Below are 142,715 nucleotides of genomic sequence, written 5' to 3' on the forward strand. Positions count from 1 at the left end.
CGGTGCCACCACCGCCGGCGCCACAGCCCCCCCGTTTCTTGGGGGTTGTTTGCCGCTGCGGGGGTGCAGGGCATCCCGGGGCTTTTAGAGGGAGACCCGCTGTTCCCCCCACCCCGGGACAAGCCCGCCCCAGCCCCGCCGGCCTCTCCCCCCCCCTCCCCGGGCGCGCCGAGAGCCGCGCAGCCGCCGGCGCTCGCACTCCGCAGGCGCGGCCGGGCCGGGCCGCCCCGCCGGGGCGCGGGGGGGGCGGGACGGTGGCGGCGGCCCGTGGGGCGACACAGCGCCGGGGCGGGCGGCGGCGGCGGCAGCGCTAGGACCGCGGCGGCCGCCGGGCTCGCCGGCAGACGGACAGACGGACAGGCGCGCACGCAGCGCCGCGCGGGGAGGCGGCGGCGCGGCGGGGCATGGGGAAGCGCGGCCGGCCGCGGAGGGAGCCGCGGGGCGCGGGGGCGGCCGGCGGGGCCCGGTGCCCCCTCGGGGACATCTGCAACACGAGCCCCGCGGCGGGCATGGACACCTTCCTCTACAACGTGCAGGTGCTGCTGGAGGCCGCCAGCTACCTGGAGCGGATCGAGAAGGAGAATAAAAGTAAGTGTGGGCTTGTGGCCGTGGCCGCGCGTGTGCGTGACCGGCGGGGGGGGGGGTGAAGGGGGGCGGAAATAATAACCCAAACTTTCGGCTGGCTGCAGGGGCCGGGGGCACAGTGACAAAGAGCGCCGGGGCCGGCCTCCCCCCCCCGCGGTGGAGGCACGCGTGGGACCCCCCCTCCGCGACCACAGAGGCCGAGCCCGGGGGGAAAGTTTGGGATGGAGAGCGGAGCGGGACGGCGCGGGGGGGGGGGGGCGCATCTCCGCCTGTCGGGGAGGTCGGGCTCGGCGGGGCGGGGGGCGCGGAGAGGGGCCGGGGGGGCGGCGGGCCCCGCGCGGAGCCGGAGCCGGTGGCGGAGCCGGAGCGGCGGGGGAGGAGGCGGTGACACGTCCCCGCTCCCCCCCGCCGGGGCATGGGCAGAGTCACGTAGGCAAGCGGCAGCGCTCGCCAGGTAGCCGGCGGGGAGGGCAGGGCAGGGCGAGCGCCCGGTGCGGAGCGGCGGCCAGCCGCGCCGCCGACCTCCTGCTCCGCGGGCGCGGAGGGTGCGCGTAGCCTGCGCCTTTCCCCTGCGGAGCGGTCTCCCGAGCGGGGCGCGGGCTGCGAGGGACGGCGGCACCGTAGGGAACAAACGCGTTTGGAACAAAGGGGTTGCCGTGCCCCCCGCGGTGGTGCGCGTCCGCGGAGCGCCCCACGCGCGGAGCGGACACCCGCGGCCCCGCGGCGCTGCGCCCGCCGGCGCCCCGCCCTCGCAGCCACATGGTTCGCACATGGAGGCAGCCCCCCCGCGTTCATTGGCGGCGGCCTCCCGAGGGGCGGGGCCGCGCGTCCGGCTCCGCCAATGCGCGGCGCCGGGGTCCCCCGTGTGACGTCACGCGTTGCCGAGCGGGGCGCGGAGCGGGCGCGGAGCGGGCGCGGAGCGGGCGCGGAGCGGAGCGGCGGGGGGGCGAGCCCGGGGGCTCCGGGTGCCGCTCTTCCCCCGGGGGGTGTCACATGGAAACGTCGCCGGGAGCCCCGGGCTCCGCTCCCCCACCGGCGCTTTGCCCTTGTTTTCCTCGGGTTTCTCTGTTTTTTAGTCTTTCTTTTGATTTATTTTCTGTTTCTTTTTTTATTTCATTTTTTCCTCTTTCATTTTCCTCTTTCCTCCCCGGTTTTATTTTTCCCCTTTTTTCCTCCTCTTCATGGAGCGTGTGCTGCGTTTTCTTTTTCGTGTAACTTTACAAAGGGATCAGCGAGTCCCTCACCGCACGTCTCCATCTCCACCGTCACCCTCTCCTTGCCGCTCACCCCCCTATGGCAGCTATAGGTCCCACGCAGGTGACGGTATAGGGTGCCCTTGTTCTGCGGGAACAGCTGCGTGCACGCAGGCTTCTAGGGAAGGGGATCCCGCTGCGGGGAAGCTGCTGTGCCACTAAATCCGTGGTGGTGATGGGCCGAAAGCCCTTGTTCTCCGCTCGCCCAGAACAAATCCAGGCTGCTTTTCTGTTTTTGAAAGTTCAATTAATGTTGGGGTGGGTTTTTTCCCCTCACGTGCTAATTGTTGTTTCGTAATGAATCTGCAAAGCCGCGCGTCTGAGGAGCTAAGCAGCACCGCGGCCGGCGGCTGCGAGCAGGAAAATGACAGGAGTTGCCAGCAAAAATTGGTTTTGCATGCGAAAGCAGCAGCACCGCTGCTTTGGAAATCAAGTGTGAGACCGCTGGTTTGGTTTTGTTTTTTTTCCTTTAAGGGTGCTCTTGTCTTGAAGGGGAACTGTTAAAATCGGGGGGGGGGGGTGGGGGGTGGAGGGAGGGGGATAGAATTTTTCTTGCCGTTGAGGTGGATAGTATCTGATCTTTTGTATGCTCCATTTAAAAATACATCATTTTATGCGGTTCCGTGTTTGGAACTGGAAAATGAGCAGGACAGGAGGATACAGGATTTTTTATTGCTAAATTTTGAAAAGAGGTGTTTGCATCCAAACGACTCCATTCCTGAGCACTTGTTTTCACCGAAGCTTTCACTGACAATCATCATGGTCATAGTACTGAAAATCCTCACTCTTAGTAGCCAATTCTGCAAAACCTTTCAATATTTTAATTTGCAATCAGGACATTTTAGGTTGAGAAGTCCCATTTAACCAAAGGCTCAACTACTGAACGTGCTGTTCAGAATGTGACCGTTGTAAACCAGGCAGCTTTTACGTGTTGCTCCCAAACAAAGAAAAATGCTGCTGGGATTGGAAAACAATGTCTGAGCGTTATGGGCCCTATCTAAACTAAGGAATAGCTGCAGAAGCGGGAGGGCTCTGTCCTAAGGTATATACATAATCTTACTGGGAAGAGATTTGCATGCAGAGCTCAGGTTATTGCACCAAGAGGATACTATGCCCTTTCGTCTGCCAGCACAGGAGTGATTGCTCAGTTCACCCCGTGCTGCCAGCCTGGCAGAGACGTTGGTAATGGCTGGTCGCTCCTCGTTACAGTCTCTGACCTGGCAATTAGCAATAACAGAGGAGACCAGCTCAAAAAAGTTTGGTGATGGAGACTGTGGCCAAACTCGGTGCTCGCCTGCTTCCTGCAGGATGCCCAGGTCATTTGACCGTGGTGTTACACAGGGCTGTAATGAGCTATTTTGGTGTGACTCCCATCAGGAAGGTGGCTGACTCACGGCCCTGTTGTGCTAGGTGCTGCACACGTAGGGGAATGACAGCGCCCTGCCCCAAGGAAACGCAGACGTAAAAAAACAGAGGTAACTGGTAGATGTTTGTCTCTCCCTGGCCAGGATGGGTGATGGAGACGGGGCTGGGTGAAGCGCCAGGGTGCTGGCTGGGATCAGTGTCACAGCTGTGTGGGAGCTGAAGGGTTCCAGGAGCCAAAGGCAGGAATTGAAGGAAGGGCTATTACGGCTGCCTGAGCTCAAGTGGTTTTCCTAGTAGTTCTACACAGTTTCTGATAAACCACGCTCAGTGTCAGCATTCGTTCTTCCAAGCCCTTGGTGGCTCTACCAGGTTATTCACCTTTTTAAAACACTGTCCCAAGCAGGAGTGGATGCTATTTGATGGAGGAGCCCCCTGAGAGGTGGAGGCAACCCTGTCTCATGTGGGTCCAAACTCTTGGGTATCCCAGAGTGTACATGTCACATATTCTGGTGATAGAGGAGCAGCTACAAGGCCCTTTTCAGCCCCCAAAATACACCGGTTTCCCACCTTTGCCTGCAGGTCGGTGGTGCGAGGTGGATGGTGGAGCCTTCCATGTCTAGGGCAGGACTTTCAGTTAAGGCAGGAGCTTCCTAGCTGCTTGATGCCCAGGGAGAAATAAGGAGATGATTTTTTAACATTTGTAGGTCCCACATCCCATCGGCATGGTCGTGAATAATAGCAGAGGGGCCATGGGTTGGCTGGATGGTGTGGAAACAGAACCACCAGGCTGAGACCCACAGAGCAGAGTACGATGTACCATCAGGACTATGGCAGAGGGAAACTACACTTCAGCAGTGCCCTTTCAGCACCTCTGCCCAGCAGTGAAACCACCCTTTTAGTACTCACTCACCTTTAAAAAAAAGTTGGAATAAAAATTATCTGTATTACAGTACGGTGACTGGGGAGGCTAGAGTCCTGTTATCAGACTGCTTGGGTAAACTGGAGTATTTTAGCTACTGAAATATAACTGAATTATTTTTCCAGTTGAGCGTCTGGAAATGAGTAACAGTGCTGCCTGCCTGCTTGCTGCAGTTCTCATGGCGAGACCGCAAAACCCAATCCCAACACACCTTGCTAACTGACATGTACAGGTTTCCAAATGACCTGTTTCTAGAAATTTAATCTTAGTATCTAAGGAATATAAATGTCATATGAAAAAAATTACAGTGGCTGTTTTCAGAAATGGAAGTTGTGCTGAGGGCAGCTCTGTTGGTATATCTGTAACCTCTGCAAATGCCACTTCGTGAATAAGCATGGCTGGAGATCTGTAGCAGTTGCAATGCTGGAGTTTGGAAGATGTTGTTAGAGGGACCTGGAGTAAACTCAGTTGAAGTTTAGTATGTGCCAAGCATCCTCTTTGTGTTTGTGGACTCACGCTTTGTTAGTAGGAGTTGCGTAAACACGTGATGAATTCTTTGCATATGATGACTTATCTGTAATAGACAGGGTGTGTAATATATACTGATCTCACTACAGATACAGACGTATGTTGCCATATCCTCTTCTAAAAGCATGAAGGCAAGCAAGCCACTGTAACAGCAGTGGCCTTATTCACAAGTCTAGTAGAGGTGTGCATGCATGGGACAGTGGACTTTGGCCCCTCACAGAAGATAGCTAGATCTTCTTCAAGTGCTGGCTATGTTTATTGACCTTCTGACCAGGAATAACAAATGGGTGACCTTAGATTTGTCCTTTGCTCCTGAATAATCCTCTCTGAAGGAGACGAAAACTGAGCCTTGAGGGTGAGTCAACAGTATCTTCATCATGTGGCTCCTTCCATTGCTTATGCACTGTTTGGGGTCTTTTTTTGACAGGCCAAAATAAAGATGTATCAGAAACCTATAATTAGCGGAGGGCAGAAGGAGACAAGACTGCCTTCAGTCTGTGTGCAGAGCTCCCATTGAATCAATGAGAGCTGAACACATGGCTCAAGGTCAGTATAGATGGTCTTGGATCTTACAGTGATGTGATAGATATATGAAGCAGTACAGGGCTCCTTTATTTATGTATTTTTCATCCAGCTCACAATAAACCCCTTTCATTCCTCCTGGCTCGTGACCTGGCCACAGTGATTCATGTGTTAGCCACTTCCAGGTTGGGTTATTTTGACGCACGCTGTTTGGACCTCAGCATAAAATGCAGAAGGAAGCCACAGCAGGAGAAATGATAGGGCAGAGGTAAAACCATGGGACTGTGCCAGAAGCGCTGCTGAGAACCGATCACATCCTTTGTCAGCAGAGCATCCTGAGAGCTGGCAGAGGAGCACCTTCTGCTGTTGGCTGGAGAATCCTACCTTCTTCTTATTTAGCTGAGGGACCCCATCCTGTATGTGATGTATTTTTTTCTCAGGGGAGGTCCTCTTAATTTTGTAGCTGGGTCAGTCAAGTGACTTGACCAAAGTCACAGAGTAAGTCACTGACTCAGAATAAACTGGGGCACAGCGCAGCTCTGAAAACAGAGCAACACATCTCCCAGAGGAAAGGAGCAAGTAGCCCGAAGAGCTGGTGCACCTGTGGCTTTTGCCTTATTGGCAGAGCTTGGTCTTTGAATCAGTGCGGTATACAGCATGCACTTTATTCCTGTTCAAACTCTTGGATATCCAGGTGGTTTGGCTCTGAGAAACGTCTGTCCTCACCAGTGGATGGGTTCCAGGCACCAGTGGGAGTGCTGAAAGGGATTATCTGATGCCTTGGGAAAGAATGAGGCTCCCGGATGAGAAATGAGGCCACGTCCTATAGGCGGTGTAGGTCCCTTACTGAAGGTATTGCAAGCATTGGAAGGCTGTTGAGTAGGTGGGACTTGGGATGTTCTCCAGCCTGCTGCTGCAAGTCCTCTGATGCTGAGCTGTTACAGTCACGAGTACAACAATGGAGACCTGGTTGTTACAGTGTGTGTTGGTGGGTAGGATATTCAGGTATGCCAGGCAAGTTGTTCTCCTAGCTAGAAAAACAGGAGTTTTATGGATCTGCTCTCCCCAGAAATCTGGGGAATCAGTGAATCTTTTCACTGCTTTGAGAGCAGCAGAGAATGGTTCCTACCGGGGATCTCTGTTCATGCCTGGGTTGCAGGAGTGTTAGGTTTCAAGGCTTTGAAAGCAGTATTAAGAATTTGCAGGGTGTGCATGAAGGTGGGCAAAGAAAGCTCTTGCAACTGTTGCCATCTTTATGTTTCTTCCAGAGGTTGCAAAGAGTTGGGAATAGGAAGATCTTAGAAAAAGCCAAAGAAGGGTTGGAAAACTAGGCAGTTTAGCCAAAGGGATTGCCCTTATTGAAAATAACTTCCACGTTGCAAAGCATTGTGTTATTTCTAAGCCTTGTGTTCAAAGCAGAGGGTTGGGCATCTTGATTCGTGAGCTGTGTTCCTGTTCCACTTCTAGCGTAGGGTGTGTCTTCATGTGAGCGATTATGCTGCTTACACCTCGGTTTCCCTTCCTGCAGAGTGGAAAGAAAAGAGCTAAAGTCATTGCAGGTTTGAGAAGCTTAAAACATTACTTTCTGGAAAGCTCTTAGAAAATTTCCCTGACGGAAGATGCTAGTTTAATGCAAGTGATGGTGGTGTTGGTAAAAAACAGACCACATCTGTTCTACTTGATTAAAATAGTACAGCAGCATTTCAGATGTAAATATTAATTGATTTCTGCACTGCAGATTTCTTCTTGGATATTTAAATTGTTGCTAAGGAGGAGGGAAAGGCTATCAGGGAGATTAACAAATCCATTATTAAGGCTGGAAATGGAGGGCTGCCGAAGTGCCATTTAATAAAATGTAAAAAGCCCTTTTCTAAAGGGCGAAGCAGCAGAACACACAATGAAAGTGAATCACAGCTGCCAGAAGGGATGCCAAGCAGCAAGCACTTATAATCAGAAAACTGTACTTACAGATCATTCGGAGCCACTAAATTAAATGATCTCATTCTCCCCTAAAATACTCTTCCCTTAGCCCCTCTCCAGCATTGCCTGTGGATTGCTCAGCCACATTTTAAATGTGACTTTGGGGGGTTTTTGGTCGCAGCTGAATAGCATCGGGCCTCTTCGTGCCATTCACCTTCCACCCACTTTTGTTTCTGTCACATACAACTCTGGCATTTTGCAGGCTGACCTGCCCACACGAGCACTTGGGATGGCAACTGAAAGATTTTTCTGTGGCTCTGCGGTTGGCTTGCCTGCCTCTTCAGGGCTCCTTCTTTGGGAAGACGTTCCACAGCTTACTCTCAAATTTGCCTTTGTTTCACACAGAATTTTTTTTCTAATTGTACATTGTTTACTTCAGAAACAAAGACTTGGAAGCTGAGCTGATATGTAAATGGAAGAGCTGATCCTACATTATTTCATGCAGAGCTGATCCTGCTGTTACTTCATTCCAGTGCTGATTTAATTCACCATGTGTATCAGTGTCCCCCTCCTTCATACTCTCTTATTTTGTATCTTGAACTTTAGCTTCAGGAGGCTGACACTTTGATATGCTCCTAAACTACCGCTTCATTTTCCAGCCATGGCTTTCCCTATTTAATCCCTAGAGTGGCACCACATATCTCTGAATGTGCCATCAGAAAAGCTAGTGGCAGTGGATGCTGACAAGAACCTGTCTTGCAGTGACTTTGGGGCTTCATCATGGGTTTGGGGGGGGTGTGTGTTTTTTTTTAATGTTTAGTATTTAGAGCCCAGAAATGCTCCTGCATTAACCCCGCTGTTGCGGAGAGGTGTGTGCATCTGTGTCCTTTTCCCTTTGTGAGTAATCCAAGATCGTACAAGTAGTCCCTAAGACTGCTCAAATTTGAAACTGTCCACGTGCTTTTAACAATCTGTTCTATCAGCGGTTTCCAGCGTAGAAAAAAGAGGTGGGGAGAGAGAGAATACTTCCTTCCCTGAGTTCTCCCCCAGACAAAAGCCAGTCTTTACAAGTGCTGTGGTCTGGCTCAGCGTAGGTACGTGAATGGAGGCTGTCCTGCCTGAGCGAGGGCTGGGGCTTGCTTTTCCACAGTCCCTGAAGGTGTCCCAGCTTCCTTTGTTCTTCAGCTATCCCATCTTAAGAGAAACAAAACAAATCAACCCTTTGAGATTCGGAGATGAAGAGCGCTGTGTAAGAACTGAATTATTTTTACCTCCATCGGTTGCAAGCCTGCAGTTTTCTGAGGAAACCTCAGGAATGGTGAATCAGCGAAATGTGTTTAAAGAAAAGTTAGCTACCCTGAATCCACTTTTTTTCAGGCCTTCTTAAGTTGGATGCTGCCAACCCTTGCAACTTCATCACGAGTCTCCTGATACTTTGTGCTCTGCTTAAAGCTCTTGCTACCAGACACAAGCCATTAATTGAGAATCTCAGCTTTTCTGGTTTTTTTCAAGGTACTTTTGCAGCTCCCATTCTGATAGAGGAATTGCTTGCAAATGTAACCAGTCACAGCCTAAAAGTTCAGACCCATGAAAATAACCCCTATTAGAACTACAAAACAATCCTTGGAGGGTTTCTAAGTCAGTATTAGTTTGAGATTCAGGTTTTTACTCTGAATGTTCTGATTCTGATTTTGAATATTCTCTGATTGTGCCCTTTTTGGGAGTAGATCAAATATTTTAGAGACTGGTATCATACAATTAAATGTTAACAGGTTTTTAAGGTCCATTCCAGCAAACCTTGAAGCTGGTAAAATTCAGAGTCGCAGAAGTGATCTCGAGGGTTTGTGCCTGTATGAAAATCAGGATGTAAATACATTATTAAGATGCTGAGAAGAGTGATCAGACTGCAAGGTATAGGTGTGGCAGTATTCGTTAAAATGTTTAGATGGTTACTCTTGTTACTTGTTTATGTGCTGCTTCAAATATAGTGAGATTGCTGTCTGTGACATCTTTTGTCTATGATGTCAAAGGGCTGTGTTCACATTAAAAAATGGGTCTTGCACCTCTGTCTCCCGTCAGAAACACTCTATCAGTCACTCCAGGTGTGACTTCCCAGAGCCTGGCACCTTGTCTTTAGTTACACCTCCACAGGTGAGATGCGGAAAGCTCCCACCCTGTGGCTGCAGCTTTTTCTTTTGTAGCAGCTCTGCTTTATTCTTGCCACAGTCCTGGCAGTTCCCATGTGTGGAAAGCCCTGGTGTTTGCAAGGAGAGGGATGAAGTAGCTGCAGGTCCCTCCTGCCTCCTAGGCGATGTCCGTCTCGCCCCTAGCATGTTGGTGGAGCATGGAGCTCTGGCCTGCAAGCTGCTGTGGTGTAGCAGTGGCCGCTGCCCGCAGGTGGCTTCCCCAGCCTGCGGTGGCGGTGGCCTGGAGGGAAGCCGTGCCCACTCATCACCCCACCATTTACAGCTGGGCGTATGGACTGTGAGCGCCGCTGGGTTCGTGACGCTGATGCACCAGGGGCTGCAAGCCAGCAGCAAGGGAGGACGGACAGGGCAAACCACCGTCACCTCAGGGCCTGGGTGGGTGCACAGCCATCTCCTCAGGGCCTGGCCACCGTCACCTCAGGACCTGGGTGGGCACAGAGCCATGACCTCAGGCGTGAAGGCAGACAGCCATTGCCCCAGAAGGCTTTGAACCCCCACGCGTGGGGCCCGGAGGGCGCTCCCAGCCCCGGCGGGGGAGGGAGGGCCGTGTGGGGTCCGGTGATGACCCCGAACCGCCACCGTCCCACAGTGCTAGGCGGCAGCCGGGGAACTACATTTCCCAGGCAGCCCCGCGGCGCCGCGCGGCGCCCCTCCCCCTCCCGTGAGCGCTGAGCAGAGGTAAACAAAGTGGTGCGCGGCGGCGGGGGCGGCGGGCGCGCGGGGCGGGGCGGGGCGGGGCGGCCTGAGGGGCCGGTCCCGCCGCGGGGCTGAGGGGCCGATCCGGGCGGGGGGTGAGCCCGGGCGGGGGCCGAGGGGGTTGGATCCTGGCGGGGCCCGAAGTGGGGGTAAATCCGGGCCGGGGCCGGGCGGGCTGGCTGCGGGCCGGGCCAGGGCGGGGGTTGCGGGTGGGGGCAGCGCTCGGCCGGGTGGTAGGGACGGGTCTGGGTCAGGAACAGCTCTCTCCTCGCCGCCTCCCCCGGCGGGAGGATCCCGGTCCCGGTCCTTCCTCCGGCATTTCCTCGCGTGTTCCCTTGCCACCTCCGTGCGTCCACCCCTCGCCCCCCCAGGAGAGCCGCCCCCCCGGGACGAGAGGGCTATCGGTGTGAGGAGGCCCGGGGACTGGGGAGAAACGGCGATCCCTCGCTCCTCCCCCCCGCAGCCGCCCCCGTTTCCAGCGGGGGAGCTGGGAGCGTGGGGGCGGAGGGGGGGCCGGGGCTGCGGAGTCCCCCGGCTGCCGGCCTGGGGGCCATGGAGCAGGTCCAGATGATCAACATCCAGCGGCTGCTGGAGGCGGCCGAGTATCTGGAGCGAAGGGAGAGAGGTAATGGGGGGAGGAGGGGTGCTGGGATAACGGCCCTCCGTGGGGGGAGCGGGGTTGGGGTCAGAGATCCCCACGAAGGGCTGAGAGTGGCCCCGGCAAAGGGGATCGGAGTGAGTGTTTGCTGGTGGTAAATCACTGGAACAGTGAGGGGTTTGATGAGGGACAGGGCTGACGGGTCTTCCTGGAGGTGGTGGCTGAGGTGGAAGGTTTTTGCAGAGAGGGGGAGATGGGGGTGAATGTGTTTTCTGGAAGGAAAAGTGGGGATTGGTGTGAAAGTTTCCCACTGGGCAGGAAGGATGGTGGTGGGTGGCTCTGGCTTTGCAGAGACCTCGGTGGCACAGTGAAATACACCTGGTTTGCCCGGTTCAGGTAGCTTGGACAGGAGGAGAGAGACAAGGTGCTCTCTGGGCTGTCACGTTTTCTTTTGATGTTTTCAGGTGTTTGAGTGGTGTTGTCCTGTCCTTCCTCCAAGGTTGGCAGAGTCTTTACACTCCCCTTCCTCTCTTTTCTCCACCTCCCAGTCCACTTCCCTCTGAATACATCATCAGTCATTTCCCTGAGCTGTTGTGGTTAAGGGCCTTCCCAGCTAGGCTGACGAGTTAGTGGTGAGGCCTGCCTGCTGACTTCTTTTTTTCTTTTTTTTTTCTTTTTTTTTTTTTTTTAAATGACCCTTTTCTTATGCCCTACCTGTTGATTCTCATGCAGAATGCGAACATGGCTATGCCTCGACCTTCCCCTCAGTTCCAAGTCCTGGACTACAAGACCCAAAGCCCACGCGGAGGCTGAGCCGGGCAAGGAAACACAGTGGCAGTGGCAGCAATGCAAGTATTGCCAACAGGTACGATGCGGGCAGGAAAGCGTGGGGTGCAGGGCTGGCCAGGAGGATGAATCTGGAGAGGAAGGATGGAGGCAGAGGAGAGAAACTTACCCTGTGGGAAAAATGGGAAGAGTCTGAGCGCAGGGGGATTCGGAGCTGGGACGCACACATACAGCATCCCTTCTGGGTCCATAGCGCTGACAGCAGAGGGGACACAGGGGAGCTATATCTGAAGTGGCACTGCCAGCTGACTCTGTGCCAAAGCTCAGATGCTGCAGAGGGAAGGGGAATAGGGAGATCTGTTCACAGGGTTCAGGGAGGAGGTAGGCAATAGCTATTCCCATTATACACAGCTGATGTCTTTCCAACCCAGAAGTCACTGCTTTTAAGGGATAGCGTGCGTGCAGCCTGAGTGCTTTGGGATTGTAATGACAGGCATGATTTGAAGCAAGGAAATGATGTTTTGAAATGGATCCCCTACAACAAATGGGAGAGAGGGAGATGACTGGCTGCTACGTACAACGTGTTAAAAATTCAGTTCAGGAAAACAAAGCTGTCTTTCACTCTGCCTTTCAGGGCAGTGGGATTTCCCAGCTTTCTGATTGCTTGGTAATTGTAGAACTCCATGTTTTTGCCACTTCTCTTATTATACAATGCCATATTTCTTGGTTTCTTAAATGTAGAAGAGACAACAGGATTAAGCCTATCACTTGGTGCTGTAGTAGGATCTGCCTCTCCCCTCTCATTCCTGTTCTTTTTGTTTTGTTTTGCTCCCTTCTGTAGAATTGTTCAGACCTTGTTGAGACCTTCTGGGATAGAGAAACTTTAGAAGCATAAAGTATAATTTTGAAAAGGCAATTGCAAGCTTGCTTTTACTGCAGCATGGCCTGTGCAATCCATAAAATGGTGGCAGGTGGCTCAGGTGATTAAAGCTTTCTTAAGGCCATTGGGAAAGACCTGTAAAGGCCTAGGGGAAAGGTGCCTTTGCTTGCAGTGATTCTGCTTCGGCAGCATTTGATAATAAAGGTTGTTTGAAGTGATGTTAGGACACCTTGCTGGGGGGAAGTTTTCTTCATCAGGATCAGCATATCCTGAGCTCTTTGTATGCTGTATGTTTATATTTGCTTGCTTCCTTCATCTAGCCTCTGCTGATTTCAGGGCAGTTGTAGCCCTTTACTGTTTCCCATGAACCGAAGTCCTAAATCCCAGTGACTTTGTGTTGGGAAATGATGGCAAATGCTGAATTGAGATCTGTATTTTTCCCTCTAGGTTTCTCACATACTATTTTCCATCCCACACCTCTTTCTCTCAAAGGCCTTTGTCATGGCAACCTGCCCTTCTCCAGAGGAGGGCTGGAAGCACATCCCCCTCAGGAGCTCCTTAGCACCGAATCCAGCAGCCTGTAGGCTAGAGAGGGATGCAGAGCACTCCCCGTCCCTGGGGCGTGGGTGCTCAGCATGCCTTGCTGGCACAGAGCCCCCAGGCACAGCTCTCATGGGGCACCTTTCTGTGCTGAGACCAGCCTGCTGGTCCATTTAGCATGACAGGCTGAATATATTGATGTGGGGGGAAAGGCAACTGAGAAGCAGAAAAGGTACTTTCTAGTCTTATTTAAAACCTTCATTATACAAGGAATACTGAGGCCAAATTGAAGCTTTAGAGTGTTACCCAGTGTGTTGCCTTCCATGCTTGTTTTGGCCTCGGGGAGTGACCAGCGTCAGGTCTGCTCCAGGCAGAGACCAGAGCGGTTCTTTTGGAGAGCTCAGACCTTACACACACAGTTGGAAATGGAAGGTTTTTTTTAGTGCAAGTCGTAGCACCTTGCACTTGCTGTAGGAGATGGCAGGCCTTCCAGATGGCTGCAGTGCCTGGAAGTGACAACTGTGAAGTTCAGGGTGCCTCCAAATTCACTGCAGTGTGTTTTGTGTGACGCTGAGTATAGCATCAGCCTTGTTTAAGGAAGGCTCTGTATCATCCCTTCCTATTAAAATTAAAGGGACAATTCAGTAAGTTCTGTCTAGTGGAGTTTGAATGGACTTTGAATTAAATATCAAGCCCTTGATGAGGGGCAAAACTTACATTTCGTGTGTGGACAAGAGATTTTCTTAGATTACTTTTGTCTCAAAATGTTTAATTAGCATAGAGAAAGTGTGCATTTAGATCTCATGCAGATCTTGTCAATTAAAAGCCTACTGTAAAAATGTCTCTCAAGCAGCTTTGGCAAAGCACAGTTGGGTTTTTTTTTTCCTTTATTTATACATTTTTAGAAATTGACACGTGTGCATTGTGGCTGGTCTTTATTGAACCAAATAATTCATGATTATGGGGTGCAGGGTCTTTACAGAGCCTAGATGCTCTTTAATTCATAGTTTAAATCCCAAGTATTTCCTTTCAGCATTTGCAGCCCAGACATGACAGCTATTTCTTCCCATCAGGCTCTGTGCTGTCACAGCACAAACACCCAGAAAGTTCTGAGGAACAGGCAGCCCAGCTCTGGATGGCAATGGTGGAGCAAATTTTATTCTTATAGAACTACGATGGTCTCCCAGTCCCAGCAAAATATTTTTTTTTCTACCCCAAACAGGGGTGTGCAGATAAGAGGGAAAACATTACTTCATTATTTCTAATTAACGTGATGCATTTTTAAAGAAGGATGTTTTGGCTCAGGTTCTCTCTTCCTTTGTTTGTCTCAGCTGTGCAACCGACAGCATGCAGATTGCTGCAGAGGGGTTCCCCTCTGCAATCCTCAGGACATTATCTATATGTATGTGTAGTGTTTTGCATGGGTATTTTAAAGACCTAGTGTTGCATGCTGTGAGTTAAAACCTGAATATATTTAAAAATATGCCGTCTTGCTTTAGTCAGGGATATTTAGGTACTGAAAATTACCCACCTGCAAAAATATGTGGAGAATCACAGTCATTGTGACCTGGAGTTCATAATAAACAAGGGAAACTTTAAAAAAAAGAAATCCCATTTAACACGTAGCTAAAAGCAAAAAATGAAGCAAATCAATTGGCCAACCCATATTAAATTAGAATTTAATTTTGCCTCTTTTTTTAATTTGCTCTTGACAAAAGTATCTTTTGGTTCTTGGACTGGGATGAAAAATTAGGAGAGATTTACTGTAACATACAGTATCACTTATTTAATGTTCGTTCCTTCTGAAGACGTTTCTGGGACAGAAGCCGAGTTCCAAAAACTTGCTAGAGAAATGAAGTAGTCCATGCTGGGAGTACAGTTCTGTGCATTCGATGTCACTGGAAACTGCTCTTACGGACCCTACATATGCAGTTCCAAATAGACCCAGTTATTTGAAAGGTTCATTATAGTTAGTTAGGATTAGACTGACTTGATATTTATACATTTTGTAAAATAATTGAGAAGACTTTTTAATCAATTTAAATCGTTGTGTCAGCAGGAAATAAAATAAACAGTAGGGATGCTACATGATTTTTTTTTCTCCCATAATACAATCAGTTTAATGAAGTTAAGATTTATAATGGAATCTGAAATTACGTTACAATGTTAGATTGTCATTTGTGTTTTGTTTTTATTTAGACTCTCTGGCATGTAGAAAAGCCTGTTATTTTTTTGGTCTGATCCTGGGGAAACGCCAAGCACCTTCCCAGCGGCTCTAGGAGCCCTCAGCTCTCCTGGGAGGCCCGTGTTGTTAAGGGCACTCAAAGAATCTGTTGCTCAGTTCCATGGGGGAGGGTTTGATCTCTGTCCAGTTTCCTTTTCCTTTCATTTTCCTCTCTTCCCGTTATCCTCCCTTGTGTCTGAGGCTGCTTCCCAAGGGCTTTTCAGACATCTACAGTCGGGCAGCAGGTTGCCTGCAGAGCTTGGAATCAGCAGCTGTAATGGGTATGGTAAGGCATTTTGGACACGGTGTTTTGAAAATCTGGGTGTCTGGGTTTCTTTGCCCTTCTGGCTATTCTAGTGATGCAGCTCCTCATTTTCTCTGTTGTTGTGCTCTCCTCTGCCCCATTTGAAACTTTTTTCCCACACTTCTAAATCCCATCACTTGGTTTTGTGCTGAATCTTCTCTGTAGCCCTCCACTCTCAGAACCTTTAAAGCTGTTTTTTGAGGGTAGGGATGGGGGCTGTATTATTGAAACCCTCAGGTACTCTTGGCTTTAAGCTTAATTTGCTCACAATGTCCCCTGAGCAAGAATTAGGGGGGCAGGTAGGTGTACATTAGGTACCTCATGTGCCTCAGGTGATGGCTTTGTGTGCCACAGGTTCACGAACACAGGCGCAGAAGCTAAAAGGATGTGGCATGTGTAGCTGCAAGTCAACCTTGGCTGTCTGGTGCGCAAGAAAGCCTGATTTACCAGAACAGCAGTGCTGTGCAGCTGTACCTCGCTGTGCAGGGAAGGAGTAGGAGGGTTGGTGAACACTTGCTTAAGCATAGTTTTAAATGTTTTCTATCTTTTCTGTCAGAGGAAGTTCACTGCCCCCCCCATTGTGCTGATGACTGAGCACCTGGCAATTTTAGTTCTTCCTACGGCCTCTGGAGTTAGGACAGTGCTGTAATTCTGGTTTTACTGGGGGGAGAGGAGGTGCAGCGGGCTGAGTGGCTTGCCTGTCTTGTGTAAGAAATTTGTGAAAGAGTAGATTGCTGTGTCAGCCTGTGGTGTTCTACTTTTCTGCACGAAACCCCTACCCCTTTCCTCACATCCCAGGGAGCTGGTCTCTGAGGCTTTTTGTTGACAGCTTTGCTGCTTCCTAGCCTCTATCAGTTGTTATTTGTTTCTGCATAATACTTTGTTTATTTGTTTGGGGGCTTTTTTTTTTTGCCACTTGCGCTCTCACTGGGTCACACCTTACTCCACAGCTAGTGGGAGTTGAGTTTTGACTCTCTGTGTGTAGGTGGGTTAAAATCTGGCCCTTGTGTAACATGCTGGGGATAGAGACTGTGCTTTCTGTCTCAAGCCTTGTAGTGCCAGGGAACTCTATTCATGGCTCAGGACTTGGCTTTGGTTCGTATAGTACAAATCTACATGTGTAAAACAGAGAATGGATGAGATTTGCTGTGCCATGTTTTGATTTATGCCACATTTTGATAATGTACAAACAGTGTGATTACTGTCTGGAATCTTCGTGCTGCTGTTGAAATTTTGTCTGGAAGTGGTTGGAGATGGGATCTTGCCTTCCAGTAGAGAGTATACATGAATATGCTAGTTAATTTTTCAAGAAAGGAAAACTGTACAAGGCTAAGCTGTTAATGATTGCTTCTCTGTTAGAGATGTTGAGAGGGACTGGCCAGCAGTGTTGACTATAGTTAAGTGTGAGCATGACTTCTTTTTGAGAAAGCATAATGACAGTTTGAGTGTTAGACTGGGAAAATGGATTGCTGGTCCGTGCACGAGAGGCGGAATCACCCTTTGTTAAAATCCCACTATCTTCTGTAGGTTTGTACTGGAGTACAGTTGATCAGAGCAGGTTGGCAAGTAGGGCTGTACTCAAATAGCTCTGTTTAGCCTCAGCCCATCCCATCTGCCCATTTGATGTAACTTGCCCCAATGCAGTCTGCAGGTGTAGACAAGCAAGTCATAGTGATGCTGGAGTTTCTGAACCTGCTGGCACTAAGTTGTGCCTTTCCTTGTCTCTGCTGATCTACATCAGAAGCTGAGATCCTGCCAACAATTTGGGGAAAAAAAAAAATACCCCATGTCGGTGAGGTTTTGTATGCAGTGTCTTCTCAGTGATGCTTGGCTTTGCAGTACAACTGGCAGGTTACCAGGCAAAATACAGAAAGTGAGGGTGAACCCAGCAAATGGCACGAGAAGCATAAACCCCACTCCTTAGTGAGGAATGAGGCCTCCAAAAGCGCTAGGGCTGATACAGCAGTTTCCATGGGGGAACCCGCTGTGTTCCCCTTTGTCACCCTGTTTATTTTATAGCCCTCCAAGTGGGATGATCCTGCAGCGCTGAAGTTTGTGCTTTCCTTTGTGTTTTAGTAATATAGCCATGCATAGGGAGATCTGTGTGGCAGGGAGTCTATGCAGAAACCCATGATTCTGGGCTGAATTTATACTTCGATACCTTCAGTAGGTGTAAAATGTAATTTGTGGTCTCTTTAGACTGTCCGAGTTGTGCAAAGAGGCCTTTGTGTAAACTAGAAGCAGGCCCAGTTGATGTTATCTGCGACTTAGCTATAATTGACTGCTGCAGCATCTGTCTGCCATGAATTGTCACTCTCTGTGGCTGAAGGCTCATGATCGCTTTGTCCTCCCAGATTTGGGGGAAGCCTCTACGGGAGCATGCTGTTTTGCAACAGTGGGACTATTAGTCAGGGCTCGTGCTGTTCATGTTGCAGCACTCTACCCAGGTAGAGCTGTGCTGCAGCTGCCATGGGCTGATTCGCATCACTGATAGCAGTGCTGGTGCAGTGACAAGAAACTTCAGATTTTGGTGCTTAGGGTCTTTTGAAACGTGAAGGTTGTTAGCCCCAGCTCCTAGAGAGATCTGGTGCCCTGGGATGGTAGGGAGGATATCTGGGCCAAACCTGTTCCTGGAATTCCTTCATTTTCTCTTCCTGTTGTATTCAGTGTACAGTCAATTCCCTGGTTTAAGTAGTATTCCTTGTTTGTCATGTCTTTTGGGTTTTTTCCCCTCTTGCCACATTTGTACCCTTTTTGTATCTTCTCTGTGTAATGCCTCCTCCACAACACATACAGGGATTTATCTTTCATGCTTTTGTTTAACCTGACCTGATCCTTTGCTTGACAGTGAATTGGTTGTCACCTGTAGCGTTGTTTCCATCTGCTCCCCTGTTTGTAGGTAAGACTGACTTTTTTCTTTCTCGCTCCTGGTTGAGCTTTCAAATCCATTTCCCTTTCTGACCCAAACAGACCAGTCCATGTCATGCTGCTGAGTTAATTGTCTTGCTTGTTGGAGTTCCTGCTGTTGATCATCTCCTGATCCCTCCTGACAAACTTCTGCCCAAATTCAAAGACTGGCTTCTGTTTGCTCTCCTCTTGAGAGTGTTGGCTCCTATTCCCTACCCCCTTTGAACCAACAAAGATAGGATTTGTTTTTGTTGACTATTTTGGGCTCTCTTGATCAGAGGCTGTGGGTCTCTGGGGCTGTGCACTTGGCTGGCCTGTGCCTGGATCTCTTCTCTATGAGACACTGCCTTGTTGATCAGCTCAGAGGGAACAGGCCTGCTTTTTCCATCCTGCTGGATATATTCCCATCTCTCATTTCTGTGTTCCCTACTGTACTTCCATTCTCTGATATGAAAGTGATGTCACTTCAGTTTTGTTGCTTTACAAATCCAGTTTGAAGTAGCCTAGATGTTTTCCAAAGTTATCTTAATCACTTGTTTATACTTTGCTGCTTGCTCTGTGGCAAGCAGGCATGTGGACTGAGAGCTATTCTTTTGCCTCAGTTTTGATTAAAGTTCCTCTGCATAAATAAGTCAATTATTTTCTGAACACTTCTCATTTATCTCCTTCCATCTGTTACACCATCAAGAAGGGAAAAGTTATGGGAAGGGACAGATGACATTGGGATTGCTGTTGAGACTATTACTTTAGTTGTCATTGCCCAGTTGCTTGGGCAGCCGTAAAGCAATGTATAGATATGGTAAGGTAACATGGCACCAGTTCTGGTTTGCCTTTAACAACTAGGCTACAAACTGCAGCAGTTCATGAACTGCTTCAGAAGTAGCTTGGCCATCTGGGAGCAGTGGGAGGTAGCCATCTCACTGCCTTCATGTTAGTTGCTGCTGCTTGTGAGCCAGAACTGTAAGAACAGAAGAAATCAGACCTCTTCCATTTTTCTCAGCCTGCCTTTTTTTATGGATCTCCCAAATGATAGATGAGTATGTCCGTGTTGACAGAATACAACCCCAGACATCACGACATCTGCGTTCTCTTCCTGATTTTCTTACAGCCTGTGTAAATCTTTGTGCCTCAGTTTCCCTAATACAATGTGTAGCTAACAGTAGTGTTAATGTATTTTCCTGTTTTCAAGTATATTTCCCCTCCCTTCATCTCCAGGCACAGTATTGCAGCAATATAGTTGTAACATGAGAGATAACTAACAAGTCTAAATAGAAGTGAAGAAAGTCTGGCCTGGCCCGCAGCCATACAAATGCCATCAGTTTCTTTTCAAACAAAGTGTGCTTCAGTCAGGTGGCGTTTACTCAAAAAGGCTCATTTTCCCCAATGCATCTGAAGGCAGTTTCTTTAGGTTGGAAGATGCGTGTTGCAGAGAAGTACATGTTCCCCAAACAGACTGTTGCTCTGCAGATGACATTGCTGAGGCTATTTCTAGATATGACCATCTTCCTTGAAAGGGTAATGTTATGTGTGGGAAGAAGCATGGTATAGGGCTAAGGGCTGGCATGCTGGGCCCTTGGATCATTTCCTGAGTCTGCTGCTGAAAGGCTGCAAGATCTGGGCACGTCAGATGACCTACATGGGTCCTACCATCTGCACATTATATGGTTCACACCATCTGTACGTTGGGATAATGCGCACACTTTTCTAATCCTGTTTTCAGGAAGCGGAATTGGAGTTTTGGAGCTTGTGGCTGTTTGAAAGAAGATGAGACTTAGGATCCTAAGTTTTCTAGGTAGATTTGAAAATTGCCTCCTGTGTCTTTTTTCTCTTTCTGTGAATCACTGCGATCTCTCTGCCGTGATAGTACCAGCAACTATGATACCAGTTCTGCTGTGGCCTTGGAAGAGACTGAGTCCCTGATCATGCAGTTAGACTCATGGAGCCTGCTGGAAGTCAGCAGGGCAGGGATTGCATAGAGCTTTCTGCAGTGTGAGGCCTTACTCTGCTCTGTAATACACTTGAATATTCAACAGAGAAAATTCTGTTAACAGAGATATTAAGGTGTTAGCAGGGGATGGATGAAGTCTGTGCCTCATTCTACTTAAATAATTCATTTTGCTTCGAATGATCTGTTTATGATGATCATGTAGGGAGGTTGTCCTTCCCAGGTAGCACTTGGGAGAGACCTGGGGGACAGCACGCACCTGACATTAGTGTGAGGAAGTGTCTGTATTTTGCTGTCCTCATTCTGTGCCATGCTCTTCTCTGTTCATGGGGGAGCTTGGAGGTGCCATGGTGAAGCTGCCTGTCATTTCTCCTCACCGGGTCCTAAAAAGCATAGGTTTGTCAATGTATTAAAAAAAAAAACAAACAAACCAAAAACTCATTAATTTGTCTATGAGAAGCTCAAACTCCCTTGCATCATGGATCATAGACAGGAATCTTGCCTTGGTGAAGGCAAGGAACATACTTTTTCCTGACCTGTGAGAATCTGTCTGAATTTGGCCAAGTTTTAAATCATTATAGAAGATGTTGACTGCTGCATGTCCAAGGGAGGTGGGCTAGGGTTTCTCTCCTGAAATGGCTAAGATACCTCCCAAAATGAATATGGGTCAGCCTTTGTGTCTGATCTGTGTGCACCAGCCCCTTCTGATGTGGTTAACTGTGGGCTGGGAAGGGAAGGAGGTGGTTTCTGTAGGACCTTTGCTCACTTGTCACAGAAGCTAGAAGGCAGACGGATGGAGCAGTGAATGGCACATTGGAGAACTCACTTCACTCCTGGCCCTGGCCCCTGTCAGCAGTCCTGTGTACGTTCAGCAAGTCCCCTTCAGCCCAGCTTGTCATAGGAGACCCCCAAATAGTCTGTTCCTCATGTTGTGGTTTTCCAAGGTATGAGCCTGGGATCTGAGCTGCAGAAGTGCTGATGATGCACAGCCACAAGGGGCATCAGCAGGAGTTGTGCTTTGAACATGTAAAGTGGCCCAGAAAACCAGGCCCTTGGGGGTCTTCACAGAGGCACCCGGAGGGACGAGAAACTGCAACTCTGATTTCTCTGTTCCTTAGCTTCCAATTTGGAAAGCGAGGATGCTTGACAATAAACGTGCTTGTGAACTGCCTAGCCGCTGCTCTTGGTGAGCCTGTCAAAAAGCCTGTAAGGAAACCACCGGTTCTGTATTCAGAGCAGGGCTTGGCTTGAGGCCACACGTTGAACAATGAGGAGAAAACAAAATATTGAATAGCTGCTTGTTCAGCAAACTCAGTTCCTCTTCGCCATGCAGGGCCCTGTGTGAGGGAGTGTAAGAGATGGGACAGTTTTCTCGTAGCACTTGGGGCTAGGACCAGCCTCTGCACGTAGGGTCTCAGGTGGTACTGGAGAAGGCCCACACCAGCACACTTGCTCCCAGCCTGTACAGTGGGGAGGGAAGCCAGCTGGGAACTTATTTGCTGGCCCCGGTTTGCAGCAGTGAATGCAAAACATTCTTGCTGTTGTGTGGCCTGGCTTGGAAAACCCTTCCCCTGCAAAGTGCCACCTTGTGCTGCTTATCAGGGTGTTGCTCTGGTTTTGGGGAGCTCAGCTCTGGGACTAGAAGAGACTCGTGGTGCTCAGCAGGGAAGAGCTGTCTTCCTGCTCTTTCCTCCCTTGTGCTGAAAAAGCAGAACACGCAGCAACAGAACAGTGTGCTTTGTTTGGGACCGCGGCTGCAGTTCCCTCCCCACCTGGGAGTTATGCTTGATGTGTCTATCGGATGAGTTTTATTGGTAAACTAATATTACTTTGCTCTTGGCTCCCATTTTAGATTCTTCTCTGGCACCTCGTACAGTGGTGTCTGAGAGTAGGGTTGGCTCACTGGGCAGCTGGTGGGTGAGATGTGAGGGCTGGTCTAGGTTTGGGTTGTTGTTGGTTGGTTGGGGGTTTTTTCCCACTTGCAGCTTACAATGATTATGTCATTTTTTTGTCTTTGACCCAAGAATCAGATGGCACAAATGTCCTTGTTAGATGTCTCTCTGGGATGCCTGACAACAGCAACCAAATGATGCAAGCCTTATCTGGAGTTCAGGGAACCCAAGTTAAGTACCCTGCTCTGCCACAGTCTTCTTGTGTGACCTTGGGAAAATCATTTAGCTTTTCTGTGTGTTGGTGTTGTCTCCCCTGCACAAGAAGTCTTAGGGGAAAGTTAATTTCTGAAGTGTTGCAAACAAATAATGATTTTGAGGAGCAGGTACCAAACTGAGAGGGGCTGTGTAAATACTGTAGGTGGCTTGGAAGACATTTAGTTCTTCAAGGGATGTGTGCAGTGTACCTTTTTAAAGTTGTTTTTGACAGAGTGTTGCAGGAGGTGTTCAGGATACTGTGTAGGAACCCAGGGGTAGGTGACTTTCTGCAGTTGTGAACCGCACGAAGGAGCCCTTTTCCCCTTGTTGAGCTGAAAACAGACTCTGGGGCCATTTCTCCTTTTCCAAAGATGAATAAACACGAACAGATGCCAGTACGGCTGCGTCCCCTTCTCTGTTGGAGACGGAGAATGTGAACTTTGGAAAGGGTCTGGCTTGATCCTGGGAAAACAGCTTTGATCAGAGCCTTGGGAGGAATCTGATACCATGTCCATCTAAGAGCGACAGAAAAACTAGCCAGAGTTTGGGGCCAGGTTAATCTGGTGCATCTCCATTGACGTCAATGAGAAGGTGAAACAGTCTGTTCTGTCTCCTCACTTCAGCTCCTCATGGAGAAGCATTTATTTTGGACCTCAAGGCCAGACAGTGTAGGGGGATCATGGGGTAGTAATGGCTAAGATAACTTTTGTCTCTACTATTGCTTGGAAGGAAATGTTTTGTTAGATTTGCTGGTATGCAAGGCTGAGGTGAGGTTTTTGTTGGACTTGAGGCTGGTACTTGCAAAGGGTATAAGGACGGCGGCAGAAGGACTTTGGCTCAGCTATGCCATCTCCTGTTTAGCTGCATCCTGCTCCTTACTGTAGGAGCTCTTGGCAGCATTGAGTACCATAAGCTGCTGTGTTCCCAAGGCTCCCGTGCAGCCCTACGAGAGCCAGGCTCCTGGGGCTCCCAGAGGTGAGGTGGGTTCGCAACTCCCTTAGAAACTCAGCCCTTGAGCATCTCCATCTGGGCAGGAAGATTTGACTCTTGGGCAGCTATCGTTTGTCTTGCCATTGGGCTGAAAACCTTACCCGCTGCTACTGGTGGAGCTTCTCTGTAGGCTTCCCAGACTATGGCTTGTGCAGTTGGTTTCATAGACTACTTACAGTGTTGATCCACTACTACTTGAAACCCTGGCAAAACACTGGGGTTCTTCAGCCAGTAAGTTGTTTTGTGGACACAGGTGGATTTAAAATTGAAAAAAGTTGTTGATCCCCCTTCCTTTTTGTTTGGTTTGTTTTGTCATTTGGCTGTTTCCAATAGGAGTCATTTCTGACGAAGAACTTGCATAAAAGAGAAAGCAGTAATGTAGTTCACTGGTTCCAGAAGGGTGGTTGATCTTGTCTTGGGGAATGGAAGAAGGCATTTCCTGCAGGGGAATTTGGTGGTCAAGTGAATGGGTGTCAACAGAGCCAGAAGGTGGGAAGGTCTGTAAAATGAAGAAGAATGAGATTGTATGTGGTGTGATGGTGCATAAGCAGCAGAGGTGGCTGAACCTGAGTGAAGTAAGACAGAAAGCGGTTGGCCTGGTCTGTGGATGGATGTTCTTGCTGTTTTGCTAAACAAGATTCAGGTAACTGTGCCTTAGTTTGCACAACCTGATGGAATATTTCTTTCTTGATTAATCTCTTGCTAAAGCAGAGTGGGGTGAGTGAATTTGGAGGAGAAGCACTGGCTCTGTGCTGGCATTAAGGACATGTATTGGAACAGGTCCCCACCCCTTTACCTGGCAGTACTTATGGCCAGCAGCATCTCTTGAGCCACCGGTATCTCTGTTGTGATGGAGATGGAGCTCTTGGAGTCCTGGGCTCCCCTGGAGTCAGGAGCTGGTGCCAGATACAGACAGGAGGGTGACCAGGTACAAGGAGATGACAGGGTCATTGGGTCTAAATGCCACCTGTGTGTTGCGTAGGACAGGGACTCTTGATGGCTGTGTTTTCCCAGTAGAAAATAGTTACCTCACTAAGAAGTCAAACCAAAATGCAGATTATGCTGCAAATGCATTCGCTGGGCTATTTATCAATATTAAATGTGTAAACCAGAAAGGTCAGCTGTGTTTAATGTCATGTGGCAGCTTTGTGATTTTAATTACAGTAAAAAACCCAATGACAAATTAATTCGGTGCTCTTTAGAGCTTGTTCCTCCCTGATGCAGTTTGTTTTGTTGGCTTACCTGTGCTCAGGGAAAGTTTAGCTGCTGCTACCATGGTAGAAGGAATTTTATTTAAATAAAGAAAATGGCATAAAGTAATAAATTATTTACAATGTCTCCTTCACTGGGGGAATTCAGTGTAGTTTAATGTTTCAGCAACACCTTGATACAGTGTTGGATAGCAAGGTTGCAGGCAGAATCACAGTAACCGGCCCAAAAAGGTTGTTGCATCTGACCTTAAATTAGAATGACTGACAATTGCTGCTTCCCTGTTTTTTCCTATTTTGTATGCAGTTTCAGGTATCTGGGGTAAAGAGGGATAAACTTCAGTTTCTCCTCTTCCAGCTTTTTGTTGTTTAAAATCGTGATGGGGACTTCTCTGCTGTTTTTTGTTGTTTGCTTGGCTCCTTTATGTTAAGCTTCTAAAACTCTTTCTTGATCTTTTCCCAAGCTGTTTTCAAAATGTAGTCAGCAGGATCCTCCTCCTTATATAATATTCCTTCAGGTTTTAGGGGTAGTTATCGGTTTGGATGTTTTAAATTTATTGTTAAAGAACTGACTGCTATAGAAACCTGACTTTTAAATGAGAACCCTGCAGACGGTTTGTGCTTGAGCTACTTTTAAATTGCATTTAAAATGCAATTTTAAATTGAGATTTTGAGCAGTGCTGGTACATGTGCTTGGGCTTTTGTTTTTCTCTCTGAACATGATACCCACATGGCTGTGGTTTCAGCTTTGTGGGTGGGGGCAAGGTCCTGCTTGCCCTGTCCGCCTCACAGCGGGGAAGTGAGCTCCTCTGGTTTCTGGTCCATGCTCAACGCAGTGTCCTTATTTCACTGGGTGGCACAGGCTGTGACTGACTATCAACAGCAGGAAAGCACATCAGGCTGAATGCACCAGTTCCTTGCTGTTGTGCTGTTGTAAACACAGAGTGTTACAAGTAACCCTGAAACATTCCCCGAGTGCTGCAATAGTTACAGCTGTAGTGTTCATCCTGTACCCATCAAAAAGCTGGTGATGGCATACAAGGATGGAGCTTTGATTTCAGTCTGGTGATACTCTAGGTTCTCAGCTGATGATAAGACCAGCTTGGTTAAAGAGGTCCAGTTACATTTGTTTCTGTACCTATTTAAAAGATTTTTTTTTCTGAATGTAGTATCAACAGAGGTTCCTGTACTTTTTTTCCACTTCACTGACAGCACTGTCCTTGTTTAACTCCAAATAAATCTTAGTAACATGTGCAGCCCAAAGACGTGAAGAGAAAATTAATCTCTAGATCAGGAGCTACAGAAAATGAAATGAATTATGAACAGAAGAGAGAGGAGTTTTTTTCTGTATCCATTGTCCAAACAAAAGGAAACTGGCACAGAAAAATAAGAGTTAGTGAATGGTGGTAGTGGGGTGCTGGTATTTTTTTTTCCTAAATTTAGATGAAAGGAAAAATTAGAACTTTTCCGAATGTCCCCAGTAAGACTAAGCAAAGCATAGGCAGGTAAGAGAAGTAACATCCCCATAGGATTCGTTCAGCATTGCTGAGATTCTTTTCCTTGCGTTCAGCTTCAATGGGAAAGTACTGGGGGGGAGTTGGGATTTGTTTTTTTTCCCTTGCCACCGATATGGTTAAAAGTCATAGCATAAATTTCCTGACTTGGTGAAAAGCCTGTGACCCCTCTCAGTTGTCTCGTTCATCAGAAGGCAGATAGGTAATAAAGAGTGTCCTGTGTGAGAGGAGTAGGGAAAACCTGCTATTTTAATTTTGTTCACAGCAGTGGGCCAAACTTTGTTCTTTCAGTGCTGGCCTTGATAATTGGCTCGATATAATATTGGAATTCAAGCCATTGCATATCTCTGGCTTTATAACTGCTAATGTCATAGCCAAAAAGAGTGCAAAGTCTCCTGCAGGAACATACAGTAAATAAGAACAATAAGCATGTTCCAAAGAACATATGGACAGTGGTTTTAAAGGGCCTCAGTTCAGCCCTGGTACGTTAATTTGCATCCAAGTTGCCTGGACAAATAGATTTTACTGGTTTAGACTCCATGGGGGATGTGGGTTTGATTTGGGAGATTTTCTGGACTAAATACTATGTTTGTGTCTCTGATTCCTGGGAACCAGACTTTAGGGATCCTCTCTTTTTGGGAGGGAAGGATTTGCTTTGTGAGTTTCCTCCACTTTACGAGTTTGGCTATAGTGTGCCTTGCCTTTAGGGTATCCCATATCCTGCTGCGCAGGGTACCTTGCACAGACATACAGTAAAGTTTTGTTTTTCCTCTGGCCACCCACAGCTCTCAGCCATGGCTAGCTAAGACTCATTTACCTTGTTTTTCGCAGACGTTCACGGTTTATTCGTCCTCTTCAATGAGGTTCTAACACCTGTTAAGCGCTCCTCCTCCCTTTTTTGGAGAAGCATTTAATTATGACAGGGTTTCCCTTGGAGCACATCCTCCATTCAGTTCCCTAATTGTAGAATTCTCTGTGGGATTCTCCAGATGGGGGATAGAGGATAATCTTCTCAGAGCTACAGAAGAAATGTGATGCCAAATTACAGAAAATAGATCCTTTTTATTAAGCTCTTGGGCTCCTTTTACTCTTATTTTAAGGTGACCTTCTGTTAAAGAGAAATGTTGGATAAATGGCTATCCTTTTTAAATAATCCTTAACAGCCTTACCTGGGTTACTAATAACATCGTTAGACTAGAAATCCTGAAAGGTTTTAAGATTTTTTTGCCACTCGTGCTGTCATCACAGAGACAAGGAGAATGAATTTGCCTGTTTCCCTTTTGTTTCTAGTTGGTCTCTTTTCAAGCTGCGAGCTCTAAATTAGGGAGTGCTGGCAGCGTGCTTGGCGTGTCGGGCAGGTATAAAGACAAAGCCCCCTCCTTTGTCAAGTGGTCACAGTGCCACTTTATGGGTCACTTGCTTCGCTGCAAGCTAGTGCTGTGGTGGTGCTGTTTCAATCCTTGAGGGGTTTCCAGACGTCCTAAAAGTGCTAGTCAGTGCCACTGATGTTTGCAAACATGGCAGTACTGGCTATCCCATTACGTGCCCAAATGCTGGCCATATCTGGAGTTCTACTAAGTTTGCTAAATCTAGCATGTGACCGCTGAAGGGCTCCAGAGGTTGTCCTTACAGAGCCAATTCTGCTGGACGGTTCCCATGTATTTGATGTGCATAAATTAATACTCCATGAGCTCCTGTGTTAGCAGATGATACCAGTATTTTTACAGGGTGGATGGAGAAACTAAAGCAGAAAGAAATGTAACTGTAGTCCTGTACTGAGTTGGTGGCAGAGCCAGAAGTAGTCTGGAAGTGGCTGATGCTGGTCCCCTGGTCTAATCATTCCCTGTCTTTGGGATTTTGGGTGTGTTTGAGTCTCTAGGGAACATTTTCGGTAGCACCAGTAAGAGTACCAGCTTTGCACGTAGCAGATAAATACAGACTTAGGAGGGGAGGAGTCTCTTGTCAGCAGGGAGGCTGAGGTTATAGCTATAGATTTTAATGTATGTAGTTGGTTGGCTTTGCTCTGTGATATGCCACTGGGGATGTGTACAGCTTGCAGCGATTGAACTTTGGTGCTGAGAGATCAAAGGTGACTAATCCAAATTTTTGTTTATCTTCCAGGTCTACGCACAACGAACTAGAAAAGAACCGGTAAGTAGCTAATGAGCTGAATTCCAAGAAATGCAAGCCTAGTGAGTGTAACGTGCTTTAACCTTACGCATGCAGGTGCTGTTTGATCAGCTTAGACAGCTGTGAATGACCACGCTACATCACGTAGTTTTAAAAGTCGGGGGGGGAAGACACAAAAAGATCTGAAAAAGAAGCCTTGGTTTTGGCTGTTTTTTTCCCCCTCTCTCTGAAAAGGCAAGAAGTGACCCAGTTTTGTGACTAATCTGTATGCAGAGTAAATACTGTTCTTCTCCTGACACAGTGAAATCTGATTGGGGCACTTTCCATACATGAGGTTGCTACGGGATCGGGTTTCTTGGGCCCTGGGTAATATGTGTTACCATGAACCGAAGGGCAGCGCCCTGTGCTCTACACCCTCTCCCTCCCACCCCTCTGTTGGGCTGTAATAATCTCTGCGGCACGGGAGAAAATACCATTGTCCAGAGGCTCAGAGGTCTGGCTATCAGCGCTCCTGTGGAGACTCTCTCTTCTAACCTGTTTTAGGATTGTGCCTGTTTATCCTTGAATCTGAAGTTTTAGCAAGCCTTGCAGTTTTGTTACTTGGCTAGCTCTGCTATATGACTCAACCCTTTTGTAACAGGAGTTAAAGTAGGATAAATACCGTTGAGACAAGGGGAGCTAGTTCACACACAGATCAGATTATCGCCTTCCATTCAGGATGCTGTAGTTAAGGTTGTGTCAGGGTTTCCATTATAAACTTATCTTGGCTCTTCTGTGGGATTTGAGGAGGGCTGAGGGGGGGTGTCTGTGTGTTTTGTGTCTGCTGGAACAAAGGCAGTGCTCTGGCCAGCTGCTCCTATGAAGAAACCCCCAGGGTGGGAAAACTGAGTCTAAATAGGTTGATTGCCTCCTCTTCCCTCTTAGCAGCCATCATTTAACAAGGGATTGGAGCACTGTAAGGATGGGCAAAGATACACAGAGGCTTCGAGCCAGTGTGTATTTCCATTCAGACAAGATCTTCCCATGTAGCTTCAATGGAATTGGAGCTGAGTACCTTGTGCATCACGTTGCCCTCGGTTTCCCCCACACCTGCCTTCGCCGGCAGCAGCAGTGCTGGGAAGCAGTTTGGCCTTTGCATAGTGTGGGTGTTTTCTTCCAGGCTGTGCTTCTACCTCCTGGTAGCTTTGACAGTCTACAGAGTTGTCCTGGTCCTGCCTTTCTGGGGTGATGCAGAGAGGTTTTTTATTTGGGTTATGTTGCTCTTCTGTTCGCCTCCGACTCTCAACCTTTCCAGTCCCAGGTTGAGCTGTGTTGAGAAGTGTTGGCTCCTGGGTTTTCCAATGCTCTCTACAGTTTTATTTACCAATGAGGGAAAGAAAATGCAGTGCTTGGGTCTAACCCAGAATGGAGGGTACTTTTTTCTCCATGACAACAGTAAGCTGTCACTAATTTTCAATGTGCTTATTTGCATATCTAATTGTTACTGCAAATGCTGCTTGCCCTCAGTATGACTTTAGAGCAGAGCTCTCTCCATCTTCCCTGTACCAACCTGGTCCTCTCAAGTTGGCCAAGTTTGCGTGGATCTGTGACTATCTTTTTCTACCCTCAGGCTTGTGGGGCAGGCAGTGAAGCTTCAGACTCTCTGTGGGTGAGATCTCAGCAGCTAGTGTTACATACTTATTGTCCAGCTAAGGACTGGCAAATATTGATGGGTTTAGGGTATGCCTGATACCAACTATCTGCGTGAGTTGAGGACGTTTCTGCCTTGATTCCCTGTCTTTAACTGAGGACAGCAGTATTACCTGGGGTGGGGATATCATGAGGATTGACTACTGTCCAGCACTTTGTTACATATGTTACTAGTGAGAGGAGTAGTATTACCTGTGCTTGCCCTTATGCCACCTTTTTCTGAACGTTGACAAGCTGTTTCCTTGCTACAGAATTTGTCTTCCCATTCCCAGTTGGTGTAATATCATCTCTCTCTTCCTCTCCTTATGTTCCCTAGTCCCCACCTGTTCCAGACTCCTAACCATCAGCCTTCTCAGCAAGGTTTTTCCTCCAGGGCTTCCCATTCCCGAGGCACGGTATTCCAGATCTGTGTCTCAGACATGGTTTTACAAGCCCTTGGTTTTCATCTTTCTGGGAAGGACGTGTTTGATCACGTTGGGTGGTCTGTACAGGCAAATTCCTATATCTGGGATCTTTGGTCAGGAGCCCGCTGCTTCTGGTTTGGGATTGTCTGTCCCTTAATGCAGGTGCTATGGCCTGATCAGCTACACACATCTGCAAACCCAGCTAGACCCTGTAGTGGCTATGCTGGGTTTGCAGTGTTTGTTACCAATGATTTGGACAGTGAGTTTCATACTGGAAGCATTTATTTTCAAACTCCACAGCAGTGTTTTCTGAGTGAAGGGGATTGCTTCCTGGTTAGATTTTCACCATGTTTTATTTGCTGTGTCATTAAGTTTGTAAGTGTCTCCAGACTTAACTGTTGCAAAGATAAAAGCCCTGATACTAATGGCTTTGTGGCTGGCAGGTGCTCATTTGCCCTATTATTTGAGATTATTCCTTTTGAATCTCTCTGTTATCTCCATTATTGACACACACTATAATTTTCAAAATTGTCCACTATTAGGTCTCTGAGTCTGGTTTTTCCCTTCTTGTCTGCGAACAGCAGCCTTCTTATGTTCAGTTAAATTTTTTTTTTAACCCATTCAACAATTACACAGTTTCTTTCAAGCAGTAGCAAGAGAATAGTAGAAAAAAAAAATGCTCTCCTCCTCCTTTTTGAATGTGTGGTTTAACTTGGACTCAATATTGCAGAGCTGATGATGTTTCAATGTATCAGGATTAAGAATCTTGTACCCCTTTGATGTCAAAAGGTAGCTAAAAATATATTTTAAAAAATGAAAGCGATGTTTTAAACTCCACTCCTTTTCTTAGTCTTGAAATATTTCATGAACGCTCCAGTGGTTCTGCTAAGGAGCTGTTTGATTTGGTACCAAATATTAACTGTAATATTTAAGTGACTTCTCTTTCTGCTTTGATTTGGTTTTTTTATCTGAAAAGATTGCAGTGACATTTATATAAGGGGCTTTGTTTGATTTATAAAAGATTAAAGTTAATTTATAGTTATTATCTGTCATTAATCCTCATGTTGGAAAATTGTTTGTGTTTTTTATTTAATGGGTATGCATTTCAGTTTATCTCTGCCCAGGATGAGTCATAGCTTGCATTTAAACAAGAAACCAGTATTCTGCTTCTCATCTGCTGCAAGACGTAACTAAAACAATACTTTTTAGTCCTTTAACACGCCTACCAAAAAACGGATTTGTAAGCAACACCCCATCATTTTCTAAAAGAAAACATGATAAAGCAAGTGACTTAAAGATGAACTTTAGTAGTGTAATATTTTCTCAAAAAAGGATAATATATAAAATTCAGGCTTAAGTTAAATGGTGTGTGTTATACAGATAGCAGAATTTACTGTTTTCTGTGAACATTTTAGACACGCCAGTTTTGGAAGGATGTGGTCAGTGTGGTATGACGAGAAGGTACACGGCACTGAGATGACTTTCCTGCTGCTTTGTGAAGTGGCAGTTCTGGTAGACCAACATGGTGGTGACGTCTGTCAGAAGAGTTATGTCTCCTAATAGAACAAGAAAGATATTTGTAAAGCTATCGATCAGATGTAAAAAAAAAAAACAAAGTCTTTCTGTATATCCTAGATTGATCTATTTGTTTTTGGTGATGATTGCATTGTAATACAGCAGAAGGAAGGAAAACAAAGTTGAGTAATTGGGTAAGGAATGAGTTATTAGGGCAGATTTTTCTTCTGGTAACAATAATTTAGCTCAAACAAGAGATAGATCTGAGGAGGGGAAGAGACTTTGGGAGAATCACTGAAATCAGAATTTTCTGAAGATCTCACAGAATTTGTGGCTCTGCAAAAATACTTTGTTTAAAATGAAAAAGGACAAAGTCTAAAGGAGACAAAACTACTTCTAAACCAAGTTGCTAAAGAGTTGTGTTTAGTGTAAAAGCACAGAGTGAAGTGATGTAAGATCTTTCCTCTCTGGTATCTGTTGAGATGATCATAAACAAGGTGAAGAAGACAGACACATAGCAGTGATCGAGTACTGTGTTTTTTAGCCTTTCTGACTCTTACCAGGATCCTCCATCTATCTTCTGTGATTCCCCACTCATTCTCTCTTTAACATGAGAGACTGTTTATTGCAGAGTGTTTCTCCAAAACGGTTTCTCACGCAGAGCTGACTGTTAATGCTAGGTTGCATATTTGAGGTAGCAAATGAGATAAATGTTCAGCAGGGTTTTTCCTTTAGGAGAAAACCATGACCTGGGTCAGCTTGCACTGAAACGTGGGGCCTTCTGAGGCTCTGCAGCAATTGCAGTTTGGTTCTGTTTCTCGAGAACAGGGGCTTGAGAGTGTCTATTAGCAAAATGCAAGAGGAGGAGGGGAAAGCATTTAACGTAGGGCATTTAAATAGTTCTGGTATTAAATAGTGCAGACGTGCTGTCTAGGCTGGGAAAGATAGAGGGAAGGGAAATGAAAGTATAGTGAATCCTTGCTACTCTGAATAGACATGGATGATTGTGCTTTTGTAGTGCTATATATACTTGCCAAGGCAATCTGATCAGTGTTTGTCTTGAACCAGCTAATCAATGTGGTATTGAGTTCAATGCTATTTATCAGGAGAGCTGGAACAAGAAACTAATCCAGTAAATTTCATTTGTTCTCTGAAGTGGGCTTTGTTTTCATGTTAACTTCATGTAGCAAATGTTGACAGTACATATTGTTTTCCTCATTAATAAAACTTGGAACCTGTGATGTTCCCTGCAGCAGTCAAACCGTGGCCAACACAGCTGAACATGCATCTTTATTTGACACATCCAAAGGTCAGAGCATGCACTGATCCAACTTGCTCCTTGTGGGAACTGCAGCTAAACCCTCCTGTCTCCATGGCCAGTATGGAACAAGAGCTGGAGGTAGCTAGCTGTCTTCGACTAGTCATCTTGGATGACAGATGCCTCCGTTTTCAGCTGGGACTAACAACTGTCAGCAGAGCTGAAACATGTTCCTCTAGGACATCTGGATAACTATTACACTGCTGTGCCTGATTTTGCTTAAGCTGGAGAGAGTGAAGTCTGTCGTTTGTGGAGTAGCTATCGGAGAGATGTTCTTTCTGGGTACGTTCAGGCTCTGTTATCGTTTAGCGTCAATCTGCCTTTTGCTATACTGTGGTTATTTCTTTGCAGTGCTCTGGGAACTCACCAGTCAGATGCTGTAAAACTGTGATCTGGTCTCTTTTGCTGACCACCACATTTGTTCATGAGAAGTGCCTCCTTGTGCAGAAGCAGCGTTTCAATTCACTTACAATCAAAAGTCTGCGAAGGCTTTGTTTCACGTTGGCTGGGCAGCAGAACATTTTGAACTCTGAGTAAAGCTGCTGAAAAGGGACAGTTAGTCTCCTTGCCAAAATTTGAAGGAAACAAAATGATCCTCATTTTGTTGGAAGTCCTTCAGTACTGCTCATATTGGAATTTCTAGTTCCAATATGATTTTTTATGTTTTATTCAAAGTGATGCAGTGAAGAATGAATGTACGCCTGCCTTCCTTTCTGCTCCTAGGTCTCTGCACCTCCCCTATGAAGCCAATAGCAGTTGGAGAAGGAAGAAGAAAAAGAACAATACTATTTTGCATAAACTGTCACAAAGCAAAATGTTTTTGTTTCAACAATGTTGCACAACAAAATCACTGTTATAAGCCAGTTTTCAGAAACAGATATTTATCACAAAACACTTCTCAACTAAGATGTGTTTTAGGGACACTTTATGATGTGTTTTCCTCCCATAGTGTAGAAAGAAATGTCAGCACAATCTGCTTGGCCTTGCCTCGAGGCTTTAGAGGAAACCCCCATCTTAGAAAGAAACATGCTCTGCAGTCAGGTCTCCCCACTTACTGTCTGTGTTCTTGCATTCAGCGTCCTGTGCTTAAGATTTCCAGAGTAGTTAATAGAAGAGGTATCAAATGGTGCATTACTGGTTATTTACTGCTTTCAGGGAGGCAGGAGGGGGTCTGGTAGCTGCTGTGGATGTGTAATGAAAGCAGTCCTATGTACTTAGATGGTATCTGATTTGGAGTGCATCATTGCCAGCTTTGGTTCTTGAACCTCTTCCCAAACTTGCCTCCTCGAATTTCTACTTGGGTGTGTTGCCACAGTTTACTTTCAGGCTGACCCCTCTACAGCTAGGTATGCTTATGGCTGTCCTGAAAAAATCAAAGACTGGGCAAATCCCCTCTGTAATCAGTGAGCTTGGACCAGGGAAGAATCTGGCCCCAGGTAGGAAGTCAGGCATTCAGCTTTCCTGGCTCAGTTTTCAACCATGTCAGGGCTCTACTTGCCATATCTCCCAAATGCATCTCTGGAGCCTTTGCAGGCTTTTTGTTTTTTGGGTTTGTTTTTTTTTTTTTTCCTGGGGTGCTGTTTGTTGAAGTGCCAAGAGCCAGAAATTCTGACGCAACAACTTCTCTTGTTCAAGTGACTAACATTGCTCATGGGCCTGAAAGCATTACTAGCTAAAAGCCACTTGGGGAGTTGCTGCCTTAGAGAAGATGAGGTAATAGGAATATAATTTTTGAGACAGATTACCTGTTAACTACAAGTTTCAGGACTTTGTACTCCTGGGGCAGAAGCTGGAGTTCTGTGTGCTGATTTACATCTGTATCTGGTACGTGTGTTCAGGGTACTATAGCAACGTAGCCCATGCAGACTTGTGATAACCAAAGGAAATTCAGCGTGGGATAGGAAATGTAGGCAAGAAACTTTATTCATTCTCCTTTCTGTATGTGGCCCATTTTTACCCAAGTATCACAACTTTGAGAACCTATAACCCTATGATATGCCAAGGAGGGGTGGGAAGAGTCAGACACCCCCATTTAACAGGTGAGGAGCAGAAACACACATGGATCCAGTGCCTGGAGTAATGGGCATGTGGGAGCAAGTTTGCATCGACCCACTCCTTTGCTTCATTGATCCACATCTCCAGCCAGTTGCTTGCTTCTTCTCTCCTTCACAAAAGTTTCCCCTTTCCCACTTCTGCTTCCTTCAGAACTTCATCCTCACTCGTTGTGTCCCCCTCAGTGTCCTCCCTGTCAGTGTTGCCCAGGGCCAGGAGGTGCTGCATGACGCTGTCTTGCTGCCCTCGCGCCTTCTCCCATCTGAAAAGAGAAGAGGGGCACAAAGTTGAAGGTACCTTTGCTGCTGTGGGCGGCTGGTGGGGCTTGGCGCAGTATGGTCTAGCCCCTTGTTTTGGGCACTGTGGTGGGTAGTGCAAGTGTGTAACAGGTGTTCATACCCTTGTCTGGGAAATGAAAGCAAAGGGCTTCATCTCGCAGTTGCCTGGCTGCAAATGGTGCTGGTCACCCCGAGCAGTTTGCATAGCTGTGGGCAAACAGACCAGGCAGGTTTCCTCCCAAACAGTGCATGTGACAACCATAAAACAATTAAATGAGCAATGTGCAACCAAGGGTCAGGAATTTTCCTCCCATGAAACCATCGGGTAATGTGGACAGGGCTAAGTCAGGGCCATGGCAGAGCATAGCAGTAGATGGTGTCATCTACCTGCCTCCCTCCCTGTGTGTCTTGAGAGCTTGAATTTGTGTAGAAATACAGATCATCTCTGCCTAGCACTCTTTGTGTTTGCTCTTCGGTAAATCCTTACAGTGCCTTTGCAAAATTGGAGTATCCCTTTTTTCAGAGGTGGCACTTGAGTCTGTCAGATGCAGGCTGCATCTCATATAAAGGTTTTGGATTTGTCCGAGTCTGGAGGAGCACTGAGGAATCCCTGGATCCCAGAGCAATGGGATGAGTCAGGTCTTCTGCCCGATGTTCCATTAAAAAAAATGAAGGGCTGCCTTTTGAAGGTATCCTTTATGTGTACACTGCTGCCTGAGCATCACTTCCCATTAGCAGAGTAATAAGATTTTCTGTCCCTCTTGCCTGTTAATTATTTACCTTTGAGAGTGCATTCATAAAGCAACATCACTTATTTAGGGAAAAATGAAAAGCTTCTGCAAAGGATGGATGCTTTTTGCTCTTATTTTTTTGCCCAGGAGTTTAAGTAGAGTACCTGAAGACTCAAGGTGAAGAAGGGATTGTCCTGAATGGGAGATTTCACAAATGAGCGTGTTCAGCTCATAGAAGGTGAGACAGGAAAGGTTATGTAGCAGTTGCATAGTGATCTTGTAACTGCTTGTACAAGGGTTTCTGCCCAGGAGGGGCTGAAGGAGGCATTACAGAAATTGATACAAAAAAGCTTACGCACTGAAACCTCCAGTGGAAACAGGACGTGAGCTTGAAATGCAGTGTTACTTTCATAGAAATAGACTCTCTGAATGGTATCAGTGGGTTCACGCATGGTCCAGGCTGATAACAGTTTGTATGATAAGGGTGTGGTTTTTTATCATGGTAGGTAGTAAACAGCTGCACAAAACTTAGTCATGCTTATAAAGTCAAGTGCAGCCTGCTATCTCTGAGTTGACTGGTTGCTGAGCTAGGATGGAATATCTAAAAGCATCTGAATCATTTAGAAGCACAGCTCTTAATGACTCTCAAATGAATACTTGCTCCTTCACTTGGGCACTTGTTGCTCCCCCTGCTTGTCTCTACAGTGCTGTAGTTGTGCCTAGTCATTTGGAGAGCGGTGCCAAGGGTTCCTGCACCAAACGGCTTACTGTCCAGGACAGTGAATAATGCAACAACGAAAGGAGGGCATTTGATAGACACCATTCTTCATGTGAATAAGCAGGTATATTTGTTTGTAGAGAAAGGGCAAAGACCCTTCTACAAGCATGAAAGCTGGCAAAGCCACATGCCCATCAGGGGGATATGTGGAAAGCAAAAGAAAGTTGATGCCAGACTTGATTTTGCTGCTTATTTGTGTATGGGTAGATCTCCCTATGAGCAGCCCAGGAGAGAAAAGGAACAGAACAGGAGAGTTCAGAGGTGAGATCAGCCCTGAGGAGCTCACCGTGCCTGTCCCCAGCCCTGAAGAAGAGCCTGGTCAGCCAGGAGTATCTCAGGACCTGAGAACAGGCAGCTGCCAGCATTTCCATCTGCTACCGCAGTGCATTCCTCTGCTCTTTCTGCTCAGAGCTGGATTGTGCAGGGATTGCTCCGGCTATCCCAGACCTTGAGGAAGTTCTGGGTGATGTGTCCTTCATGTTTTCCTCCCAGGAGGGATTTTCCAATGCTACTTAAAGACACAACCTGTTCAACACTTGGAGTAAGTAATTCACTGTAATTTCACATGGCCAAAGTCCAGCCCTTAAATGGGAAGTGCTCTGCTCCTTCTGGAAACTCAGTGAAATTCTTCAAATGAGTTATTCTGAAAGGGGGAGCTGTGTAGCAGGTTTATTGTGGAAATCAGAGGTTAAAAAGAAGTGGCTTTGTATCTCCCATGTCTTTCATTCCCACCTATTTGGCCTTGTTCCATGGGGTGGGTTGAGTTGTGGGTTGCGCAGTCAGATTTTGCCCAGCTGTATGAGAATCTTCCACACAGCTTGGAAAATACCATTCATTAGCTACACTTTGGTAATGTCAAGAAGACTGAATGTGGGGTGAGTACTCGCATTTGCACAGATGCACACAGTTATGTGCAAGCACACACAAAGAGCTTGCAGTTAAAATCTACATGCCCAACTCCTTTTAACAGGGGAAGACAGCCCCAGCTGTGTATACAGCTTGGTGTTTCCCTTTGATCTGTGTTTGTTTCCAGTATTTCTCGTAGACTGAATCCTGGCACTCCTCAGAGCTGGCTACTCTTTTCCATGTTTGCAGCTGCATAACTGCATACAGAGAAGCTCGCTGGGGTGACTGGGGTGTAACTGGTTTCAGCATCTTGGGGTGAGGGTTCCTCTTCCCTGCACCCCCTCCTGTTCTTAGCTTTGCTCCTGTCCTTTCATCGCCAGCCCGCAGGGCAGGGGATTGTCTCATTCTGGTAGTGGAAACTGTGCCTTGCAGATGCCTCAGGATCCTCCCTGTTACTTTGCCTACCTGCTCCCACACACGTGGCATTACTGCCCTTTTCCAGCTGCACGCAGCAGCTACGACTGCTACTCTGGAGCAGATCTTTTGTTCTGTCACCAGGGTCATAGCTCAGAGAGGCAAAATTCCCCTTCGCTTTCCAGAGACTCAGCATGCTGCCCCTGCAGCTGGCTCGGGCCCTGTGCCTAAAGGAGGGCAAGAAACCGCTCTCTTCAATCTTATGGGGTGTTTTGTGAAGCTGTCAAAGATGGGGCTGAGAGGGGCCTGCAGCGCGCATTTGGTCTGTCCCCGCGCCCCAAGGCAGGATAAGCTCTGTCTAAATCTTTCCTGACAGTTGCCGATCTAGCATGGCCTTAAAAGCCTTTGACAGCAGGATTGCCCAGGGAGGCAGTGCAACCTATTGCCCTGATTAACTGTTGTTACCGCTAGAAAGTTTTTCCTAACGTCTAAGAAGAAATTATTTCAGTATTGTTCTAGGGGAGAAAAAAAAGCCGTCCAAAGTTGAGTGCCTGTGTGTGTGAAGGGGAGAGTCCCAAATGCTGAATATAGTAATCAGCTCTTATAGCAAGAATCACTCTGTTAGACCCTAGAAGTATGCCGAGGAATTCTGGCTGAGATAAGGAAATTGGGGGGGGGGGGGGGGAATATTCATCTTTCCTTTTCCCGATGCATGTGTTTGCCACTTCACCTACCCAGAAAAGCAACTTTGATGCCAAAAGAAGTGGGAAACCGGATGGGAACACTTTGTCTCCAGTGGATATTCTACGTAATATGACACTCTTAGGAAATACGCAGAGCCTGTTCTCTGTGGCGTGACCTCTTTTAAACTTTTCTTGGCTTGGAAAAGCAGCTTACGGGCTTGGTGTTCACTGGAAAAAGCACATATGGGGATGCGTTTCAGTGAAGGGATTGCAAAGGATGAGAAGAGAAGAAATCTTATATCTGGTGTCATATATACTTCAGGAGAATATGCGAAGGCCTTCTGGAGTCATGAGTGTCTCTTGGAGTTTCTTTGAGTTGTGGTTTGTTTTGGTTTGGTTTTTTTTTTTCTTAGTGATCTTTGAGAAAAATAATGTGGTGGGGAAAGAGCAGAGTGGGAAGGGGGTTAGACTGGGTTGGGCACATTGTAAATGATTAGCGGTAGTCGGAGTGGAAAGCTGTTGTACAGAAGTAGGGGACTCCCATAAGCCGTCCAAGCTGGCTCTCAGGTCTGTGCAGACGGTGCTGCCTTCCACTTCCCCTCAACCATCCAGGGAAAGCAAATTGAATGAATTTCTTAAAGGCTTTTCTTTTTTTCTTTTTAAAGGAGCATTTGTTAAAACTGTTCTGTTATTTAAAGTGAAAAATATTATAATCTTGCCAGCTCTTGTAATCTCCACTGCAATTCTGGTGATATTCTGTGACTCTTGAATCCCAGCACCCAGACTGAAGTGTTTGCCCCACATAAAACCAGTGTATGAGCCAGTGTAACCTACGTATTTAAAAAACAGAAAGGGGGGGAAGTGTCCTGTGTAGATGTTTGTTTGCTTTTTTTTTAAATCAATGTCTGAGCCGCTCTGGTGTATTTTTTTTTTTTTTTTATGGGTCCTAAAACATAATCTTTTGGACACATCAGATTAACGGTAGGACACTAGAAACTAAATGTTTTAAAGAAATAAAAAGTTTTATGACTGCTTGATTGCAAAGTCAACAATACAGCCTTCACCTTGTGGTCTTGATTCAGACTAAGCTCCTTTGAACTTTGCTGAAATTCCATCTTGGGAATTTCTCAGGACAGCGGTCAGAGGAACCTCAGATAGTTTTTACTGCATATATGGGGGAGAGCAATGAGGTGTTATTGATCTGTTTTGAGAAACATGGTCATCTTGTACTCTGGGCATTATTAACTAGCAGACAAAGCTGAATGAATTAACTTCTGCAAGTGTCCTACTCTCTAGGCGCTCCACATACCAGTGTCATTGCTGAGCTACATGAGCACCTGAAAACCAAGAATGGATTTAGCTGTGCAGTACTCCATGAAGGAATTAGGATTAGCTCCATTTTGTGGATGAGCGGTGCGTGCTTCAGTTCCTCAAGGGATTTACCTGAGGTCATGCAAGCTGTCTGTGGACAGGTCTCCTGACTCTCACTTAAAGGTCTTGCTTGCTGCATAACTCTTTCCTGCTTGTGGAGAGAGTTGAAATGCCAGCTCCGTTTGGTCGCTGCTTCGCCCTTCCTGAAAGTGCGTGCAAACTCTGCAAGCTCCTGGCTAGCACAGCACTAGGAAAGTCAAGAAACCTGTGCTTCTGGTTTGCCATTTGGCTCTCATGATGAGGAAACCCACTGCAGCCTCTCCCCAGATAAATGGTTTGCAGTGAAAATTATCTTTTTTGTTGTTGTTCTTGTTTTTTAATTATTATTATTTTTAACACCAGTGATTTTTGAAACCCAACAAGGAGTGATCGCAGGATGGGACTCTGTATAGAAAAATAATTTGACCATGAAGCAGTAATTTATCTTGCCTAAATTCATGAGGCCCTGTAAGGGACATAAGCACTACAAAATAACAGGGAAGGAGGGGTGTGATTGTGATTATAATGCAGTGCCACTGCAGGTATTTCTGTAAGCTCATGTGTTGTCTGTAAGCTCTTAATGTTGTCCTGATAGTCAAGCAAATGGAAACCAGTTTCCACCAAACCAGAGGACTAGGTGTTGCAGCTTCTCTCTCTCTTTTTTTTTTTTTTTTTTTTTTTTTTTTTTTTTTTAAATTATTTTTCTGTCCAAAAGAAATCAGGAACCTTTCAGTCTCTGGTTTGTTCCCAGGTGGGATCCTAACCCTTCTCCTGCTGGGAGAATACAGAGTGAGCAAGTGTAAGGCAGCTAATCCTCCCACAAATGTTATTTTACTCAACTACAGCTGTTCTTGGTTGGGGGAATTAAAATTGTATCCGTTTGTGGCATTGCTGACCCAGGCAGGGGTCGTAATGATCTTCTCCAGCTGATCAAGAGTTCACTAGGTAGAATGTCCTGTGCTTAATATAATGACTTTTTGAGCCCTATTGGAAGCACTAGGAGTTTTGTAGTTGAGCTGAAAAAGGTCAAGCAATTTTCATGCTTTATGGATACATTTTGTCTTGCTTCCTGCCCAAGGAAATGGTTTCCAAGTGGCCAGCTTCATGCTTTTTCCCTGTTTGAGGTTTGAGCAGTTTTACATGTCTTAGCCTTCACACGTGCCCAGAGGAGGAAAAGAAAATGCAAGGAAGGTGTCAAGGGCAAGACAGGGTTTGTTTTGTTGTTGTTGGTTTTTTTCCCCTGAATTGTACATTGCTTTAATTTTCTAGGTGATAAACCCTGCTCCTCTTTGGAAGAACTGTATTGACAATGAGTTTGTATTAGCACATCACACCAGTTAAGCAGAAACAAGGTGTGTTTTCACACTCTCTTGTACCTCCTTTCAGAAACTCTTTTCTTTCCTGGTATCTCTGTATGTATGAGACCAGGACATGACTCATCTGCTGTCATAGTGCTGGGAGCTGTGCTTCTCTGTTCAGGTTCCCCTGCTGAGTAATGTATAACTTGAGTTATAGCTGTTTGTCACGTAATGTTAGCTAACTTCTAGACTTTTGAAATACAGTATTTCTGTTCTTTGTGTGCAAAAATCCATATCCAATAGGAAAAATAGTGCTAGGATCTCTTAAGTTCTCCTTCCTAATGCTTTTTTCTAAACATACATCTGATAGTGACCTTGGCTGGCGATTCCTTTTTCCTGGGAAGTCTGAGGTTAAATTTAAAATAACTTTACAAGGTGAAATTACATGCACTGCTTCCTCTGTTCCAGATGCATGCCCTCTATACCTGAAAAGTACAGTAGATACTTGATGACTTCTTAAATATTTCTGACAGTGTGAAGAGGTATTAGATGAAGAGCACATGCTTTCCTTCTGGCATAAAAGATTTTGTGTAAACAAGTATTCCAAATAGTCACATTCTTAGAATATTTTTTCATTAGCAATTATTTTCTTCCATGAGGTGAGGAAACTGGAATATAGCTTCAGAAAAGAAATGTATGGGATGGAAAAACTCTGTCCTATCTTAATGAACAGTAAAAATATCTCTTAGTAGCAATATCTTATCTGTGTAATTTAAAAACTTATGTTAATGACAAAAATAACTTCTAGTACCAGATCAGAATGCATTCTTGATATCAGAATATTCCCCGCTCATTATTTTGAAAACAGGAAATATGTTTTCCCAAATAACAAGTTAGTAGCATCCTTTACTCTTTCACTGATGGACAAATGTCCATCTTACAAAGCAAGTGCTTGCTTCTTTCAACTGGTTAGTGGCGTTACTATTTTCAAACCTGACTATATTTAGTAGGCACCAAAGTCCAGGGTGTCTTTCAGTAGTATTATGAAGAAACAGAGGCTCTGATTTGAGGTACTGTCTATGCCTTTACTGTTGTGACACCCTGGGTAGCTTTTCCGCTGTAGCCAGGAGAGTGGTCCAGGGGCACTCTCTGGCTGCCTGGTGGGAAGCTGCCTAATATCTCAGGTTCTTCCAGTCTCAGTGCAGGCAGGTGGCCTTCAAGGGTCTCTGCAGATCCCTGCTAATTCATCTGTTTTCTGGTGTGCACCATCTTTGATTTCTCCTTGAGAGGCTACAAGGACTCAATGGTAGTAGATCTGGACTGGAGAGCTCTTCCTGTTGCCTGGCAGTTTTAGAGGCAGTTAAGTATTACGGGGTGAGAGCATCCCTGCTTCTTGGTGTCTTGACTGCAGAAACCTTGCAGGAGCCTGAAATACCTCCTCATTTCTTTTCAAAGGTATGGTGCTTAGCCAGGAAACCTCTGAACAGAATAATCCAGAATAGCTGGTGAATTTGGAAAATCTTGGCTATCTTTGCTGATGACCTAATTCTAACAGTAAAGCGGAAAATCTGTAGGTTGCAGCAAAGCAGGTTACTGCCTCCTCTTCGGTGAGGCAGGTTTCTGATGAATGGCACAGCTGCTTTGCAGGCATGTTGGTGGTGTGGAGGAGGATGCTGCGCTGGTTCGAGCAGCGTCACCAGACATTGCAGCTGTGAGCACACTACGTGTCTCTAGAAGGATGATTATAATGGTATTAGTGAGAACGAGGGCACAGGACACTGTTGGCTATTTAAAGAGCAGGTCTATTTTTAACCACCTTTAAACAAAGATGGAGTTTTTATTAGACTGGGCTAGTCAGGGCTTTATAATTAACTGGCCTGGGTTGCACGTTGATGTTTATGGCTTGGTTTGCATGTTCCCTGATAGCCAAATGCAGGATTGTAACCGTATCTTACTGCCAGGGTAGCAAAACTGTGATACCTGCGTGGTCAGCTGTGAGCATGATTGAAAAGTTGGTGCCGAATGATCTTGTGCAAGAGGTACTTAGATATGACCATACCGGTGGCAGCTAGGCAGCTCCTTCTCTTACAGAAAGAGAATGTGATGTAGAGCATTTATGGCCTGTGAGGGCTATAGGGTTTAGCATACTGTTGTAAGCACAGCTTAGCCTAAAAGGGGTTTAGCTGGTAACATTGTGTATTGTGCTACAGTAAAGTTCAGTTAATTATATTCACCAGGGATTAAAATACTTTTTGGCTAATGGCCAAGATCAATAATAGTAAATCCTCAGTAACTTTAGGGGGAGATTAACTTTAATAAATAATAATAATAGACTCTGCTCCAGAGCATCTGTTGCTATTTGACATCTCTGAACAACTGTCCAAATTGCTTTCAAAGAAAGGCAGAAAGCCATAGAGGAGCTGAGAGGAGGGAAGAGAAACTGATGAACAGGCACTGAGGGCTTGGTGCTAGATCTGGATGAAAATGAAGGGGTGAGAGAAAATGCCAGGCACTGATTGACTCCGTTCCTCTGCTGGGCAGATGGCCACCTATCCTGCTCTCATCACCTTTTCATTGTGAACACAGGCTGTTATATTTGATCTTTCTCTACTGAGTTGAAGTAGTCTTTCATTGGTGCGTCTGAAGATCAAAGGGGTTAGGAAAGGAAGAGCAGTCATGTTACCGAACAGCTGTGAGTTCGTTCTGGAGAAGGGACCTTGCAAAATGGTATCATTTTTTATTACTGTGAGCATCAGTATTCAAATTTTTTTGCCATTCCTTTAAGCATCCTAGTTTTGGAAGTCATGGGATTACAGATGGTCTCTTTTTTATTATTATTTTATTCATTTAAATGAAGCTGTATTCTAGCCCTCTAGTTGAAAGAGAAAAACTTCAAGGTATGCAACAAATAGGACCCAAAGGCCCAGAAGTTATTGTGTGAATAAAAATAGCCCCAGGTATATCACTTCAGCTTCAGAATCATAATGTTGCTTTACTCTGTTTGTTTGGGATCTGCTTGATTTAAGATTTCTGAGTGCAGTCACGGGATCCTGTTCATGGGATTCTTTTCAGACATCATTACATTTGGCAACTGTATTCTTGTTCCAAAGAGTTTCCAATCCAGTACATTGTCGGAGAAGGGGACAGAAACAAAAACCTGGGAAGGCTGAAGGATGATGGCTAGTGAAAGCAGAGTGAAGCAAACAGTCTAGCCTTTGCAGTGCTGGTCAGAGGACAGAGTGAAAAGGAGGGTAATAGAGACTCAGTGTGAGATGAGAGCAGTCGTACTCCCTACAGTGCCCTCTGAGATGAGAGTAGGACCCCGAGTCTTCCAGAAGTGTCCTTTTCACAGCCATGTCTGCAGCGCTGTGGCCTTGAATCCTGGAAGTGGAAGCTCTCTCACATATCCACATAACTCAAGGTGTTTGTAGGCCAACCTCTGCACCCACTGAACAACATGATTTACACTTAATGTCTGCACAGTGTGGACAGACTGATCAGCCTTTGGGAGATACAGCTAAAAGTGTCTATTATCCTTCCATATTGCAGCCCAGGAGACACCTGTCCTGCATGAAAGCCAAATCTTTCAGCCAGATCCCCCATATTTCACCAAGGGATTGGAGACTGCCTGATTTCCTCTCCCTCCGTCCCTCTCTTCCCCTTTTTGGTTTTTGTAAAGCCTTGAAGTAATTAATTTGCCTTCAAAATCATAACAAAATTAGGAGAGCCCTCTCAATCATACTCAGCTTTATACCTAGAAGGATCTCAGGAAAGGGAGAGACCTTGACAGTTGTGCGATGTGGAGAGAGGTGGGGAGAGCATGTCTCCCTCCAGACTGCAGTAGTAGGCTAGAAAGACCCATGTTGGAACAGACCAGTGGTGGCAACAGACCACTTGGCACAAGGTTTGTTGGTCTTGCAGCCTCTGTTTGCCAAGAGCCTGAAGCTCTTCCAAAGTTGAAATCAGTGATGAGAATTCCCATCCAGAAGAGTTGGGGGTAGGAGTAATTTCTGTGTGCCTATGGGGGTGCACTTGGCCATATGCTAGCTCTGCACTGGAAGGACAGTCAGGGCAGGGTTTGTAGGACAGCCTCTTTCAAAGTTTACAATGGAGAGTGTGGGCAGTATATTTTAAGTTAAAATCCTTGCTTTATGCTTACTTTACGACTTGCAGCTTCTGTTGCATGCAGATGTGGAGAAGGGTTTGTGTGCTACAAAACTGGACATTTTTTCCACGTATTTCAGTTCTTTGGTAAGATGCTTCCTTTCCCAGTGTACCTTGTCTTGGTTTTGTGACTGAGGTGGCCTTTGGACAAAACGCTGCTGTTGCAGGGTGCATCAATACATTGCTGTTTGTATTTCATTTCCGCTTATGGGCTTCAATCAGGATGCTGCTTTCTTGAGCACTGTACCACCAGTTATCTCCCTGTTACGTAGATTGTCACCAGGCAGAGGTGCATTGATTTGTGTGACTTTGAAAATCTGCATTGCCTTGGTTTTTTGTTTTTATTACTATTATTGTTCTTACTGTTGTTTAATCATAGGTCTCTTCATTTGTGGTTTGTTTTTCATCTGCCCTTGATTTGAGAATATAGTTGGGTGCATGTTCATCTTTAACTTTTGCAGACAGATCTGGTATGGTTAAGATCAGGCTGAAAATGTTGCCCATAGAACTTTTTTGTTCCTTTAAATTCCTATTTATAATACGTTGTCAAGTCTTTTTATTATCAGTCCTAAATTTTCATTTGTTTATTTTAAATGATAGAAAGACTAAAAAAAATGTAAAGATCTAAAGGTTTGGGTTTTTTTTTTTCCCCAATTACTTTTTCATGGTACATTTTATTAGCATTTGCAATACAAATACTCTACATGCCAGGGAGCCATTGGTAGAAATTGACTGGAAACAAAGAGGCAAATGAGCAAGTATCTCCTTCAACTGGGAGCAAATGCAGGAAAATAAATAATCGTGAGATGAGACCTGATTTAAAATCAGGAAGCAAGGCTTGTTCTGAATGATTTCACAGCTCAGGTGGAGAATATTAACTTCTAACTGCATGTTTCTGAGCCAGATTTCCTTCTAAAACATGTGTCTCATCTCTGGTGTCCTGTGGAATTGGGGTGAGCGGGTGTGAGTGTGTTTATTGCAGGCTGGCTGGACGCCACCACAGCTTTATTGCGCGTGGCTGGAGGGCTCACAGCAATTGCATAATGCTCTGCAGCAGAGAAAGCACAGGCTCAGCCCCCAGTGCCCGGCTGCCTTGCCATTCCCGATCCAGGTGCTTGGCAAAACCTCTTCCTTCGCTGAAGACAAGTGTTCAGTAAAGCAGGGGGTAGATACCGTTGCAGAGAGGGTTGGGCTGGGGGTTAGAGACAAGAGTAAGGAAAAACCATCAAGTTGTATGATGGCTATTAGAAATAAGCACGCCTCTGAGCTGTGAATTGCTTTTAGAAGGAAACCGTATTTTCCCCCATTTTCCTTGCCCTGTGGTTTTTGCATGTGTTTCTCATTACTTTTATCTCAAAATCATTCTCGTCCAATGAATTATTGATGTGGGGTCACTTGCGTTTCTCCAGGAATTGCTTTCTTTAACCAGTGATCCCTCCTGAATTTTTTAAGCAATCTGTTAGCTCTGAAATCCAAACAAAGTTGGTGGTTTCTGATTTCAGGGTTAAATTAGACTCGACTTTGAAAAGGTGTAGGGGGAAGAGGAGGAGGGCAGAGGGGAAGGGTGATAATGTTCTTTTCCATGTTAGGATCTTCCTTCTGCTGGTTCTTTTGGTGGTTCTTGTTTGGTTTGGTTCTGTTGTTTTAACATCTCTTGGAGATCAAGTGTCTGATTTAGCCTCAGTGGGACTTGAGCATATTCCTAATGTTAAGCACATGCTTAAATCCACTGTTGAATTCAAGCCCTATAGACCTGCAGGCATAGTACAAAAATATCTGGGAAATGCTTTTCTTTTCCCTCAGATGCTCCCTTCTTTCAACATACAAAAATCAGAATTCAGCATTTTGAAATGCTGCTGGAGGCGAGTTGGTCATTTCCTGCTGGGAGGGAGGCTTGATGTTTTAAAGATGGGAAGAGAGTGTGTGTGTGCGCGCGCGCGCGTGTGTTTTGCAGATGTTCAGGCCTTGATTCAGCAAAGTCTATCAGCAGTGTCTGAGTAGGGGATAGTGCTAAATCTGGTAAACCTGCTGCTTCAGAGCTGAGTGTGCATGTGTGTTTGACTGACTCCTCAGCAGAGAAAGTTTCTTGTCTCAGTTTCCATCGCTTCTGCCCATGGTGGAAGCTGGAAAAAAAACCCGCAAACCCAAAACCTGTCCTAGCAAAGAAGCTGCAGTCTCTCCAGGGATGTTTACATTCAGGGATGGCTCTCTGACGGTCGTGCCTGCAGCCATTGCTGCAACATTCACAAGAGGAGGATGGACCCAAGCAGAGGGGGTTACCCACTCAGCACGGGGTGCACAGAGGTTTGGCTGAGCCCACCAGGACCCAGGGAGGGAAACTGCTGGTGGCCTTCCAGCCCTGGGCTGGCCCTCACAGGAGGGTCCTCAGGCGTTGAAGATAGGTAGGTTTCTAGCCTCTGTGTGACCAGGAGACACAAGGCTTGGAGCTGCCACCACAGATCCCTCAGCTCTCTGGGGACTCCCCAGGCAGGGAAGAGGCTGGTGGCTTTGTGCCCAGCTTGCTGTGGTACAGAGTGGTGGAGTAGGTTGATTCATACCCAAACCCCTCAAAAATGTCCTCAGAGGAGTGGGGGAAGGAAATAGGGAATTTTTTTTGGACCCACACCTTTTTCTGCACTGCAGTTTTGATCCAGGCAAAAGGGAGCCCAGTTCCTGCACTGGGATTTGGGTGCGTGTTGTACAGTGAGGCAGCTGAAGCTATGAGCAAAAAGCACGCATAAATAAAGGCTTCCTCCCCGTGCTTTATATAATCAGAGTGGATGATGTCATTGGGAGCTGGAGAGGAGAGCAGGCTGTGGAAATTACAGCCCTCTGCAGCCAGGCAGAGCCAAGTACAAGGAGGGGCTGCACAGAGCAAGGGCCAGGCTCCTCTCTGATAGAGGCTCAGGACAGAGGGCCTGGGGGCTCAGGCTTGGAGGGAAGCTGTGCAGGGCTAGAAGTAGATAATCCAAATACAGTCAGAAGCTCTCGCACAGACACAAAGTGAAAGGGGAGAGAACAGCATGTGCCCAGTGGGCAGCAGTGGGGCTGCCATTTCAGGGGCCAGCACCCCCTTCTTCCACATGCAGCCACCTATAGCTTGTTGTGGATCAGCTGGTAGGGCTATGGGGCTGCTAGGCTTGCTCATCCCTCTTTTGCTTCAGTCTCCTGGCCCGTCTGTTTAGGGGCTGATGTACCTTTTCCCACAGCAGCTCCTGGCAGAGAAGGGAGGGCATCCTTGCTCTGCTTGCCCTCCACATCCCAGAGGAACTTGCTTCTAGGCTTCTCCTGGCACTGTACAGGGCAGGAAGCAGAAGCGGCAGAGGGGCTCTGTCCTAGCTGGAGTTGCCAGGTGGAACAGGGTAAAAGGTTGTCCTCAGCTCTTCGGGACAGAAAAGTGCATGCTAGGCTCTGGTTTCCCGAAGCCTCTCGGGTGCTTTGCTCCTTTTCTGGCCACCCTGATGCCCCACATGGGAATCTCAAAGAGGAGTCTTCCCCCTCATCAGGCTGAGCAGGAGGGGGACACCGGGCTGATCTCTTGGGAAAGAGGAGAGCCCCCTCCTTTCAAATCCTCCATGGATTCCTTCTTCAGCACATCCAGCACCTACTGTGTGCTCAGGATGCTGCTGTGAGAGCCTGATTTTTTTCCAAGGCCACCTAGGCAGGAGAAAGGGCTCCAGCTTCTCCTGTCTGCCCTGCAGCTAGCGTGCAAAGGCTTCGGCCTCGGCTGACCGGAATTCTCCTTCTGTCATCCTCTGTCTTCCCCGGGATCAAGGCAGCAAGAGACAGCAGCCCTTCGCGCCAAGCCCTAGTTGTTTCTCTGTTATATAACAATATGGGCATTTAGACTTGTTTTTCCAGATATTGGCAGATGCATCAAATATTGGCATAATCCAGTGGTTTACATGGAAAGCCGTCTGGCTCTGTCTGGAGCCTGCACAAGGCTGGTATTTTCATTGAATACAAGAGCCTGCAGCGCTGTCAAAGCCACGTTGTAGCAGAGTCCAGGTAAACAAGGGGAAAAGACATTCATATCATGGCCTGACCCATGGGATTACAGCTGTGCAGGTACAGATCCAGGACTTGATAAGAAAGATTAATAGGTTTGTGATTGCTTTCTCTCTGAAATGGTCTTTTAGCTAAGTTTGCTGTGATGCTTTTGAGCTCTGGAGTTTTATTTCCGGGTTTTACTGAAGCCACCCATCAGCGCGTCAGACCTGCCTGTGTGCTCTGTGGCTTACAAACCCATCATGGTCTGCTTGGGCTGTTGGAAGTTGAGAGAGGTAAGGGACTATGACTGGGTTAGATTTTAAAAATAAAAAAGCAGGGTATTGAACACTGTGGAGGGGGTAGAGCTGGGGAAGCTGTTTGACTTGATCTCTCTGAAGGAAAGCAACACACTCGTGTGCCAGGACGGTTTGCAGGCTTGCTTGTTCTTCACTATCCCAGCTGCACCAGGCCAGGGAGCTCCTGAACAGCTCCGCCAGTGTCGTCCCCAGCAGCGGGAGGTGACTGTGGGTGGTGAAGGGCCTGGCTGTCCCCGGTCTGCACCAGCCTGCGCACCGAGGCTGGCCTGCTGCTGTATGCTAATGTAAAGCCCTGTGCATTTCCCTCGGTTAGGCTGTGGTTGGAGATATAAATGCACTTAGGTTTGCAGTGGCATCAAAACTCAGCGTGGCTCAGCTCTGAGTGCAAAATAAGCAGAAAATCCAACAGCAGCACAGAAGTGATTGCTTTGATCAAACCTCTTCCAAACCTGCCTTGGCTCAGCCAATGCCACCCGCCCTTGCAACATGCTTGTTGCCCAAGCCGTGCTATGTGCAGTCCTGAGCTTATCAGCTCGCGCTCACACCCTCTGTCGCAGGCAGGTGTCCCCTCCTGGTGCCTGGTGTGCTAGCAAAGGCCATCACCCCTGCTGTGGGCCACGGCCTTTGGCAACCAGCCAGCAGAGCTGCTGGCAGGAGTGGCTTCTCTGAAAACTGTCTGCATGAGCCTGGGCCAATCTTCTGGGCTTTGAAAGCCGATGTGGGGATCCACAACTGGGGGAACGTCCCCTTTGGGGCCACGCATGCTGGGGAAGTAACTCTCTGCCAGCTTTTCCAGTGCCCTCATGAGCACAGACCCTCTGACTGCTCTGTCCTCTCCCTGCCCTTGTCAGGGCCTGCAGAGTGCAGTAACCTTTTTCGATCCACCATGGTCCTGGGGCACAATGGGAAGTGTTTCAGTGTCCAGGGTTTTATTACATGGCAGGATCTTTGCGTATAGCTTTCAGGTGCTTAACATGGTTGATCTCATCGAGTCTGCACATAACCTAGCTTTTGACATGGCAGATCAGTGCCATCCTTTTAACCGCTGTCTCAGCAATCCAGCCAGTGCTCGCTCCTGCCTGCAGCTGATCACTGGTTCCAGGAATTGCAGTTCCTGGTGCAGTGCCTTCCCGGTTCCTGGTAAAACCTCCAGTGCTGAGACTCAGCCCCAAAGCTCAGGCTGTAGATGTGTTGTCCATTTCTCTCTGCATTCAGGAGTGGACTGTGATATGTTTGACACTGGTTAGATGTTGATTCCCCAAACTTTGTTTTCTGTTGCACAAATAATTCAGTTTTCACCATGGGCTGGGAGCTGCCCTTGCCCAGCAGGGCAGGGGGGAGTCTGCGGTCCCTACCTGTAGCAGGTGCTATGTAGCAGGTCCCCTGTTAGGTGGAACTGGTTCTGCTCCTCAGCCCCCACATCTGTGCACACCTCTTTAGCTCTACTTGAGCTGTATTTTTAACTTGGGTTGATCCCGCAGGTGAAGTGTATGGCTGGTGCTCATACTCACGCTGTGAAGAGAGACGTGCTGCTCTGTGCTGCAGCTTGATGGCTGTGCTCTGACAGCTCTAACTCGGTGTACTCGCCTCTGTGGCCATTCAGGAAATCTGGGATAGCCCAAAAATGGGTTCAAACCCAAAAGATCTTCCTCCTTTTTCTTTCTCTAGCTGCAAGAAGTCAGTGTCCAGCCTCCCGTGGGATGACAGGAGCTATAGTGCCAGTGTGAATCAGCAATGCTTTTTCATTGCTGGCCCTACAGGTCATCATGGGACATTGGGCAAACACCTGTAGTGGGTGCATGCAACTCTTGTTGATCAAACTCTACGTTGAAAATGGGCTTCCAGGTAGAAGAAATCCCCCTGTGTCAGCCATATGGGTTTAATGTCAGTGGGGTTTGCCCTGGAGCAAGCTGAGAAGTAAAAGATGAGATTGATATGATTACTATTTTTTCAGTTTGATTTTTAGATTATGATTTCCCCACCCCTCCAGTTGTTAATGTTTAATGAAAAACACCTGTTCTTCAAGGCCCTTGCTGGTCATATGCAGGCCTGTGGCTGTTCTTGAGACAGAATGATGGACCCTTTGTAAAGAGATTTATAACAGAAACAGTGAGGAGCTCACAGCTATAGCACCGCTAGTGAACACTCCCCTGCGCTGACAGTTCATCAGCAAAACCCCTGACCCTTCCACCCTTAATCATCCTTGCTTGTCACTGACATAATTGCCTGATTACAGACTCCTCTCCCCCACCCCTTTCAAACTGGGCGCAATAGTGAATTTGAAAAACAAATGGAAATGAACTGTCCATGCTCTTTTTTCTTTTTTTTTCTCTCCCCCCCCCCCCTTCCCCTGCATTGAGATGGATCAGGCTAAGATTCAGTTTCTTTGTGCATGAGCAGGGGCTGGGATAGGCTTTCAGGACTCTTTTGCACTGGTGTTTCTTGCATGTGAATGGTCGAGCTGATGTCATTGTATTATTGATTGGGATGACAAGTTTGGACATAAATCATTAATGTCTGGGAAGGAGAGAGAGAGGGGAAAAAGGCAACCCACACTTGATAGTTTTCCATAAATCTACTGTTCATTCCTGCATATGTGATACAGAGGAGGAGACAGTGGTAACAGTTTTCCTGTGCAGCCTGAGGACGATGTGCTTTGCCACTGCTGCCGGAACCATTTTCCCCAGAACATGTTTCCATATTCTGCAGAAAACGGCTCATACCATCAGCAACACTGTTGTGCTTGAGCCTGTCTTTGTAGACGTAAGCCAAGGTCAGAAGACTGCCCAGGGGAAGTCTTAGGTTCTGTTGTTCCCACAGATCTTGCACCCCCAGCAGCATTTCAGACTTGGGCCCAGGAAGAAGTAAGAGTGCAGTTCTTGGGAACTACCATCCCTCTAGCTCCTTTAACTGCCAGCAGGGATTGTTTGGGTGTTTTGGGCTGACCATTTTTCTCATTGATCTTCTTAATTTTGTGAAAAAAGATGGTGCTTAGATCAGTTTATAGCAAAGTCCCCGAGCCAGCAATGCACAAGTGTGCAGGGGGTAGGAGTCATTCGAAACTGCTTTCACAAAAGTTCTTCTCGGCAAAACAGACAGCAAATAGCTGAGAGAGAGGAAACCCATGAGATACTTGTACCATTTGCCTGTGTGCCTTGCCCCTGCACAAAGTTCATCCAGATGAGTCAGATGAGTTCAGACAGCAAGAAAATAATCAGTGTCTGTCAGAGGTTAGCAATAATGCAGGTATTGCTGAGCAGCTGATGTTTGCAGTGTAAATAGTTTAGTGGCAGTCTGTCCTGGTACCTGTGGGGAATCTTGTGACGTGTAGAAAGAGGGAGACGTGAAAACTGCCTCGTAGGAGGGAAGTAGAAAAGGAAATGACATTCCCTTTCTGAAAGCATAGCTCTGATCTTCCTCTTTTCCCCTTGCAGCCGAGCTCACCTCCGCCTGTGTCTAGAACGCTTAAAAGTTCTGATACCGCTAGGACCAGACTGCACCAGGCACACAACGCTTGGGCTGCTCAACAAAGCCAAAGCACATATCAAGGTAAGAGTTGCTTTTCCCAGCTGCTTTCAGACTGGGCTGTTGGGAAGTGCAATTCAGTCGCGCACTCTTGCTGCCTAGAGGTAACTCTGTTGAAGGAGACTAACACCTTTTAAAAAAAAAAAAAAAAAAGCAAGCAAGCCTTGCCCCCTTGGTTAATCATTTATCATTCCTACAAGCCACATGGTTAGAAGAGTCCATAATGAACTCCGTTAACTACAGAAATGATTGGTTTGGAGAGCAGGGATTGTTCTGTATTGTGATCATTTGTTGACAGCTGCATCTCTTTAAAGAAAAACATACCTACTGTTGAATGACTGCATTTTGATGGGAAATGCAGCTTTTTTTCTGACGTGCTAGTGAGTTTCCACTGCCGAAGCATTAGCACAAACCACAGGAGTGTGAGACAGGGTTGGCTTGCTGGGGTTTCATGTGTGAACCTGCCAGCTAGCCCAGTGCTCTTCTAGATTCTCTTTTGGCAAAGCGAAGCATGAAAAGAAAATGCAGCATTGTCAGTATCTGGAAGAGGCTGAAATACTTTGTCACAGGTCAGGATAGCGGGAGGGAGGATGGGTTGTGAAGGAGAAAATGCACTGCCGAAGGGACAGAGTTAGCCTGAAATGACATCTCCTTATGCAATGTGCTTGTCGTAGGAAACAAAGAACAGTGCCCTGGTAGATTTGCCAGCTGTGATCAAAGAAATCTGTAGTAGGTTATGTAAATCGCTTACTGAATAGAAAACTGTTTCTGAGAAATCCTACTAAACCATGCAGCAAGGAACACAGAACTCCCAGGGTACGTTTTTATGTTACAGAGGATCATAACAAACCCTGAATTGGTTTGGTTAAGGGAATTGAGGCCCCTTCGTGGACAGATTTGGTAATGCAAGTGGCTGAACCCATGTGGAATGACCCACAAACTGCTACAATTCAAATCGTTTCCCCTGGAGAGGCTCTGTCCTCAGAGACTTTTTATACTAACGTGTGATTTATCAGGACTTGGGAGGTGGAAAAGATGTGAGGAGATGGCATTGTTCTTGGAGACTGCAAGGCGGCTTGGTTCAGGGCTCTTTTGCAGCTTAAATCCTTCTGGGATCTGGGAAGGTCTAAGCAAAACATGGCTGGGCAGTGGAGGTGGGAGGGAAGGAGGAAAGGGTGAAACTAATTATTGAGTCATATTTGATCATGTCAGAAACTTGAAGAGGCTGAGAGGAGAAGCCAACACCAGCTTGAGAACCTGGAACGAGAACAAAGGTTCCTAAAGAGAAGACTGGAACAACTACAGGGTCCTCAGGAGATAGAGCGAATACGAATGGACAGCATTGGATCTACCATTTCCTCGGATCGCTCGGACTCGGAGCGAGGTGGGTGTCCCTGAACTAGCACTGAATCCCCAGGGCTCTGCGAAGCGAGGGCATGAGATTCATCCATTTCTTGTCTCTCAGCTACCTCCTTCTTATGGCCTTTGGTATTTAGGCTACTGATTTTGCTCACACACACGCAGACATGCACACACATATATATGAAGAGTTTAGTATTTTGCATGAGTTAACTAATTAAGTCTTGAATTAAGTGTTGCTATTGTCAACTTGAGCTGATTTCTGTGGCATTTAAAGTGACCTGTTCCTCTGAAAAGCTCTCTAAAATGCCAAAGCATTAGTTAGGAAAAATAATGTGATCACAAGAAGGTAGCTAAATACCTGATGGTAAAGTTGAGATATCCATTGTGCTCTTTGACCTACAGAATCTCTCGGCAACACAAAGAGGAAAATCTAAGATGATACTAGTGGGACTGGAATGGATGTTGCAAAGCAGCATCCAGCTTCTCGTTCTGTACTTGGGCCATGGTATAACTGAGGTACCATGTTATAACCAAGCAAACAGAACCAAGCAAATTGCCTCTTAAAATTCCCCGAGGCATTCTACACACACCCTCCCCCCCTTTTTTTTTTTTCCAAGCTTCCCATAGAGTTCATCTCCTCAGTTAAAACTGGATAGAGATGATCTGAATGGCTAACTGAATTCAGATAATTTTCTTTATTTGAATATCTCTGCTGTGGAGGGAGATTTAGGCACAATAGATGGCTTGGTATTTACTGACAGACTCAAAGATGCTGTATAGTTTGGCTGTGAGTCTGTAGTTTAAAAAAAAAAATCCTTTTGGAAAATTCCTAAATGATATGGGAACCAAGATACCTGGTTAACTAGATCTCTGCTTTCTAAGTCTGTCTTAAAAATAAGATTTATCTTCTAAAGTCCACGGAGCATCTCTGAGAGTAACCCAGATCCCCATGGTAATGCATTGTAATGCCCTATATGAGTGGTCCTGGCTTTAGCAACATAATATCAAGCAAGTAGCATGTTTTGGGGTAACTTCATGCTCCATTTTCTCTCTTGCCCTCTGTTTTATCCGTTTCTTTTTGTTTCCAACACTGGGATAGTAGAGCTCCAAAGAAAGAGGTAGCAGAACAAGTTCAGTGCGTGGGGTGGCCCACCTATGCTGATAGCGTGGCCTGCATGCTGGAGGAGTCAAACCCCTTTGCCAAGTCCCTAAAAAACTCCAAGCTGGTATCTAGTCTTTTTATAAATCATGTCCACAGCCCATCACATTCCAGGGAGAACACTGAAAGTCTTCCTGCCGGACTGCTGCTTCATCCCTGCCTGGGGGAGTCCCAGCAGCTCGCTGGCTTGAAGGGAGCAGTTGGGTCTGTGGTGCTAACCTATGTGCGTTTTGTCTCACTTTCCTTTTTAGAAGAGATTGAAGTGGACGTTGAAAGCACAGAGTTCTCCCATGGAGAAGTGGACAATATCAGCACAACCAGCATCAGTGACATTGATGATCACAGCAGCTTGCAGAGTATTGGGAGTGACGAGGGTTACTCCAGCGCCAGTGTCAAGCTCTCGTTTGCTTCCTAGAACCAAGTGAGACAACAGTGCAGGGCGAATGATTTCACTGGGGTGATCAAACTGGGTCCTAGATGCCAGTATCCTCTTTCAGAAATGACATATTGACAGCTAGTCTTGGAGAGACCTGTATATAAAGCTTTTTGGGTAAAGGAAGCCTCCACAGAAACCCACATGTGTTCATTTGGTCATGTTACCAATCCCAATTCCTGCTGGCAAAAAGTTAGACCAAACACTAGTCCCTTTGAAGTCAGTGAAATCCGTTTGTTTCTGTGGGACCTGGATCTAGACCTTAGTGGTGAAACACTTTGTTTTGAATTTATTTGTTTGAAAGAGGATACTAGAGACTCATCCCTCTCTTTCTGTCATGAGATTTGAGAAATGTCAGAACTTCTTATATTGCATTCAGGTTGAACAACCTAGTTTAGGCCCTTCTGAAGAGCTTTTGTGGTCCTAAAAGGACCGTGTCCTACAGTTTATCACAATCCAATGCTGTCGTAATGTTCTAGGAAATCTAAGAAGGCTAAGAAGTAGCCTAGGAATAATAATGACGATAATGATTAAGGTCTCATTCTGTGCCCAGAGAGAGAGGGGCAGCAAAGAGAGATGTTCAGGAGAGAACACCATTCAGCTCAGCTTTCTGTTGGACATCATTTAAAAAGCAAGTACCTCCGATGCGTGGCTAAAGCAAGAGGTACACACTTGTAATCTACCAGCACATCGTGGGCTGTGTCATGCTTCAGGCTGTGACACCGACAGCAGATCTCCCGGTAGATGCGTGCTCATATGCAGGCACACAACCAGCTGAGGACAGAAAGAAACCAGCACATACGAGAGGTGATATTGCCAGAAAGTCATGCCCAGATACTGAGCCACTATGACCTTTTTATTTGAAGAGATTTTTTGATAAACATTTGTAAATGTGTTGGGAGGGAAAACACCCCAAGTCTGATGCGTCTTTTTAGAGCTTGTCCATATGAAACCTTAGATGTCTTTTATATGAATTTATGCCATGAAAAGATCTCTGTTTTGATGAAGCACTTGACTCAATGAAATGCAAAGATGCTTTTTGCCATGCACACAATGGATGAAGGCTGTGCTAGCTGGAAGAGGCCAGGTTTGGTGGGGGTTTCTTCAGTTTTCTTTTTAGAATCATTCCCTTTGCTGACTTTTGAAGTTCCAGTCCAGTAGTTAACCTAGTTAAGCTCAGCACGTCTCTCCTGTTAATGTAACGTTTTGACTGCACGTCCTGTTCCCAAGGGCCTTGCCATCTTATCTGTGCAGGTGCTGTTAAGAGCTATTGTAGCGAATGTTTTCTAATTTTCTCAGAGACGAGCATTCTAACCTGCACTTTGAGGGCTTTGCTTTTTTTATTTTTGTCTTTTTAATGGCCAGGATTATTTTGTTTTCCAAGTTTTAAAAACCTTAATAGAGTCCTCACCTATGGCATTGTTTGAAACTTTGTATATCTTTAAGTAATTTAACTACCCCTCATTACTAAGAAAAAAAAGAGGAAAAAATGCTTTATAAAATTCATAACTTATTGCTGATTTGAATGGGTTGTTAATTTCAGTCCTTTAGATTTTATTTTATTGTTTTAGGTAGGGTTGGGCAAAAGAGGTAAAATAAAATAAAAAAATAAAGACAACCATATTTAGCAGTGCGGTGGAATTGTGTTTAAATGTTAGCATATGGTCCCCATTAAAGTAGCACTTTAACGCCATTAAACATTTCTGTATCTGAAATGAGTTGTGTTCTTCCATCTTGGTCATTCGTATCACTTTAGCCGATTCTTTGTTCTTCTTGTGCTCTCCGATCCTGCGATGAGAAGATCCTGAGCGAGTCTGCTGTAGAGTTTTGCATTATGATAAGTTGCCTGTGTTTAAATATTCTGATGTTTCCCCGACTCTCCTCCAAAATGTGTCATCCCCTGTAAGAGGCACAACACGCAGTAATCTTTCCATGGCTGTAATGAATGATTTCTGTTTGTTTGGGTTTTTTTAAATTTACTTACTAAGTCTGGATCAGGTTGCTGTTGTTAAATCTGTTTTCACTTGTGTGTATGTAATCCAGTGGCTCAGTACATCTGTTGTTCTTCCTTCTGGGAGGTGGCCTGGCAGGAGCAGGAGTCTGCCACAGACTGAACTGAGCTCAGGGTTAACAAATGGGGCCCTGAGGGTTTTCAAAGAAGAAATGCTGCTTGGATTTATGTTTGGGGTCCATATAATCTCTGGATGACACAAGGTTTGGGACAGTCTTCCGAGTGGTGAAAAGTGGGGAAACTTTAGCTCTAGCAAGGCCTGATTTATTTATTCATTATTATTCTCCTTGAAAGTGTTGACCACTGGCAGCCCTGGTGCTGAGTAGTTGATACCAGTGGGATTATATTTATTTATGACCCTTTTTCTGTAGCTGTCCCAGCACCTCCTCCTTCCTGGTACTCGTGTTTTTTTAAAGGGCCACTTGGGAAAGAAATATCACAGCTGAGAAATACTGAAGTTCAAGGGGTGGGGAATGGCTTTGCTTTCCTAGTTGGTATAAAATGGCGACGTGTCTCTGGTTGGAATAAATGTCTGAAATGTTTGCTTGTATGCTACAGGGCGAGTTTGGTACCTCCTACCTTTTCTAGCATTGTGGACTCGAAGGGGTCTTGATATCAAGTGCAAATACAATGGGGAAAATGCAGCAGGAGCTGAGCTTCCATCACCAGCCACCTCCCTGACCACTCAGCTAGCAGCAGTGGTCCAGCCAGGAAGAGGACCAGGGATAAAACAAAATCAAGAGCCTTTATAATAACTGCTAAAGACATGGGGTTGGTTGCTCTGGTGCTGGGGGGGTTCTTCGTGGCAGGTCTTAGCAGAGTTCAGCTAGAGTTTGGATAGTTTGTTATGTGATGGAAACATTTCTCTGGCTTTTTGAGGTTGTCCTGCACTGCTTTATTACTGCATTGTGGACTCTGGCCTTTTCTGTATGCTTGCACCTGACGTGGTCTGTCACACTCCTCATGCCTCCCTTCGTTGGTCTGGTCTGTTGTGTTGAAAAGTTCAAGATGACTAATTTGTTCAGAGAAGTTGCTGTTCAGTTACTTTCAGATGATTGTGCAGGCCAATTTGTATGGTTATGCAGGGCGTCAGTTAGATGATCATAATAGTTCCTTCTGCTTAAAAATGCATGAGTCTCCTGAGTTGTCCCTGTTGTGGCAAGCCAGAACAGTCCCGTGTGCCAGATCTGCTTTAAGATCATGTTGCTTTTCAAAGTACCATCAAAGCTTCTAGTAGCCACCCTGAAATCTTGTAAAACAGAGTGAATATCCAAAGGTGCAGATCCAAACCCTTGAGGGTCAAGTCTTTCTTACCCTTTGGAAGCTGAGATAGTCCCTCACAGTACTGAACTCTAAGAGATCCAATATAGCAAGTCAAATTTACTGGTTTTCCCCAGAAAAGTGCTCACAGAATCTTACTGTTTTGCCCAAACTCTGTCCTTTTAAAAAAAAAAAAGTTATTTTCATTCACCCCAAAAGATACAGACGCTGAAAGCATGTTGCTGTTTGGGTTCCCAACTCTAGTATTTTTTTAATGCACACCTGTGTGGGATTTGTGCTGCTTCTGAGGCCTCGTTTTACTCCTCTGCAAGTAGAGACAGTGAAACACTTCACTCCTAGTCATCTTCTCTGTGGCTCTAGGTGTCTGCCCACCACATTAACTCTAGTTTCATCCAGAATAACACTTATTCTTGCCACATGGTAATTTGGGCATGGAATTACATTTTCCTTTCATCTTTGCAAAATTGTGTGAGGTTTTTTTATGGTTTGCTTTATGGGTGCTACTGTTTTCCCGCTTTCTTTTGTGTTTGTAGAGTAACAGAAGTCCTAAATCTATTCTCTGCTTAATTTTACAAGAATATGGTGACCTTTCCTGTAAAAACAGAATTGGATGTACTTTCCTTAGGCAACTTGCCCGCACAGTAGACACACATGCATACGCGCGCACAGCTCCCTCGTAAGCTCATTCTGTCAAGTCCTCCCTCTGTAAATTAGATCCCCGGTGGGTCCTTCTGCTATGGACAAACCCATTAAAAAGACCATCCAGCATTTTCCTTCGTTTGACACAAGCGTATTACAGTATGTCATCTCGCGTCTGCAGACAAGGTGGAGATGACTATCTGGCTGCATTTGTCATGGTTATCCTGTGGCGAGTTGTCACTTGAAGGTCATTTTAATGTCCGTTGAATTAGAGGCATGTCAGTGACGAAGGTGGTCTCAAATCCGTCTGTCTCAAGAAATCTGTAGGTCAACAGAAATGGGATTAACTATACAGACCTATCATTTTCCAGGTTTTGTGGTTGTGTTTGCCTTTTGTTTGTTTGTTTGCTACCGTCTGTTTCTGGATGGTGAGCTCCAGCCTCCTGCTCCTCTGCTCTTTGTTCTCTTGTACTTGCTGCTCCCTGTTTCTAGTCTGTGTTTCTGTGTTGCCCTGTTGAAGTGGATGAAACATTTGTCTTCGGTGGAAGTGGGATCAGTCGTGTGCACTAAATGGAGATAGTCTCCCCCCCCTCCCCAGGATCGTAAGCTTCTGTTGTATATTTTCTGGCACCAGCCATACGTCATTGGAAAGAGAAACTGGGGTCACTTCCTGGAAGGTAATGGTAAAAACCAGGACTTTGTTCTGAGGTTAGGGAGGTGATAATATTAGTAATGAAAAAGAAGTCCATAAATAACAGAATAAAGTCTGATGTTTTTTCCTGGGGTTTTGTCCTGTGGACAGATTCTCTGGTGAGTGATAAATTCTGTGACCTGATAGTGACTGAAGCTCCTCTGCATCCGCAATAGTCTCTGAATTGTCCTGTGGGACCCTCAGGGAAGAAGAGTGCGTCCTTCTTCCTCTGTGTTCACCAATCTGCACAAAATATCTAGAAAATACTGATGTGCTATCACATCTGCTTGAAATTGGCCAACAGATCTGAGTGATGTTTGGGAGGACAAACATGGGAGAGGAGAGTGGTTGTCTGCATACACAGTGTTTTCCTTTGGAGCGACCTGTTACAGAAAGGCAGGCTGTTTAACTGGGGATAATACATCAGCATTGACCTCTGCTTCTCTGCTCATCTCCTCCTGAAAAGAGGACTGATCCCTTTAATTATGAGGCAGAAGCAGAAATAAGGAGTCTATGGGGGTATCGGTACTATGGCTCGGGTACTAAATATGTAGTGTTTCTGTTTGGGGTGTTGCTGTGTTTGACTAAAACTAAAGTGTTGTCTCACAAGGAGGGACGCTCATGTTGAGGTCCCTTCAAAAACACCAAGGATCAGGAATTGCTGAGCAGCCTCTGGGAAGGGTGGATGAGTCCTGTGAGGTGTGCGCTCGTACAGGGCTAACGACCGCATCATGCTGTGCCGCTGGCCTGATTGATGCAGGTCAAAGGTGTGAAATGTCACTCTCTTTCGGAAATACCTTCAATGTGAACCATGCTGTAGGGGCTGTGGGAAATATTTTAATTTATTTTTACCACACTAGAAAAAATCAGCCCCTTAGTTCGTAGTACCCCGATGAGGCCCAGAGCAAGCTGGTGGAGCGAGCTGGTTAATTTGGCCTTTAACAAGTCATTCAATGTCTTGGCTTGTAGTCTGCTGTGCTACAGTCATGCGCTGAAGCTTCATTTTAATACAGCGTTTACTCAGAGGAAACAAAGCGCTGCAGAGGACTGATGTTGGTCTTCAGCGGGTCAAGGGACGGCAGCCAGCTTCCGTACGTTCCTGGGGAGTGCAGGGTGGCCCCGGCCAGTGCTTTTAAGGCCATGAAGGGTATTCACGTACTGGAAATGTGTCGGTTCAGAGAAATCGGGCAGAGAGGAACGATGAGTAAGTGTGTGCCTCTGAGCACTAGTACTAATGCTAACTTCACCTCGGGGAATGCTCCTAGGTTGGGATTTTCAGCGATAGGGTCCTCTGGGATGTTTTGTCATACAGATCTGACTGTAGCATGTATGGGGCTGGAGGGCACTGGCATTTCTTGTTGCCTTCCAGCAAGCAATAGCTCTAGCATGCCTCCTCCATGAGGTGATAGTTACAAGGGTGGTTTGAGAGAAGACAGATTTAGCATTCTTCTGTTCTTACCCCCCCCGCGTGATTCCCACTGAAAGAAACACTAGTGAGCCAGAAAGCCCTCTGTGCGTGTGCAGTCAGCTTTGGGCCAAATTCAGCCCTTCCGTAAGGTCTCATCGAGGTCATGAATGTTGCAGCAGGGCTGCGTTTCAGCAAGGATTAATTTTGATCTTGAGGGACATTGCAGCAAAGCAGGATAAACCATCAAAGGAATTTAAAGCATTTTATGGTGGTTTTAGCATTGTGGTTGCTAGTCAGAACATACAGTGACCTAGTTCATAACTTGACTTGGGCTACCAGTGCTCTAGCTAGTGCTCAGTTTAGCTAAAGCTAGGAAATTCTTTCCATTTAACCCCTTTTCAAAAGGTATTTGAGACAAATGCTTGTCTCAAAACAATGAATTGTTTTGGATCTCCTCCTGGAAGGCTTGATGGGGAAATACAAAAGCTCTTTCCTCTCCTGGACTGGTGGACAACTATACAAAATAGCACTCATCGCCCTAGCAGGTCTGCTAAAAACGTAAGGTTTAAAACTTAGCATCACTTGTATTCCTCACGGAGAACTTCTCTTTGGGAAGTAACATCACCTTGCAGTCTGGGTGAGAGCAAGACACTTTCTGTCACCATCCATCATGGGAAAGCTTTGCACTTCCGTACAGACCAAGGAATCATTGCAAGGTGAGTTCAGCATAGAAGGGTAATTGTGTTACAAGATGAAATAATGCGAGTGCTTTTGTGTAGCAGAGCCTTCAGCTCAACTCCAGAGGTTCTGACATGTCAGGGAAGTTGCTTAATCAGGTCATATGTTAACAGGTCACTAGCTTGGGTATGTGGCATGGATGTTTACCGTAGTCCTGATGCAAACATCCCTCCTTATTTTGCAATCTGGTAAGTAAGTGAAGGTTTTTAGAGCTCAGATAAAGATTGCACAAATTGCAGTGCAAAGAGCAGCACCAGCTGCAAGGTAGTGATACTTCTCTTGGGCCTGACTCTGGAACGTTTTCTGTAATCCCAGACTTGGTGTAACTGTGGTGAGACACACAGGTGGTGGTCGTTTCACAAAATACTGCCACAGTGCTGATTCAGGTGAGTGGAGGAACATCAGTGGGAAGTATAGAAGTCTGCTATCAGTTTTGCCTTCTAAACATCTCCAGTGTTGAATTGCAGTCTTCTAAGTTAAAGTCCTTTTTTGTATTTACAAACCTCTGAGACCAAGCATCTACAGAAATAAGCAAAACAAGAATCTCACTCTGGCATAAGGGAAAGCGTAAGAGAAATGGATTGCTATGACCATGAAAATTTAAAGTTGCTACTCTTAAGACTGCTCCGAATACTTAAACTGACTGGTGCAGTCCCAGATTTGTGAGTCAGATTTGTGCTGGTTTAATTTCCCCAACAGATGAAAACTTGTGCAAGATTGAGGCTGTACTAGATAAACCATTTCCTGCAGTAACTTACTTTTAAGAGGAAGCGTGTAGCCCATACTGGTCATCTTGCACAGTATCCTCATCTGAAAGGAACAAATCTGTGTTCTCCAACAAGTATCTTTTCCGTAGTGTCTCTAGCTTACTGTGAAACTCCAGTTCTGCCTAGTTTAGTGTGTTTCTGTTCTAACTTCTCTCTTCCAACTGTTCTGCTCCTTTTGGATACTGAAAGTGATACAGTATCTCTGTATCACAGCCACCTGTGAAAGGCAACAGGTGACCTTCCTCAACAGGCAGCTGTCAGTGTCGCAGGACTATCACCTATTTGATGTCACTGCTGAGACATGTCTCCGTAGGATGCAGGCTGTCCTACAGACTCCCTGTCTAAAAAGCAGTGAGGTCTTCCATCACGTTATCTTGTGGTAAATTAGAGTTTTTCTATGCAAAAGAAAACTTACCCTGCCTGCTACCAGTGAAGATGAGGAATTGGGCAACATCTGCTTCATCTTGCAGTGAGCGTGAAGGAGTTCTGAATCACTTGAGGATTGCATTCTGCCCAGCAGACTCTACACCTCCTGCTTTCCTGATCACCTACTGCCCCCCCATGTATACTTTCACTGTGTCAAATATATCCAGCAGATTTTAAACACTTTATTTAATAAAAGTTAAACATACAAAACTGAAATTAACACACTTCGTATTCATAAAAATCACCTTCTCCCATTATAGGGAGAACCTTTTTCTATGTATGGATTCTAAACTACTAGTTGTAGAGTTTAGCTTGAGTTGTGACTCAGGTAACTGATGGACATTTCCACCAATCAGTGCATCAACAATTGCTGACGTGACCTGATCTAGTTAACAAATTACAAAATGAGCTACATTAACATAATATACAGGGAAATAATGGTCAGGGTTAATGGACAAGAAACACCCTTTAATTATTTAATGGGGGAAACACCTGATGTACTCTTGTCCATTAACTCAGCCCTAGATTTTACAAAAATAATATCTACATTGTATACAGGGCTACCCATTAACTTCTTTAAACACATTAGGGATCCAGAGATGGCACCACTACCGTAAGTGAGAGACAAGTAACAGAGGAAAGCAAATCACATAAAATACAAGAAAGCAAGAGCTTTTACACGTGGTTTCCTGAATAAAATCGAAGGGGCTCAGCAGCACTGTAATAGAGCTGAACTTACAATGAACACTAGGGCCAGTCAATTATTTAAGGACAGAAACTTGAGACTAACCTTTACTCACTCACAACTAACTAAGTGGGATCTCGGCATTCCTATCTGCTGTGCTGCAGTTCTACTTGACTGGATGGAGGAGGCCCAGACGCAAGCTGTTACGGTGTATTCCAGGTCTGTGACCGTACCATCAAACCTGCAAGATCTGCAAGGGGGGAGATGATGGCTCCTTTCCAAAGCACAACCACTTATGTTCTCCAACTCTCTCATCCTTGGGGAGGGCTGGGGTGGGTGTTTTTATGTACAGTTCTCTACTTGGAAATTGGAGGTTAAATACCTTGTCCTATGGTTTTCTGGTTACATTTCAACAACCTTTCAATAGCTATTAAAATTCGATGAGTGTTTAAAAAAAAAGAATCTCCTTTGCTTAACTTCTAGCACAGGAAATTCAGACTGGAATTGAAGTCAGATTTATTGTTTCTAGCACATGAATTGTCATTAGTAATAAAGATCCTATCGGCCCTGTTCTGCCCTCATTTACAGCTGTACAAATCCACTGAAGATCAATTTGTAAGGGAGTAACTTAGAACTTCCTCAGCAATTCCATGTGACATATAAGCTATGATGGAGTCCAGCTCTCTCTCGCAGAGCTGCAGCGAGCCGGCTCTGTAATGCTGAGCTTGTCGCTGAGACAGCACAGGCAGCACTGTGACTACAGAAACGAGGGAGGCTGTTAAGGTGCCATTTTTATACCACCACTTTTCTTAAGGAAAAAAAAAAAAACTTCACTACTAGTATGAATGGAAGATTCCAGAGATCAAAGCTGCAGATAACTACTGCTTTCAGAGTAACAGGTAACAGCAGTTCATGAAAGCATTTACCTGCAGAATGTATTTTAATGCAACTACAAAAAGTTTTAATGATTAGGGAGGTCAAATCAATAGCTGGAGATTTAAGGCTCGTATCAGCTGAAGCCAAAGTGATGGTGACAAAATGGACTACTCGCTATGTGCCAACAAATAATTTACTTTTAGAAAAATATAATGATAAAAAGATAAGTGTAAAGCCCTGCAGAGATGAAGTTCCACCTTTTTCCCCTGTTACTGAGGCATCAGATGCCTGACATTATATTTAGAGGTATCTTGATACTGTGTCATAGGTTTGTCTGCAATTCCACACGTTCCAACTCCAACCTTGCCAGTTACACTCTCAGGGGAAGCAAAAATACTCCTCTTTACCTGCAAATGAAACAGAAAACACCATTTCTGAATAATTACTAACTTGCTCTTAAAAAAAACCCCAAGCAATCATTACCGTTTGAAGGGTTTCAACATCCTCAACTTCTTACTCCATAGACAGGCATGCTTTCTCAAGGCTAGCTCATCTGTGGCACATCATCAGCGGGTGAGACAACAGAGCTGGGAACATCCTGGCACCTAAGTGCTGGATGCGATTGTGGTACTCGGGACCTTGGGTCAGGCCAATAATGAATAAAATTCACCTCTCATAAGATGATCTCTAATAATTGTTCATAAGGAAGACTGAAGTTTTACCACTACGTCTGGCACCTCTTGGTCAAGCCACGATAAAAATGAAGTAAGGCTTTAAAATGTCCTCGCTACCTTTTTTGCACTACGCTTGCTATTCCAGGGCAATTACCTAGTGCTGTGTCTGCCAGGTCATAAACACGGCAAGAAGTCAGGCTTGGAGGTTTAGACAGGCCCTCAGGTTCTAAGCTCCAGCAAACGCTACCAGGCAACTGACAGTGAGCCCAGCTCTCCAAGCTAAGTGCAAGCTCAGCCTCTTAAGAGTAGCACTCCTCCAAAATCATCCAGTACAAAACCAGGCCTTTTAAGCGTACAAAATACCAAACCGCACACTTCAGAATCCCAAAGATGAACCCCCTTTAAATCCCTTTAAAAACCACTTCCTCCTCTCTCCCAAAGTACTGCACAGAATTCTATGCCCTGTTGTTATTCACATACTGACAAAACCGAACCAACCTGGCCTTTTTTGTTTTTAGAATAGGCTCTGTTGTTAAACTGTTGCCACTTGACTTTCTGGTCCTCTCGTTCCTGTTCAAGTTCTTTAATTCTCTGAGCTTTTTTCAAAGCTTTCTTCTTTTTATACTCTCGTTGCTGGGCTATCATCTCTTTTCTGGAGAGAAAGAAAAAAGACATTTTATGTCTGTGCCTCTTCCTGTAAGAAACTAAAACCCCTGTAAGACAGACATGCACAATAGTTTTCCATAAGTAAATGACAGAAAACAAAGCCAGTAAACATTCTCCACTTCTAGGAAAAAAAAAAAACAAAACAAGTCTTTCCATGCATAAGCATTACATCACTTATTTATGTATTTGGGCATAAGAACAACAACCACCACCACCACCTGACTAAGACCAAGCCAAACACAGCAACCCATGGGATTGAGTGCAATTCATTTCTGAAACTGAAAGTGTACCTATCAGCACTTCCACATTTCAGAAACATCTAGGGTTTGGAAAATTTAAATAGCCCATTCGAGTGAAAAGCCCAAACTTTTTGGAGGTCTGCAGGACTCCCGTGCTACCAAGTATTGGACAGGGATGGAAGGAAAAGAACAAAGATAAGTTACTTCAGTAAAGATAAGGAAGTTCAAGGAGTTGATCTATGCCACAGTGCAGCGTCCCTCAGGATGACCCCTTAGGGAAGGGATCGCTGGCTGTAGGGAAGGGATCACTGGCTGTAACAAACTCTGAAAATTGTACCACCTTTTTTTTTTTTTCTTCCCCCCCAAAAAAGTTTCAGCCCTTAAAAATACCTTTCTATGTTAGACACAGTAGGATATTCAGTAAAGCACATCTCCCCAGCAAAAGGGTCAACACAGCTACCCTACACAGGGATGGGGCAGAAGTCCTTCGTGCTGGGAAGTACACTGTTGTGGGCCAGATCACAGACCTGAGCAGAGCCTGCACTAGATCTGGGCTGAAACTTGTAGGCTCTCTGCTGTCAATGAAAGAGAACCAGCTTTTTTTTTTTAAATCTACTGCTTACATACTTGATATCTTGAAATAGCATAATCTGAGTAAAACAAAGTCTATCACGTTATCTTGCCAGGATACATAACACACATTATACCAGCCACAATAATCTACCAAACATTATGCGCTAGATTGATTTAAGATCCTTTTTCAAGCAAATGTGAAGATACTAAAGATATATAAAATTTCAAAAATTAGAGATTCTATTTAATTAACCAATTTTTATAGCTGGGGGGAAAAAAAAAAACAAAACAAAGCAGCTTTCAGACTTCTGCCTGTGTGTTACTTACTTGGACATGGGTTTGTTGCCACTGTCCTCTTTTGCTTTTCTCCCCTCTTCCACAGGCTTGAGGTTGAACAGAGGTGTAACTTCAGCATTGCCATATCCAGCAAATGTGACCGCAGCTGTTCCATTCTCCTCATCTATTTCTTCAATCTCAGCTTCATAACACCTGTAAAGATATCATGGCTGTAAGCATGTGAGTAAAGCTTTAATACTCAGCCCTTCAACACCTACACTGTCAACCAGCTAATGGCATTAAGTAAAAAACTTGCAAATATCGGCTTTCATTTTCAGGGACAATACACAAATCAAACCAAGAGATTATTTGCTTAAGGTCAAAGGGACACAAGTACAAAGACTGGAATCTGCTGTATTTGACCTTTAGCATCAAGAAGCAATGGCCTCACAGTTATCAAAACTAATGATTAATGCTGGGGCCAATGTAATCAGATATCCTGATTTGGTTCTAGTTCTGGCAGGTCATGCGATTGAAAAAGATGACCCAACAAAATCCTGCATTCACAGAACACAGCTTTCAGGGAATTCACCGAGGACTTTTGGAAAATGTCAGCTCACAAGAGCAAAGCTTTGGTTCCATTTTTCTCCATATGAAGAAGAATTAAGGAAAACTGAAGCTTTCAAAATATTCCCCCTTCAACACTTAAATTTGAAAGTTTTCCTATTGATTTAAAATAGCAATTTTGAAATTTTAGCAGAAATCAGTCCATTTCATATTTGTGTGTGTGAAACATTTTGGTCAACCAAACTGACCTCATGATGGGAAAGAGGAAAAAGGACAAGTGACATTTCCAAAAATATTTAAAATAATTGAGTCTAAATTCAGAGCAAAAGGATACATCAAAAGCAAATAGAGGAATAAAATGAGATGTTTTATAGACAATATTCCCATTAACATTTACTAAATTAATTTCTTGTGCAATTTTAGTGGGCCAACAACATCTTGAATTGAGCTAGATGAAAATATATGGAAACCCAAACTGCATGAGGTAAAAAATATTAATCTCTGGCTAGCTCTTCATGAAACACTGGTCACTTAAATGTTGTAACAGAAGCAGGGGGTTAAAAAAAAAAAGCAATACAATTAAAGTCCAGTAAGATCCACTTCAGTGGACACTGGCACATTCCTCCCCAAGCTCTAATCCTCTAACCCGGTGATGAGAGCAAGAAGAATGACCCAATGGTGACCTAAGACAGCAAGATTCAATTTTTAAGTTCTTAGACAAAAACATTTCACTCATTAATAATCTGTGACAGAAAGACTGTTCACTTTTAGGTTTGTTTTCTAGCTAAGACATCAATAGCTATACCAAAATCTCTATGTGGTTACCACATTGTTAAGAGAACCACATTCATTGAACAACAGAGCTCCTCTCTAAGTGGTAATGATTGGGATATTAGTCCTGCACAAATAGTAATTTTTAAAAAGCTGCAACAGTTATACATTTTGCAGTATGCAAAGTAATTTTAGAATGTTTATTTCAAAGATTATGAAGTCAGAATGAACTGCTTGGGTTCCCAGAACTTCACAGGCTAATGTAATGGAGACTAAATCCAAAAGGTTGATTCATTCTATAGTTGCGTTACACAGCTAGTTATTTCACAGCCAAGAAACAGCATTTCCAATTAAAAATTAATTTCCAATTAGTGGCACAAACTGAGATGCAGCAAGGATTTTTCTTGATAGCAATTACATATATATATGAATGCAATGACAAATTATGAATTATACATCCTGAAACCTTTACGAAAGACTGCTCTGACAGATCAATTCATGAAAGTCTGCCATTTATTACATTAGCAAATGGTAATTTACCAAAGCTACCCTACTTCTATAAGGTTAGTGACAAACAGGGCATTTCTAGAAAATGACCCCACATCTCTCTGCTTTTTTATCTAAAATACTGACCTTTAATAAAGAGAGTACAAGAATGCCTAATATCATATTTCTTTCCAAATTTCTTTTTGCTTTTAGTCACCCTAGGGGCAGTTCAAACTGAATGAAAGTCTCTTACCATTGAACTATTTCATGTAACTGTTAGAGAAGTTTTCTACACTTACTGTCCATCCTCACTCCATATCGCCATACACCTATCCCCAACCTTCCAGGAGTGACTAGGCAGAGCAGAAGCAGAACTGTCAGAACTTGCAAGAGTTTCTGAAGGTTGTGTTGAAAGGAGATCTTTGGTTAATTCTATGACTTCCTATAAAAGACAAAAAACCCACAAAGAATAATTTTTCAAACTCTGTTACATGCATATTCTTACCCCAGGCTTACTGGTTTAGTTTTTTAGAAGTTACTGTATTAAATTCATAGCTGATGTAAAGTGGACTAAGTTTGTTTTGGTTTTTTAATCATTTAACTAAACTCACTCATTGCCAAAGTAGATAAAAAGCTGTATGGTCCTTGCTGTATTGCAGCAGAGTTTCCCATGCCCTCCTCAAAATTTCAAGTAGCCGCCTATTATTTTTATAGCATTTCTTTCTACATGAATTGTTTATCCATAGGCAGAAAGACACAGCTAGACAGTCTCAAGAAAAAACAAAAAATCAACAGTGTGACTCTCTACACACGGCTGCATATGCTGCTGGTTATCGACCAAAAAAAAAAATATCACATAACATGTGGCAGAGCAAGTATTCAGCAGGACAGTAGTGCTCTGAAGACAAAACGTGAAACGACGTAATGCTTTTATTCTTTCTCTAGCTGGCAGTTTCTTTCACCCCTTCCCATTTGGGACTGGCTGCCTGTATTATATATAGTAATCTATAAAACACACAACAGCTACAAGTTTAAGTGCAGCATTTCTAAGTGATGAAACATATTTCGGTTTACTCAAACATAGGTGGATTGGCTGAACTGAAGCCCCAGAGCCAGGGTGGAAGACTGCCTTCCAGGACTGCCACTCTGTAAGCCCTCTCCTTTATAGAAAGCACTTGGATGCATAATAAAGAAATTTATTTCCTTACGTCATTTTGATGTAAGTGTTTGTTTTTCTCTAAATTCCCTGACCTTAAGATTTCAGGTCAGGCCTTCCCTTGCTAATCCAACAAGACAAATAACAAATTTTTCCAGTTCCTTTAAATATTATTCATTCACAGACAGGAGCATGCAAAAAACCCTCCCCAACTTCCTGTCAATGTTATATTCTTACTCTGCGCAGTCAAGACCACTAGTTTTCACCTGTGTTAAAAGTCAAAGGAGCCAACACCTAAAAGGCCATTTAAACTTTCTGTATAAGGCAAAGCAACTCTGCAGTCCTCGAAGAAAAATTCTTCAGTTCTTTGAGTATCTCAGCATGAACCATTGTCACTCTCCTAACTAACAGTAAATATTTAAATTAGGGGAGAGTTACAGATAAACAACATTCAACTGAGGCTCAGTGGAGCCCGAACTTTCCTCCCGGTTTCAGATCCTAGTTCAGCTACGGATGTAGCTCAGGAAAAAGTGGTAAAGAAGCTGTTCTTCATTCCTCAAGAACCTAAAGGATCATAAGCAGTTCCCAAATAAGAAGTTAATACAATTATAAACTTACATGCGTTTTTATCTGATAAACTATACAACTGGCATGAATGGCCTAACAATTTGTTTCTGTTGCAGCTGTTAACGTCTGAATTTCCAACATCTCCCTAACAAAAGTTCTGCTCTTTGTTTTAGAGGAGCTGCTAGTTAATAAGTGCAGCAGTAAGCACAATCAGTAGCAACTGTAAGCAGAGAAACATGCATACAGTTACTTCTACTACATTGGTTTCCATTTTCTGTAATACTACAGCTGAACCAGAACAGATTTTGATTATCAAGTTAATTTGAGAGCGCTCCGCAGAACATAGACCATTAGCCTAATTTTCCCTCCCAGGTGCAAAATCCCAAACTATTCCTCAACATATAGATAGCTGTATTCTGCAAATCCAAGAGGCAACATGGTTTGAAACAGGTATCTTATCTCAACAGGTCAAATAGATCACATCAGGCACAAGCTACCCGAAAGCGAGTATTTCAGCGATGTAGACTACCGGTAATACAAAACTGTTGACTTATTCTTGCCACATTCATAAATGGCTTATTGTAGAACTCCAGTGCGAATAGTTTCAGACAAGTCTACCAAGGATTCTTTGAATTTGATAGATTCACTTACACACCAGGCTATAAATAGCAAACTTTTGGTAAAATCTTCATCTGATATCTACATATCATAGTGCTAAGCACACAAGATAGAAACATTTATTTTATTGCAACCCATGTCTTTTACGGAATAGCTCATTCAAAGAAAATTTCTGAGCACACGTTAGACTACCACAGCAGCTTAATAGGGCCACATGGGTTGAACATTGTGGCTTGCTGCCACATTCCCATGACATGAAGGTGTGACCCGCAGAGTTAGAGTTTGCCAAGATTTTTCCTGACCAACTGGTCTTTACAAAGCCAGACAGAGATCTACGCTCCAGAACGCAACACCCACAGATATCATCTCCAATTACAGGAGATGACAGCTGCCATCAACTCTACTTGGTACAAAAGGTAAGTTTGGTCCTTGGGTGCACAGACACTGTCCTAGAAGCGCTTCAGTGAAACAAAAGGTGAAAAGCGAAGTATTTATAAAAAATTCTTGTAACATTTATTTTAATCTTGTTACTCAGGAATGAGCCGAGTATACGAAATGCAGTAGTGCATCACTATTTATGACAGAAAAAAGTGTTTCAATTACATTGTAACAATCTTTCTGAACTAATTTGAAAGCTACTTAGTTGGGACCCTGAAGCATCGAGCCCATTTTTACAATTGTTACGTTGGCATCTATTAAGTCTGCAAAACATTGTATCATTTTCAAGGTGGAACATATGGATAGCAAACCTTTTGGGGACGAAAGTGTAAAGATCTTCCCCATTCTGTGCAGAAAGCTTTTATAAAAAAGTTTGCAAGTTGTCCTTTCACATCAATGATCTCTGCATATCAAAGCCGAGGTCGTGTTGGTATCGGAAATATCATCCCATATGGGTTTTGCTGTGCATTTTAAAAATATAAAAATATACACATGCTTTTAACAGTGTACAACGAAGGACATTAAGATGATCTATAAAGTGCCTTGTGGGCACAAAGCCTTTGTAATTTAAAAGGAATTCTAAAGATCACTGATTTGAGGCACTACTCGTATTTTGGTTGAAGCATCATTTTTATGGCTGTTTTTTCCATACATAATAGCGGCTACTGAATCTTGTACTGGGTAGTTTTATATATTTTTAGATCTGATCACAATCCACAACAGAAATGAAGCAGCATCTTGCACTCTCATGACAAATTTTAACAGTACTGATAGTTTTTTTAGTATGTCTTTATATGCACAAGAATCTAAAAGACCACTTATCAACTTAAAATTAGGCTGGTGGTCTTCCTGTCACCAAACAATACCAAATAAGGACCAGACATGGTTTTTAGCTCTTAAGAATGCGGTATGCTCTCAAATGTTTAAAAAACTGCAGGTGGCAAATGAAGAACACGACTCTTTTCCTTTCTTTTACAAAAACCAGCCAAGGCTTAGAGGTTCAAGGAATACAGAACTACACTCTAAAGTTTTTATCATTGCAAATGCATGCAATGAATAAACAGATTCCGGATCAAATGATTTGACAACTCAAAAATAAGCAGAAAGGCATAATGTTAAGCCCAACCATCAGGCTTCAGCATAGTGATAGCAACAAAAAATAATGACTTTCTGAGAAATGCTTTAAAAAAAAAAAAGAAAAAGAGATAGTAAAGACAGCACTGGCTTATCTTTCATCGCTCGGGCTAAAGTTTTTAGCAGAAGAGTTTGCAATATAAATTAGTACATCTTTTTTACTGATCTACAAGACAGGTTTAGAATAGGCCACACTTTGGGTTTTTTCAAACCAACCCTACCATAATTGTATCAAATTATGTGAAAAGAAAGTAATAAACCCACCAAGCATATATTTTTGTTGCAAGGCAAATATTTAGGAAAGATGAAACACCTGCTAAAGACCCCAAAGTTTTAGCTACTCATACCCTCACAAGTTCTCACCTGTAAGTCTTTCTTCAGTTTTAGTAAATCTTCATTTTCTGCATTCCCAGATAGGGCAGCCTCAACTTGCTGAAGCTGAGCTTTGTAGCTAGCTAACTGCTTAGCAAGGTCTTCTGACATCTGCAAGATACATACACACACCCCACATCAAAACAACAGGTTTGCTGCTTCTTAATCCACGTCTTGTGGTGCAAGTAAAGTGAAATTGATAAATAACGTGAAAAGCTATTATAAAATATTAAAAATACAACTCACTAAGTTTCGATAACGCACTATTTGACTATAGATAGACGCTCACCTTCATTTTTGCACTGTTCAACTACTCCCAAGCAGCTTCTAAAAGAGAAAGCTTAAACACGGCGTGCCTGTGTGCGTGCACAGGGAAAACACGTAACTTACAGCACGTAAGCAGCGGTGTCTTTAGGCAGCCTCGAAATTACCCACGTCTTTATAAGACTACCGCGCACTACAGTTCTTCCCCTCTGGTCGCCACAAGCCGTAACCTTCACGGTTACAGCAGAGAAATCCTCTGCGGCACCCGGGAACCGGCCCCTCCCGGGCTTCTGCCGGGAGCCAACCGCCCGGCACAGGGGCCGCGGGCGGCGCGCCCGGCCCAGGGCCACCCGCTCCTTGTCGGACCGAGCCGGGCGACCCGGGGCGCGGCGGAACAGCGAGAAAGGGGAGCCGGGCCCGCGAGGAAGGGCCCGCGCCGGCGGACAAGCCCAAGCCCAGGCCCAGGCCTAAGCCGAGGCCCAGGCCCGGGCTCCCTCAAAGCGGGAAGGGCGAGACCGCCGGGCGGCGGAGGGGAAGACGCGGGGGCGGCGAGCAGCCGCCGGTCCTCACCTCGGCGGGCGTGCGGGGCCCGGGCCGGGCCGGGGGGGCGAGCGGGGTGGCGCCGCTCTGGGTCCCGTCGGGCCGCGGCCGCTTCCGTCTCCTTCGCCGCAGGCCGCGGGGAGGGGCGGGGCAAAGACCCAGCGCGCGCCGGCGCTCGCGAGAGCGCCCCGCCGGTCACGTGCCGCCAGCGCGCGGCGCTGGTCGGCCGAGCAACGCGACCACCCCACGCGGCCTCCGGGTCACGTGGAGGGGGAGGGCCCCTGACCGCCTCGCGAGGCCGCGAGCGCGGCGCGGGAGGGCGCAGGCGCGCGGGAGCTCGTCCGGGGAGGCTTGTCGCGCGTGCGTGCAGGGCCTGGGCCTGGGCTGAGGGGGCGGCGGCCGCGGGGCCGGGGCTTTGTGCGGCCTGCACCGCTCCCACCGGCGGCCGGGCCTCGGGCCTGGCGGTTCCCTTGTCCCCTTGCGAGTCCCGTGTAAGGAGAGGTGGGCAGCAGCTCCTCGGGCAAACGCCCGTGGCCCTCCCTGCTGCGGCTCCTCGGGACGGGGAGGGAACTGCCCTGTCTCGCTGCTGCGGCTGTCCTGACAGGGTTGACATCAGCAGAAGCTACTAACGGCATCGAAGTCTTCCTCTTTCGGGCAAGGCGCAGCTCTTTGTTGACAGAGGAGTGATGTCAGATTTCAGGCCTGACTGCTCGTTGATGTAGGAGACCGCAGGGTATTTGAGACTGCGTGTGCCTGACGGATACTCTCGCTCACATCTTTGTTCTTGACAGTATCAAACACAATACTTTCAGTATCAAATGCAATACTTTCTGGCTGCTTAAGTGATAATTAGAACCATACAAAACTTAGTACCAAACAATTTAGGAGACAGTAAGTTTCAATATTTGGTCCTACAACAGGAGAGGAAAGGGGGAGGAAAAGCTCACTGGCTTCCTCAAGCCTGTCACAGGAAGAAAAAAAACCCATTTCCTGGTGGAAATCCAGCAATTAATTTGGCCTTGAGCCTGTGAGCCAGGCAAATTAAGCAGGCGCCTGATAAGTTTCTTAGTATTACCAGAAGGATCAGTGTCTCCTGCAAACATCCTGTCCCTCGTGGTCGTCAGCATGCATGGCTTCACAGGAAGATGACTTCACTTGGACTCTTCAGGTTTGTTTACATACTAAGAGGGAAATACATCTGCCGTGTTCTGCAACGCTTGGTTTATGTCCTGAGAGGATATCCTGACCGCGGATAAAACAGATTTCTGTATATTGGTGTATGATTTGGTAATTAAAATACAGAAATTACTGGACGCTGTTCACAGACTGATTAATGAGACCAAGTGTAACAATGAAGATAACAGTAGCATCTTTTTAGTATTTTTATTAATAAGCTAGAAATAGATATAGAAAACATTTTCTGATAAGACTTTGTGGACAGATCAGCAACTGTTGAAAAGACGTACAAATTTATTGATACAGAGCAATCCTAACGACTTTGTGAGCATACCTATGAGTTAAAATGCCCATTAGTACAATCAATTTCAACTTCACATCTCAGAACAAGAAATCTAGGCCGTATCTGCAGGATTGAAGTGACAGAGAGGGACTGAGGAGGCATGTAGTGTCCAGGTATCTCCAAAGGCAACAATAGCAAAAAGAAGAACATTTCTGTGGTTGCGTCAGCAGGAGCAAGCATAAGGAGATATTTTACTTCTATAAAAGTTTTGGTGAGAGTTAATACTGAAATGGTGTATATGGTTCTAGAGTCTGGCGTTTCATAGGGTCTGCAGACTTCTAAAAAGAGCCACCAACTTTATTCGATGGCTAGGGAAAATGCCCTTCTCTCAATGAAAGGCTGAAATGCCCAATCTCTTTAGCTCATAAAGGAAGACTGGGAGGTGACTTGATTACGTGTAATTAATTTGAAAGGAAAATAGCATGAAGTACTCGAAACATAAAAACATTGCAACACCCAGTTGACTGAAAGCTAAAAGTACAATTAACTTTAAGAGAGGGCTTTTTTTCTCTTGGTTTCTTCAGGCCACGACAGTGCCTTTTTAGAAGCTGTTTCAACATGTGCTATCATTCAAGCACATGCTGCTACGTATAGGAAGAAAAGCCAGATCTTGAAACCGTTGATCTCTAACTCTCATAAATTGGAAATTCTCATTAATTGCATCCTTAAACCTGGATTCGTCTTCACCCAAAAATAGAGAATTTTTTTCTGTGTTTGGCAGAAGAAGCTCTTTTATACTATATTGAGGAAAAAACACGGTATAAGCAGGACTTCTTCCTGCTATTGTACAGAATACAATTTTTAAACAATATGTTTTACAGTTCATGAAATGATGCTTGGAGGAATACCTGCATAATAGCACGTTAGCACTATTTAAAACAATGTACATCCAGTTGTCAAGATCTTGTTCTTTCTGTATTAGGAGATCAAAGCAAGTTCAGGTATGTTTGTGCTGTATCTGAATGTTTCTAACAGCATCCAGTACTTTCCTCTTACCCATGGGCAGCAGAGTAGCTACCAGAACTGTATCTCTTCATAAATCCTTAAAATTTATGAGCTGTTTGTACATCGTAGTGTGGTATTACAGTGTATTCAGTGTCTCCACCCAGACGGAGCTGCTGAAGGGAGAGGCTGCAGTGCAGACCTCAGGCTGCAGGAAGTGCCTAGACCTCTCTCCTGGGGCAGGGACAGGCGGCAGACCTGCCTGCAAAATCTGTGCCCAGGTGGAGGACCTTCCGCAGCAGGTGGCTGAGCTGCAGGAGGTGGTGAGAAGGCTGCGCAACATGAGGGAGGCAGCGAAGGAGCTAGATAGCTGGTTCCAAGCGCACTCTGCAGTGGACCCACAGCCAAACAGCCAAAAACTCCCCCACCGGCACACACAGAAGGGAGCGGGGCCAATAATGCAGAAGAATGGACGGTTGCAATGGAAAGGACCAGCAGGAGGAAGAGACTTCCCCCAAAGCCTGAGGTGCTCGGTCTTCACCAGCAAGTGCTCGAGCCTCATCGCCCAACCCGCAGAAGGCAAAGGCAGGGACTGGGAGAATGAAGAGCCACCCACTGTGGGAGAAGATCAGGTTCGAGACCGTCTAAGGCACCCGAAGGTGCACAAGTCCATGGGACCCAATGAGATCCATCCACGGGTCCTGAAGGAACTGGCAGATGAAGTTGCTAAGCCACTATCCATCGTATTTGAGAAGTCATGGCAGTCCAGTGAAGTTCCCACTGACTGGAAAAGGGGAAACAGAACCCCCATTTTTAAAAAGGGAATAAAGGAAGACCCGGGGAACTACAGGCCAGTCAGTCTCACCTCTGTGCCTGGGAAGATCATGGAACAGCTCCTCCTGGAAGCTATGGTAAGGCACATGGAGGACAGGGAGGTAATTCGAGACAGCCAGCATGGCTTCACCAAGGGCAAGTCCTGCCTGACTAACCTAGTGGCCTTCTGTGATGGAGTGACTACATCAGTGGACATGGGAAGGGCTACAGATGTCATCTATCTGGACCTCTGTAAGGCCTTTGACACAGTGCCCCACAACATCCTTCTCTCTAAAAGGGAGAGGTATGGATTTGATGGGTGGACCGTTCGGCGGATGAGGAATTGGTTGGATGATCGCATCCAGAGGGTAGTGGTCAACAGCTCAGTGTCCAGATGGAGATTGGTGACTAGTGGCATCCTGCAGGGGTCCATACTGGGACCAGTACTGTGGTCTACCTGGACTTCAGTAAGGCCTTTGACACCGTCTCCCACAGCATTCTCCTAGAGAAGCTGGTGGCTCACGGCTTAGAGAGGTGTACTCTGCGCTGGGTCAAAAACTGGCTGGACGGCCGGGCCCAGAGAGTTGTGGTGAATGGAGTTCAATCCAGTTGGCGGCCGGTCACGAGCGGTGTTCCCCAGGGCTCAGTTTTGGGGCCGGTCTTGTTCAATATCTTTATCAATGATCTGGATGAGGGGATTGAGTGCTCCCTCAGTAAGTTTGCAGACGACACCAAGTTGGGCGGGAGTGTTGATCTGCTCGAGGGTAGGAAGGCTCTGCAGAGGGACCTGGACAGGCTGGATCGATGGGCCGAGGCCAACTGTATGAGGTTCAACAAGGCCAAGTGCCGGGTCCTGCACTTCGGCCACAACAACCCCATGCAGCGCTACAGGCTTGGGGAAGAGTGGCCGGAAAGCTGCCTGTCGGAAAAGGACCTGGGGGTGCTGGTCGACAGCCGGCTGAACATGAGCCGGCAGTGTGCCCAGGCGGCCAAGAAGGCCAATGGCATCCTGGCCTGTATCAGAAATAGTGTGGCCAGCAGGAGCAGGGAAGTGATCGTGCCCCTGGACTCGGCACTGGTGAGGCCGCACCTCCAATACTGTGTTCAGTTTTGGGCCCCTCACTACAAGAAGGACGTCGAGGTGCTGGAGCATGTCCAGAGAAGGGCAACGAGGCTGGTGAGGGGTCTGGAGCACAAGTCTTATGAGGAGCGGCTGAGGGAACTGGGGTTGTTTAACCTGGAGAAAAGGAGGCTGAGGGGAGACCTCATCGCTCTCTACAACTCCCTGAAAGGAGGTTGTAGCGAGGTGGGTGTCGGTCTCTTCTCCCAAGTAACAAGCGATAGGACGAGAGGAAATGGCCTCAAGTTGCGCCAGGGGAGGTTTAGATTGGACGTGAGGAAAAATTTCTTTACTGAAAGAGTGGTTAAACATTGGAAGAGGCTGCCCAGGGAAGTGGTTGAGTCCCCATCCCTGGAGGTATTTAAAAGACGAGTAGATGAGGCGCTTAGGGACATGGTTTAGTGGGCATGGTGGAGTGGGGTTGATGGTTGGACTCGATGATCTTAGAGGTCTTTCCAACCTCAATGATTCTATGATTCTGTAATAGGCAGTAGGATCGAGTGCACCCTCAGCAAGTTTGCAGATGACACCGAGCTGAGTGGTGCGGTCGACATGCCAGAGGGACGGGATGCCATCCAGAGGGACCTGGACAAGCTGGAGAAGTGGGCCCGTGTGAACCTCATGAGGTTCAACAAGGCCAAGTGCAAGGTCCTGCACCTGGGTCGGGGCAACCCCCAGTATCAGTACAGGCTGGGGGATGAAGGGATTGAGAGCAGCCCTGCCGAGAAGGACTTGGGGGTACTGGTGGATGAAAAGCTGGACATGAGCCAGCAAGGTGCGCTCGCGGCCCAGGTGGCCAATCGTATCCTGGGCTGCCTCAAAAGAAGCGTGGCCAGCAGGTCGAGGGAGGTGATGCTGCCCCTCTACTCTGCTCTGGTGAGACCCCACCTGGAGTACTGCGTCCAGCTCTGGAGCCCTCAGCATAAGACAGACACGGACCTGTTGGAGCGGGTCCAGAAGAGGGTCACGAAAATGATCAGGGGGATGGAACACCTCTCCTATGAAGAAAGGCTGAGAGAGTTGGGGTTGTTCAGCCTGGGAAGGAGAAATCTTCGGGGAGACCTTCTTGCAGCCTATCAGTACTTAAAGGGGGCTTACAAGAAAGATGGCGGCAAACTTTTTAGCAGGGCCTGTTGCGACAGGACAAGGGGGAAGGGCTTTCAACTAAAGGGGGGTAGATTTAGACTAGATATAAGGAAGAAATTTTTTACGCTGAGGGTGCTGAAGCACTGTAACGGGTTGCCCAGAGAGGTGGTGGATGCCCCATCCCTGGAAACGTTCCAGGTCAGGTTGGCCGGGGCTCTGAGCAACCTGATCTAGTTGAAGATGTCCCTGCTCATGGCAGGGGGGTTGCACTAGATGACCTTTAGAAGTCCCTTCCAACCCAAACTATTCTAGGATTCTATGATTCATAGAATTGAGCCATAGTATTTACAGTGTATAAAGTTACACCGCAGTAATATCATTATTACGAAGTAATTGATACCATGTTACTGGAACTTATCTATCACATTTTATTACCTGTGATATATAGAATTTTAGTGTCGTGTATTGCTAAATGAAGGCATGTAAATTTAAGACAATTCTTCATCACAAATGCTGTAGAATTTGTTTCCCTAACTTAGTAACAGAGCAAAAAGGCAACTTGATCAGCTTTTATCTAAGCCAAACCCTGTTGCCATTAGCATTGAGGCTTTCAGCTGTGATTCCTAGTGGGAAGCTGTCTGATGGATGTGACTGTACTTGGGGAACAACTAGAGAAAATTGGTGTACCTGGAGATTTTCTCGCCATGCTGGTGCTGTGGGGCAGCAGTTAGTGCAGCGGTAGCGATGATACTCTGTAGTGAATGGCACAGCTTGTTGGGAAGGTGAGGTTTCTAGTAACCACTATAACTGGGCATGCCTTGGGGCTCATAAAGGGGCTGCCAGTCTTCAAGGCAAACTAATTTACAGCGGGAAGAGACACTGGTGCGTCCTGCAGCTGTGCTTGGCTTGTCCAGGAGGTGGTAGTGGTGCTGCACAACATATCTGTATCACCAGCCGTGTTTGACTAGCAATGCAGGAAACTTACTCTGTTGTAGGTCCACAATTATGTCTCTTTTTTACAGTCTGCTGCATTATTTTTATAGTTAGAGCTAATGGTAACATATATCTGAAGTTATTTTTGGAGACAGCTGGGACTATCCAGTCTTTTGAAATGTGTACGAGTTAAATAAGTACGCTCAAATCAGCAATATTCTGCATTACTTAATGTTAAATCCTGAAGCAGCTAAGGGTCAGAGATCAGAGTGCTCAGCAGCAACTAATGCCATAAAGACAATTATATCCAAATGGTTTAATGTCCCTGTTTTTCAACTTTGTCTGTATGGATGGATTGATGTGCTCAGCACAGGGACGTAGTCACTAGCAAAAAATTGGCTTCTGCAAACAAAACAGTCTGTCCTGACAGAAATTGCAATCCAAATCTAGGCCAAAATAGAGACACTGAATTTTTTTAGGCTTTTCTGGTAGGCTGCCGGCCTGGCAGGCATTTCCCTGTTAGTAGAGCAGTATGTCAGGCTTGAAAGTCATTGGTATATTCATTTGGATCAAACCATCAAGAAAATATCATATTAATACTGCAGTTTTGAGGGTTGTTTTGCTGAAGATGTGGGGTTTTTTTTCTTTCAGTTGACCTGTGCCTCTAAGCGAAGTTGTTTTGGTTTTTTTTTTACCATTTGTCACCATGGACAGAGCTGTCGACTTCATCCATAGATGCAATTATGCAATATTTCTCATTATGAGGCATTTTTTGTTGTTGCTCCTGCAAAATTTGTTTCTGTAGGCTGATTTTTTTTTCTGCCCTGGCTGTTCGGCTCTGGCTGAACTTTGGAAAGCTTCAGCAGTTTGACACTTATAAAACCAGGTTATAGAAAGAAATGCTGATTGGCCAGGCACATGATTAAAATATACAGCTATTCTGTGAGAGGTTCAAGTGCCTCTTCGTTTTAAAGCACGGGCTTGAAACTTCATAGGGAAGTTCTGCTTGTTTTAAGGCTGAATTTTTGCTGTTCTACTCTCCTGATATTTGGCCTAATTGTAAGTTTTTGAAATACCTGTTTACACAGAAGTTTGTGTGGAAGTGAAGTCTGTTAGGTGAGCGTGTGCACATTTCCGAACATAATTCCGAACACACAGATTGCGGTGCTAAGCAAAGAAATGGAGAGCTCAAACATGTTGTGTGCTCTGAACGATTGCAGTAATTATGCCTCATCAGTGAAAAAGGCTCAGTGTCTAAAACTGAGGAGGAAAAGTGAATCGGAACTGGATGAGGAATAAGAGCCAGGGTGGGGCAGCATGGAGATAAGGAGAAAATGTCAGAACTGGGAAGAACGGACCAAAAGCTTGCGTCCATTAGGATGTCGTCCACTTCAGAAGGGTCTGAGGCTCTTGGATTTCCGTTCCCCTGCAACTGACGGCTTGTGAGAGCTGACAAAATGCCGGCTTACGTGGGAAGTGACAACCTGCCAGTGTGATCATTTACTTTACTGGCACAAGCAGCAGGTCCGTTTGATGGGTCTTAATCAGGCCTACACAACATGCAGTTTGTCAGATGTATTTTCAGCTTAACGTGAGTCTTCGGTTGGGAGCAATATGCCAAGTCAAGGTGTGACTTCTTTCTCTGAGGCATTCTGCCATCTGTGTCAGGGAGCATGTCAGTGCTGGAGGCCTGGGGACTTCAGAAGAAGGCAGCTGGAGATGCTGGTTCTTCTCGGGGTGCCGGGAAGTCTGTTGCTGAGACTCTACTTCCAGAATGGCAGGAAAGTTGAGAAGATGAGGGGAGTTTGGAAAGTAGGGAGCAAGGGCCATTGCAGTGGGCAGAGGAGCCTGGGAGGATTAGGAGAGGAGCTCGAAGCAGTGAGCCGACAGTGTGGGAGGTTTGGGAAAAGCAGGAACTCGAGGTTAATATGGGAACAGCGTGGGGGTATTTTGTGTTTGTGTGTGGGGAGGGACCTGGGAAGTAAGGAACAAGGCGGACTGCTGTGGTGGATTGTGGGGTTGCTATGGGGGAGAGGAGACCTAAGTCCTGTGATAGTGAGGGTAGACAGAAGGAAGGGTATTGTACGCATAGGGAGAGGGAAACTTGTAGTGAGTACATGAAAGGAGAGGGAAGGGTATATTAGATGCAGCTGGCAGCAGTGATGACTGTGCCTTTTCCCCAGTACAGGGTTTCTGCCAGCCGCGTGCCACACATTGGCTGGGGTTTGTGGCAGCCAGTTAGCAGTCGCCCACAAAGAGCTGGGTGGCCATTCTGCGCTGCTGAGCCGCTCTGCTGTGTCCCGCAGCTGCAGCTCAGTGCTGGCAGTCAGTCTTTGGTGGTCCACCCACACGGGAGCTGCACACTCCTGGTCTAAGCGCTCTGTTCAGAACACAGGATTTACAGTAATCAAGGATGTGTAGTTAAAAATAGGCTGTTGTTTGTAGGTCCTGTATCTCTCTTTGCTGAATTTTAAAGGAAAGTGAGCTGAAAGAAGAGGAAGAGAGCTTTGCAAGAGGGCTACTGAATACCACTATAAAGATCTCGATTTAGTATCTGCATCGTATGAGTGAGGTAGACCTATGTATGGGAAAAAAGAAAGCTCAGAGTGTAAACTTAGAGCTAATTGGCCCATGCGACTTGTAATTGAAAACTGACCAAAGAAGCTCTGATTCAGCTGGAGGTAATTTTGCTGCCACTGGGGCACGGTTAGATTGCTTTTAGGAACTGTCATACATTCCTAGGTTTTGAAAAATCATACCATCTTGGCTTGGGACAGCTACCGCTCCTGATCAGTGTTACTTAGGCCATATGAGTAGTTTTTTGGGGGCAGTCAAAAATAGAAAGAAGCCATTTGAGGCAGTGGTACTTATTTATAAAGAGGGTTCTCATTATTTGCTGCCTCTCCTGAAGTTAACAAGATCAGAACCCTAATTAGTCACTCAGACACTTTTGGACCTCTGTATCTCTGTTTCTTTGCCCTCCCGTAGAACAAGGGATAATAAAGCTACCTTATGTTGTAGAAATGAATACTTAAAAAATGCTGCGACATAGGACTGATGAATATCAAATGAAAGCCAGTAAGAAAATGAAGAATTCTCTCTTTAAAATAGAATTTGAGGAGTCCATGGCAAATAGTGAGTTCTGCTGACGTAGAACCAGATTGTGAATGTCTGGCATCAGAGCAGTATCAAGGACTATTGAAGTCTGACTTTGTCATGCCATGTTCTACTTCCATCCTGTGAACCTAGAAGTTGCCCACAGTTAACATTTTTAATGCTGAACTATGATAAGGTTATTTTTGCTAACCACACTGTACATGAACCTTTAAAAACATTAACTATGCTATAGTAGCTGCGGAATTGACATGCATCAGTGTGCTTTCCTTACCAATATAAACAACATGTACAATTTGCATAAAATGCAAAATATGCGCATTGCTGTTCCAAACTTTTCCATCCTTCATTTTACTGACAGACTTTCAGACACATTTTCCTAAAGTGAGAGAATTTCTGGAGTATGCACATAGCGGTGAGAGATGGCAACCACCCATCCTGTTGCGTGAACGAACTTGTTAAATGCTCCCTTCTACATCATGTTAGTCACTACTTGAGCAGCGAGACTGCTTTCATGTGGTTTAGCATCCTGTTCCTGGTAATCAGAGTGTTGTCTCAGGTCCTACTGAGAAGGTTCCAGAGAAACTGAAAGTCTTTCTACAGATGTTTCCTCTGAAAATGAAACTGAAATGTTTCTTACAGTAATTGTCTTGCATGTCATTGCAGCTGTCTCCATATGAAGTCAGTTTGGATCCTTGGCCAGCAATTGGCACTTTGTAGAGGCTATTAATAAAAGAAAAGTGTGTCAGATGGTCACTTAGAACTCTCTTTACCAATGTTTCTATTTATAAGTCACTTGAAGGGAAAAAATGTGGAGCTACTGGTTGATTTTTTTTAAATGCTATATTTCATATAAAAAATATTGTAGTATCCATCTCAATGTGATGGGGAAACCAAGATGACAGGTTACCAAGAGTATACTAAAATACAGGAGGTTTGGAAGCCTAACTACATGATTCTTGTTCACACAGAAGTAACAACACCATGTTTGGGCTCTGGGTTAATTTTTATTCATTGTGTATTGGCTAAAAATCTATAGGAGGTTTTTGGTTGGTTGGATTTTTTTAATTTCTCTTTCAAGTTTTTTAGCAATTTCATCTTACTCTTCTTAAGTGCAGTGCTATCTACATCCTTTACTTACAAAGGAGAAAAGGTATAATTGATACATTGTGCTGTTTCATATGCTGGATTTTTTTCCATGAGGATTTTGATTCCCCATGTTATGCTTCCTTTGTGAGACGGTTTCAGTTCTTCAGTGTAGTTACAGATCCGAAGTCTTTCCAAAGCTTTAGAGCTGCAGGAGCATTTAGAACTTAGCTTGGTACTTTGTTGACTCAGGGATAGGTGATGGATTCTGATTAGGTCCCCTGAAGTTATGGGGATGTTTGTCCTCATCTTGGTCAAGCCTATTCACATAATTTGGTGAGAGGATAAAATATGCCGTTCAGTGGCATTCGACCCTGTACTGTTGCCAGCGGAGAGAGCTTAAAACAAAAAGCAACCAGTGTCAGTGGGAGCAAGATGATGTTTATTGTCAGTGACCATTATAACGGGTATTATTTGATACTATTGCAGTATCTTTTGAATTAAGCAACCGAGCCTATAATCACACTAATTGAGATGCAGCCTGCTTTTCTCTGAGTTTTTAGTTTCATGCGAGGTCAGTAATGTACTGAACTTTTCTAGGAGAGGTGCAGGCAAGAGCATGTGCAGACAAACACCTGTTCTTCCTGTGTTCAGCAGGAGGATTTGACATGTGGTTTTCAACTGAATATGGGAAGGCACAGTGTTTTACAGCGTAAGTAAGGATGGACAGCTAATCAGCTAAAGTGCAGCTAAGAGCTGAACCTTCTGAGTTTGAAGACTTGGTGGGTTTTTATGTTTGGGTTTTTTTAAGCATCAGTCTCAGAATCTCCTTGCGATTTGGCAGTCAAACAAATAAACATGAAAAGCTAAGTATGGATCCAAACTGCTGCAAGCAGTGCTGACCCATAGATTTTGTCTAGAGCCACAAAGTAGATGTCTTATGTGTCTAACTTTTTTTCCTTTTTCTATCCTCCCTCCCACACCTGATGAAACTATTTAGCTTTGAAACGTTGGAGGGCCACATACCTGAAGCGGCAGTGAGCTTGTTTAAACATCATTTTCTGGTATTAGTTTTATAGATCCAGATATGACTAATAAGGAAGTTTCTTCATTCAGTGTTCGTGGATGACCAATTTGTACTAGTATGAGGAACAAAGCTGGTATGAGGAGGTCGTGTCGCCCAGGGAGCAATTCAGTCCCCGGAGTGAGTCATGACACTGGTATCTTAAGCCACAGGGATAAAACATGGTAGCAGAACTCAAACATAGGGTTTTTATCTTCTGCCTTTTTTGGAGATATTTCCAAGCAGGCTTATTTCACTAACACTCATGGTGTTAACATGTCTAGATTTAGGGCATTCATTTGGGCTGTCCACCTCCCTTTTATTGTAATAGAATGAAGACGGTGACTGCCTGGTATATCAGAATAGTGAGCATAGGAAATACCATTTGCATATCTGTAGATGAGCTTTCGTAGTACATTTCTCCTTTTTTTAGTCACTTTGGGGATTCAAATACACATTTTGGAAGTGGAGAAGGTAGTGGTTTTTGTGGTGTTGAATTACGTTTTGCTTCCAGTGATGGTGTTTCCTTTGGAGCTAGAGAGCAGGCACAACATAGCACAATTATCATATCAAATTATTGCACATTGCAAAATCATATTGATAACATTAGTGGGTCTAAAGGCTGTCTGTCATTAGTACTGTCTAAAGGTAGCTCTGATGTACATAGGCAGGCCCATTCTATATCACAGACTTCTCTACAGTAGAGTTGCTGTGAGCGTGGAGAGTAGTTTGCTCCACACTGTCCTCCCAGGATCACTGCTGAGATTGGAAGGGCAGGATATTTGCAGTTGACAAAGGCTTTTAGTGGCGTCTTCAATTAAGTCAGGAGATCTTTCCTAATTCCATTTCCTGCTGCACTAAAAACTCCCTACCAGTAGATGATGATGCTTTTCAAACCATGAAACCGTCTTAAAAATTTAATCTGGATAATATGTAAAACCAGTAACAGAATCAGAGTTCAATAAAATATGGACATGGTTTCAGACTAATGTAAAACAAGGCCAAATTAGGCTGTGATGTAATTTTAAGGCTAACCTTGAGGGAGCTGTTGTCAGGAACTGTGGTGCAGAGTGGTTGAAATATTAGGTCAGCTATGTTAATCCTTTTTTTTTTAGTGAAATCTCTTGGGGAAATAATCTTTCTAGATTTCTTTGGAGCATCTGTGTAGATCTGAGCAGGGAACACTGTTGTTTTTGAAACTTTAAATCACTGGATAATTCTCTGTGGACTAGTCCTATCATCAGTTGTATTAATAATATAAGCGATTTTAGTACAATGTGTTCAGTAGATATTGATTCACTTCTCTTTTGGAGCTAGTCAAGCTTTCAGATAGTGTATTTGCATTTACGTGGTATTAAAGGACTCTGTGTGTCTAATAAGACCAGTTAAGAACCTTCTACAGCAATTTGTTGATTGGAGAAATTGTTGAGTGAGGAGGAAAATTTTGTCAGAAGTAGATACCAGTATCCTTAGCACAGAAGCAGGAAGAGAGGAAGGAGAATATAGAATAATAGAAGGAAGGAAATTAGGGTGGCTTAACCTACAGATGAAAGTTAACAATTTGGGTTCTGCTGCAGGAAGAAATGCAAAACTGAGTCAATGTGTAGAACATACCGCATGGTCATGCTAAACTGAATAAAATGTATATTCACCTCACAAGAAACAGAATAGTCTTGTGGAACTGTTTGTTTTCATTAGGCAAATTGGCCTCTGGATTTGTCTTCGAAGCTGTAAACAATGTAAGCCAGCATAGAGCAGTTAAGTGCCGTCATTCAGACTTCACTGTCTGCCTCACTGTGATTTGCTTTTGTGTAAAAATTTATTTAACAGAGATTGTAAGTTTATTTAGGGGCTGTTCCTGTACTAACGTGCTGTTTAAGTGCAGTTTAAATAATTTTTACTTTACAATTTTCTCTTTTCAAATGTTTCCCCATTAAGATAGGCTTCCATTTGAGGTAACTTCAAGTCTGTCTGTAGTTCACTTGGTTGGGGACAAGTCTCTGAGATGTCCCTTAGGCAGAAAGTGAACTGCCCCTTGAGAAAGCAGCATCGTTCACACAGGTAGTGTAAGGATGTGGGCACCAGTGGAAGGGCTCTCCATGTCTAAAAAGTGCTATGTTTAAGGTATGTGTAAAAGCTGGATGTAAGGTGCAGCAAAGCTGGGTGCCTTAAGGTTTCAAAGGGAAATGTTAAGGTTCAAAGGCTGGCTACACATTTAAACCATTTAGGAATCCTGCATTTCTGGTTTCATACTGTTGCTCACATGGTCAGGTTTGATCTTCATTTTGCTTCGTGCAAGCCTCTCAAAACAGAGGACACGCGGCTAACTTGTGCATGCACCAGTGTTCAGACTTTGCTTAAGCTTGTGAGGAAAGGTAACTGAGATAAGGTGCCTGGTGTTTGCTTGGTGATCTGATGTAGGCAGTTATTGACACCTCTCATGGAAGAGCTGGGCTTTGCTAGATCAGATCTTCCAGGCGGAGGGTTTTTAGGGATTACATGGAGAGGGTGACTTAAACCCTTGAGGCCTGAGGTATTGATAGGGTTTTTTTTCTGCCAGGGATTTGCAGTTTAACCCTGGGCAAAGTTACCTATCTCTTGTCCTTGCTCCCCATCTGCAGAGTGGCAATATCACAGGGTAGAAGCTAACACGCACAGAAGTACTGCCGGACACTCAAACTTCTCCGCTGGAGCATATAATGAAAGGGGGGTGCTTGGTCGCTCATTTAAGTAATTTAGTTTACCCGTTGCCACTTAAAATAGCATCAAGCCAGCATGACGCATGCTCTGCTCTGTTCTGGCCTGCATAACATATGTTGATGTACAAGCTGTGAGCCCTCCGTTCCTCTTCCCTAACATGGCCGGCAGACATTACCTTCCTTCTTGCATGCTATCGCACTGGCCCTCATGTTGGAACGGTGCAGGTGGAGTGCGTGGTGACGTGGAGGAGACGACAGAGCCAGGAGCTTCTGAAGCACACAACTTCAGAGAGTTTCAACTTACAGAAGAAATGAATATACATCAGGTAAATCTGCGGATGTAAATGAAACCTTGGGAGACTTCTATAGCCGTGACTAATCCTGCGCACACTATGACTCAGCTAGTGAAGCATTTATCAAGAAAGGTCCCAGAGCACTCAGTTATAAACCAATAAATAAAAACATCTTATTTTCTGTAACAAACAGAATCACTGAATCTAATTTTGTCACCTGTTCCTTACCCCTTCAAAAATAAGCCACCCAAATGTTTATAGCCGTGCTATAGAGGCTATAGAGGGAACATCATTTATAGTAAACAGGCCCTTTGCCTTAAATTCACATGTGTTTGCCTCCTGATTCTTGCTCTGTTTCCAAGTTCAAAATCTTAAAACTCTGAAACCAGATTGACTCCAAATTATTTTGTAAAAATGTGCTTTTGGTCTGCTTTGTGGTTTATGAGCTGCATGATGATGAAACCAGATGTAATTCATCGGGTTTATATCATTGGTAAGCTGTGTATGTTGGCTGAGGGTAGTTAGAAGAGACTGTAAGACACAAAGGTTTTTTTGATGGACTTGGTAACAGAATGTAAAATAAATACATTATTCATAGTTTGGTTACCCCATAATAAAAAAAACCCGCAAAATTCTAGGCTGAATCCAAACTTGACATCTGATTTATTCTAAAACATGAACCAAGGCATGCAGATCCTATTGCAAATTTCTGCAAGGCTGTTAGGTTTATTATGCTTTTCCATATTTTATTAGTTCAGGTTTTTAAATAGTCTTTGAAAATAACATTTGCAAGACAAAAATGAGTTAGTAAAAAAATTTTAACAAAAATCACGGTTTCAAGGTGTTTTTGTTGGCTTTTTGACTGAGTCAATCCCTAAAATAACAAGTGCAAATTTTCTTTATCTCTCCTTTCAGCTCAGGTTGTGGCATTTACTGCAAATTAGTATTTAAGGCTGCATCTTGTACTTTGGGGTGGTTTTGTGGTTAATAAACTGCACCTGTCGCAAGATCTTTGTGCACAAAAGGTAGCCACCTCTGCTCCAGATGAACGTACAGGGAGTATTGCTGTTGGTGTAGGGGCTCTGGTCTAAATGAGGATGCTTTTTTAGAACTCTTAAACCACTGTGTGGTTTTTCACACACACACCACACGGTGTGGGATTTTCACCTCTCATGTCAACTGATACTGCTAAACTGGTTTTGTATATTACTTTGTATCCTGCTTGAGTCCAGCACCTTTTCTTCATTCTTTCATGACAAACTTTTCTTCTTTAAATACAATCAATGTCTTCAGAAATTGAGCATGTCCACTGTTTTAGCCTGTATATTTTGTTCTCTATCCTGTGACTGGCTTTCAGGAGAAATTTCAGAATTTTCCATGTCTCAAATATCCCATTTTCTTGCTGTTTTAAATCAGGAATAGACAAACATCAGCTGAGTCTGAAGGTTCTGTTTGGCCTTTGATGGCTCCTTTATAAACAGTATTTCACATGTTCTGTATTTATCCTGGTTCTTTAGTTATGGGTAGTTTGAATGGATAGAAATAATTATAAAATATGGTGATAAAATTGGTTGCTGTGAAAATGTAATTACTTGAAGATGTCTCAGTTGTGCTTCTCACTTTCGTTGGAGACACTGAGTTAAGCTATCGGGCAGAGTGAGATTAGTTGATCCTGGAAAACGAAACGCCTCAGGGTATCTGTTCATTATTTAGAATATTTATCCTTAGGTCATCTGGATGATTCCAGCTGGAATACGTAGTAGGAAGAATTTTACTGTGGGAGCCTTTTGCTAAACCTGAAACAGGCAGGCAAATCCCAGCCTGCATCTTAGAATCATAGAATCCTAGAGTGGTTTGGGTTGGAAGGGACTTCTAAAGGTCATCTAGTCCATCCCCCCTGCCATGGGCAGGGACATCTTCAACTAGATCAGGTTGCTCAGAGCCCCGTCCAGCCTGACCTGGAACGTTTCCAGGGATGGGGCATCCACCACCTCTCTGGGCAACCCGTTACAGTGCTTCAGCACCCTCAGCGTAAAAAATTTCTTCCTTATATCTAGTCTAAATCTACCCCCCTTTAGTTGAAAGCCCTTCCCCCTCGTCCTGTCGCAACAGGCCCTGCTAAAAAGTTTGCCACCATCTTTTTTATAAGCCCCCTTTAAGTACTGATAGGCTGCAATACAGTCTCCCCGAAGATTTCTCCTCCCCAGGCTGAACAACCCCAACTCTCTCAGCCTTTCTTCATAGGAGAGGTGTTCCATCCCCCTGATCATTTTCGTGACCCTCTTCTGGACCCGCTCCAACAGGTCCGTGTCTTTCTTCTGCTGAGGGCTCCAGAGCTGGACACAGTACTCCAGGTGGGGTCTCACCAGAGCAGAGTAGAGGGGCAGAATCACCTCCCTCGACCTGCTGGGCACGCTTCTTTTGAGGCAGCCCAGGATACGATTGGCCACCTGGGCCGCGAGCGCACCTTGCTGGCTCATGTCCAGCTTTTCATCCACCAGTACCCCCAAGTCCTTCTCGGCAGGGCTGCTCTCAATCCCTTCATCCCCCAGCCTGTATTGATACTGGGGGTTGCCCCGACCCAGGTGCAGGACCTTGCACTTGGCCTTGTTAAACCTCATGAGGTTCACACAGGCCCACTTCTCCAGCTTGTCCAGGTCCCTCTGGATGGCACCCTGTCTCTGGCATGTCGACTGCACCACTCAGCTCGGTGTCATCTGCAAACTTGCTGAGGGTGCACTCGATCCCACTGTCTATGTCACTGATGAAGATATTAAACAGTACTGGTCCCAACACTGACCCCTGCAGGACACCACTTGTCACCGATCTCCATCTGGACATTGAGTCATTGACCACTACCCTCTGGATGCGATCATCCAACCAATTCCTCATCCGCTGAATGGTCCACCCATCAAATCCATACCTCTCCCTTTTAGAGAGAAGGATGTTGTGGGGGACCGTGTCAAAGGCCTTACAGAGGTCCAGATAGATGACATCCGTAGCCCTTCCCGTGTCCACTGATGTAGTCCCTCCATCACAGAAGGCCACTAGGTTAGTCAGGCAGGACTTGCCCTTGGTGAAGCCATGCTGGCTGTCTCGAATCACCTCCCTGTCCTCCATGTGCCTTACCATAGCTTCCAGGAGGAGCTGTTCCATGACCTTCCCAGGCACAGAGGTGAGATTGACTGGCCTGTAGTTCCCCAGGTCTTCCTTTATTCCCTTTTTAAAAATGGGGGTTCTGTTTCTCCTTTTCCAGCCAGTGGGAACTTCACTGGACTGCCATGACTTCTCAAATACGATGGATAGTGGCTTAGCAACTTCATCTGCCAGTTCCTTCAGGACCTGTGGATGGATCTCATTGGGTCCCATGGACTTGTGCACCTTCGGGTGCCTTAGACGGTCTCGAACCTGATCTTCTCCCACAGTGGGTGGCTCTTCATTCTCCCAGTCCCTGCCTTTGCCTTCTGCGGGTTGGGCGGTGAGGCTCGAGCACTTGCTGGTGAAGACCGAGGCAAAAAAGTCATTGAATACCTCAGCCTTCTCCATATCCTGGGTAACCAGGTCTCCCGTTTTGTTCCAGAGAGGGCCCACATTTTCCCTCGTCTTCCTTTTATCCCCGACGTACCTATATAATCTTTTCTTGTTGCCCTTGATGTCCCTGGCCAGATTTAATTCTATCAGGGCTTTAGCTTTCCTAACCTGGTCCCTGGCTGCTCGGACAATTTCTCTGTACTCCTCCCAGGCTACCTGTCCTTGCTTCCACCCTCTGTAGGCTTCCTTTTTGTGTTGGAGTTTGTCCAGGAGCTCCTTGTTCACCCAGGCAGGCCTCCTGGCGTTTTTGCCTGGCTTCCTCTTTGTTGGGATGCATCACTCCTGAGCTTGGAGGAGGTGATCCTTGAATATTACCCAGCTTTCCTGGGGCTCTCTTTCATCCAGGGCTTTGTCCCATGGCACTTTACCGAGCAGATCCCTGAAGAGGCCAAAGTCTGCTCTCCTGAAGTCCAGGGTAGTGAGCTTGCTGTGTGCCCTCCTCGGTGCCCTAAGGATCTCGAACTCCACCATTTCATGGTCACTGCAGCCCAGGCTGCCCTTGAGGTTCACATTCCCCACCAGCCCCTCCTTGTTGGTGAGAACAAGGTCCGGCATAGCACGTCTCCTCGTTGGCTCCTCTACCACTTGGAGAAGAAAGTTATCATCGACGCATTCCAAGAACCTCCCAGATTGCTTATGCCCTGCCGTGTTGTCCCTCCAACAGATGTCAGGGTGGTTGAAGTCCCCCATGAGGACCAGGGCTTGTGAGCATGAGGCTGCTCCTATCTGTCTATAGAGGGCCTCATCCACTCGGTCTTCCTGGTCAGGTGGCCTGTAGCAGACCCCCACTGTAATGTCACCTGTCCCTGCCTTCCCTTTAATCCTGACCCAGAAGCTCTTGGTCGGCTCCTCATCCATCCCCAGGCAGAGCTCCATGCACTCCAGCCGGTCACTGACATAGAGGGTGACACCCCCTCCTCGTCTCCCCTGCCTGTCCTTCCTAAAGAGCCTGTATCCTTCCATTCCAGCACTCCAGTCACAGGAGCCATCCCACCATGTCTCCGTGATGTCAATAAGGTCGTAGCCCTGCAGGCGTGCGCACATCTCTAATTCTCCTTGTTTATTCCCCATGCTAACGTGCGTTTGCATAGAGGCATTTAATTTGGGCCCCTGATGAAGCTGTCTTACTGGCTGGAGTTCCTTTGTGCTGCTCTTCAGGTGTTCTCCTGCTGACCTGTGATCCTTCTCCAGGCTCTGGGCATCTGTTGCTGGCCCTGGCATCAAACTGGTAGGAGTGGGATGGATTGAGGTTCCCCTCCCCCAGCACCTCTAGTTTAAAGCCCTCTTCACCAGCTTGGCAAGCCTATGACCGAAGATGCTCTTCCCCTCCTCTGACGGATGGACCCCATCAGCCCCCAGTAGACCAGGTTTATCAAAGTGAGTCCCATGGTCTAAGCAACCGAACCCCTGGCTGTGGCACCAGTCCCGTAACCATTTGTTGACTCGCCAGATTCGACTGGCCCTTTCAAACCCCTTCCCTTTGACCGGCAGGATTGATGAAAAAACTACCTGCGCTCCCGAGTCCCTTACCGCCGCTCCCAGGGCTCTGTAGTCCTTCTTGATAGTCCTCAGACTGCTCCTGGCTGTGTCACTGCTGCCCACATGAAACAGCAGCAGCGGATAATAGTCAGTGGACTGTACAAGGCTTGGTAGTCTCTCGGTGACATCCCTGATATGAGCCCCCGGTAAGCAGCACACCTCTCTAGAGAGTGCGTCAGGTCAGCAAATGGGTGCCTCCGCACCTCTCAGAAGAGAGTCGCCTACTACTATCACCTGTCGCCTTTTCTTAGTTGCACTGGTTGTTACACGGGGGGCAGATCAGTCTGCCTTACTCAGCTCCAGCATCTCTCCTGATGCGATGGGTCTTTCCTCTTCAGTCTGCAGAGCAGTGAAGCAGTTCTGCAAGGGCACCTCAGGCTTTGGGGGAAGTCTCTTCCTCCTGCTGGTCCTTTCCATTGCAACCATCCATTCTTCTGCATTATTGGCCCCGCTCCCTTCTGTGTGTGCCGGTGGGGGAGTTTTTGGCTGTTTGGCTGTGGGTCCACTGCAGAGTGCGCTTGGAACCAGCTATCTAGCTCCTTCGCTGCCTCCCTCATGTTGCGCAGCCTTCTCACCACCTCCTGCAGCTCAGCCACCTGCTGCGGAAGGTCCTCCACCTGGGCACAGATTTTGCAGGCAGGTCTGCCGCCTGTCCCTGCCCCAGGAGAGAGGTCTAGGCACTTCCTGCAGCCTGAGGTCTGCACTGCAGCCTCTCCCTTCAGCAGCTCCGTCTGCGTGGAGGCATCGGCCGCCGCTGGGGTAGATGGTGCAGACCCCTAGCCAGAGCCGCGGCCTTTACCCTCAGACGAGTGCCCACTGTTCTGCCTTGAGGGTCGGGTAGGATGAGTGCCCTTGACCTGTGCCCAGTTGCTGGGTTATGGGCACGCCAAGTCCCCCACTCGGCCCATGAAATGCTTCTCCTTCAAAGAGGGGCCCTCCCTGCGCTCCCTTCCACGCGAACTGCCGCACAAACTGCCGTGCCACGCCCTAGCTGACACGCCACGCCCTGTTTGCCTGTCTTAGTGGACAGGAATGTGTGTGTAAAAACTGCATCAGTTTTGACGGACCCCCTTATGGGCAACAGTAGTTCAAAGCACTGGCAGATTGAGTTACACCAAGGCTGTTCCTATGTAATGCATGGGTATAATACACCTCTCTGTGGTTCCTTATAATGTCCAGCCTGAAATCAGCCTAGTTCTGTCTGGCAAAACTACTCAAGTTCTTAGCTGAGATGATGCAGACTTGTTCTTGGTGTAGATTTGTGTTGTCAGTTAAGTGCCCGCATGCTTGGCGTGAGAATGCCCTGGCAAATTAGCAATACGCCAGCAAATACATGTAAAAGATGCTGAAACATCTCACTGCATAAAGTTGACACATATTCAGTCAATTTAGCATGTTTCAAAGCCAACAAAATGTAATTGCAGGTTCGTTCTTCCTTTTGAGGTGTTCCTGCCAAGGAACCCAGCTGGGTGGGTTTTGGAAGACGGTACTTTGACACCTCAGGGTCCTATCTAGAGTCTGCCGGTCATGCAGACACCTTGCTTGTCGGTTCTTCTCCCCCCACCCCTCAATAGCAGTTGCTGTACTCACAGCTATCCACTTTTCAGCTATGGTTTGTTACAAGGCAGGTAAGCTGGCAGATTTGGCTCAAAGTAAAATGCCTTTGGATAGTGAAGAGATTAGCAGATACTTGAAAAATAACTGTTTTATTAGCATGAGAGGAAGAAAATGCCCTGTTTTTTCCTTTAGAACGTCATGTCATTCTTGCTGTTTGCTTTTTGAATAGTGTGTCATATGGGAATAGCATCTGCCAAATACCAAGCAGGCATTTGAGTTATTTGTGTCATCATTCTCTATGGAATAAATGGAAGGGGCTTGAGTGAGAGCATACAAGGCAGTCTTCATACAGCAGCCTGTCACTTTGCAAAGCAGCTGTGAATTTAATGGGAGTATAAATGAAAAGCGGCTGATAATTAGGCTGCTGGGTGTTTTAGCATTATTACTGTTAATTTCTAAAAATCAATTAGGTAATCAAGAGAGTGCTATTGAGAAGCATATGTTTTTGTTTTTAATATCCTAAGCAGGGTTCCAGCTGGGTGACATGATAACTTACAGCTCCTGGTAGGAATTTGATCTCAGAAGGGACTCAAGGGTCCCACTGAGCTGAACGGAAGGGGACTGTGATGGGCAAGATGGTATAGTGAAGCATGATGTTTATTTGTAATAAAGGGACTGTGAAGCTTAGTTAAGACTTTTTTTTTTTTCTTAAACTCTACATAGTGTTACAGGAGCTTCTCTACCGACTGGCAGGTACAAATGTCTAGATGCAGATTTCTGCCATCTACAGATCATATAGTGATTTAAGCTATCTTAGACTTAGGAAAAAAGCTCAGTCCTTATTAAGAAGTCTCATGCTAGCTAAACAGAGAGTTTCAGAAATGAGTGGGACTTCAGACAAGTACAAAGGGGAACCAGCAGAAGAACTTAGTGCTTAGAAGAGCTTCTTGCAAAGGGAGGAGCTGGGGCTTTTGAAACTTCTGTCTCTGATCTACCTCTTTGGTGGTTGTATTATTATTTTAGAACTCTTACCAAAGCATACAAGCGTGTGAAAGGGAACAGGTAAGGAATACAGCTATTCCTCCATTTCTGCAGTTACAGGCATACTAGATACAGCATTTATCAGTGGTTTGGACTTAAGAGTTGTAAGACACCATGATAGAAGGCGTGATGAAGTCTGTTCTTTCAATGTGTGAGTAATTATTCAACTATCAAAACTCCTCTGTGCAATCTAGAGGAGATGAGACCTCTTGGTATAAATCAAACTGTAAGACATATCTACATCTCAGTTGAAAACCTTACATCAAAAAGAGGGTCTGAACTTGACATAACTGACAACAAATTAGCAGTTCTTTACACTCTGCTTGTTTTACATTGGTATGTGAATTTCCTGAAATGCAGTTTTGAATTTGATTCACATTTGATTTATATGCTTGTATTGAATCACATGACTTGCACATCTACATGTTAGTAATTAAAGTGAGTGCTCATGAAAATGTGGGCTCCTTCAGCTCCAAAGCCACCCCTTTGTAGTCAGGGACTTCAATCTTCTCCTGCAAACACCATGCTGAATTTTCCTTTTGCTCCCCCCAAATCCAATCATGCAATACTTACGTGATTTATTACTCTTTTATTACTGATGTGATTTATATACCTCTTATAATGGGCATGAGAGCAGCTATGAAACTTGATTTCTGTGGCAATCCAGTCTTATTTGTGCTTGGAGACAGGCTGTTGCACGGTGCTAGTTTCTCTCAGCCTTCCCCAGCCATTTATCCAGGCAGCCTCTGCTGTCTTTCCGCAACTGCTCTCTGGACTGCAGAACAGCATTCCAGATCATGCTCTGCTTCCCATAACCTCCCTCCAAATCCCTTAGCCTTTTCCAGTGTTTGCAATTAAACGCTAACAATGAGTTCAATGGGAAAATAGTTCTGCATTACAGCTGAATGTTGTGCCAGGTCAGCAGGTTTGTGCACGGCTTCCTGTGCCAACACAACAGTCATTCTCTCTTTTTCTAGACTGTGAAATACAGAGGTGGCTAAGTGCACTTACTGCTGTGGGTTTTTGATTAGGGGAGGGAGATAGATAGCAGTTTGCTGCAGCAAAATTAAAATTGTTTAAGGGGTAAGAAAGAATATCCTGCCCCTCGCACTGTGCTTAGGAGGAGCAAGCCCTCATCACCTTTGGTGCTTGTTTTGCTGTTTGGGATGCAGCAATAGCATCTTGAAGTGCCAGATCAGGCACACTGCTTCTACAGCATCGTCTGAAATGAAAGAGAGTGTGTAAAAATGGAGATTAATTCTTTGAGATTTGCCCTGCTTCAGCTGTGAATATAGCCCATGCATACAGGCATCTCTCTAATGATAGATCTGACTTGGCATGTGAATGTGGCACTGAGTGACAGCTCTATACCGAGCATTGTCCAGATGGCGAGCTCTTGTAAAGCTTTGCTCTTGTTCCTCTCAAACCTAGTTATTAGGATCTTTTATATCCTCACATGATCAGGCGTGAGAGCAAGTGCTGACTAACAGCAAGGTGAGGGGCAGAAGAAGGGGGAGGCTCCACAAGTGAAGGGGAAAATTTCTTACTGTCTTTCTCAGGAATCTGCTGGTACTCACTGTCAAAAGCAGGATCCTGATGTAGTTGATCTTGGTGTGTTATGGCTGAAGCAGAGATGCTGGCACAAAGAGGGGCATCACGTCATGAGTGTGAGAAAGGGAGAGAGTGGTACGGTGGCAGAGTGCTATGGATGCACAAAATGTAGATCGTGGTGAGAAGTGGGAGGAAAGAGAAGCTGGGAGAGGCGTTAATGGAGTAATACAGAGGTTAGGAGAAGAATGAAGGGACAATGAGGCCAAGGAAGTGACAAATCTATCCAAAGCTAGTTCTGTCAGCAGCCTGTTATGGCCAGGTAGTAGCAGCACATCCATTTGGAGCTGAATATTGCCTCAGTCATTGTTTTCGTAATCCTCTTTCTACTCTAATACTGCAAATTATGCAAATGTGCCAGGTGCATGCTAGGTGCAGGATGCTATGCAGAATCTCTTATGAGCATGCAAAGCTAATAGGCAGCTTTCGTCCGAAGCACAGCTCTTCCGTGTGACTCAGAGTACTGGCTGCTGTTGTAAAACCCAGTAGAGTCTGGGACCTGCCAGACTGTTTTGTTTCTCTGATACTTACCTAATAGCTAAAGTAATCTAGTAGGTTCTTCGCGCTCCAGAACCGATATGGAAATGTGCCCGCCTGAAAAGCCAGGACCTTATTTTCCTTTAATCATCTTCCAGATCTCATGCTGCCTGGCTTGATGTGGCGGGGAGGAGTGCTAGTGCTGGTGCAAGGATGGTGATCCGGGAGGATAAAACCTTAGCTCTGCCACAGATTCTCTTCAGCAAGTCTTGACAACTTGTTCAACTAGTTGTACGGTGGGATCATCCTTTACTATAGTGGTTTCCTTTCCACCGATGGTTAATTATTATCCCTAAGAGCATAACAAAACCATAACACCTCAGATGTGACTTGTTGGTAGCATGACAGATGCTGTTACTGTTGTGGTAATCGGCATGACATGCAGGGGTGGTGCTAGCTCACTAAAATTAGAAAGAATTGAAGGCTCAGCCTAAAGTACAAACATTGCTATTATGTGACTTGCTTGTTTTTGGCTTTTAGCTAACAATTGTCCCGTCAGAGTAAGGATAATGCACAGCAAATGAAGAGCAGTGATTTTAGTGAACTCTCCACGCAGGTGACTCATGTGTTGTTCTATTTGCTTTTTGATCGATTTAATTTATTGTAAAAGACCAGCTGCTATCCCGAAACATATGCCAGGGAAAGAAACATGAAAGAGTAACGGTACAAAAATCTTCCTTTTGGATTGTTTCAAAATGTTTGCTCACAGACAGGTATTCCTGCTGCTTTGGTTTAAAGAATTGACTTTTCCTTCCACCTCCAAACTGATTCACTCTCATCTATGATGAGAGGCATTCAGCTCCTCCAGTTTTCTGCTTCTCTGTTCTCAGTGAGTAACTCCAGTGTTTCTTTGGTTAATTAAAGTTTACTGCAGGAGGAGCAGGAGTGGGTTGAGAGCACTGATGAAGAGATGACTAACAAAGTAATCGGCATGTGATTAAAGTGTGGGCTGCTAGGCACAGATTAGCCCTCCCTGGACTCTGCTTTTATCATAGCTCCATGTTTTGAAATAATTCTGTGTAATAATATATAGAATTTCTATCCCATCTAGCTTATCACATTAGAGCAAACTAGACAAAATGACTCAATTTCAAAAGGCTCTGATTCAGCTCAGGCTGCAGCCACTCATTGCAAATTTGAAGTTAGGTGACTGACTTCTCTTTTGTTTCTTTCAAATTCTTGCCCTGTGGGAAGTTTAAGGGGGAGAGAATTGGTCAGAGTGGAAAATTAAGGTGGCATTATAAAGCCTCGTGAGATGCATCGGTGACAATCATGTCGCAAATCTCCATGTGAACTGGCAGCTGCTGAAGGGTGGGGAGGACGTGGAGGTTTGAGTTGTGGCTAAATCACGAAGAGAAGAATAAAAACTTTTCCCAGAGGGAGAGCTGCCACATACACTTATGCAGAAAGTTGTTTGTTTGCTCCCTGCAGTGGTTTTTACAGGTTTTTTTACCAAAAAAATGTTTTTTGCAGTTTTTTTCTTTTTAAATCAGAAATCTGGTTGGGTTACTTACACCTACCTGATGCAAGAGGATAGGAAGACCTGCTTTAAACATGCTGTATTAACACTTCCTCTTGCTACTCATATCCTTTTCCCTCTATATAATTCTAATATCCTGTGAGTCTAATACTGAGGCATTAGCTTAGCTGCTGTACAGTTAACAAAATAGTGATTTGAGGGAAGCACCGACATGCAGAGAGAATAGTGAGATGTCCGCTCCCCCCCAAATTCCTCCATCTGCTGTTATGGCCACAGTGAGGACAGTGTTTGGAAACTAGAAGAGCGAGCATACAAGCTGAATGTAATTGAGGACACGGCAGGGAAGGGAAGGAGAAATCCTATGAAGAGGTGATATCCATGGCACACCAATGACATGGAGGCTTCTTCAGCAATGACTGCCATAAAGTGCAGTGCTGAGGTACTCATCCCATTGGAGAGCACAAACAGCATCATCTAAGTTGCCCGACCAGCTGCTGCTGGAGTGGTGCACTTGGAATGTGGACATAGCTAGCTAGCAATGAAAGAGAACAACACTCTTCACCATGAAACACAAAGCGGTGATCAAGAAAGGGAACTTAAATCACTGAATAAGTTATTCATGGATTATTTGTGGAATCTTGGAATAAGGAAATAGGGGGGGAAAAAAAGGAAACCCCAGGTTCCTGGAGAGTTCAGTAAAGTTTTAGTATGTTGTTTTTCTCTGCGCATAGCTCACAGTGGCCCAGTACTGCCCGTTCTCAGGAGCTTTCTGTCAGAAGGTGCAAAGTTGCCACTTCCAACTGCTGGGAATGTTGAGGAACCTCAGGAGACTGTCAGTGCACTGCCATTGTAGAATAACGTGAATAACTCTTATCAAGGAATGGTTAGTACTTCTGAATAACTCATCTGTAATCGCTGCTTAAGACAGCTGTGACAATCTGCATTTCTTTGTCGAGTGAATGTATATCAAACCAGTCTTAATGAATCGGTATTTTTTTCTTCTTCTTGCAGGGTAGAATTGGTTTACCTCTTTGATTTTAAAATGTTCTTTTAAAAGAGTTCATTTGTCATCTACTTAAAGCTGTCAATTGAATGTTTGTTTTAGAAGAACTTACAAGTTAAAATAGCGTCTTAATCAGGTTTCTTGGCACAGCACTTAATGATGCTCTCTTTAAAGCCAAAACAAAAAAACCCAGGGATGCATTCTTTGTAATGTAAATTGAAGAAGAGATTAGATACTTCATGCCATAATGAAGCATGGGTAAGCTTGCATGTTAGCTAAACAGTATCTACAATTTGCTAAGTTAGTTGTTGTCTCTATACAGAAAAACAAAAGTAAGTAAGTCCCAAAAACAGAAGGTCTGCAAAAGTCATTCTTGAGATAGAAATGATCCTTCAGGTGCACCAGGCAGCTAACAACAATTTTACGAGTGTTGTGTTCAATTCAGTGTGAAGCCCTTGAAATTGGTGCAACTGCAACCCAAGCCTCCCCCTTCTCCTGTTTCAATTCATGTTTATTTAAATATGGGACTTAAGGGAAATGACTAGAAAAACTAGGTGTTAAGCACTGTGATGCTCTTCTCTTAGAATCACAGAATCATAGAATAGTTTGGGTTGGAATGGACCTCTAAAGGTCATCTGGTCCAACCCCCATATCATCTTTATCGTGATAGAAATTGGAGCCTGAATGTGAATAACAGACTGGGAGGTCTGGGAGGGTGTTTGGACTGGCTCCATCCCGCCTTGTTCTTGACCAGGCGTGGGGAGGGAGCGGCCCTAGGTTTTAGAGATTTAGAGGTAACACGAGGGGCAATGGCATGTTGTGGGCTATTGTTCGTAAGTCTGAACTCAGCAGTGAAAAAGTCTCTCTAAATGCCTGTGAAATCAGTTAGACTGTCTGAATGGGTTTGTTGGTGGGTTGTTTTTTTTCCCTAAGCTGATTTCAAGACCATTAGTGGCACTCTCATTTTGATCTGGAAGCCAGATGAGTGTTTAAAAAAAAAAAAAAAAAGACGGTGAGGGAGGAGATACTGCCTAACGCAGAGTTTGAATGCGTTGAAAGCTAATTTTGAAAATTAGCTTTAAAAAAAAAAACCAAACAAAAGCAAACAACTTCCTTGTTAAAACAGATCATTTGGCTGTGGTTTTGGTTTTTACAGCAATGTTGCTGAAGTCATCTGAACCAGCTTTCATGCCAGGTTCCCAATGATGCTAGCACAGCAAAAAATACCCTTTTTTTTGGCATCTGGATCAGTTATCCTGTCTGGTTGCCAGTGTGGGTGTCCAAACAGCCATGCCAACTCTGGTGGGAACAATGTGGGATGTGGACTACTACTAAGGAAGTTCTTGGGGAACCACATTCACAGTAACTTTGGAACTAGTAACTCACTACTGTAACGGTCCTGGGTCTGGCCATCCAGATGAGTGACTGATTAGTCTCCTTGGAACGAGGAAGAGAAGCAGTTCCTGGCATGTAGTTATCAACTGGCACCTCAAGATAGAAACGTGACGTGAGTTCCCTCTTTGTCTAGGTTTTTGTATGGCACCAGAGCACCAAACCACCAAGTAAAACTTGTGTGGCAGGCACTGACCTGCAAAAGAAACTGCCCTCCTTTGTATCTGGCCTGCCAGAAGATTCTTGTGGTCTCTAGAAATTGCAAGATGACTGGGGGCTTAGCAGGTAGCTAGATTCAGTTTTATTTGTTAGTCTCCCAACTTAATGCTCAGTTGTAATATTTTGTATTTCTTCAATCCTGGCTCTAAAATGAGTGCTGCTTTCCTTAATGGCAGTGAACATGAAACCATCCATTTGTCTATGCAACTGTGTTCAAAGATGTCAATTTTGGTTGTCATTTTAAATGTTGGTGTATATGCAGCTTGGAAACCTGGTGGTCTCTGCGTGTTACATTACACTGTAGTAAAATCTCATTGAGAGGGAACTGGAGATACCACCAGTGACATCACCAAGGGAGACAATGAAGCTGCTCATAAGGACAAATTAAAAGAGCTGAAAGTTGTTTTCAAGCTTCCCCGTTACTTGTCCTGAGTGAGGGGAGGAGGGAGGAAGGACCTGCTTTTTGCAGATGGTAAATGATTCACCAGTTAATGGGATCTTAATGCCTGGCAGGAAAAGATGTCATTAGCTGTGCTGAGTCTCTGTGTGATATGCACATTTGGTCCAGCGTGTAGCACGCTTCTGTGCACTCGTTCAGCCTGCTGCTCGCTCACTGAGTTCCTCTCTTACTCCTCTGCTTGCGCACATCAAATGTTGCTTTTGATAAGCTCTGATTTATGGGCAAGTGACTTTTCAATGGAAAAGTGCTCTCATCTGCTAGGATGACGAAGAGCTGCTCTTTGCTTATTAATAGTGGCTTAAGAGGCAAACTGCTGGTTAATCAGTGGTGAGATACGCAATTGGGTTGCATTTTTTCATTTAAATCCTCTTCATTTGAAATACACGATAACATGAGACATCATTATGGCAACTACTGTGGTCAGAACTTTTTGAAGTGAGTTGCAAAATACCATTAGTACAGTTGGTTGTTAGTACCTTCAATAAACATTAGCCTTTCACAGCTAACTAACTATCAGGCTTCAAGAGTTCCAGGAATACTTGTGCAATGGGGATTGTTTCTTAATCTTTCACACTAAAACTGATGTGCAGTAGTTGGGCATCATAGTACTTTAGCAGCGCCTTTTCCCGTGACCACAGTTCATGGGATAGACTTCTGCTTTACTCATGGGAAGTTGCACAAAGGGGTAAAAAAGATTTTAAACTTTAAATGAACCAGGCTGTCACAGAAGGTAACATTTGTTTTCAGGTTGCAGGTTGGTTATTGTCCCAGAAGAGAATTTAGTTTCTATGTTACAACACTTAGACTACACCATTTTAAAGCTGTTGATATTCCCAAGAGGAGCAGTATGTTTAAAAAAAAAAAAAAGAAAAAAGAAAAAAGAAAGGAAGACTCTGTTTCTGTTTTTAATAGGGAAAGGCTTAAGTTCTTCAGCTGGAGAACTCAGTATGTCTGCATCAGTCAGCTGAGTGACTCAGTGTTGTGATGCTAATGTAGGTCTGACTCTGGATTGGAAGCCTAAATGTATATAACAGAGAAAAACTCAGCATAGTTTAGGTTGAGAGAAGTGAGTAATTTTTGTTTTCTTATGCATAGCCAAATTTAAAAGCTTTTCTCCTTCTCCATTGTATTTCCCCCTTCTTCTCCTGCTCTTGCATATTTGTTCTGACATACTACCTCAGAAATAACTGTTCTTCTCTTTTTCATAGTAGAGTTGTGTTTTTTCTGAAAATCTGAGGATTTATCTGCACAATATTCCATGATAATGTAATGTTTTAATGTTTAATAATAATATTTTAGAGAAATGGTACCTCCTTCAGCTTAACTTCTTTTACTTGTAAGTCAAATCTTTGAAGAAGGTAAATCACAGCAGTCCTGCCTTTATTCTGGATTAAGTTTGAACACCAAATTGTTCAAAGATTACTATTGTCTTTAAGTCTCATCTATCTTAATCTAAATACACTTTCAGTGGTAGGTAGGTCCTTCCTTTCTTCTTGTCGTGGTTTAACCTCAGCCGGCAACTGAGCACCACACAGCCGCCCGTTCACTCTCCCCAGCCCCAGTGGGATGGGGGAGAGAATCGGAAGAGTAAAAGTGAGAAAACTCATGGGCTGAGATAAGAACAGTAATAACTGAAATATTATAATAATAATAATAATAATAATAATAATAATAATAATAATATGCAAAGCAAGTGATGCACAATGCAATTGCTCACCATCCGCCGACCGATGCCCAGCCAGTCCCCGAGCAGCGGCCCCCCCGGCCAGCTTTCCCCAGTTTATGTACTGAGCATGATGTCACATGGTATGGAATGCCCCTTTGGCCAGTTTGGGTCAGCTGTCCTGGCTGTGCCCCCTCCCAGCTTCTTGTGCCCCTCCAGCCTTCTCAGTCAGTAGAGCATGGGAAACTAAAAAGTCCTTGGCTAGTGTAAGCATTACCTAGCAACAACTAAAACATCGGTGTGTTATCAACTTTGTTCTCATCCTAAATCCAAAACACAGCACTGTACCAGCTACTAGGAAGGAAATTAACTCTATCCCTGCCAAAACCAGGACACTTCTGCATTGTTTTAAATGATAAGAGCAAGGATGTGACTAATTACCCTCATTGTGGAATTATACAGAGTTAGGATTTCCTTTCTTTGGCCAGCTACCTTACCTGCTCGGTGTGTGCGTTATATCAGAGAAACCAGTGTGATTCATAATGGGGGAGAAAATAAAGGGGTATAAACGATAACAGGTGTTGAACAATACCCATTTGTAAGGTGCCACTGTTGTATCTCAAAGGGTTTTATAGCTGCTGTTTGACTTCCAGATGTCTACTACTAGTAATAATGTAGTTGAAGACCATATTATGTATTCCATAGGGGAAATTTGCTGACAAGGTTTCCCTGAAGTGAACTCTGAGATTTGGATGTGCTGCTGTAATTTATTTGCTCTTAAGCAGTTGGTGTACACCAGGCAATATTAGTCTGGCAAAGGACATGCTTTCTTGCAAGAGAGATATTCTGTACTAAAACCAAAAAAATCCCTGTTACGTTGTAGGCTCTCATGCTGCAGCCTACTGTCAGTAGCAGCCCCTGAAAACATCTCTGCCCGGATGCCACAGACATCCAGTTGCCAGCTGTCTAGCACAGATAAGGCTAGAAAGAGATTTCACTAATACTGTTGTTCAACGATCTGGGGTAAATACTTTAATTCTGTTCTGGAGAATGTGTACTCGAAAGTGGAAGGAAGGGAAACCTTTGCGTTCAACTAAAAACAGTCTAGTAAATTATCTTCCAGGAAAGCACCTCTATGCCATCTAGGCAATGAGGCTGACAGTGATAACATGGCATAACTGATAACATGGCATAATTGACCTACTGTGCTTAGTAGGGGAGTACCTTATCAGGGAATAACGTTAAAATATTTCCCTTGTATTTCTTTTTCTGGATTGTACTAACATGATTACAAAAAGAACTTACCAGCAAATAAGTTACTTTGTACAACACTACTCTTTAGTACTTTATAACAAAAAAGCTTTTTACAAACACCATGAAATTCTTGCAAGACTGTAGAGATACAACATCACTTTACACACAGTCTAATGGACCCAAGCAGGGAGTAATGGGTTTGGGGTAGCTGGAAGTTGGAAGAGGGGCTCTAGGTCTTGGCTGTCTTTTGGAATAAGCTGCCTGTACCAGCAGTATACCTGGAATGTGCCTGGAATGGTCTCAGCTTGCCGGTACAGGCTTTCTCTTGACTCACTTCATCCTCTGACAACAAGTGAAAGGGACCAGAAATACAAATGCTGGCTTAGCAAAACAGGGAGAAGTTAGTACGTGCCCAGATGAGCCATCAGCCCAGGATATCCGCTTGGAGGCCCTGGCCAGAGGTGTCAGAAATGTCAGCTGGAAGTCAGACTTCAGTTCTTTTCCTGTCCTGGTTTTGGCTGAGATAACTGGTCACCACTCTGGTACCTTTTGAGACTAGCTGTGCAAAGCTGAGCACAAGCTGTGGCCAGATCTTTCTGCAACAGGGCATCATCTGATTTCTTTGTTCCTGGCATTCTCAGTTACCTTTCTAAACTGTGTGATTTGAGGGGAGGTGGGGGGGGAAAAAAGGTGTGTTTGCTGCAGTGCAGTGTAATATACATGTTATTATATGCAATGCAAAAAAAGAATTAAAAAAAAGAAAATCAACCCACCCAATGTTGGAATGTGAGCAATTCTCTCCTATTACCCAGGAGCAGTCACCTCAGGAGCTGGTTATGTGTAATGCACCAGTCATAAAGCAGTGGGAGTATGTTAAAAATCAAGGAATGGAGTGGAAGGGAGGCTGGGAGATAGTCTTGGAAATGAGTAGTCCTCTCCCACTTGGCAAGCCAGCTCCATTATCTGAATTAGTGTAAAAATACCCACCCACCCCAAGGAATGCACTAAGTCACTCCCTCCATGCCAGATATCTCTGATTGAGAGTAATTGCTTGCTTTTGACAGAGCCCAGAGTGGATCTCTATGGAGCGCTTGAGTAGGAGGTGAAAAATCAGTAGCTAATGTGATGGCTTCTGTTTTTGTTTTATTTATTCTGAAACTGTTTTTCAAGCCCAAACAGCAGCCTGCCAGGGAAGGTGTCTCTGCTTGGGATTCATTATAGTTATTATCAGTAGCAACATGCCTCTGGCTAATTACACTTGGTTTGTGAGTGACAGCCTTTGATTGGACAGTATTGCTTCCCCCTCCTGGGGAAGGGGATACTTTTCAGGTCGCAGATTAAGTCATTGCTAGATGATAATTTCATGGTATGTTATGGCAGCACATGCTTGAACTAAAGACTGCTACTGCTTAAGTCTCTCAAGCTAGCTTTTTCACACCTGCTGGAAATAGGAGACAGGGCTCAGATCTTGCGTCTTGAGTATCTGCCAGTTTATAGCAGCATGAAGATCTAAATTTGCCACTTCAAGCTCATCTCTAATAGGAGCTGGGTACAGAGTTCGATGACTTGATGCATTGATGTCCAAGTTGTCGACTTTGATGCAGGGACAGTGGAGGTGGGTTTATGGTTGGGAGCTTCAAGATGAGGCATTTCAAAAAGCAACTTCTCTGGACAACCTCTGGGCTTTGGGTACAATTTCAAGAAACTTAGGAGCTCTTAAAAAAAGTGGCTGCTGTCAATAATAATTAAAGCATCCCCCTTTGTCATTCGGTTTGCTGGACAGCGTTTCTGACAAGTATTGCTGCAGACCCAATACCACCTTTGACGCTCAGTGTGGAGCATCGTTCAAAGACCCATTTGCACATTCATTAGTAGCTTTTGGTCCCCTGGTCTTAGCTGAGGCCAGTGCTTTGGAAATGACTTGAGGAATGTGCCATTCCTGTAGTGGTTTGTGTTTGCTATTTGAACTGAGCTGCTTAAGGAATGTACACAGCATTTTGCTGACTGGTTTTAACTACCATCTGCAACCCTTAATGAACAGTGTCTCTGCTTGCCCTGGCATTATTCGTAGCTCTCATTTTGCAGTATTGCTAATGTGGAACAATGATGCGGATAGCCTGCCATCAGTATTACTCTCTCTATTAACTCTGAAAGTCTTTCTTGACTGTGCAGAATGGTGGGGCTCTCCCCACTCATTGCAACACTTGACATGAAAGCATTTTTTATGAATCTGGTTTGAAATGCAACAGATCTTGTTCTGATCTGAAATTCTTGCTTCCCTTTGCTTAGGGGAAACCTAACACTGCTTAAATAACTAAGCAAATGACACATCTCTAAAGAAGTAAGAAAATACTGCTTGTTAGAAATGACTCTAAAATTTCTACCTAAAATCATAGCCCTTTGCATGTAAGGCTCACAGCAGTTGTCAGTGGTGTAATGGTCAAAACAGCAGTGGCTGGTTTGTCTCTGCAGTCCTCAAATGAAACAGAGAGCGGGATTTGAGCAATGACGAGAAGTATTAGCGATATACATCCTGCAAAACAGAGTTTTCCCTGAACTGCTGTGGGGAAATGCCTCAACTTTGGCATTTAGGAAGGGTTGGGTTTCTCCAATAGAGGGGAGGCAATGCCCTGAGGTCAGCTGGGTCTCTTCAGCAGCTCGATCACTCCTAAACTTCCTCTTCTGGGTGTCTCATTTGTTAGAGACAGACCAGCTGTTCTGAAAAGTCAAAGGAGAGTCAAATCTTTCTTCCTGGAGGGTATATGAGTTAGGGGGAGGCAGGAGAATGAAGGCAGGCAGGGGAAACAACTGGTCTCTTCATTGCTTTTCTTTATTTCTGTTTTCAATAGGGCTATAAATGTCACTTCCCTCCTAATGTATCTAGAGGTTGAAGCACTTTTGCTACTGAAAAGGTTCATGTGGCTCTAGCAGCAATGTAAGTTTTCTTTGTGCTGTTTTCCATCTCTCTTCTTGAAGGAAGCATCTAAGGGCAGGACAGGTAGGTGTGTGTATCCTTTCCCTATTAGAAAGCCTGCTTTTGAATGCCTCCTGGTTTTGTTTTTTGTTTTTTAAAGATCATCTAAAATAATTTAGTGGCCTTCATCGAGTCCCCTGTAATAGGCAGGGGTCTGCCTCGCACAGAGTTCTTATTTGCCTTCCCCCTCCCCAGCTATATCTCCTTAGCTGGTAGTCTTATGACAGAAAATGAATGAATGAATGGATACATTCTTTCCTGCCTTTCCTAGGAGGTTCCTCAGGTTGATGTATATTGTGTAGGAGGAAAATTGGCTTTGTGTTTGCCCTTGGACTGCTTTGTAAGTAAACCAGGGAATTCACCTCATAGAGATGTCAGTCAGTTTGTTTCCTTTTGCTTGCACAGAATTCACTTAGCTTTCTTTACAGAAATATTTATGAAGCTTTAATTAAATTTTTCTTGTGTAGCTTGAAGTACTCTAGTGAGCAGAGCTCTGAATGCAGGGGTTTAAACAGCTGAGGCAAATGATGCTACACATGCTTAGAAAAGCATTTGCAAAATGCTTTGTGAAACTATGAACTTTGCTTCCCACTCACACCTACATCTGATGCATCATGCAGTGTCTTCCTAATGAACTCTGTGGTGGACTGGAGCAGAGCTGTCTCTTTAGAGATGTGCTACAGAAATAGAGGCAGAGAAAGGGGAGTTTTCTGACTCTGTCAGGTGCTGACTCATCGTAAGGATTTATCTACCTCAATTTATTTGTTGTAGGAGAATCTCTGATTTCCTTTCAACTTCAGCATGACAGATAGCAGAGCTTGCCACTAGCTCGTGTACTCTTGTAGACACAGTATAAATAGGTGAGAGATAGGAAACTGAAATGCCTGTAGGCAACACAGGTAAAAATACAGCTGAAGCAATATATGCTTCACAGCCTCTTGCTTCCCATGTTTGTAATGGATATTGTTGGCTATAGACAGTGACGCCTTGTCTGCCAGGCTGGTATCTCCATTTGACACTCTTTTTGCTTGAGTGATTTTTTTTTTTTTTTTTTTTAAGTAAAATCCTGCATGAGGGCCAAATGAAAACTTTGGGACTAATTGTGGCAGAACAGTACAATCCACACTGTATCCCATTGTGCGCATTGACCCTGTCTTTGCAACAGCATACCTGAGTGTGAGGAGTGTCTGAGATCTGGCATAAATTCTATGGGGTGAGCTCAAATGCAGTGGTAAGTTGTACCATGCAGATGTTTTGCACATACAGACTTTGTCATATGCTAATGCTCCAGTATCTGAGCGTGCTCGCACACGCTGATGAATTAAATTCCTCTGCAGCCTCTCTTTTATCAGAGGAAGGATTTATGATTTTTAGGCACCCACAGTCACAGAGGAAGCCGGGAACAGAATCCGACTCTCAGTTGACTTAACCACAGAACCATCCTTCCTCCCACGTGTCAAGTGGGTTTGGATAAGCGTAGGGGGGTTGACCTGGCTGTTTCTCCTGAAGATCAGTATTTCATTTCTGGCTAGAAGGTCAGAGATGGGGGAAAAAAGTTCAAAAATATAACTGAAATCTACCAATCTGAAAATTATAAAGTCAGTTTTGCAAGGCTGCTTTACTCTCTTGCTGACCTGAATTTCCCCTGGGTCAATTCATCTACCTTATAAATGGGACAATCCCAGGCTTTTGATAAAAACTTTCTGTTTACATCTCGTCTGCATATAACCTGTTGTCGCTTGAAGAGTAAAAGATGTGAAGTCTTATCTTTCTGATACGGGTGTGAGAACTTAGTATCTTTCTTCCAGAACTGTCTTCTGCCTAGAAGATGCTGCTTTTCTGTCTTGTCAGGTTACTGTTTCTTTTATACAGAAACTTTTTGCAGTTCCTTATAGCTGCATCCCTGCAAAAATACTAATTTATATGTACATTTAGTCTCTTAAATTAATCAATAGTTATGCACATGGAAGCCACTTGTGTTCAGTGTCAATTGTGTTTTCCAGCTGTCTCCACTTGATCAATAGCTTTGTAAAAATAACTGGGTTACTTTAATGGGGTCAGAGTAGTTGAGTAATACTTGCTATATCCTATTAATCTACATAATTTCATCAATACTTCACATTCTTCCTCATGTGATGAAAAGAAATAATTTTGCTAACAGCGGTAATCTGTTAATAGGACTTGGACTATGGCTCATTTTTAAGAACTTTAACCAAGCATTTAGTGAAATTCAGGGAGTATTTGGGTTCCAGAACGACTTTTAGTATTTTCAAGATTTAATGTATTCGGCTGTGATTTCTGACAGAAGAACTGTTCTTTGTGCAAATAATTGCTTGTTTTAATTTCTTTTAAAACTGAGAATAAACTGGTGGATATTCTGAAAGCACAGGGGAAAATAGAGAGGAACAGAGATCAGCTGAACCAGTCGTAAGGTGGCATAGCACTGTGCTTTGGCTTGGCAGACCCGAGTTGTCTCAGGTGTCTTTGGGCAAATTATCTGGTCTGCTCTGCGATGGGAACAATATGGCTGCTTCCTACCTCAGCAGTGCTCGTGGTAAGGTAGTAAATACCTTTGAAGATTATGAGATGACAGAGTTGGGTTAGTGTTGCACAAATACTCTTACAAGTAGAAATGAGGGTACAGTGATAGTCTTGAGTTTTCAGCAGCGTTTGTTTTTTTGTTTTTCCTCTCTCTGTCCCACTGCTCCAACTCCAGCACAAGCAGAGGTGGAAAAATTTTTCAGAAGCAGCAGAGTGTTAGGAACTGAGCAGCAAGTAGGCAGGCTAGTGGAATATCAGTCACATCAACTAAAGTCTAAGTAAGTGATATCAGTGATATTATCAAGGGCAGTGTTTCTTTTTTTTCTTTTCTTCTTTTTTCCCTAAGGTGTAGTTTCAGTTTTTAATTGTGACCTTCAGTGCAAACTAAAAATGAATCTGCACCTTTTCCCTTTCCTTTTTCCCACTTGTACAGGAAAAGCCTGAAAATATTAAATCCAATGCAGCTTTTCCCTGCAGTGAATATCTACAGGGAGATCAGAGACCTGTTCTGCATTGGTTACTGGTCTCTAAATTTCTCTGCCAGTGCCCAGTGTAACGAACAAGCTGTTTCTCCAGGGATCCTTTGATTCCAACCACAGTGGAATAACCCCCTTTGCTGTCCACGCTTCTTTCTAAATCTTTACCAACACCACATTTTCTGCAAGTTGTGGTGACAGGAGAACCAGTGAAAAAGGTTCCCATGTTTTTGGCTCTGCAGCAGAGCGCTGGGCGCCCCATGTCACCAGGCTTTAATAAATGCAGACCAGAGGCCATAACCATAGTAGAAAATCTTATGAGGTGAGTCAAGCAGCAAGTTGAACTCATGTTGCATGGCTCCTGCAGCTACCTGGAAGATGGACATACTCTGTAGCCTGTAGAAAGGCTAAGGAATAGACGGAGATGCGAAGGGAAGAGAGTACAGGAGTTGCTGCTAGAGAGATGCTCAAGAGAGGTTTTGGAGCAGGATCATGGCTAGCAGGGTTCTCCCTTGCACAGCACAACCCACACTGGCTGCAGAGGTGTAGTATCACACAGTACAGTGCTGCAATCACATAATTTCCTCATCTAGAGTTCCAGGAAGGGAAAAGAGGCTCTCTTTTTTCAGTATAGCTTTTTATAACTATAGCAAAGATTGCTATAGTATTCCTTCTTCATCTAACATCTTTGCAAGCTTTCTGATCATCTCACCATCATCTTTCTTGTGTTTTAACTGCATATCAAAAATAGCCATGTTAGGAGTGAAATTGTCACGAAAGCCTCACTGAAATTGCTGTAATTTGTTACTGTAAACAGATGATCTGTATGTCTTCAATTACATTTCAGGCAAGCAGTCTCTGAAAATGCAAATATGTGGTTTGGTGCAGCATGGGCTGCAAGGAGGAGGAAGAGATGCGTAGGAGGGCCTTTTACTACTGCTTGATTTCATGCTGCTGATGGTAATTAGCAGAGGAAAGTATAGTATAGTTTATTAAAATGCAGGTTGTAGCAAAAAAAATATCAACTAGGGACAGTGGCTGGCTGAAGAGAGATCTACAAAATGCAAAATCTTTCACTTCACAGCTGTTGGGTTCAAATCTAGTACAGGGTGTTTGCTGGATACTGTTGGATGTTGGATTTCATATTACAGTAGCAATGAGAGACCCTATCCAGGACAAGGACACAAGGTGTTAAGCACAACAAGAATGTAGCCAACAGTATTCATGTTCTAAAAAGTTTACAATCTTAATACATTATTAAGAAAAACCCCAAACCAGGTTCAGATATACAAATGTCGGTTTTGGCCTCGTGAAGCTGGCCTCCCTTAGACGTCCCCTGTATTCTTGCACCTCCTCCATGCAACTCAGAGGTTGCTTCTCAGGATTTTCATATTTCCCGTGGACAACAGTCCATGTAATTAACTGATATCCTTACAGCATGCCAGGTCTGCAAAGTAAGCCGCCCTCCTCTCTCGACAGTGGTTCTCATGGCTGGAGACTTGCACCCACGCTATGACTTCTCCTGCTCTTCCTCAGCAGCTCCATTCAGGCATTAGCTGAGCTGACCTGAAAGGCCATGGTTGTTCTCCTCACCTTAGATCGGGTCCCCAGGCTTCAACACCAAGCACTGTGATCAGGTCAGCAGGTTAGCTGCATGGCGTTTAATTACCTGACCGTCTTGCCTTTGGCGGCTGTGATCAGTGGTCGGGAGTCACAAAAGCCCTGAGCTTTTCAAAGTACATACAGCACAATTTCAGCAGAAGAATAAAACATTACAAGAGAAAAGCTTTACAAGTAGAAAAACTAGAAAGTGGTTTCAGCTCCTGTGTCTCTGGGACCTCCGGTTCTTCTGTTCCCTGTACGTTTCAGTCCCTTCAGCCTCTATGTTTTCATCCATTCCAAGTTTTTGTTCCAGATTATTTTCAGCTAGGGATCTTGTCAGAGCGTAGAAGGTGGGAGCTGTTGCCCTTCATTTCTTAGTATACCAGTAAATGTAAGGACTATCTTTAGACTGTTCCCCCCTTTACCCCACTAGTTCAGCAAATCCCTAAAACAGGGAAGCAGTCCAATAATAATGGGACAAACAGATGGAGAAACAGCATCCGTGATATCTACAGCAGTATAGTATTTCTTGCCTCTTCCTCTTGTCTGGAATCTACCGTGTCTGGTAGATGCTGTTAAAGACAGGATGCTAAAGTCAATGAATTTCAGGTCCAATTCAAAATACAGGAATTTCCCTGTGCATTTCTTTTGTTGTTTTAAGGTTTTGCGTCTTTGTTTTATGGGTTTGTTTCATCCATCATACATCAAAAGAAAAGAACATACAATTCAAGGCAGGTTCAGTAATGAAAAATACATCAATATCAAATCCAAACAATATTGTAAAGCTCAAACTGAGGCTTCTCCATATGGTATGTTGATATTGCCAGCCAAAAACACAACATGCAACTTCCAGAGCTGGGTTCAGTGAACTTTAAAATCTGTACAAAAATAACTGGCGACAGCTTTCCTCAACACAAAATCCTTTCTACTCTCTCCCAGAAAGAGCTGTTCCCCTGCCGGTTTTCAGCACCTCCTCCTCCCCGTCTGCTTGTTCCTTCCTCCCTCTGTTCTGCTTTTTCCCACGTTTGTATGAATATCCTCCATCTCCAGTTCTTGTTCTTGTGACAGAGAGGATGCATCAGAGCTCTCTGTCCATCTTGCTTTCCAGAGACGTTGTATCACCTGCTGCTGAGCAAAGCTGATTCCCTGTAGCTTTCCCTTTTCCAAACATAGTCCATCTTGGATCAGTCCAGTTGTCTGACTGTATGAATCAGTCTTGCTGACCAGTCTCCAAAGGCTGCTGGTTCCCTTGCCCTCAAATTTCCAAAACAGCAAGCAGCAACCCTGACCTGGAGCAGGACACAAATGTGTGGCTGAAACCTTGATTCAGCTCAAGCTGAGGAGAGAGCGGGCTGTGTGGTGGTGCTCACCGACCATGGGCTGTGCGAGATGGGAGGTCAGAAACTCCCCCCATCACAGACCTGCTGTCATGGAGGTCTGCAGCCCACATGAGAGTGGACTGGATATTGCTGGTCTTTCTCTCCACTGTTGTCCCTAGCTTTGGGAGGCTGCCACCACTGTAGTTCACAGGAAGAGCCAAACATGATGTTAGTGTGCAATAATTTACGTTTCCAGCATTGTAGGCCGCCGAGAAGTTGGGGTGATGCCTTCAGGCTTGCTTTGTAGGTCTCCACAATTTTACTTGATTTTTGTCAGGAATTCTTCCAATATTATACCCATGGGTCTGATATCCAGGATATCTTTCACAGATACGATATCCAGGAGAACTGTGAAAGACCTCTCTATCAGAAGTGTTGCTGGGAGCAATGTACCTCCTTGCTGAGTTATGATCAGAGCATGAAGTACTTGTTGCACTGAAGTGGGAAATCGAGGAGCAGAGTGCTGAGCTAGCAACTGTGCTAATAGCTGCACAGGTCACTGCTAATGGCAGTGAGATGAGACCATAAGGCAATTGCAGGACAACAGTAGGTGACAACATAAAATGTTGTTTTCCTGTTGTTATTTCCTGGGCAGGCTATTTGTCCTCAGATTGCTGTTGTCAGTGATTTGGTTTGTCTCTTTTCTGTGTCCCTAAATAATGCCTTTTTATCACATCCTACTCTGTCGCTACTCATTTCAGGTCTGTTAAGTACCGCCTGTTATCCACTCATCTATCTCATGTAAAGAAACTCCTTGTGTTGGTGCATTGCTGTTCCTTAAGGCAGAACCTATTGGGTTACCAGTCTGGTTTCTGGTAACCAAGAAAATGAAGGTTGTAACTAATAAGTGTTGTCTAGCTCATTCAGTCATCTGTGGGGATTCTCCACTGAACAGTGGCAGTGCCTACACCGTCAGCACAGGAAAGGCCCTGGTTAGGACCAAAGTCCCCTCTTCCCCGCTCTGTCAGTTTAGTGACACTGCTGGAAACTTTCCAAAATAAAGGCCAGCTTTCAAGTTACTGGACTGAGGGATTCGCATGATTTGCTTTTAAGGCCCCTTCTGTTTTGAATATCACATTTCTCCCCACCTGCGCTCTTCTCAAGAAAAAAGAGGAGGGAGGGAAAGCAGTTAGAGTGGTACAAATTTCATTGCAATGTATTTGGTTTAATATCTCTCAAGCTCTTCAATCATGTTACCTTGCTTCATGCTATGTTAGTCTCTGTCAGGTTAGTCAGTGGTGTGACAAAAAAGAAACTGAAAGGATGCTAAGCTGAGCTGACATGATGGAAATGTGAATCCGTTGCTGCATACCCACTACTCACTAGCATTATGGCAGAGACTGAAAATACATCCTGTCTACAGAGTTTTATGTGGCCATTTTTTAGATTTGAGCCTCAAATTATCTTCTTGGGACACAAAGAGTGCTGGACAAGAGTGGCTTCAGGGACGATTGGACTCCAAGACTGGCATCCCAAGGGAGCGTGTACAAGCCCCCACCCTCAGCTCCATGGAGGCTCTTCTTGCCCAGAAAATTTTGATAGCAGGTATAGGCCAAGGACAGCTAATAGAAGATCACAGGCTGAATTAATTGAATCCACTTGTCACCTTCATGATTTCAGGAAATGAGTATTTTCAAATTCATATTGTCATTAAGAAGACTTTCCCTGACTGACTACTGTCCATCCAGAAAGCTTTACATTTTATCTAAGGTGTCTGTGTTGTAGCCGCACAGTTTAAAGCAAACTTGTGCATACTGGCTGTTCAGAGAACGGGGCTGTGTCTGCAAGCAGATAGGGAAACCTAAATAAGACAAAGTACCCAATGAATTTCTCTACTTACAGTCTGCAGTGTTGGTTTTTTATTGCTCCATTGTGTCTGGAGCAGCAAGTCTTTATTCATGGTTTGGTTTTTGTTTTTTTTTTAATAGGATGCTCTGGGTCTTTTTCTTGTTCCCATAGACATCTACAGAAAGTACCTTCTTTGTTGGCACTCGCTGTGATCCCCTCATAAAAGAATAAGTGATAAGTCAATGGTGAAATGAGCTGTGAAAACTAAAACTCTGCTCTTAGTCTGGAAACAGTGTCTCTAGGTCAGATACATTAGCACAGCAGCAGCAGAAGCTATCGCTTGAACCTTTTTCTGATAAATGCATCTGGGAAGTCTGTCTTAGTGGTGTGGTTTGTTAGGGGTTTATGCATGTAATTATTGTTATGTTGGGTGTCGTAGATGCAAATCCTTTATGAATCACTAAGAAAACAGAGTTTGGTCTGTCACATGCAACTTCCACTCTATCATCTAGGAATGTCTATAGGGAACATTTTTCCTGTGCAATGCATTGGCCCCTGAGCAGTGTGCTGGCCTCTTCTGGTGCCGAGCTGGAAATTTAAAATGTTCCTTTTCTGCCCCGAGCAAAAAAGATTGACAAAATACTTAAAAGCTGATCATGGCAAGATAGGAGAGGGTTTGTGGCACCAATGTTGACAAAAGACAATACAAATTGATTTAGGAGGATTAAAAACCTGGGCAGAAATCAACATTGAGGTTTGGCTTGGGCAGACTTCTAAATCTGGGAAGAAAATAATCCAAAACTCATGTTGTGAAAAAGAGAAATCTAGGAAATGGTAATTGCTAAAGCAAGCCAGAAGGGACAGTGAGATTAAGCTGGCAATGGTAAGCAAAAGCAGAAAGATAATGTCAAATTGGAAAGTGTTTGGAAGAGTGATAGGTCTGGGTCTTGATGGGGAGAAACAGTTGAGTCTAGGCCTGGCTAACACATGGTCACTACCTTCCTTAGCCAGCACCTGAGGCAATCCAGAGGGATTTATGTGGGCCAAGATTAACGACGAGTCAATGCAAAACATTACACTGCTTTAATTATCAGCAGTAAACTGAGTCTTAGCAGAGTAAACCAGCCTGTAGAGTTTCCTGGTGTGTAGGGAGGTTATAACCTGTACCCAGACTAGTTCCTTTATAGCTAGGTAAAGAAAGTAAAAAGAAATAAGCATGAAGAGTTTGTTCTTACTTCTTTGAAACTTACTTATTTAAGCAAGGATGATGGCAACATATCTTAACGTCATCTGTAGTTATTTTTTAATAGACTGAGTAGTCATTTTTGGTTTTGTCAAAGGTTATGTGTAGTTAGTTCTCTTGGCTTTTCTTCGGGTTCTTTAGGTTTGGGTTTTTTTGAGGGGAGGAAGACACAGGTCTTCATATTTCCTTCCCCTTTCCAATCCTTCAGTGACGTTACGGGCCTGTGCGTGGGAAGCGGTTTCCAATTTTGTTCCTGCAGTCAGCTGTGGTTGCAGTGAATGCCCTCTGGAGATCCGGCTACCTAATGCTCTCTGCACATTAGGCAGATAACGAACAATTATCATTTGTGACTTTAGTTATTTATATATGCAAAAGAACATAGCTGCAGTGAGGATTTCTAGGCCCTTTGGAAAAATGTGACCCTAAAATTGTTAGCATTTATATTTCCTGTTCATAAAGTGTATTTGAAGTGAATCTGAAGTCAGCTCAGATTAAAATTAGCTCATTGGGCCAATTAAAGTTGTTGGTCCCTTGCAGAATGATTAAATGTACTCTCCAGGAGGAGAGAGGAAATTGCATCTTGCTAAGGGCAAGAAAGAAGTGGCCCTGAAGTTATTTTGAGAGGCACAATCAAGAACACAGCTTCAGTGAAGGGTAATGAATAAAGAGCACTTTGCACAATTACAGCTGCCCCTGCCTCATGCTGGGGACATTGTGATCACTGCAGTGGCATCCTTTTGTTCAGGAGAGGCTCCTTACACCACTGTGCACAGCCCCAGTCACCTTCTGATGCCTTGATTTCAGCCGGGTAGATTTCCTGCACTGCAGTGCCCATGCAGATGAGTAGCATGTGGAGTCATTTCACCTCAAGCTGTGTGGTGGAAAAAGCCTCCTCTTGCATGTGTGCGTCTCTCTCCTGTGTTTGGTGCTGCGTTGCAGGTTTATCCTGGAAACTTACCTTAGCTCCCAGTCCTGTAACCACTTAGACAAGGAGCCCTTATGCCAGTGCGCACACACTTTTAGCGTGTGTTTTCTTGTCCATCTGGTGAGGCAGATTAGAGCCCAGGCTGCTTTTGAAGCTGAGCTCTGACCTGCCCACTCGGCAGTAAGGATGTAGATTAAGTCAGGGGAAGGGAGCTCAGCTGTGGTAATGTTCCAGCACGGTCCTACCAGTTATTGGGCATGGGTTTTCCTCAGGCAGCTCTTCTAAGTGAGCATTTTATCCAGGAGGATTTTGAGGACTTTGGATATTTGTTTGGGATTTGGGGATATCTCACAGCCCAGCTGCAAGTGTGGAGCATCAGAAGGTCCTGGGCTCTGTGTGAACCATAACTATAGTGTATGTAAAATAGAGTTAACACCATCACGGACATAGCAGACTACCCCCTCCTGTATGTGTTATCCATTACATACACATCTATTTCTCTCTGAGATGCTCCAGGCAGAGGTGGAAGTTCTTGGGCCTAAAAGGAGCTCTTTCAGTGTGCCTGTGAGAGCCAAACCCTTCAGTGGGTTCTGGCTTAACTTCTTCAGGAAAGAGTATGGGTGCCTCAAGTCTGTGTTTGTATGGTTGTGAAGCTGGAGACACCAGGATTGCTTGGACAGCCTCTGTCCAGACAGACGCTGTCCCAAGTGAAAAGCTTCCATGGCAAAGCCTCGTGTATTTCTGTAGCTGCTTCAGCACCTTTCAGGACACCAGGAGAAGCTTTCACAGAAGCATCAGACCTCACACAACCAGACAATGGCACATCCAGAACTCCCCTTGCATGCCGTGTCCAGGTCTCCTGCCCTGGTGTAAAGCAACTGTCCAAGCTTCTCCTCAGTCCTCCAAAAATTTTGTGACAGCACCGTACCCAGTCTCACAGGACAGATGTTCTGGGAACAACTGTAGCAAAAAGGCTGGGAAACAAAGAACAAGGCTCTTGGAATCTTCTCCAGAGAATGTGAAGAAAAATCTTTATCTTCAACAATTCACATTGCTGCTTTTTCCTTGTTCTTTGTTTGACAAATTGTTTTCTATTTACAGCCAGCACATTTTAATGCCTTCTCCCTCCCCCCAGCCTACTGGGTTCCTATTTTCTCCTTCTGACAATGTTACCATATGGTTCTATTATTCAGAGATTCCTAAACATGTATTGCAACAGTCCTGAAAAATAATTAGGGGCTGCTGTGGTGTAAAAGCACATCTGTGATCAATGGCTTCCTCTGGAAATTATGGGATAAAATGTCCCAAGACATTTTTCTATCTTTCTACTTTCTCCCCGCCCTATTCTGTCCCTCCCTGCCCCTGAAAAAGTATTATAATGAAGGGAAGAAAGCCTGTGTGAACAGTTATTTTCATTTTCTTTCTTAAAAGCAATGCACAGTGTGATTGGTGTTTTTTTTGAGCTGCGACTAGGGGAAGAGATCTCTGGGCAGAAAAAGGTATATATTTAGACTCTGTACATTTAGAATAGAACTTAATTCTATGGTGATAACCAATGATTTACACCCTTTAATCCGAAAGTCCTCCTGTGCCCTGTGGGGAATACAACATATGTCCGGCAAATTGGTAACCATATGCTTCAGTGAACACACGGTCCCTCAGCCCTTCCCCTGCTCCATTCCATTGATGGTTCCCTGCTAAAGCGGTCTGGTCTCACAATTTACTCTGCCTTCATTGAAGGCTTTGTCAAGGGAAGAGTTATTTTCGGATTCCTTCTAATACTGCACATTCTGTGTTTTTGAAAGGTTTCAGACAGTTGTTTTTGCTGGAGAATTTCACAAGTGAATCGACGAGTAAAAGTTTTCTCAGCTCCTGATGGAAGAGGCAGGCATATCTCCCACACAACTTTTTCTCCCAAGTGTGTATTGGGAAAATAAATGACAATCAGGGTTATCAAAAACAAGTTTTCAAAACGGATTTGCTCCTAAACCCCCTGTTTCACCCTATCATGATATCAGCCCTCTGGTACTGCTGCTGAAACTGCACAGATACAGTATTTGTAATGAAATAAGCCTTCTTTGTCTCCTTGGCACATCATGAAATAGAAAAAGGACACTGATACATGTTTTTCTCTCTTTGTGGCCACCTTTAAACAGAAATGCTATAATAGAGCCAGAGCACTGGCTGGAAGATAAAACTAGTTCATGCAAAGGGGGACCAAGCATGTTAGCCTGCCGCTGCCCTGCTCCAGCAGGAAAGATTATCCCAGATAAGCAACAGCAGGGTAATGTTCAACAAATTAGCTTGACTGATGAACCCTGAACTCTTGTCAGTATTAATGCCTGCTAAGTTAAGCAGGCCCAGGCTTTATTATGAGGACTTATCCTCAGAGGCCAATGCAATATAACCTATTTTTTCTTACAGATGCCATGTAGGAGGGGCTCTGGGTCTTGTCCAAAGATCCCAACAGGCTTTTACAGATGGATTTTTTTTTTTTTTTTTTTTTTCCCTAACCTGAACAAGCCAGTGTACTGACAGCAACTGGAGGTGAGTGGCTTTGGTGGTGCCGTGGGTTGGGGTATCCTCTGCTAAGCTCTTTGCATAAGGACGGTCTTTGTTCTGTGTTTACACCATGTTGAGGAGCGTGGGGCGGCTCAGCCCAGGACCAGTGTTTCTAGGCATTGCTGCAACAGTGGTAATCCGGGCAATCCCTGTATGGTCTTGATTACTCACCTGACAGCATGGTGTCTAACAGTTCATATGCCTTTTCCACATTTAGACACTTGTTTCCTCCCACTGCACACCCTCAGCCCCTCCCAAATTCACACTTAGAAAACCAGTGTGCTGTCAGTGCCTGTCAGTCCTCTGTCAAAGAGTGCTTCTGAGTGAGCACGGTATTATATTAAGGTTTACCAGCCCGCTCTTCCTCTCAGCAGCCAGGTGTTACTTGGTCATTTTGTGGAGGTTCTCTCAGAGGGAGGTAAGAAAAATAAATCTTCCAGACTCTGCCATGGCGGTGGAGTCAGCCTGCTGCCACACAAGGGCCCCACTGCAAAGTAGCATTCATGGACTGTAGTTGATGGCTGGGTTGTCACAGAAGTGCAGAGCCAGGTGTGCTGTGGGGATGGCGTGCCTTCCTGGGTTTGAAAGGTGAGAAGCCCCTCTTCCGTTCGTGCGGCCTTTCTCACGGAGGCAGCCTCCTCTTTAGCACCATCCTGTATCACGGTGGGGTACAGCAATGAAAGGAAGGCAGCACAGGGTGTCAGTGCGGTGTCACCAGCCAGAGATGATGGGAGAACCTAGGGCAATGGGTGCCAATTGCTGGGGTTGGCAGGCTGGGAGACCCAAGGGGACACCGCTGGGCAGCTAAAGCCTGGAATCGAGCTTTGCTTTAATGCATTTTAACGTCCTGAAGAATTGTTTCACAGTTAAAGTCTTGAAGTGATTTGAGAAGTGAGGTGTGGGAGCAAATCACACACTCCTCTGACTCCTCTGTTGATTTCCTCTCTTATCCATTCATTAATGGGCACTTCTTTAAGCCATAGAGTAAAGTCGTTGCTAAAAAGGAAAAACACACCTTAAATATTTGCTGATACATATTTGAAAACCATCTGGCGCGAGTGGAGTAATTGGTGTCAGATGTGAACTCTCCTGGGATGTCAGCAAAGGGATGGGAGATGTCGGTGCTCTGGCTTTACGGCTTGTCTGTGGGCTCCCAGCCCTTCTGAGGTACGAGAACAGAGATCAGCCTTTTCTTTGAGCTCCAGCATCTGCTGGAACGGGCCTTAGAGATACCGTTCCCATGAGGAAGAGAATATTTGTCCTGTCACAATGTCAAATTCTCTTCCCTGCCTATTCCCAATTTGCGTGGAGCTTGCAAATCTCCTTCCCCAGGGTACTTGCTTGGTTTCGGTTGCCTAAAGGGCAGATTGGGGGACAAGAAATCAAGATTTTTATTCTTGCCTCCACCAGAATATTCTTGTGACCTTGGGCAAACAGATTTCTGTGCAAAACTGAAATAATCTTTTATATAATGCAGGCAGTCATTCCCTATTTCAGAGCAGTATGGGGAAGGTTGTTTGGTTCACATTTATAAAATTCAGACCTGAGCTGAATTTGCTTAGACTGGTTAGGGGAATCTGAGTTTGAGACTTGAATTCAATCTGTTCAGTTCATTTTTGAGATTCTTCTGAGGAGGCTGTTCAAACTGAATAGTTTTCCCAGCAGATAGGCTAAAATATAAAATATCTATGTTTATCCTGGAGGAGTAACACGAATAATACATATATTTAAAAATTCTCCAGAAAAGTGTAGACTTCAGTGGAAAAGCTATTTTTGTTACAGAAAAAGCTCAAAAAGAAAACATCCCTGGAAAGAGCTGCGCTGTGTGCATTGAATATTGCTGTGTGTCTTTGCTTCTCATCTGCTAGCTGGAAAGGAGTGCCAAACAAAAGCTTTTTTGTCATGAAAATCACCCAGCAACCTCTGCCAACTGTCAGTCAGAGAAACAATAAGTTTGAGAGCCAGATGTGCCACCCAACAAAAATGTGTATGTGAGCTTGGGTTAAAGGATGGAGAAAGAAATTTGCTCTCATAATAGTCCAACACAACAGTGCAAAAGCAGCTCTGCCAGCACCGCTCCCCTCTCCCATCAAGGGAGTTGATGGGACCATCTGGCTTTCTCTGGGTTCAAGTTTTCATGGGCACAGTTCCCATCAACACCACAAAACGGAAATCATTTGTTCCCAGACCTGATTGCAACACAAGTTGTAATTGAGTCCTTGACTGTTACAGTCTAGATTGGGCCATAGGCTAATTTAGGATGAATCAAGAATATAGATGGGAACAAATATGACAGAGGAGTGTCATAGGTTGAAACCAAATTTGGCCACAGCTCATAAATGAAAAATTGAAATCACAAATCCCCAGACAGTCACAAAGGGTTTTCTGAGGCTGTTCTTGTTCACATGATGCAATCTCAAGGTTTAATGCCACCAGGAGTAATGACTTTTCACCACTTCCTTTCTCCTTCCTGATGTCAGCTGGTACTTTTGGGAACTGAGGAGTCCCCGATGACACCGCACCCTGCGCATGCCAGCACACCAGCTTCAAATATGGGAGCTGAAATGATGGCAAGCGTGCTGGATTGAGTTGAAGGTGCAGTTGAAAGGGACCATCCAAGAAAGCAGCTGGTTGCTTTAGGTGTATCCTGGAATCATAGGAATAGTATAATTTGATACTGATGCTGCAGTTATTAGGGACAGACTTAGGGCTATTCAAATCAGTCATCTGCTCAGCAAGCCCAAAATTACAGTACCACGTGCTTAGTTTGCCTCAATGGACAAGCAAAGGGAGTAACCACGTTTAAACACAGCGAGTCAGTTACTACACCAGAGCAGGTTTAACAGAGTAGAGCACCGACAGGGGCATCTCCAGTAGCTTTTCAGCATTTACTGGAACAGTGGTAATTTTGAAGCAGGAAAAATATTTCACAATAGAAGTAATTCCCTTTTACCCCTAGGTAAATATGTACGCCATAAATAATGCTATAGGTATTATGTAATGCTGGGATATTTTTGTCTCTGGTGGCTGGCGTACATTGAGCTCAGGATTCCTGCTATCCAGTAATTTCCAACTACTTTGTTTGGCATGTCAAATCACAGGCCTCCCTTCAAGGTGTTCATCTAACCCAGCCTGGTGTCCTGTTGTAGGTGGCAGGGGGATGTGGTACTAGTGTAACTACACTGATTAGGTGTGTGGGTTGCTTCTGTTTTGTTTTCAACCGGGAGGACTGTAAAGCTTCTTGCGACTATGCTGCTGTTCTAGCAAGAGGAATTTTTTATATAAAACAATGCTTATTCCCTTCCCGCTCTGCAAACTGTGCCTCTGTGCTGGATACAGGTAGGACTCCACCAGCAGTATTGGGGGGGGCAGTTAACACAAAGTATTATCTCCCTGTGTAGGGGTGCCCTGGGTGCTTTTTAGGATTCTTAGCCATCACAACATTCTGTTGTACTTTTACCATACATAGCCAGGGAAGAGTTGCTGATAAAATCCCTTTCTCAAGGACTGTGTTTAGAAGCCATGTATGTGGGCTGCAGCTTTAACTGCATCATCTTTGTCTTTCGTTCCATTACCCATAGATATCAGATATATTCAAATCCTCTCCTACTTTCCAAAAAACATGGACCAAAACAGTTCTGTGAGGCTGAGCTGGCCATTGCCCAAAAATATTATAGAAGAGCTGTACAGCTACTGACAAAAACAGCAGAGCTTCTCCATCAAAGCCCATAACAAGCTACAGATTTATATTTTCTCCCTCTCTCTCTCTGCAACTCCTCTCTGCCTCAAAACAAATTTCTCTATTTTTCCCAATGACGGAGCAATAATATACTACTCTTCACAAAGCCAAACAACTGCTCGTGTTTGACTGTAGCACAAAAAGCTGCAAAGCAGGCTTTCAAAAGATAATAATGCTTTAGTGCAGCTACATACACGACAAAAATTGTTTGAGGGAAGCAAGATGCCAGAATTAGAAATTCAATGCCAGAAAACAGCATGCATTTCCTGTCACTGTGATGTTATATAGAAAAGGCTGCTGCCGGGCCAACTCTTCTGTATCTCTCTTTGCTAAATAGAGAGAATCTACCCAAATATCAGCCCTTCTCTGCATCAGCTCAGTGATCTTCTTCGTAACTTTCAAATCACTGGCCCTAGCAGACTTGCTCTGACGTAGCCTACTTGTAAATAAGTGCCTCCTAAATAAACTTCTACCTGATTCATGGTGTGACACCAGATCACTCCTTGATTTGCCATGTTGCTACCTCAAGTGATGATTTGGGGAGGCTGGTAACTAAATGGGTGACCAGGAGAGATTTCCTGGCTCTCTTGGTGTTGCAGACCAGATTGACTCAATATTCATGGCAAAATCAGGGGTACAGCACTTCTCCTTTTCCTCCAATGGCACGAACTTGGATCACTCTCAGAAGCAACCCCATTTGCGTTCCCATTATCCTGGTTTATAACACAGAAGTGATCCGCTACTGTTCAGACTTGAAACCTGCTTTTAGAGAGAATTTCATGTTGCTTATCCTTGCGCTGAGCTCAGTAACTTCTGGCTTTTTTTTTTTAAAGCACATCCCTCAGAAATACATCCTTGTTTTCATTTAGAAAATCCAGAGATGAAAAGTCCAGGCCTGCCGTGGTTAATGCAGGCACAGGTGATGCAGGAGTGACACAGAAAGATCTGCAATTCAGCTGTTGCCTTCTTTGTGCCCATTGAAGCATCTGTACCAAAGTTCATGTAACACCGGGGAGGGGTGAAGGTTTGTTGTCAGCATTTAGATTTGAAAAACTGGAAATATTGGGTCCTGTCAGTGGTTTCCTCACCAAGTTCTGGCCTGTGGATAGGCCTGGACTGAAGCTTTAAGCCTTTTGCTTTTCCAGTGTTTGGGAAAGCACAGATTCCAAATTGCACTAAAATAAAAAAAAAGCAAAAGGCCAAATTCTTAAATGTGTGATGGGTTATAACCCAAGTAAGTAATATCACGCCATTGCTTTCTGCCAGTCCAGTGAGTCTTCTGGACGGGGTGAGTTGGACAACGGGTAAAAGTTGAACTGTTACCTTGTCTCCCTGGAGAGAGGTTTGGCAAAAGCAGTCTCGTCTATATGCTGCAGTGAGGAAATTGTGGCCCTAGGGACAAGCAAAGCTGGCCATTTCAAGTCACTCTCCCATGACTTGGCAGTTGGGAGCTGCATTTCCACACTGCCAGAAACCGCCTGTGCCCTTTGCACTGACTGGCATCTGTGCTAGAGGCTTGGGGGAAAATGTCTGAATGGCTCCTGCCTAAGCTAAGTCTCTGCTGGGAGAGATCATCCTGTCAGGGTTGAGATATTTGCTAAAAGGACACCCCGTGTTCAACTGGTGCTTACGCAGTTGGACAGGGAACCCCATAGGTAGAGGGCATCAGGCTCAAGCCTCTGAATTGAGTGCTTACAGTATTTCTTTATAGTTTCAAAAGGCAGGAGAAAGTAGCTGTTGTGTTTCCCTTGCAGCTTTGCCTTCTAAAGAGGATGAACTCATCTGGGAAGCAAATGCATGTCTCATTTCGACATGCAGCTTTAGGCTACATTCTTCTGTGGCCAGTTTCTGGTGACCAGTGAACCAAGGTGGACCAACTTGAGGCTGGTATTTCTTTTCAGAAGTACAGAACACTCATGAGATTATCTGACATCGATCAGGCAAGTGGAATAGGAGTACCACTCCCGTTCTCTAAAATTAGGCATTCACAAATCCATAATCTCAGAAACCCATTACTGGGATGTTGGGTGCTTCGTATCAGCCCAGCTTTACAGAACTGCCCACGCTGACGTCCGCCATAGTGTTTGCTACAAAGGAAAAATTTGCTGTCACGAAACTTCTTCCAGTAAAATTTAGTGGACCTTACCACATGAGGCCAGAAGGAATTGTGCAGTGTACTGATTTGCTTATTTTTTATGTATATTTTTATATATATGTGTGTATATATATGATTAATCCCCAAATAGTATTGGCTCAATTAATTTCTTAGAAGTAAACCATTCTACCTTGGATTTTTTTTTTATTTGTATCATATCAATGCTGGGGATCCTCAGTACACACAAAGCAGGTTGGCTTGCAATTGATGAAGCAAATATCTATTTTTATTATTCTGTGTGACAGATGCAGAATGAACTTTCAGTAAAAAAGGTCAGCATTCAGACATGTCACCTTACAGGTGGTATTATTATGTTGCTACTGCAGTTCAGTTTCAGGTCTTCTCTATGTCATCTTCTAATGTTTCACATGAAAATTCACCTCTGAGGTAAGTGTACTCAGTGGGGACACTGAGCATGTACTCTAGCTAGCTGTTATGAATTAAGTGATTTCTCTAGAGTGCTAGGATTGTGGATTTACACTTTAGGTTTGCACTGTGGTCAAAAGAAGCAGTCCTGTCCTCCTCTGAACATCTGGCTACATCTTCCTGCCACCTCCCTTCTTGGTGCTGGCACTTGGGATGTGGAGAAGGATTACTTTCTACCTGTCTGAAGACTTTTCCTTTTCAGGATTTTGGTTTTCAAATGGATCAGCAGGCCAGTCTAGCACGGCACCTAACTGTCGTGGTTTAACCCCAGTCGGCAACTAAGTACCACACAGCCACTCGCTCACCCTCCCCCCGCCCCAGTGGGATGGGAGAGAGAATCAGAAGAGCAAAAGTAAGAAAACTTGTGGGTTGAGATAAGAACAGTTTAATACTTGAAATAATAATAATGATAATAATAAAAAATTGTAATGGAATGTAAAACAACAAGAGAGACAGAATAAAACAAAAAACCCAGGGAAAGAAAAAAAAATGATGCAACCGCTCACCACCCGACAACCGAGCAGCAATCACTGCCCCCAGCCAACCCCCCCCCCCCCCCAGCTTATATACTGAGCATGATGTCACATGGTATGGAATATCCCTTTGGCCAGTTGGGGTCAGCTGTCCTGGCTGTGCCCCCTCCCAGCTTCTTGTGCACCTCCTCGCTGGCAGAGTATGGGAAGCTGAAAAGTCCTTGACTTAGTATAAGCACTGCTTAGCAACAACTAAAACATCAGTGTGTTATCACATTATCCTCATGCTAAATCCAAAACACAGCACTGTACCAGCTACTAGGAAGAAAACTAACTCTATCCCTGCCAAAACCAGAACACTAACCCTGTGATGACCAGTACCCACACAAGAGAGCTGATGGCAATGTATGGCAGAGAGGAAGCAAACTCAGATTGTCTTACACTGGTCATGAAACCAAATCCTTTAATGAAAGCTGCTAGTCTGTGTTAGCACTGGTTCTCCTTCCATGCATGTCACAGCCATCCTACCTCCAAGCGCTGGCTGGGTTTCCTGCTTGGAGTTGTTTGCAAAGTCTTCCCTCTCACTAAGGTCCAGCTTTGATGTAGGTCAAGCCACATTACGGAACTGAATGGAGACTCAAGTTTTCATCTAATTAGATCTCTCTGGGGATTTACACTGCACCCTCACCCTAAGGTTTCACTTCTTGCTTCTCATTCAAAGGAACTACAAAACCTGAAACAAAAGTTAGTTGAAGCCACAATAGCTCCCTTGTTATCTTTTTTCTTTTGGTAGCAAAGGCATATGAAACTCAATCTCCAGGTAGCACTGAACTTACTGGCCAACGTAGTTCAAGAGGCCTTTAGCAAATTTACCAAGCCAAGGTGTATGTCGGGACCAGAGCTGGCATTGCAACCTTCGGTGTTGGGTTTGGTGGTGAGAGGTTTGTGCTTTTAGGGACAACTTCTCCACTGGGTTTTGTGCTTCAGGTGCTGCTGTGTGTTTCTAAGGCAAGTTGGCTAGATGGCGCTGGAACATACTTGTGTCCTGACAGGAATAGGACTGGTTTAGGATCAAGTCAAAGGATTGTTTTAGGGTGAACTAAAGAAAAAAACCTGCCGACGCTGCTTTTCAGTGCAGACATGACTTCATGAGTCTCCCATGCAGAGGTGGAGGGGGAATCTCTGCCGTTTGCTGTATCCTCCAAGCACTTAGACTTGGGGCAAGGCGCCTGCGGGGTTCATGATCACTCAAGCTGTCTGTTGAGCTGGGGTAGGGGTCTGTTAGCATGTCTGTACAGGATGTCCCTTACAGGGTCACCTGGTGGGGAATGGCTCTGCTTCTCTTCTGTGTGAGAAATTTCAATGATAACGAGCAGTATGTCTTTAGTGAGACTGTTGTTTTCTTTGAAGAACAGGAGGCATGATTTAGGGGAATTAGTAGACTTGCATCACTGCTAACATCCAGGGTGTCTCATAAGCAAAGTCTGAGCTCTGCGATGTTTGCAGACTGATAGCTGAGATGGGAAATATTTGTTCTGTGGTTGCCTTTATGAGAAGAGCACTTTTAAGGTATTCTCACCAATTGGAGCTATACAAAGCTGTAATAACTGTGTAGAGAAGACACTTCACCTCTGTTCTGAGGGTGTTAAATGATTATTTTAAAATATGTACATGTTTTGTGTGACCTTTGATTGTCTGATGAAAGTCCAAATGTCATCTGGCAGTTGAGCTCCAGCACAGGTTTTCTACACCGGTCTCAGCCACTTAGTGAGGCCCAGTGTAGTTTCTGAGTGCTCCAGCTGGTCTCCTCCATCAGACAGCATCATGTAAGGCAACGTGCTCCATTCGGGATCCTATAAAACCATGCAAAATGTGAGAGGGCCTCTAAAGAAGAGTCCCTGCAAGGCATCTCAGTTTCTTTCTTGTCACCAGTCATCCCTTCTGGATGCTCTTTCCTGACATGATGCTTGTCCCCAGATGCAGATGTGTTGGTTGCATGGCACTGCACAATGAAGGGAATTTGTTTCCTCCGTGAGAGCTGGGTGATGTCTGTAGCCTGCTGTGAGGCTCTCTGGTGACTCATTTCTCTCCTGAAGGGTTTTCACTGGTAAATTCACAACATTTTGTTCAAAGTGACTATGACCAGTATTATTTTGTAGGACTCTTTCACTCGCTGTGTCCTGCCCCACTCTGTTTTCCGGCAGCTGTGAGCAGACAGCAGAGCTGTTCCAAACTCACGCCACCAGAAGCTCTTTCTTATATGCATCCAACATCTCCAAGGTCCTGTGGGCAGACACAGCTCTGAGCACAGATTAAATCAACATCTGAAGAACTCTGAGTCTTGGGCAGCTGCTTCTCTCTGTTAGAAAGTTGACTGAGGGAGGAACCGAAGACAGTCAATGAGCAGAACTGACACTGGTCTGTATCCAGGCCATGACAGGTCTGCTTTGTTTCAAAAGCCCTCTGCTACAAACAAGTAGCAGAGAGTCTCTGGGGCAAAAGACAGCATTTCTTTCGTTGCTATTAATAGATGCTGGTGGATTTGGTGCAACATGCTTGGGACTTGAAAGCCTGCAGCAATTAAGTGTTCAAGTCCTGATGCTGGACTCCTTTTAAGAGCGCTTTCTGGCACCTGCCTCTCTTAGGAGCTGTGTGTCTTCAAAGGCTGAGTAAGTTGGACAGGAGAATAGCTACTTGGGCATGACTAGAAATAGCATGAAAAGCTTAGCAAAAGGAAATGGCATTCCTGGTGGGGATATCTGTGAGGCAGCATTGCGAAGGAAGTGGTTGGAAACCCATGAAACTTGTGTCACTGCAGGCTGAACTGAGCAAGGCACTGAGGCAGGGAATGGTCATGGACTGCTCACAGATGACCTTCAGGATTACTGTGCCCAAGTCCAGTGGCTGGGATCTTCCTTTTCAAAAGAAAACTGGATGGAAAATCCTGCAGCTGAGCAGCCCCATGAAATCCCCACCTTTTCAGTGGCCTAGCAAGATTGGCAAGGAGGGACATTCTTCAGAGTTTGGATAGAGCTTAAGACTATCACTAGGTGACCCTTCTGGACCCGTCAGCAGGAATTTCTGCTGCCTCTGCTTCAGTTCAACCTACTCCCAGCAGAAGGGTTAGGGTCAATTGTTAACCTCCGTCGGCCCATGCTCTTCCAGAAGGCTGAGAGGCACAGGCTGCTTTGTATATGAAATTCTCAGTCTCTGAGGGAAAGGCACTGCCCAGACCAACCATTGCAGATCTCCCACCCCCAGTTATCCCACAGCTTCGTTCCCACGTTGTAGCAGCAAAGAGGAAACAGTGAGCTAGACCAAAGGCATTGCTGTTACTTAGTCACTTCGGCCACCAACCTCCTCCTTCCAGACTCTTGTGGAAAGGTGGCTTTTTCTGTAAGTCTCAGCTTTTTGGTTCTAGCCTGGCAGATAGAGAAGCACACAGACTGTGGGACCTGTCTTTTGGGTGGGTGTGCTCTTTCTTTCATCTGCGGGTCAGAGATTGCTTCTAAAATCAGTGCATACAATGAACCAGACAAGTTTTTTTCCTTAGGGAAGGGAAGTGTACCAGAATAATTATACTTTATGTTGCACCGGTATTTCCACCCTATATGAGTGTTCTTATTTTGAAGTAAGTGTGTCCAAACAGAACTATACTGGTGTTTTTAGCAGTATAATTATGCTAGTAAATTCTGAGTGGAGACCAGCCTTTAGACACTGATGTTATTTTGTAGGGTGAAAAGCATTGTTACAGACAACCATTATCTTCTGATTGCTAGCAATCTTGTGTGAACTTATGCCGTTACTTATTTTCACACTCTCATTTTTTCAGGCTCTTTCAGAGTCATCTTTAATTATTTCAGGACCCGAGATCCTTTTTCCCTGCCTCTCCCTCACATCTGAAATGCACAGCTTTCTTTCACAGGCTGAATTTGATGACAATCACAAGTGCAATTTGAAAACCTAGCAGTTCTGAAAAGCAAGTGCAGAATTTCATTACACACAAGCCTCTTCAGACAGGGCTTGTACAACATGTGGCTCTCCCCATAAGCCCAGCAGCAGTGCACTTAACAATTTAGGCTCAGCATTATTGTCAGTATCTTTTGCAGATGGCAACAGCTTGTGCCACGTGAGAGGGAAGGGAAATTTGCTAGCAGACTGCCCTTATGTACAAGCTTAATAGAGACACCTTTAGAAGGACTCTGTCGTTAATTAGAATCACAATTCCCCCCAGGATATTGATGCAGGCTGTGTTTGCAATGTGTGCAAAACCACGACTCTCAGAAATATGTTTGGCAGAGCAAACCAGAGACACGTGGCATCCTGAAATCCTCCACCTGAGGAAAAATCAATGTTGCTTTCCTTGAAGCGCTTACGAACATCAGCACCCAGCAGCCAGGAAACCTTACGAAAGGAAAGAGCCATAATTTAACAGATCATTATCTGTATTCCATTATGGACATAAGGCCCGTTTAGCTGGGCAGCGTACGCACGAATTAGTACCTAGTGGCCCTGGTCAAGGGTACATCTGCACAGTCACGTTCCCTTGCCAAGGCTTAAGTGATACTGAGATGGTCCTTGCTAATGCATCTAAATGGCTTCAGGAACCCAGCAGCCCTCAGCTCTCCGGTGAGGCTGAGCGACCATATGACTGTCTGCATCTGACCACGTAGACACTTCCTGTGATACGGGACGGGTTGTGCTGGCATCTGTGTGCATGCACAGGCTGTGATGACTGCAGCCAGAAAAGACGAGCAAAGGATCTTTTTTTTTTTGAGGGGCGAAGGCTTGCGCATTGTCTCGCAGTTGTCTCATTTCCCACCCATCCCCCTCGGAGAATGCGGAGCCCTGGGCTGGGGGCCTGGGCTGCACATCCAGCTGGTTCCCAGTATTGTGCCCATGCAAGCATATCATCCTTGGCATATTTTTAGTGAGAGGAGAGGCAGTTCATAGCAAACCTGTAGGGTCAGTTGTCTGCTGCTAAAAATCTTGTGAAACAGAGATCTAAAAAAAGTTTCAGTTACCCAAAGCTTGTCTGCTTTTTTTCCAGCTACATTCACTGGCCCCAGGAAAGTTTGTTACTTCTCTCCAAAATCAGGCTTCCCAAAGGGTAGAGGAAGAGCTCCACTCCCCTAAACAGCATCCACCAAAGCCTACATCAAAGAAAGGAGCTTTTTAAGGGAGCCAGTAGAAAACACTGAGCTGAATTATTTAAATCTTACCCCGCTCTGTGGCCCCCGTGGCCTGGGAGGGGTCTGCTGGGCTTCATAACGCTTGAAGGTCAGTGCTGGTGCCTTTTCTTTTGAGAGCCGAGCAAGAAGCATTTCTTTCCAGCAGAAGCCAGGAGGAGAAGCGACTCCAGTAAGAAGCTGTTGCACACTGGGCTCTTCTCGAGAGGGGAGATGCCTTTCTAGAGCCCTGCCTCATCTGCCCGAGGGTTGTCCTGATCACCAGGCTACAGTCTGCTTTGTGGAAGAAGGGGGTATGCGAGATGTACTCTTGATCCATCTTGTTGGGAGTGTGTCACACTGCATAAACTAACTCACTGCTAAGCCAGAGATGTGCTTCTGCAACCTGGTGGCTTAGGGGCTCACATGAGGGACAGAGGTGCCAGTTTCAGTGACTGCTTCAGGCCCTTAGACAGGGCTAGGGGGAGTGGTGGGGCTGGACAAAAAAATCAGATTTTAGCCCAAGTCCATATTGCAAATCCTGGGGTTCCTGTATTTGGCCCAGTTGTGTCTCTGCTGAAGTAGAGATGGGCTCAAAACGAAAGGCAAGAAGAGTTGTGAGGGGAGCCCACCACCTCAGCAATAGAAATGACAATAAACAATGGTTATTTCTTCCCTGTTACAGGTTTTGCAGGATGTCCTAATTACCTTGACATTATTAGTGCGGAAGTTGTGCTCTATCCACCCACTAAGTACAGGAAACATGCCCAGTGTGTAATTCTATCCTTCACCTCGCATGCCTCTGATGGGCTGGAGTCTGAAAGGAAACTGAATAGCCTGGAAAGGTTAACCAGAGACAGAGAGAAATTAACCCTTTCATTTTCACTAACCGCCCATTATTTTTGGAAAGTAGAGTTGGTGGGTGGAGCGTAGGATGGTGCCATAGAAAGGTTGTTTACTTCCAGGCTTAGAGAAGTCTTGGATTATTAGATCCGCTGGTTTCAAGCAGTCGCAAGGGATGCTGTTGTGCAGCCTATATCCTTCAGATATACTCAGTAAGCATGTGGAAATTTATTATGGTTTATTTGTTACTGGTTCTTTATTATCATGTCACTCAGACTGAAATCAAGGTTGGAGGCTCATCGTGTCAAACTACAAAACTGGGAACAGAGACGTTGCACAGAGCAAAGAGTTTGCAATCTAATACGTGACATGTAACACATTAAAGAGGAAGAGCTACAGAAGAGGAGGCTGTGGTCATACAGCTTCAGGCTTGTCTTTATTTCCTAAATATGCAAATTTGCAAGAAATATTATCAGTCAGAAGAAGCCTTGCTATTGTGGACTGATTGTTTCCTCTCTGTGCTCTGGTTGGAGTGGGTGTCCAGCAGAGCAGCAGCTCGTGGAGCAGGGATGCTCTTCTGGTTATACTGAAGGGATAGGTACAAACCCAGTCAGGGTTCAGTGTATGAGATGCTCAGAGGTATTTGCACAGTGAAAGGGTGGTGGAATCTGGGTAGCTGGTAAAAGAGCAGACACGGATGGAGAAGGGACTATGGAGGGGCACAGTACAAGAACAGATGAACTGTATAGGTGCGGATGCGATGTTTGAGTTTTGGGAAGGGAAGCAATAGGAAGATATTCATTAGGGCAAGGGAGGCCACAGACACCTCAGCAAGCAAGGAAACTGTAAGTTAAACATAAAGGTTGAGTTGGCTTGTGTGCATTTCAAATGCTGCTCTAATTTGTATCTATAGGACAACAAGGATTAAATGGAGATAATCCCTTTACAATGGTTTAATCGGTACAGGTGAGTCAGTTAGCATCAGGATTGTATAAGTGTAGAAATAATTGTTTAAGTAAGTCATAGCAAAGGGATGGGAAGAAATACTGGAGAGTGGAGCAAGATATACTCATAGAAATGTTTATTCTCTATTATAGCCATTTGGCAAGAGGTAAAGACCGAGTCAGAATAACGTTACACTGTCTTATTTGCACACCAAGTACATGCACACAAGAGCCTCTGCACAAGACGAAAAGAATTGGCCACGTTTATATGAATAGAGTGAAAAAGAGCTTTGCCTTTCACTGTTCATCCATCCTATATCACCTGTGAAGGAATAGACAGGTTTATAAATTTGGTGCATATAGCTATGAAGTGTCTTTTAAAAAGGCATTGCAGTGCTGTGAAGCTTTCCATCTCTGAGGGGTCTTCAGGGGCAGGGATGCTTTTCATGTTTCATTCTGAGGACTGCCATAGGAGGGACCTGCTATGCAGGAGGCTTGGCTTTTGCTCTCATTTGTTCTGTGTGTTTCCCATTCAGACATAAAAATCATTCTGCTTGAAATTACCCATCTGGTCTTTGTGATTCAGGACGAAGCCACAAAAAAATCAAGATGGATTCTCCTCCCCTCCCTATTGATACTGTGCACTTGAAAATTATAGTCAGCACTGAAAGCAGATTTTTACTTGCATTTAAACACTTCCCTGAAATATTTGCTGTAGCAAAGTAGGAAGTGAGGGAGGGGGAAAATGCAAATGCCCCAAAGCAGTATGAATGCTGAGAACTTCAGGTCTGAAAATGTTATGATTGAGTTATTTGTGGCTTAGAGATTTTCTCAGGAGCAATTTCACAAAACTAGACATTAGGTTTACATGAAGTGCTCACTTTGAAACCACGACTTGGATGGCTTGTGGTGTTATGCTTTGTGGGTGGCTTCTTTGTTTATTTGTTTCTTAAGAAAAAACCAGAAATTTCTCTTCATCCCACTTGAAAAGACTGATGTTGGAAAATTTAGAACTTGATAGAAAAAATGTAACGTTTCTGAGCTTCTTGAATTCCCTGTGTTACGTTTTCTGTACCTCTGCTGATAATGCAAGTAAGGATGCTTAGAGAAGGGGAAGAAGAAGGGGCCAACTTGGTTGTATCCCTTTTCTCCAACTTTTAAAAATCTCATCCTTCAGTATTGTTTCAAGAAACCTGCAGACCAAGCATCTCCAGATGATTCAGCTGACAAATTTATTTCTGTTTCTGAGCTTGTTACTAGGGAAAGAAAAAATGCAGTTTTCTGGTTGCAAACTTTTTTTAAGGACAACCGACTCTTACTCATTTCGTAACATTTTTATTTGCATTTGGGTTCAATTGCTTCTGTCATCAGGTGGCCGGCAGAACTGGAATAACAGGCCCCTTTCTGCCAGTTCCTTTTACTAATTTGACAGAAAGAGCTGCTGCAACTGTGTCCTGGAGAAGCACAGGTCACATTTGTTTTCCTGCTTCTCCCTTCCAGCAAAATGGGAATCGTAGGAATGAATGCCAAGGAAGTGGTGTGACACGGCAGCTTTTTAATGGCATCATATGAGTGCCCTGGGATCATCCTCTAATTGATGCCTCTGGGCTGGCGGAGGATGATGTGATGCAGGAACAGGAGCATGCAGGAGGAATGCAGGAGGTTTTGAAGGCTGATAATGCTTCCATGAAGCCTGGAGAGCAGGCATAGTAGGTTTCAACCAGAGGCCAGGGAAATAATATTTTAAAGCCAAGCAAACAACCAACCAACCCAGGAAGAATAATTAGCAAAGCTGAACAAGAGCAAGGTACACTGAGGCCCAACTCACACTACGTTTTGACAGACTGGTTTAAATTTCTCCTCTTCAGCGTGTGTTTTTGTTCTCTGCTCTTGGCCCTCTTTACTGTGGGGCCTGTTTGAGATGCCAGATCTGAACACCATCTAGTCAGGATGTTTTAGCACAGTTCAAATTAAATTCCCCACTTTCCTCCCATGAGCATCGCTGTGATGTTTACAGCATTGAAGTAAATTGTTATTTTGTTTGAGCTTCCTCTGTATTTCCCTGGAACCCAGCAAGGGGAGGGAGCCTCTTTATGCTGGGGGTGGGGGGGCATGCGTGGAAGTTAACTTTCCAGTAAAGCCACAGAGTGTCAAATCAGTCCAAATTGTTATTAGTCACCTCAGGACCAGATCAGCCAGTGGCCGTTTTGGGAATCCACAAGGGATTTTTTTCCGACTCGCTCTCCCCTACGGTGGTTAAGTCACGGCTTGCTCATGGCCTGCCGATGGCTGTGCACAGCCTGGGCTCAGCGTTGGCTCCTCAAAGCCTGACACATAAACAAGAACTGCGAGATTTCATTAATTCCTTACCAAAACTAGATCCTCCCAGCCCTCTTCATAGCTGCCAAGTGCTTGAAAAGGTTGGAAAAAACAAACCAAGCCTTGACATATGTGTTGGTTTATTTAATAGCAATTTACTTCCCAGGAAGAAGCACTTATGGGCATGCAGAGAGGCCATGCTGCTTCTCCTGGTTGCTGGGGGGCAGGAGGGGAGGATTCCCCATCGCTGGATTTTCTCTCTCTCACTGCGAAGTGCTCCCTTACATTATGGCCTCACCCTGTGGACCTCTGAAGGACCAGATCCTGCAAAAGGTGGAGAATCCTGTTAAATCAGCACTTGTGTAAAAGCCTGGCCCTGGCCATCATGCAGGGTGGAGGGCAGAGGGTGATACGTGGCAGTGAGAAAGCTGTTTTCTCTCTCTGCAGGGGACTGGACCTCAGAGCATCAGGCTGGTCTGCATTGCAGCCCAGCAGCTGACGGGTGCGTGGGGCTGTGCTGTTTCAGGCTGGTTTGGGTTAAACTGAGCAGTGTAGAAACAAAAGCCATTGCCTCCCATTAAACAGCGGTCCCTCACCTGATGATACTTTTCACCTCCGCGGTGATGAACACCCCATACCTCCTGCAGCCAGGCTGTCACCTTGGCCAGCCTGCCCACTTACATCCTTCAGCTGCATGTGGACAGCTGATAGTGAAGCTTACTACTTGATCCTCATTTTCTCCTATTAATCAGTTCCTGCCTCCTCCCCCATCAGCTTTTCCTTTGTCGTCATCGCTTTCCCCACTCACCATCCACCCTAGTCTTAGCCCTCCATTTATCAATATTCTGCTATTATTAGGTGGTCCAGAAATGCATGCGTGTTATAGCACTGGTACCATGAGAGCTGCAGGGTGTGTTTTTCTGTACTATTGATGTCCTTCCTCTCTCTGCTGTGAAAACATACCGAACCATCACCTTCCCATTCTCTGGCGCTTTCAATCTGTAATGCTGGCAGGGCAGAAAGATCCTCTTTCACCCTGCTTTTGAACGGTCCCTTTTCTCTGCCATTAGGAGACATGGTGCTGGCTTAACAATGATGGTGGTGGAAGCAGAAGTGGATTCTCACTCCTGGTTTACAGTGTCTGGGGTGGATCGGACTTGTAGCAGGCTGAGCTGGCTTCTGAGTATACTGGCCTCCAAGCAGGCAACTATAAATAATTGCGTTTGTGCTCGCATGGCATGTTACACTGCCTGCCCTAAAGGTGGTTTAATCCCATAGAGCTCAGGAGCATTGAGGAGAATTGAGAAGCCTTGATTAAATTGTCACTGAGGTGGAAGTATTTTTAGTTGTAGTAGTAGAGGGTTTTTTTAATAAAAAGACATAGTAATGGTTAGTTTCTGGTTAGTTTCCTTACTAGTGGTATTAAGGACAGCTGAGATCAGAGCAATTCTTTTTAAGTAGAACATATGGTCACTTTTACGTCTGAACGCAGTTACATTGCCGCTTCTGTTTCACCAACTCTGTTGAATTTTGCTCTTGACTTCTCACACAGTTTGGGCTAGCAGCCCTGGGGCTGATGTTTAGGCAGGTTTATTATCAAAAACTCCCTTTCCAGCCTTATCTAGCTGGGAGGGTCACTCTCCCACGCACAAGCTTGGCCACTGGAAGTGGGGCTGGAGGCTGAGGCTTTGCTGCCTGCACAGGTATCATCAACCTGGTTGTTCTGAACTTTTCTTTCATCATGCTTTTTTGATTCCGTTCTGTTCCAAACTACACCTATGGGAAAAGTATTTTCACTTGGGGCTTTCCCCAGTTAGGGGTGTTTCACAGAGCTGGTCATACCTTTTCTTCAATTGAAAAGCAGAAAATTGCTTTTCAATTGAAAGGTCCATAGACGTAACTCCAAAAAGAGGCTTGACAAAACTTCACACACTTTATAAAAGGTTTCTCAGCAAGGTGTAAATCTTTCTTCCTTGTTGCTGTTAGACTCCTGCCATAACCACACAGGCACTTGGATCCAGTGTAAATCTGTTCTCCCCCATGCCAGCACTAGTCCTGGTGCAGCCCCGTGGCCATGGGCACGCAGGGTACCGCTGCAGGGAAGGCTGAAGGAGGGAGCCAGGGAGAGGGTAGGCACTGCCTGTCTTGCTTCAGCTCGGATATCTGCAGTTTCAAGTGGCTGTTCCCTCAACACAGCCTAAAGGTGTTGCTCTTGCCATGGTGCAAGGCATTTTAGCAGCTACCCATCACCAGAGAGAAAATGTTTTTTCCCCCACAATCCTGGTCCTTGTCACCTTCTCCCACCATTTACAACAGCTCTGGTGCTCCTTGAATGCTTTGGATGAGCTGGTTAAATTTGCTATGCTAGAAAATATCTGCTCATCCCTTTTATTTTATATTTTTCTATATTTTTTATTTTACATTTTTCTGAGCTGAGTGTCTTGCAGGGCTAGCAAGCTGGTTCAGCTGGAGCATATGGCTGGGCACTGAGGCTGCAGGAGGTGGCAGAGAGGAGCAGGATCCTTTCTGTTTGGGCTTGCCCCACATTGTGGGGCCCCACATGATGCTCATCCCCATGCCTCTCCCCAGCTGGGTGGGTGGCAGGGTCTGTGCTGCTGCAGCTGCAAGGCTGTGGGTCCCTGCGTGAGCCAGGCAAAGACTGACTCCTGGCCCACCAGGGTTTAGTTACGCTTTGCAGATCCTCTCTCTAACAGCGTGGAGTGAGTGTATAGTGTGTGCTGGCGCCTGCTCCACCAAGTCTGGGGTCTATGGCCCCTGGAGAGCTTATGGATAGATACTGGCCAGCACTCTGCTCCCTGTAAGCCTGTTGGCACTGCCTTTGGTCATGGTGAATAAGCACTGTCTGTGACACTGACACCCTTCCTATAGACCTCTAAGACTCATAGTGACTCAAATTAATGTCACTTTTCTCAGGTGCATGTGTCGCACTCATCTCATGTTCCCTCTTATGTCCATTCCCACAGACCTCCAGGCACATGTGGCTTCTGCAGTCCTCTGGCCTCTTTCTCTTGTCCTGGTGTGGGCTTGGGCCAGGGAGGTGAGCATGAGGTGCAGCTCTGCGGGACTCTGCCTTCATGCGGGAGCCTCCAAATCATACACAACAGATATGGAAAGCTGTCACTTTATCACTGGCTGGAGGAACACCTCTTACCGAGCCATCTGACTGTGCAGCTGGAAGATGTTAAAAATTAACCCCGCAATAATATATGTGGGTAACTGACTTTCTGTTGTTTTTGTAAGTAGCGCCAGTGTCATTCAAAGCGACCTGAAGCGGGGCAGGGCAGGGATATATGTTTTATATATATATATAACAGGCATCTCGCAGGGGTCCGTACTGGGACAGGTACTGTTTAATATCTTCATCAATGACATAGACAGTGGGATCGAGTGCACCCTCAGCAAGTTTACAGATGACACCGAGCTGAGTGGTGCGGTCGACATGCCAGAGGGACAGGATGCCATCCAGAGGGACCTGGACAAGCTGGAGAAGTGGGCCCGTGTGAACCTCATGAGGTTTAACAAGGCCAAGTGCAAGGTCCTGCACCTGGGTCGGGGCAACCCCCAGTATCAATCCAGGCTGGGGGATGAAGGGATTGAGAGCAGCCCTGCCAAGGAGGACTTGGGGGTACTGGTGGATGAAAAGCTGGACATGAGCCAGCAATGTGCACTCACAGCCCAGGTGGCCAATCATATCCTGGGCTGCACCAAAAGCAGCATGGCCAGCAGGT

General features: G+C 45.1%; 2 protein-coding genes across 4 annotated transcripts; one reads left to right on the forward strand and one right to left on the reverse strand.

Moving 5' to 3' along the window:
- The first annotated feature begins 404 nt into the window (after positions 1-404).
- On the forward strand, positions 405-58,252 carry MXI1 (MAX interactor 1, dimerization protein). 3 transcript variants are annotated; one of them, XM_076338982.1, is made up of 6 exons: positions 405-588; positions 11,326-11,458; positions 28,160-28,189; positions 53,490-53,604; positions 54,793-54,964; positions 56,353-58,252. In XM_076338982.1, exons 1-6 carry the CDS (start codon positions 405-407, stop codon positions 56,514-56,516), a joined length of 798 nt encoding a protein of 265 aa, XP_076195097.1. In that variant the 3' UTR covers positions 56,517-58,252. The 3 variants fall into 3 exon arrangements, with proteins under 3 accessions (XP_076195097.1, XP_076195098.1, XP_076195099.1); XM_076338983.1 differs by lacking the exon at positions 405-588 and adding an exon at positions 10,223-10,620; XM_076338984.1 differs by lacking the exons at positions 405-588; positions 11,326-11,458; positions 28,160-28,189 and adding an exon at positions 39,104-39,257.
- A 7,545-nt stretch (positions 58,253-65,797) lies between these two features.
- On the reverse strand, positions 65,798-75,516 carry SMNDC1 (survival motor neuron domain containing 1). Its single transcript, XM_076338985.1, has 6 exons — positions 75,428-75,516; positions 74,585-74,704; positions 70,608-70,750; positions 68,536-68,697; positions 67,229-67,382; positions 65,798-66,463 (listed from the first exon to the last, which is right to left on the reverse strand). The coding sequence occupies exons 2-6, from the start codon at positions 74,702-74,704 to the stop codon at positions 66,326-66,328; spliced, it is 717 nt and encodes a 238-aa protein (XP_076195100.1). The 5' UTR covers positions 75,428-75,516; the 3' UTR covers positions 65,798-66,325.
- Positions 75,517-142,715: the final 67,199 nt, after the last annotated feature.

The sequence above is a fragment of the Aptenodytes patagonicus genome, chromosome 5, assembly GCF_965638725.1.
Source record: "Aptenodytes patagonicus chromosome 5, bAptPat1.pri.cur, whole genome shotgun sequence".
In the NCBI taxonomy this organism is placed as follows: Eukaryota; Metazoa; Chordata; class Aves; order Sphenisciformes; family Spheniscidae; genus Aptenodytes; species Aptenodytes patagonicus.

What these genes read in the sequence shown, in the direction of transcription:
- SMNDC1 (XM_076338985.1), bottom strand. Translation starts at nt 74,704, where the DNA reads ATGTCAGAAGACCTTGCTAAGCAGTTAGCTAGCTACAAAGCTCAGCTT. An exon ending in ATATGGAGTGAGGATGGACA is followed by an intron (nt 68,698 to 70,607) that starts GTAAGTGTAGAA and finishes ATATCTTTACAG; the next exon opens with GTGTTATGAAGCTGAGATTG. An exon ending in GGCAACAAACCCATGTCCAA is followed by an intron (nt 67,383 to 68,535) that starts GTAAGTAACACA and finishes CTTTCTCTCCAG; the next exon opens with AAAAGAGATGATAGCCCAGC.
- MXI1 (XM_076338982.1), top strand. Translation starts at nt 405, where the DNA reads ATGGGGAAGCGCGGCCGGCCGCGGAGGGAGCCGCGGGGCGCGGGGGCG. An exon ending in AATGCAAGTATTGCCAACAG is followed by an intron (nt 11,459 to 28,159) that starts GTACGATGCGGG and finishes TTTATCTTCCAG; the next exon opens with GTCTACGCACAACGAACTAG. An exon ending in AACGAACTAGAAAAGAACCG is followed by an intron (nt 28,190 to 53,489) that starts GTAAGTAGCTAA and finishes TTCCCCTTGCAG; the next exon opens with CCGAGCTCACCTCCGCCTGT.